Here is a 144179-nt window from a genome sequence, read left to right on the forward strand (position 1 = left end):
AAGGGCATTAAGTTTTGATGGGGTGTCCAGAGATTGGGATACTATCTCAGGGAGCAAAATAGGGAGTTTGCCTTCATAAATGGATAGAATGCTCCTTGTTCTGCAAAAAATAAGAAATAGGACAGTGGACAGGCAGGGACCCAAAGACACTCAACAGGGGAAAGTAAGACAATGTGCCAATCGCATTCCATCCCATTTACTCCTCTGTCTAAGGCCAACCTAAAGAATGGGGACGCTGTGTAGTGAGCTGATTTTGAAGTGTGAGAAAAGGTAACAAAATACTAGTTTCATGAGCAGAAGACTCAATTTGATGAGGATACTTGAAATTTACGTTTGGAAACTAACTGTAATGATCGCCTTGACACACTTGTGTACTAGCTCATACCTTTGAAGAAGGACAGCCAAGTTTTCTGGTGGGATTTTCCCTTTAAGTTATAAGTGAAACTGCTAACATGAAAATTGGCTACAGAACCTGGGCTTGAGGTGTGACTTTGTCCTTTACACATTAAATATTGCAACAGGTCTTTCCTAACATACTACATGCTGCAATGTGTCAACATAAGTTTAAGAAAAAATGCAGGCACTGACTGTAAATCTCAGTTTCAAATTGATTTCCCCACTTGTTTGTTTGTTTGTTTGTTTAAGGTTTAAAGGAAACTCTCTCTGTTTCACTTACCACACCCTCCTCAAAATGATGGTACACAGTGTCCCCAAGTTTGAGACTCATTCAATACTGTCTCACTCAGATGCTCTCTCCAGTTTACAGTCTGGCTTATTATATATAAGAGCCAGAACCCTTTTTTTACCTTGAACTCTATATGGTAGATTGAACTAGATTCCTCCCTCCCCTACTAGAGGGTCAGCAGAGGATTTGGTATGAAAAAGATTCCATCAAGCTAGATCATTTCTTCCAGAAAGCAAAGGGAGCAGCCTCTGGTAACTACTATGATGTTTAATGTGATGTGCTTGGCTTAAAACAGGACATAAAAAGAGCCAAAAGCACTGTGTTAGGGGCGGGATGGAATTCTCTACGATTCCTAAAGGATCAAGCAAAAAGAGGAGTAACTCTGGTTATCTCTAGTTGAGTAAATCATGTCTCTGAGAAGTGTGTGAATTTGCAGGGGACCTAGTAACAAAGACTGGCCAGCCCGTGCCTCTCACTGGTGGGGAGACAGAACTAGAATCAGATTCTTGCGTTTATCCCATTTTGCAGAGAGGAGATTTTCCACCCCTGGAGAGACTGAGTGAAGAAAACTGAGCAGGGAAGGTGTCCCTCTTGCTACCGAAGGTGATCACTCCACATGAGATGGATCCACCCATCCCACCATCTCATGAGCACAAGATCTGCCCTCCCTCTACCACAGGCATGGGCTTCTCACAAGCACTGGAATATGCTAAAGTCACTCACTTTCATCTTCATGACTCATTTCCTCAGGGAAATCTGTCCCTATGATCAGTGTATCCATCCTTCACTGCAGTCTTTGTCATTTTATGTTTATTAGTGTCACACTTTGATTAAAATATTTTCTCCTACCAAATTAGAAACTCCACAAGGACAGGGACTGTGTCTGTTTTGACTCACCATTCAGTTCCTTGCACCTAGAACTTAGGAGGTACCCAATAAATGTCTGTTAAATAAGAGAATGAACAAATACAGATAGGACTGGATTTTCTGAGGAAGGATATGGGGTCACCAACTTTAAATAGGGGGCTACCTGTAGGCAGGCAAAGTTCAGAGGGGAGAGATGTCTCAAGTGAAGGCAACATTTGTGAGGCTTCATGTCAGAGCCTTCCTTTGTTCAGTCAAATTAGTCAGAATTTCAACCTTGAACCATTTACCTTGGAATATCCTTTGGAGATGGACCTCACTCTTCAGAACGTGGCATGTTTACATAGTCCTGCATTAGTGGGCTATTGAAGGCTGTCCAAGTAAGATGACATGAAAGAGAAGGGCCTGGACCTTCCACTTTGCTGAGAACCTCATCAGAGAAGGGGCTGGAAAAGCACTGTCCCCTTAGGTGGAATAGAAGGCAGGAAAAGCATTGGCTGCCTAGGTGGAATAGAGGCAGAATATCTCTTGGTCCGTGGCAGCTGCATGGATTGGCACAGAAAACCCCTGGAAGACTCAACACCTCCAATGTTCCACATAGGTTAGGAAGACCCCCCTTCCAGACTGAAGTAAGATAAGACCTCCAATAAAGCCAGGTTATAATTTTAAAACCAATGAGTTCTAGCCCTGGGGGCAGAATAGAGTGACGAAGGCTGCATTGGGTAACAGTGAGCCATGATGTCAGCGGTTACATGCAGGAATGGGCCAGCATGTGAGAGTGAACAAATATCTGAAGCAATAACATCAAGGGAGTTGTTGACAAGAAAATCCTAATAAAAGGAAGTGATAACATCAGGAAGCATAAATCCATTTTCTATTACTCTAGCCGTGTGGCTAACAGGGTCTTGGTGCTCTGGCCGGGTATTAGGCCTGAGCCTCTGAGGTGAGTGAGCTGAGTTCAGAACATTGGTCCACCTGAGACCTCCTGACCCCACATAATATTATTAGGCAAGAGCTCTCCCAGTGATCTCCGTCTCAACGCTAAGACCCAGATCCACTCAATGGCCAGCAAGCTCCAGTGCTTGATATTCCATGCCAAACAATTAGCAAGACAGGAACACAACCCCACCCATTAGCAGAGAGGCTGCCTAAAATCATAATAAAGTCACAGGCACCCCAAAACATACCACCAGATGTGGTCCTGCCCACCAGAAAGGCAAGATCCACCCTCACCCACCAGAACACAGGCACCAGTCCCCTCCACCAGGAAGCCTACACAACCCATGGAACTACAAAACTGCAGCCTGTAAAAAGGAGACCCCAAACACAGTAAGATAAGCAAAAAGAGAAGACACAGAAATACACAGCAGATGAAGGAGCAAGGTAAAATCCTACCAGACCAACAAACGAAGAGGAAATAGGCAGTCTACCTGAAAAAGAATTCAGAGTAATGATAGTAAAGATGATCCAAAATCATGGAAATAGAATGGAGAAAATACAAGAAACGTTTAACAAGGACCTAGAAGAACAAAAGAACAAACAATGATGAACAATACAAGAAATGAAACCAAAAATTCTCTAGAAGGAATCAATAGCAGAATAACTGAAGCAGAAGAACGGATAATTGACCTGAAAAATAAAATAGTGGAAATGACTACCGTAGAGAAGAATAAAGAAAAAAGAATGAAAAGAATTGAGGACAATCTCAAAGACCTCTTGGACAACATTAAACGTACCAACATTTGAATTATAGAGGTACCAGAAGAAGAAGAGAAAAAGAAAGAGATTGAGAAAATATTTGAAGAGATTAAAGTTGAAAACTTGCCTAGTATGGGAAAGGAAATAGTCAATCAAGTCCAGGAAGTGCAGAGAGTCCATACAGGATAAATCCAAGGAGAAACACACCAAGACACATATTAATCAAACTATCAAAAATTAAATACAAGAAAAAATATTAAAAGCAGCAAGGGAAAAGCAACAAATAACATACAATGGAATCCTTATAAGTTTAACAGCTAATCTATCAGCAGAAACTTTGCAGCCCAGAAGGGAGTGGCAGGACATATTTAAAGTGATGAAAGGGAAAAACCTACAACCAAGATTACTCTACCCAGCAAGGATCTCATTCAGATTTGACGGAGAAATTAAAACCTTTACAGACGAGCAAAAGCTAAGAGAATTCAGCACCACCAAACAAACTTTACAACAAATGCTAAAGGAACTTCTCTAGGCAGGAAACACAAGAGGAGGAAAAGACATACAAAACCAAACCCAAAACAATTAAGAAAACGGTAATAGGAATGAACATATCGATAATTACCTTAAATGTAAATGGATTAAATGCACCAACCAAAAGACAAAGACTGGCTGAATGGACACAAAAACAAGACCCATATATATGCTGTCTACAAGAGACCCACTTCAGACCTAGAGACACATACAGACTGAAAGTGAAGGGATGGAAAAAGATATTCCGTGCAAATGATATAAAAAGAAAGCTGGAGTAGCAATGCTCATATCAGAAAAAAGTGGACTTTAAAATAAAGACAAGAGAAAAATAAGTACACTACATAATGATCAAGGGATCAATCCAAGAAGAATATATAACAATTGTAAATATTTAAGCACCCAACATAGGAGCACCTCAACACATAAGGCAAATGCTAACAGCCATAAAAGGGGAAATCAACAGTAACACAGTAATAATAGGGGACTTTAACAACTCATTTTCTCCAATGGACAGAACATCCAAAATGAACATAAATAAGGAAACACAAGCTTTACATGATACATTAAACAAGATGGACTTAATTGATATTTATAGTACATTCCATCCAAAAACAATAGAATACCCTTTCTTCTCAAGTGGTCATGGAACATTCTCCAGGATAGATCATACCTTGGGTCACAAATCAAGCATTGTTAAATTTAAGAAAATTGAAATCATATCAAGTATCTTTCTGACCACACGCTATGAGACTAGATATCAATTACAGGGAAAAACCTGTACGAAATACAAACACATGGAGGCTAAACAATACACTACTACATGACCAAGCGATCACTCAAGTAATCAAAGAGGAAATCAAAAAATACCCAGAAACAAATGACAATGAAAACACGATAACCCAAAACCTATGGGATGCAGCCAAAGCAGTTCTAAGAGGGAAGTTTATAGCAATTCTATCCTACCTCAAAAAACAAGAAACATCTCAATAAATAACCTAACCTTATGCCTAAAGCAATTAGAGAAAGAAAAACAAAAAAAACCCCAATTTTAGCAGAAGGAAAGAAATCATAAAGATCAGATCAGAAATAAATGAAAAAGAAATGAAGGAAACGATCGCAAAGATCAATAAAACTAAAAGGTGGTTCTTTGAGAAGATAAAGAAAATTGATAAACCATTACCAGACTCATCCAGAAAAAAAGGGAGAAGACTCAACCAACAGAATTAGAAATGAAAAAGGAGTAACAACTGACACTGCAGAAATACAAAGGATCATGAGAGATTACTACAAGCAGCTATATGCCAAAAAAATTGACAACCTGGATGAAATGGACAAATTCTTGGAAAAGCACAACTTCTGAGACTGAACCAGGAAGAAATAGAAAATATAAACAGAACAATCACAAGCACTAAAATTGAAACTGTGAATAAAAATCTTCCAACAAACAAAAGCCCATAACCAGACAGCTTCACAGGCAAATTCTATCAAACATTTAGAGAAGAGCAAACAGCTATCCTTCTCAAACTCTGCCAAAATATAGCAGAGGGAGGAACACTCCAAAACTCATTCTATGAGACCACCATCAACTTGATACCAAAAGCAGACAAAGATGTTACAAAAAAGGAAAACTACAGGCCAATATCACTGATGAACATAGATGCAAAAATCTGCAACCAAATACTAGCAAACAGAATCCAGCAGCAAATTAAAAGGATCATACACCATGATCAAGTGAGGTTTATCCCAGGAATGTGAGGATTTTTCAATATACGCAAATCAATCAATGTGTTACACCATATTAACAAACTGAAGGATAAAAACCATATGGTAACCTCAATATATGCATAAAAAGCTTTCAACAAAATGCAACACCCATTTATGAAAAAACTCTCCAGAAAGGGAACTTACCTTAACATCATAAAGACCATATATGACAAACCCACAGCCAACATCGTTCTCCATGGTGAAAAACTGAAAACATTTCCACTAAGGTCATGAACAAGACAAGGTGGCCTGCTCTCACCACTATTATTCACCATAGTTTTGGAAGCTTTAGCCACAACAATCAGACTCGAAAAAGAAATAAAAGGACTCCAAATCAGAAAAGAAGAAGTAAAACTGTCATTGTTTGCAGATGACATGATACTATACATAGAGAATCCTAAAAATGCTACCAGAAAACTACTAGAGTAAATCAATGAATTTGGTAAAGTAGCAGGATACAAAATTAATGCACAGAAATCTCTTGCATTCTTATACACTAATGATGAAAAATCTGAAAGAGAAATTATGGAAACACTCCCATTGACAATTGCAACAAAAAGAATAAAATATCTGGGAATAAACCTACCTAAGGAGACAAAAAACCTGTATGAAGAAAACTATAAGACACTGATGGAAGAAATTAAAGATGATACAAACAGATGGAGAGATATACCCATTCTTGAATTGGAAGAATTAACATTGTGAAAATGACTATACTGCCCAAAGCAATCTATGGATTCAATGCAATCCCTATCAGACTACCAATAGCATTTTTCACACAACTAGAACAAAAAATTTCACAATTTGTATGGAAACACAAAAGACCCCGAATACCCAAAGCAATATTGAGAAAGAAAAACGGAGCTAGAGAAATCAGGCTCCCTGACTTCAGACTATACTACAAAGCTACAGTAATCAAGACAGTATGGTACTGGCACAAAAACAGAAATATAGATCAATGGAAGAGAATAGACAGCCTAGAGATAAACCCACACACATATGGTCACCTTATCTTTGATAAAGGAGGCAAGAATATACAATGGTGAAAAGACAGTGTCTTCAATAAGCAGTGCTGGGAAAACTGGACAGCTACATTTAAAAGAATGAAATCAGTACACTCCCTAACACCATCTACAAAAGTAAACTCAAAATGGGTTAAAGACCTAAATGTAAGGCCAGAAACTATCAAAGTCTTAGAGGAAAACATAGGCAGAACACTCTATGACATAAATCAAAGCAAGATCCTTTTTGACCCACCTCCTAGAGAAATGGAAATAAAAACAAAAATAAACAAATGGGACCTAATGAAACTTCAAAGCTTTTGCACAGCAAAGGAAACCATAAACAAGATGAAAAGACAATCCTCAGAATGTGAGAAAATATTTGCAAATGAAGTAACTGACAAAGGATTAATCTCCAAAATGTACAAGCAGCTCATGCAGCTCAATAACAAAAAAACAAACAACCCAATCCAAAAATGGGCAGAAGACATAAATAGAAATTTCTCCAAAGAAGATATACAGATTTCCAACAAACACATGTAAGGATGCTCAACATCACTAATCATTAGAGAAATGCAAATCAAAACTACAATGAGGTAACACCTCATACCAGTCAGAATGGCCATCATCAAAAAATTTACAAACAATAAATGTTGGAGAGGGTGTGGAGAAAAGGGAACACTCTTGCACTGTTGGTGGGAATGTAAATTGATATGGCCACTATGGAGAACAGTACGGAGGTTCCTTTAAAAACTAAAAATAGAACTACCATATGACCCAGCAATCCCACTACTGGGCATATACCCTGAGAAAAACATAATTCAAAAAGTCATGTACCACAATTTTCATTGCACCACTATTTACAATAGCCAGGACATGGAAGAAACCTGAGTGTCCATCGACAGATGAATGGATAAAGAAGATGTGGCACATATATACAATGGAATATTACTCAGTCATAAAAAGAAACGAAATTGAGTTATTTGTAGTGAGGTGGATGGACCTAGAGTCTGTGATACAGAGTGAAGTAAATGAGAATGAGAAAAACAAATACTGTATGCTAACACATATATATGGAATCTAGAAAAAAAATGGTTCTGAAGAATCTAGGGGCAGGACAGGAATAAAGATGTAGGCGTAGAGAATGGACTTGAGGACACGGGGAGGGGGAAGGGTAAGCTGGGATGTAGTGAGAGAGTGGCATGGACATATATACACTACCAAGTGTCAAATAGATAGCTAGTGAGAAGCAGCCGCATAGCACAGGGAGATCAGCTCGGTGCTTTGTGACCACCTAGAGGGGTGGGATACGGAGGGTGGGAGGGAGATGCAAGAGGGAGGAGATATGGATATATATGTATGTGTATAGCTGATTCACTTTGTTATATAGCAGCAACTAATCCAACAATGTAGAGCAATTATACTCCAATAAAGATGTTAAAAATAAATAAATAAATAAAAATGTAAAACCAATGAGTTCCAAAATCATCTTCACAGTGGTATTTTAAACTGAAATGTTTTTTTTGATAACATTCCATCCTTATCTTTAAGAAAATTATTACTCAGTTTTTGAACTCCTGAAAAACAGAGAAGCATCAATTGATTGACCCATCCATCTATTTATTTATTCAGCAAATATGTTTTGATATCACATCTACAGAACTTACAGTCTCAAGAGGAAACATGCAAACAAACTATTATACAATGAGAAAGAATGAAACCTACTGCAGCATTGGAACAGGGCAATGGAGACATAAGCACACAGTTCCGACCTCTTTCACACCATCTAGCTCTTATATTTGAAGACTAGAAGTTAAATGTCTACATGGTTTCAAAGTTAAAGTGCAAGTTTTGTTTAATTTTATATTTAGTCTTGTGAAAATTAAGTAATAGGTTAATAATTTCCTGTTCTCCATCTCTTCAGAAGGCGAATTTTAGGAAACTGGGGTTTTGTTGTGGAAACACGGGAATGAAAGTAAATCCCCGGAAGCTGTGCAATTGTAGAATGTTAAGATCGCGCAGGTCACAAGGATCAAATAATCTGCCCTCTTGTACTAAGAATGAGAAAACAGGCCCAGAAGAATAGAATAAAGTTTTAGGGTAATTATAAGAATTTTTCAGTAACAGATGATACAACTATAATCAGTATTTTCCATTTGAAAAATGATGGTTTAACTGCATTAAGAAATTTACTTAAATTTTAAAACAACTCTAGAATAGGTACAACTGTTGTCCCCAAATTACAGATAAGGAAACTGCAGCATAGACAGGTTAACAATTTACCTAATTATTATATAACTAATAACTAGTTTTCAGCTAGTAAATATCAGAGTTGGAATTGAAACCCAGGGAGTCTGGTTCCAGAAATCAGAAACCAAGTGTTTAACTTTACATGTTCTATCTCTTATTTATTTGGAATATATATATATATATATATATATATATATATATATAAAATGTTTATTTTAAATGTGGTCATTCTCATTAAACATGTCTAGTTTTTGGTGATAAAGTGTTTCATTTTATTTTTCCAAATAAAGGGAATATGAAGTTAAGTTTGACACGAATGAGTTTCTAACTCTCAGAGGAATGTCAAAAAGGGGAAAATTTGCTTTTAGAGTAATTTGATATTTTCTGAAAGCTGCCAGGCTATTGCGTTACCTGCCAATGTCACATCAACGTCAGTCTCTGTTCAAACACCAGTTGTGCAAACCATGTCAGCGTAGCTGGTAGCCTGGCAGACTCAATCAGTGATTGTCTCTCTGGGCACCAAAATTATAATTGGCCTCGTAATTATGGTACCTCTTAATTTCAGAGAAAAAATAGAGAGAAGATGGAAAACATCATTAGGGATAACTCACAAATAACTTTATTTAACAACTAGCTCAGGCACAGATAGTGTTTGTTACAATATGTAAATCATAGGGGTACTCTTCATTTGTTCATTCACTCATTCAATAAATAACTATGGAGTTACGCTATGGTAAATACCAGGAACACTGATGAGAATGACACAGAGACGGGCTGCTCAGGAGTCTGAAGTCTAGTGGGGGCCAGACTAGTGTGTTATGATGTGCTTCTGGAGCCCCAACGAGGACAAGTCTAATGATGGGACAGAATGGAGAGAGCTTTGGGATCAGGTACAGCTGAGTCCTAATTCTGATTCTGCCTTTGGCAAGCCACTCAACTCATTCACTCTCTGTTTTCTCATCTGAAAAGCGAAGGTAAAAACACCGACCTCACAGGATGGTTGTAAATACTAAATTCCATGTCCAAAACATGCTAGTTCTTTTTTTCCACCCCTCTTCAAACTTCCCCACCACTCCATGTTCCCAGTCTACCAAGAAAAAAGAAAAAATAGCTGGATGAGTTGGACAGAGTTTCATTCACTTGACGTGACATGTGATCTGGGCTTGAAAGACTAGTAAAAAGTGAAATTGACAGGCAGAGCTGGTAGCAAGGGCTTCCAGGAAGAGGGGACAGTGTGTTCAAAAGCTCTTAGGCGGGCTTCCCTGGTGGCGCAGTGGTTGAGAGTCCGCCTGCCGATACAGGGCACACGGGTTCGTGCCCCGGTCCGCGAACATCCCACTTGCCGCGGACTGGCTGGGCCCGTGAGCCATGGCCGCTGAGCCTGCGCGTCCGGAGCCTGTGCTCCGCAACGTGAGAGGCCACAACAGTGAGAGGCCCGCGTACCGCAAAAAAAAAAAAGCTCTAAGGCACGGAAAACTTCAGCATCGGGAGCTGGGAGGCAGTGAGTGATTTAGAATATGGGTTGTACGGAGGGATGTAATTGACTGTCAGTGAGATGCCGAGAGCATCAAGCTTGAAAAGGAAGGTGGATCTGACTGGCCAGCTCTCTGTAAGCAGTGCTGTTTCCAGAACAGAGAGACAAAAGCTGACCTCCCTGGGGCTGGTATTGAATATTGACCACAGGATGCCCACTCTCCTCTCTGAGCTATTTCCCGATGGGACGTGGGTTCTACTCCCCTTTTCACCTCCTGGATGGGACTTCAGAGTCTAGAACCTGACATCCCAATCTTGAACTCTAGAGTTGGATCTTCTAAGATCCTAGATCTAGTTTGATATTCTGTTTTGTTTTGAGATCCAGTATCTAGTTGTTTCATCATGTGTGAAACTGAGACAGTGAGTGATCAAGTGTCTTCTTCCTAGTGCCAGTAAGAGGTAGTAGTCCATTTAGAGACTATAATACTAAAGAAACTCAACCATAAGCATAATTCATGGTATGTCTTGGTTTCTCACATAAATCAAATTCACATTCATAGAAAAGAAAACTGTGATACTGACATTAGAAGTTTGTAGAGGCTCTTGTAATTATAATAAAAAGATAATTACTTTTATAGTATTTTATAGTATTTTAATTTAATACTTTAATTTAATTAGTTAAATTTAATTAAATTTAAAGTTAAATTAATTTAATTTAATTTTATATTATTTTAATTTATAGTATTTAATTTAATTATAGTATTTTATAGTATTATAATTATTTTAAAAATCATTATTTTACGGCTAAGCATGCCATTCACAGCTGGTGACCTTGTAGGAAGAAAAACAGTAATCAGTTTCAGTAAAGAAAATGCTTAGAAAAAAGGGAGGTGAGCTGTGGAAGGTCTAACATTGAATTTGAAGGCAGAAAACCTGGTTCATGCTCCAGTCTGTCAGTTATCGGCTCTGTGTCTTTGGAGAAGTCACTTAACATCTCTGAATCTCATTTTCCTCTCCCATGAAATGGAGAAAATAATAGCTACACGGTGGGTTTATTTTAGTACCAAGTGGCATAATATATGTTAAGGTGTTTTGTAACCTCAAGTCATTTTACTAATTTCAATAACTATTCATTGAAAAAAGAATCCATGTTAAAAATCTACTATCAAAGAAAGAATTTAAACAAAAGTGTCTTAAAGTCACTGCAACAAACTTCACCATAAATCAAGGAACTTCATACGTATGATGGCAGGATAATAATTGTGTTTTATTACCTTCTTAAGACATTTATTTATACTAAAATTTAGTAATGACTGTTCTCTGGATGATTAAACCTTAGAAATGTTTCTCCAAAAAGGGTTCATGGTGATAGAGAGATACTACATGCTCCATCCACCTTTAAGAGCCTGATTCAAACCCCAGAGGAATCCCACAATAATTTTTAGCACAATGTTTTCCAAACTTATAGCAGCATGGAACTCTGTTTTCAAGTATTAGCTTTAGTTCAAAGGAATATGTTTTGGGAATATTTTTAATAGAGACTTAAAGCAGAAGCATCCATTACCAAACCAATAATCATTCCTAGGACCAGTGTGTTAATATAATTTTAGAGTGGAAAGCTTCCATCAATTCAGCTTTGTCAAAATGGTAGAAATTCGAACTCTTCTGTCACCCTTTTTTCTCAGTTGCAAACATTTTATTTTCCTCCAGCACTATTTGAGTTTGTAGTACTGTCTGAGAATAAGTAAGGAACACAATGTATTAAGGGATGTTCTACATTTTTCTCACTGAGAAACTGAGTCACTTAGAACTTAAGCCCATTGGTGAAGACCACAGAGTTGGTAGGTGGTAGCTCTGAAATCAGGACTCAAGTTGTCTGCTCCAGAGCCAGCAAATGTTTGGATGGTCAGTCAAAATGTGTTTCACAGTGCGGTTTTGCAGGGATATTCATGTCGCTGGTTAGGGCTGCTTCACATTCTTTCAAACACAAGTTTTAAAGAAACCCTTGAGGGTTGTTGGGTAGATCCAGCATAGTCATCAAAGGCTCAAGTTTTTGATTGTATCACGGAAGACAATGGCTTGCCAGTTATCTCATACCACCTGGACATTGCTTGGAGCGCTCCTAAAACTCTAAGGATATACAATAGCTACAAAAGATGACAAATTTGAATTTTGCTCAGCACTTTGTTGCTTTATAGATGAATGCAACTCATTTTATTTCAATCCACACATGGTTAAAATAAGTAGCACATATGTAGATGAACAACCTATAGTTCTCTAGTAAATTAGGCAATGAACCACTGCTTCTGAGCTTCTCTGTACTAGCTAAGATATGGACGCCAAGAACTGACTAAATAAATAAGCAATTCATTAAAAAGTTAAGTAGCTGCACAGTGAACTAGTATCTATTTTAGGATTGCATCGATCCCATCTTCATTTATATTTTCTCTGGAATGGCTTTTTGTTTTAGAATCTTGGATTTTGCTTTGACTAAATCTCAGTGTAAGTAGAGAGAAATATATATCTATCGTGATCTCCCATTCATCCCCTCCCAATCTTACCAATTTTGACAATTTAGTAGTTTTATAAAAGATGCTTATATTTATTAAATAAGAATCAATGAAAAAGTGTGATAAAGATAATCTAGTTTCAACAAGTTTGAAGGGACCTCTAAATTATTCTGATGTATTCTAATTTCATAAAATGGAAACCTCTTATGACAAACTAAAGAGGTTTACCATATTTGGTTAGGCAGGGGATAATCAGCTTTCATAAAAAAATATTTCTTCTATACTCTGTTTAAATAGTGCATTTGTTTTTAGGTTTCAAAATGATAACTCCAGTGAAGGCATTCATCTTATCATTCTTCTATTGGATTTGCATTGTTGGATGATTTTAGTACAATTTGACATGTGTGTTAATGGAGTTTTTAATATTCCTGACTAATATACAACTGCATTATCCAGACGGATTTTTGTCCTTGCCGTTCTTGTCCTGTTTCTTAAGTGCGAATGTGCCGCTGATGTATTAGTTGATGGGAACTGTAAAATGAGATGGTTCTAGATATTCATGGTCTGAACAATGAGCCTTACCATTCTGAATAAAGTTAAATTGCATATGTGAGAATTTAGAAAGTAATCTGTGCCGCCTGATGAGTTTGTTAAACTGTGGGGATCGAGTCTCCATAGGAGAATGTTTTTTCCCTTAAGGAATGACAAATGAGTAGTAAATAAACGGGATGGTGAACATATATGTTACATGGGCTTTTTGGAAACAAAAATTTTGGTTAATGTCAGAAAATGGTGGGGATTTTTTTAACATCTTTATTGGAGTATAATTGCTTTACAATGGTGTGTTAGTTTCTGCTTTATAACAAAGTGAATCGGTTATATATATATATATATCCCCATGTCTCCTCCCTCTTGCATCTCCCTCCCACCTTCCCTATCCCACCTCTCTAGGTGCATCCACCTCACTACAAATAACTCAATTTCATTTCTTTTTATGGCTGAGTAATATTCCATTGTATATATGTGCCACATCTTCTTTATCCATTCATCTGTTGATGGACACTTAGGTTGCTTCCATGTCCTGGCTATTGTAAATAGAGCTGCAATGAACATTTTGGTACATGTCTCTTTTTGAATTACGGTTTTCTCAGGGTATATGGCCAGTAGTGGGATTGCTGGGTCATATGGTAGTTCTATTTTTAGTTTTTAAGGACCCTTCATACTGTTCTCCATAGTGGCTATATCAATTTACATTCCCACCAAAAATGCAAGAGGGTTCCCTTTTCTCCACACCCTCTCCAGCATTTACTGTTTGTAGATTTTTTGATGATGGCCATTCTGACCGGTGTGAGGTGATACCTCATTGTAGTTTTGATTTGCATTTATCTAATGATTAGTGATGTTGAGCATTCTTTCATGTGTCTGTTGGCAATCTGTATATCTTCTTTGGAGAAATGTCTATTTAGGTTTTTTGCCCATTTTTGGATTGGGTTGTTTGTTTTTTTGTATTGAGCTGCTTGTAAAATATAAACAATTTTCCTTAAAATGGTGAGTGGTGTCTTAATGAGCAGAACTGAAATTTTAGTGCTATTTATTATATCCTAATTCTTTCTTCATATGTACTGAGGATTATGCTTACAGTGGAATCCCAGGAAAAAAATGACCACAAAAGACCCCTAGCCATGGTTAAGTGCTAGCAAGATATCCTCTGCTCTGCTCTTGCATTAAGTGATTTTTACTGTGAATGACAGGTTTTTCGATTGTACCCCTGCCCCAAATGTTTTTTCCTTTATGTCAAGTTCAGGTTTGACATCCCCAAACCTGGAGGAAGTTTAGAGCCACCTATTGAAAGAAAGACTCTTTTACAGACTTCAAAATGAGCACTGACAGGTATTTCTGTGTATAGGACAGATCCAATAAATGCAACCTTGACTAATGAAGAAACTTAATCGTTAAAAAAAAAAAAAAAGCCCACAGAAAAGCTCAACTCACACCAAGATCTTCTCTGTTATCATGAACCCAAGAAAACTGGAGCAGGGGCTGGCAGGTCCCAGGCTTCACTCTTGAGGGACAGCTGGACAACTCAGCCCCACCTGGGAGGATGCTTTTGTTGACATCTCAGGTTGCCGCCTGATGATTGGTGGCTGGGCTGGAAGGGAGGGTCCATAGGAAACGCGACACTGGGGATGCTGCCCCCTATCACATGATGGAAATTTCCACTCTTTAGAAAGGCGAAAAGAAAAGAAAGAAGGGTCTCTCAATCCACCCTTTTCCTCTGGATCCCAATCGGGAGAGGGAAGAAAAAGTAGGGTGAGTGAAGCTGTTTATATTTTCTGTTAGACTTAAAAGACTTGTCAGTGTGCAAACTTGTGGCTGGATCCCAGCCGGAATGCGTGTGTGTGTGTGTGTGTGTGTGTGTGTGTGTGTGTGTGCGCGCGCGCGCGCCTGTGCGCATGGGGACACGCACACGTGTGCAGCTCGGTCTCTCACCCGTCTGGGGCTTTGGTCCGGCGCTGTGGCTCCTCATATCTTGTTGATGGCCCCAAATCCTTATCATTTAACAAAGGATCCCCTTTGGGTGCATTACTGCAGGTTAATGACCGGATTGACTAGAAATTAAGTAAGCCGGGGCAAGCAGAGGGAAAGGATAGAGGCTGGGAGAGATCCTGTGAATCCCTTTTCCAGGACAGGTGACTGCCAAGGCTGCCTTGTCCTGGGGGGCGGGCAAGGGGTGCCTTGCGCTGGGGCGCCCACGGCCCCGGGCCCGGGATTCCCTCGGCACTTGAATCTCGAGATGCTCGTACTGAGACCGCCATCCACCACCGTGGCCCGGCCTGCCTGGCCAGGGGCCCCGAGACTCCGCTGCAGGAGCTGGCTCTGCGTCAGCTCGGGATCGCGCTGGCAAGGTGTTACCCGAGTCGCGGGACCCGTGCCCGCGTCCTCAGGGCGGGGACATTGGGTGCAGAACCTAAAATAGACCCATCGTCGCTGACAGCTGGGCCGCCCAGGAGGCCAGCACGGTTCCCTGGGTCGGGGGTTCCGGCCCGGGGATCCGGCCCGGGAGGCTCCTTCAGGGGAGGAGGAAGGCGAGAGCAGCGCTGGGTCTGGGGGCCTTGGCTGCGGGCAGTGAACGGGTTCCAAGACTGAGCCCGAGGTTCCGAGGGAGGCATCGCGCGCCGTCGGACTGAGAAGCCTGGGGGGCGCTGGAAAGAAGGAAGGGGCGCCGCAGAAAGTGTGGGCAGGAAAGACGAATGGAGCGGAAGGAACGCAGAGAGGACGTCGGGGAGGAGAGGAGAAGGAGAGAACGATAAGGGTCCAGACCCTGAGAGGGGTAGGAGTAGGAGGGAAAATGGAGAAAAGAGGAGAGAATGAATGAAAGGAAGGGAGGACGGAGACGGGAGCGGGGACGCAGGGAGCCCCCTGGGAGGGTGAGCTGAGAGCACCTCCGAGTCCGGGAGAGGAGAGAGGTGGGCGCGGTGCAGGTAGGGGCTCTTCGCACAGGTGGGCGTGCGTCCTGGTGGGCGCGGGCTGGGGGTGGAGGCGCGGAGTGCGGAACTCGCGCGCCCCCCAGCTCCCCTGAGTGATCCAGCAGGCAGAGGTGGAGAGTGTCCCCTTTCATGTGCCCCGGGACCAGCCCAGGAGGTGCGCACCGGGCGGTTGACTTGGTTAGAGGAACGGGGTGAACTAAGCCGGGGAACCAGAGCCAGGGAGACTGGGTCCCTGGTGTGCAGGGCATGTACGGGGGAGTGAGGGGGCAAGATTTGGAGGCCTTGAGATACTTGGCGATGACCTGGAGATCCCCACCTGCAGTCCTCCGCAGAGCCTTTAAATACCTGGGTCTAGTTTCACCGGAGGAGGACGGGTTGGCTCTTGATGTGTATCTCTCAGTGCAAAAGGTGTATCTCTACCTGTCTAAGAGGGATCTGAGACCCCGAGAAGAGAAGAGAAGAGAAGAAGAGAAGAGAAGAGAGAAGAGAAAAGAGAAGAGAAGAGAAGGGGTAGCCTCTGCCCTGGAGGTGTAAGCAGACCTGGCCAGGCACTTACCTCAGCGGCCTCTTGGTCAGGTGCCCCATCCCCCAAGCTGCTGGCTGCTTGCTTTGTTATCGGCTGAGTAGTGGTGCACCTTGTCACCCTTAAGGAAAGGAGGAAGTGGCCAGCCTTTCACCAGGAATGGTCTGTTTCCCTATTTCCTAGCTTCCTATATTCATCTTTATCTGCTTCCCGGCAGTGCAGACATAATCATTATGACTAAATTGTCTTATGTTGTAAAGAGAGCATCCTTCATCCAGATCACAATTTCCAAGGCCTGGTAGCTTGGGTTTGTTTTAACTTTGGTTATAACTTTTTATAGACCTTAACTTTTGGGGGGAGGAGGTTTAAATTAGCCCATGGGTATTTTTTTTTGTCCCCACTGCAAACAAGTCTCTAAGGATTGGGTGAGATTGGTGGACTCTCTCATATGGAACACAAGAAATCTCTCTCTCTCTCTCTCTCTCTGTCTCTCTCTCTCTCTGTCTCTCTCTCTGTGTGTGTGTGTGTGTGTGTGTGTGTGTGTGGTATAGTCTCTGAGATTCTAACAAATGAATCTACAGAAAATCTGTGTTCTGGGTAAAAAGTTGTAAGAACAGAGACACTGAAGAGAATATCTGATCTCCCCAAATTACAGATTACCATATGTGTTCAGAGACAGAAAGCTTCTATTGGTCTGATTTTATCACAAAACTTCAAAAAGCAGGAAGACTGGGGTAAAGGGATAAAAATCTTTCAAGCCTGCGGCAGGGATAGGAGGCAAGCTCTTCTGCGAGAGTATGCAGTACTAGGTGGTCCAAGGAAGCTAGTCTCTACTAGATTCATCATACTAATGCCTCACACATAGATATCAATTACTATATTCCTTATATGTTACTAAGTGCTTCTTTTATGTTAACATTTGACCCTCATAACAGTCTTATGAGATAGATTCTATTATTCTACCCATTTTATAGATCAAGAAATGGAGATACACAGTGTGGGGAGCATAGAACATCTTTGGAAGTTCTATTTGGACATTATTCTTAAGTGTAAAGAACAATTTTCTTTCACTTTGCACTTTATCATGGTCAGAACTGGACAGGTGACATCTAGGGACCCACAACTGACTTCTTAGTCTATTAGAGACTATCCTATCCTAATCCTATCCTAAGAAAGCCAAAAGCATGACCGTGTACCTTAAGAATTAATCTCTGCCAGCCCCAGGATTGGATTGTTTTACAAGTGACATTTGAGAAATGCATAATATAACTCTGGTTACCTTGTGAACTTTTGAACTAAATGTCTTTCTTCTTTTATGTCATCGTCTTTGTCCATTTCTGCAGTGTTTTTTAGGCATATATTCCTTTTTTCCCCCTTATGCTTTGTACTGACTTAATAATATTTTCTATTTTTTGTTTTCTTTTTTATTATTTTTTAATTTAATTTAATTTTTATTTTATATTGGAGTATAGTTGATTTCCAACATTGTGTTAGTTTCAGGTATTCAGCAAAGTGATTCAGATATATATATATATATATATATATATATGTATATATACATATTCAATACATCCATTCTTTTTCCGATTCTTTTCCTCTGTTTTAATAACTTAAACCCCTCTTTTTAAAAAAATTTTTACAAATCCAAAGCAATCATTTCTATAAAAATCAAAGGTTTCATGGAGTTTAATGACTATTTACATATTTTAGTATGTATATAAATAATACGACAATTCTGAAAAATGTGCTTCCATGTATCACATGAAACCATCTCACATGCTACTGCTACCCTGATGACATCTTGCAGGAAGGTGAGGAATGGAAGAAGGGGAGAGACAAAAGACAGGAAAGGAAGAGTTTTCCAAGCCAGACTTTGAACCAAGCCCCTTCCATGTGTAAATCACATTTAATCTTCACATGATACTCCATGGTCTAGGTGTTTGGTATCTCCATTTTACAGAGGAGGAAATTGAAGCTCAGAGAAATTAAGGGAAGAGCCAACGGTCACAGAGCTAGTAAGTGACGGGGCTGGCCTCAGAACTATGGTCCCTCCTGGGCCAAAGTTCCTGCTTCCAGTAAAGACAGCAGTAAGATAAAGACTACTTGGAGAGCAAATGCTTAAAGCAACAAGAAGCTCAGAGAGGTGGTACACAACAGAGCAGCCTGTGAGAGGTGGGGGAATGCAAAAACCAAATCACTTTTACGTGCCTGCTAATTTTCTGGTCTTCCTTCCACTCTGTTTGTAATGACTTAATGCTATTCATTCATTCCACAAACAACCATTGAGTATCATTATCTCCCAGAAAGTATATTAGGGAGTTTCTTTTATCCTTGTCTCCCTAACACCTAGCACAGTCCAGGGTAAATACTGGGTGCTCAAGAAATGTTTGTTGAATAAAGGAATTAGTCTAGTGGGGGAAAGAATAAATAAACAAACAGTTGTGTTAACAGCATGTGAAGGGCCAGGGGAAAAAGTCAGGTTTGAGCACTCTGCCACAGAACCTGGCTTAGGAAAGGGGTCAGAGAATATTTCGAGACCGGATGATGCCTGAGCTGGGTTTTGAAGCAGAAATGAAAGTCAGCCAGGCAAAGAAGTGAAGGAAATAGGGGAGGATTCTCAACAGAAAGACTGGCCTAAACAGAGAAAGAAAGAAGGAGACATTGGGGAATTTAAGAGCTCAGTGGAGATTGCTGGGGGGAGGCAAGGAGGGTGGGGGGGAGGTGTGGTCCGGAGGTCCTTGCATGGTTTCTCTGCAAATGTCCCATAGCTCTGCCCACTCCCCTTGAATGTCGGAAGTGAACTGTGCTAACAGGGAACAAAATAACTGAATACAGGAGTCAGCAATACATTTTATTATTTTATCATTTTATTATGGCCCTATAATAGAGAACTATAGTTTAATTTTTATAATGTTAGTGTTTTAAAACCTAAGCTCAAATGCAAAGACCAGACTTTGTTGTCCTCTGTATGGGAAAACCAAATTATTTTTCTTATATTCAAGGGGATGTTTTATTTTAGCATAGGTGCAGTCTACGCAATTATGAAAATGACTTCCAAACAAATGCTTTTCTATGTTTTTCTTAGGAGGTAGCTTGGGTGGGGGGGGGGATTTCTCTCCTTATTTTAGTTTTTAATGGTTTTATTTTTTATTTTAGTGTGCTAGAGAAGAATCAGGAAGTAAAAATGTATTTTTAAAAAATGAGGTGAGAAGACAGTAATGAATTTCACCCTCTTATCTGCAAAGTAGACGTTTACGCTAGTTAAGAGTCTGGCTTTTGATAACAGACTTTGACAAACTTAACTCCCAATGTCTCTTCTTTCTTTAGGGATCTTTTATGCCAAGTTTTCGTTGCAGGCTCAGAGGTCTGCATGCCACGTCACCATTTCCACATTTGTAACGTAGTCTCACTCGTGTTGTCATTAGTAAGGGAATTCAAAGAGTCAATGAAACCTATAAATAATCCAAAACCTGACTTCAGTTAACAGCTTAAAACCTCCATTTTTTAGCCTTATGTCCTTGGGCAAGTTCCTTAATCTTTCTGAGCTTCCATCTCTTCATCTATAAAATCAGGATCATAATAGTATCGGCCTCATGAGATTGTTATGAGGATTAAATGGGCTAACACATGTAAAATTCTTAGACTAATGCCTAGTATATAATAAACGTTCAACGTGTGAAAGCTCTTATTTTTAATGTTACTCCCCCTGCCACCCAAAGCACTATTAGAAATGTTAACAAATGTCTATACTAAGTGTTCTTTGATCATGTGTTTTCCTCTAACTGCCGTAACTAAAATGAAGGAAACAGAAGGGAGGAAACGAAAAACGGGCTAAATAATACTCATGCAGGACAGTCCAGCCCAGATAATATCATTCCCTGTATAATAAGACTGAAATGTTCCCTTGTTTCCTGTTGGCTATTCGCACCTATTGCTCCTGATAAATCTAGCATGTATCCATCATTAAAATGAACATCATTTCCGGTTCCCTTGTTTTCTCTCATATCTGTCTCTTTCGGTCGCGGCTGTTGCCCTGGTACCTCACATAAGTGCCTGGGGTAAACAGACACTCATGCGTGTTTGTTGAATGAAGGAAGGAGGAAAACTGTCCTCCCCCCCACCTTTTTTTTTAAACAATGTTTATTGTTCAACTAAACACTATTTCATCGCCATGTTAAAGGTCTTTACAAAGTAAATCTGCATTGTTCATAGTCAATATAAATATTTTAAAATTAAATGATTTATTCAGTGTGCGTTGTTGCACATAATTAAGCATGCAGGCTTGGGAGTCAGGGAGTGTGGGTGTGAATCCCAGTGCCATCGTGGAGTTGGGCTTCCTGGATTCAGATCTTGGCGCCGTCCTTCCGACTTCTTCCTGGGTTCAAATTCTGGCTCGTTCACTTGCTATCTGAACCACCTTGAGCAAGTCGCTTAACCTGACTGCTTCATTCTCTTCATCTGTAAATGGAGTGAAACCGTTCTTATTTCAGAAGGATTTTATGAGAATTAAATGAGTTAATATGTATAAAGCATTCAGAAACATATTTGGCACTTTGTAAGCATTAGAGGTGTTTGTTAAATTAAACAGTTAAAAGAAACCCCGGTTCTCCAGTTAGATATAATCACAAGTACTTACTTTATAGAATTAATTTGATGATACTGCATGGCACCTAATAACCCCCCCAAAATGTTACTGTTACTGTTGCTATTATTGCAAATCTTTCTGTTTTGTGCTCCAAAGGAGTTGGAGCTCTGTCTCAGCCTTTCCATTCTTGGTCCATTGGAAGTCTTATTGATTGTACCTTACATTTTCCTCCCCACCCAGTGTTTGTCCTGTCATTTTGCCTTGCGTCATTCGCAACTTTTACACCACATACTCCTCAGGACAAGGACTTTGCTCTTTGTTTTGGCATAATTTTATAACACTGGGTACACTCACACACTCACGGTACTATAAAAATGTTAAAGAAGAAAAGGAAAAAAGATGCAATTCACCAGGAGGCAACTTTGGCCGCCAGCTGATCAGGCTGTTTGCAGTGTTGGCACCCCGTGCGGGCTGCCCAGCAGCACCTCCGGGGCTGGCTGGTGCCTCGCGGGTGACGCGCGCGTCCTGCGGGGGCGTGGGGAGCATGAGCTGGGTCGCGGCGCGCAGGGAGGACCGCGGGAAGCCGCCGCCTGGGGACGCTGCACCGCTCACAGGTTTGCCTGCCGATGCTACAGACGGCTTCGCTAGAAAGACCAGGCTAGTGAGTGAGACGAACTTGGAGGGAGAAGTAGCAAAGAACTGAAAAAGGCGGGGAGAAGGAGGCATTCGTTAAAGAGAGAGGCTAAGGTGGCTTTCTGTTTTGAGAAACGTTTCCTGCGTGCTACGTGGGGCTACACGCTATGGTCTTATTTTCCGGAATTTTTCCAAATGGGAGAGAGGAATGTGGTACCTGGATGCAGAGTGTTCCTGTAAACTAAAAGACCAAACTGCCCTTGATTGTTCGTGAGATCGAGCTAAAGGGGTTCTTGTTTCCAGCCTTGCTGTGGAAAGGCCTGGAAAGCAGTCAGATGGTTGAGAGCACTGCAGAAACGGAGGCCTCTGTGATGGCCCCGAGAAAACATTTCATCACGGTTTTATTCCTTCTTGCCTTTGAAGCAATTCTTTAGTGACAGCACATCTTTAAAAAAAGATCTGACACTTTTGGGGCATTGTTCTGCTATACTGTATTTATTCGTGCTGTACGGAGGAGTCCACACTTTTGGTTGACTTGTATATATTTAAACTTTTTATTTTAAAGTAATTATAGGTTCATAGGAAGTTGCGAAAGTAACACAGAGAGGCCCTATATAGCTTTCACGCAGTTTCCTCCAATGGTTACATGAGACATAATTTTCTTACAGTAGCAAGACCAGGAAACTGACATTGGTGCAATATGTGTATATAATTTCTGTGTCATTTTATCACATGCAGAGACTCATGCAACTACCACCACAACCAAGATACAGAGCTTCCATGCCACAGAGATACAGAACCTTTATAGTCACACCTCTTTCTCTCTACCAATGGAAACTAGATATTTTCCTTCTTTATTTTTTATCATTTTGAGAATATTACATAAATGGAATCATAGTGTATGTGATCTTTTGGGGATTGATTTTTTTCATTCATTCAGTGTAATGCTCTTGAGATCCATTCAAGTTGTTGTATCCATAGTTGGGTCCTTTTTAACTGCCAAGTAGTATTCCAGTTGCTTGACTATATTTACTGGTATATTTTTTCCTCTCAATTGATATACTTATTTAGAACTTCAGTTGGATTAAAGACGTGCTGAAGGCACTTGGTAAAGTGAAAAGTATGAGGACAAAATTTGACTGTTTTTCTCTTAAAAATGACATTTGTGTGATAGGGCAAAAAGAGGTATGAACTACATCTCCATTTAAAATGGAGGCACTGGAGGGGTGGAAAGGAGGAAAGGCATAGGGCAGAGAAAGTATGTTTTCAGACAATAAGGTATAAAATCTAGTACCTGTTAAAATTTCCACACCCATATAATAATGCATTCTGTGATTTTTACTTTTAGTTTAGACAACTCAGATTTCTTGAAACTAACAAAAACAAAACCTCTGCAGTAGGAAACTCCCTGCCACATAGATGATAACTCAGGGACAGACGCATGGCTGGAAATGCCAGCCAATGGCCCTTTAGTTTGATAGGGGTCACCAAGAGTCAAAACAGCATCTTTAGCCCCAGGGCAACTATCAAGGGTCCAGAGCCAATCAGTGTTACCCTACTCTGGCCTTTCATCCCACCTGCCGATGGGAGGAGCATCTCCTAGAGATCACTTAAGCCAGATTTTAAAAGAGGATGTTATCCTTCACCTGAATGTCCACAAGCATGGGGAAACTGGACGCTGGTGGCTGTAACTGGCTAAGGGAAATGAATCACTTCTGAATACTATGGAGAAGAGATAGGCTTGGCCCCTCTGTCAGCCAGCTCCTATTAGAGAGCTCTCTACCCTGCAACACCACCGCACCCCGGAGCAGAGGAGAAAACAAAATATCCACTACTATCTGAAAGGGCACATACTCCTTTAAGTTTTCAGAATTTCACATTTTGGAATTTCTGAGACATAACAATTCACAAAATAACACAAACTATCAGTCTGGAACACTGACTAGACCCAAGTTTAACTGAAGGCATTGCCTTAAGTCTCCATGTTCATGATTTCTGTTACCAGAAAAATATTCCTTATCTGAAACACTGCCCAAGGATGGAGAGTAGATACGGGATGCTGGTTCCAAAGCCTAAAACACAGAGAGGATCGTCATAGGTAAAATAACTTACACCTCCTTTGACAGGCAAATCTACTTTTCTGAATCTTTCAAATTGGAATATAATCGTGCTGTCTTTATGATTTATTTTATTTTGTGTAAATGTTAGATGCCCTGTATTGATTCACAGGCTGTTCTTCTGGGTCCTATCTCCTGTGCTTGGACCACATGGTCCCACAGCATGTGGTGGGGCAGATAACTCGGCCCTGTAATCTTGAAGGAGCCAACACTTCGCTGTAAATGGGGAGACTAAACAGAAGGCCCATTGAGTTTTGTTTACCTCTCTTATGCTATTGACTTATATGACTAATGGTGACAGTCATTGGCGTAGGGGAACAGTGACATAAAATATAAGCACATACATAGACTACGGGTCTCAACATTGCAGGAGTTGTTTTTTAAGGTGTGATGGGAAGGTGTGTTTGTTTTCTGAACTTTGTCTATAAAGAGAAGAAATAGAGCTTTTCTGAAAGATAAATAAAATAGAAATACCTCATGTATTGTATCAATGTAGACAGAAATCAAGCATTAGCTGTACAATCACTTTCGAACAATTTTGTAACACTATAGCAGTATCAATACTTTGAAGAATGAAACCAAATCCAATGCTTTACATTACATTTTAAACCAGAATTCCAGAAAGTTCAGACTCCTTAACCTGGCGGTCAAGGTCAACCTCAGCCAGACTGTACACAAACATTCCGTTTGAGCTAAAGTAGACTCTAGTTGTTTTGATATTTCTAGGCCCAAACTTCTGATCCCATTTCTCCTGCCTGGAACCCCCCTCCTCTCTCAGAAGCCTCACCATTTTTCCTCCATGACACCTGCTCTATTCGCCCCAACTCTCATGCTGAACCCTCCAGTTCAGTTCCATGACTTAAAGATGGGGATCCTATTAGGAATAGTGTCCGACACAGAGTAGGTACTCGATGGCCATGGAACTGGGCTCTAGACTTGGGGTTGTGAGTCCTGCTCAGCCAATCCTTCACCAGCTTTGGTCTTTGGATAAATTACTCAATCTTTTTGAGCATAAGTTGCCTCACTTGGAAGATGGGGAGATAATAATACATACCCCAAAGTTTGGGCTGTTACTGATTTGATGCATGTGAAGTGCCTGGCGCAATGCAGGGCTGTAATGAATCTGATTATTACTAATGAGAACTTAAAAAAAAAGAGATTTCAGACTTTACAGAATTAACAGGATAATGGTGTGAGTGGAGGATGATGACCACAAAACTTGATTGTTTAGGCCTCTCAGTATCTTTCAACCCTAATTGTTATCATAAGAAGGAACAGAGTCCCTCTATGCCTGTCAACCAGGAAGAGAGAGTCTCCAATTGCCCACCCACTGAGACTGGACACAAACAGATGGAAACAATGATTCTTCCCTTCTTAGATCTAATAGAAATATGTGTGGCTTGGCACAGATTTTATTTTTGGTTAGAGATAATCAAGTGATGGATGAATTTCTATAAAGAAGGGAACAAATGCTAGATTCAGAGAGTAATTAAAATAGTCTCATGATGAATCATCTATCCTTGAAGCTATTTACAAATACAACCTGTAGCCTTAGAAAAGGGAAAATTTTGATGAATTAACTGGTTGTTTGAGCTACATAATACCAAATTACTAGATTTTCTAATACTTCCCTACAAATAGGTTGGTGTTTTACTGAAGCATGCCTTCAGTCTAATCAAGGGCATAACCATTAGCACTTTCATTGGTTACAATGATGTCTAAACAAACGCTTTTTTGTTTTGAATTACAGACCCTAAAAAGGATGTGTTTAGACCATAGCATGCAATTACAAACAGAACAGCCATACTTTAAATAAATAGCAAGGTAGATTGGGTTTGGGATAAGGGGGGCAGGCCCATACAGATTCTGACTTTTTCCTGTTCCTGGGGCCACGCCTTAAATAATTACTCTTTGTTAAGTGATTTGTGTGCAAGTGTTTCAGAATAACAACCCCCTCCGAAGGTGTCCTCAAAATTAGGTGAGGTGCATATATGCACATGGATATATATATAAATTTCACAGGCACAGGGGAGGGAAATTTGCTTAAAAGTCTCATTTGTCTAACTAAGGATATAGAAAAACTCTGTTAAATGATTGGGGAATGGAGTGTTCTGGTTAAGAGGAAATTATACCTTCCATGGATTGGCAATTTTCAAAGAATTAGAACACAGCAAGATCCATTATCAAATCACGATTTTATCAAATATAATTTAATCTTTCTACGTTTCAGAGTACCTTAGGCTCACCATTGTGAACTTCATCTGTAACGGCAAAACTCAAAAGTGCCAGTTAATAGGAATTTCTGGTTGTTTGAAGAAATTTATAGTATCTTCCTCTGCTTTCAAACTTTGGGGAGAAATATCAAGGAAAATACATGTAGTAGTTCTGAACTAGGAAATTTAACCATTTTTAAAATGGAAAATTTCTAACATATTTCGAAGCAGAGAATGGTATAATGTAACTCCATCTTCATTCAACTTTGACAATTATTAATACTTGTCTGTTGCATTTCATCTGTACCCAAGCCTTTCCTTCCTACTACCCCTAACATAATCATTACTAGATTATTTCTAAGCAATCCCAGTCATCATACAGTTTGATCCATACATGATTCAGGATGTATCTCAAAAAAAAGTCTTTAAAAATAACTAAAATACCATCACACCTTAAGTAAACCAACATTTCCTTAATATTATCAAATATCCAGGCAGTGTTCAAATATCTGATTCTCTCCTCTTTTTCGTTTTACCCTTAGTTTGTCTGAATCAGAATTGAAACAGGTTCACACGCTCATTGGTCGATGTGTCTCCTAAATCTGTTTCTTTTCTTATATTGCCTTCATTTATTTTTTTCATAAATTTACTTAATTTTGGCTGTGTTGGGTCTTTGTTGCTGCACGCGGGCTTTCTCTAGTTGTTGCGAGTGGGGACTAGTCTTCATTATGGTGCGCAGGCTTCTCATTGCGGTGGCTTCTCTTGTTGCGGAGCACGGGCTCTAGGCACACGGGCTTCAGTAGTTGTGGCATGAGGGCTCGGTAGTTGCGGCGCACAGACTTAGTTGCTCTGCGGCATGTGGGATCTTCCCGGACCAGGGCTCGAACCCGTATCCCCTGCATTGGCACGTGGATTCTTAACCACTGTGCCACCATGGTAGTCCCCTAAATCTGTTTGAATACATAGGCTCAACCACCCTTCATCTCTTTTTTTCTTTCCTCTTGCAATTTATTTGATGATGAAACCCAATCTTCTGTCCTATAGAATTTCCAATATTCTCAATTTTGTTGATTTATACAACCTTAAAAATGTCAAACTCTATAATTTTCTGCCCTCTTCAATCTAACCCTCATGAAATTGCTTCTGTTTTAAAGAAAAATTGCACCTTGTTGTCATTTCTTTGCCTGTTTCCTTGAGGATCTTCCAGCCTACATTTTGCCCAGTTTTGCACAAATATCCTTCCTCTTAGTATCTGTAATTTACCTAACATTTCTTCATGATAGAATCTGGTCAACCTAGAGTGCCCTTTCAGTTTGGTTTCAAAATGTGGACCGGTCTACTAACCCCGGTGCTTACTCAACTTTCTCTAAGATTGCAAGACATCGCCAGTAAACAGTAGGGGGTGTTTAGATTTTTAAACTGTGCCACATGACTACTTTTTTAAAAAGTACTTTTCTATTACTGATATGCAAAGATATATTTACTAGGAAATTACATATTTGTGATTTGCTTTAAGATAATAGAGGAGGGGAGTGGTGGTTTGGAGGTGATGAGATTGGCCGTGGTTGATAACTGTTGAAGCTTGATAATGCACATGTGAGGTTTGACTATATTATTCCATCTACATTTGTATAAATTTGAAATTTTCCCTATTAAGAAATAAAAATGAAATATACTACATAAGCGAAGTCACATAATGAAACATTTCACTTTGGGAACCTTTATTGTAATATTTTTGCCCAGGACAATCAAAAAATCATGTCTAAGGAGCAATATACTTGCTTTTCTCATTTTGCAAGTCTGGTTTGCCTAAAAACAGTCAGCTTTAAGGTTAAAATAATCAGCATTAAATAATATATAAATAGAATGGGGAAATGGGTTGGAGTGATTGAAAATATGACTCCTGCAGAGGTGCTTCATAGGTTTTGTGATGTGTCTAAGCTGCCTTTTTTAAGACTCTAGGATGCAGAAGCCATTGACACACCCCTGTGGTCTACCAATAGCTGACAAAAGACGCTCTGGAGAGGAATGGCCCAAACCATTTGACTATCCCATAAGAAAATACGCTGGGATGGATTTTGACAGTCATACTTATGAGCTTTCTCTGCTATTATGCCAGATGAACACCCAGGTTTTATTTTCCAAGGTGAAAGTCAAAAGCAAAACTTTACAAAAACCTATTCGCTTTTAACTCTAGTTTGGTTTCTCTTTATTCTGCTTAACGATTGACAAGATAAGAGAATTAACACCTTATGCTTACATTAGCTATATATACTAGAAAATACTTTTCAAAGGACATTTAGCTCCCATTAATAATAAATTTCTATTACTTCATTGGTACTACATTTAATTAATTTATTTAATAATAGTTAATTTTTAATTATCTGCTATGCAACAGCAAAATTTAAGATTCTAGAAACATTTTAGTGAGCAAAAGGTGAGAAGTCGAAATTTAATTGTATTTATCATCGTCAATTTAAAATATGTAATAATATCAATGGTGATATTTTTACTTTTATGAGTGTAAAAATATTTTACAGATTCACTCAGGATTGGCCCCAACCCCGGAAACCATATCTTCTCTTAAGCTATTTAATTACTCAACCTGGAATTCTCCCATCATGGACTTTTCAGGAATTTGATCCTTTCAACTGATGAGAGGTTATTCTATACCCAGATCCCCCAATCCCTCAAACATGTATGTAAAGTATCGTGCAAAATAAAAATAAGGCGTTATATTTACAAATCATGTTTTTTATAAAATGGTAGTCATCAACCCAAATTCTTACATTGCTGTGCTTGTGTCTTCTTTGCCAGAGTCACTGTCATACATCCAAATACCCCACACCTTTCAGATTTCTTTTGTAAATAATAATAATAGTAGCAATAATACTTAGAAACAGTCTAAGTATAATCTTTGGAAATATTCTTATGGTCCCATATGAAAATGTTATTACTATACACATTTCCATTTTGCAGAATATCTAATCTGGACCTGGACAACTAACATAGTTTTGTATGTTTCTTTAAAAATAGTTCTCCTTATCTTAGAAACACATATAGGCTTTGTGTTGCAATAGTTGCTATGGCAAGTTTGTATATTTTAATAAATACCGGACCAGAGTAAACAGCAGGCCAAGGTAGCTGGAAACATCAAGATCATGCCAGCATTTCTGTTATAAATATATATGTCTTCAGAATTTCCTACATGTGAAATGTTAACTCCAAAGCAAGTTAACACGAGGCAATGAATGCTAATGTTTAAGAGGCTGACTATTTTAAGAAGCCCACGAAAAGAAGCTATTTCTCCTGGGTATCTGTGAATATTGCAAATAATGAAAGTTTGGGGACCATTCCTGGAATGTTTGCCAGTAGGCTTAGGGACTACATTTGCCACCTGGTTTTCAGCCAAGAATACGGAATGAAATGTGTAAACTGGAGTTTAGTTAATATATGATAACTGTTCTTCTGAATCAAAAATAATCTACTGTTTAAGAAGGTTCTCATAAAAATATTAAGTTCCTAGGCTATTTTATGTGGTTCACCGATTTAAAAATATACAACCAACAACAACTATTAATATTTCTATATCTGTATCTCTATTACTATATCCCAAGCCCTGTTCTAAGCTCTGTACATGTATGATCCCACTTGCAGAAAAGTAAATAAAGAACACACATGCCTTCTTTAGTAAGTTACTGTGTTCTGTGCAAAAGTAAGAAAGGAAGGAAAGAAGGAAGGAGGGAAGGAAGGAAAAAGTAATAGAATAAAAAATAAAAAGTCTTAATTTATCAGTCTACTCAAGATATAAAACAAAGGTCATCTCCATTTGATTCATAGAGCTATATATAGAGAGCAAGATAGGTGCTTTCTAACCCTTTAGAATCTTTGAAAAGTTATTTCCTCCCCTCCCTCACCAAATCTACTCAGTATAGGCATACTGTCTCATGTACATCCTGCGTCAATTACTCTCAAATAATTTCAGTGGTCACAGCATAGAATAACTAAGTATGATTAGATGAGATAATGCAAAACTTTGAAAGAAAATTGTTTCTTAAACATTTTTAGTGGAAACTCATGCGCTAGGAGGCCATGTGACCGCATCTGTTTCTACACATTGAAAATGAACCTGTACATACACCTAAACATTCCTCATGGGTAGATCTAAACTTGGTGATAATGCAAATAGAAACTGAATACTTTTATTTGCTGAAATCCTAGGAAAAAAAGCATAAACAGAATCTCACAGTTTTCACTCTAGCTGGAGTGAGAAGACATCCAAAAATGTGTTTCATCTTTTTGCCACAATTTCTAAATCCTTATATTAGTGCAATAAAAAACTAACTCTACTGGATATTAAAGAAATATTTAAATAATATTTCTTGTGACTAAAACATGACCAGAAAACACTGAATAAAATCCTTAGGGGATTTTTCAACAACTCACTGCAGCCTCATTTTTTCTATTTCATATCATAGTTCTTGTTCCTGTTGATGCTTTTCATAATTGGACATGGGACAGACAAAAATCTTGCTTACTTAATGATTGCCCCAGGAAAACCAGTCTACATGACTGCACATTGGACAATGAATAATGCAACAGATTATTTATTGTTTTCCTACCACCAAATAGTGGGACCGATTTAAAAACAACAGCTAAATTTACATTATAAAAATTAAACAGGGTTGTTGAGACCATGAGTCTTAGTAGTCTGGATAAGTATTAAGCCTCAAGACATCCATATTGATGTCATAAATATACTTAAACGTTATTCTGTTTAGGATAAAGACAGAGACTGATGTCAGTATACTTACACTCACGTGGGAACAGCTCCGTAAGTCAGCAACTGGAAGACTAACTGTTTGAAAGAGGAGGAGATGGAAAGAAAGTAAAGTCTCAAAGTGGACATCACCAACTTCTACCAGTATTATGTTTATTCCCGTTTCTACCCACAGCACCTAGGAAAAAAGTGGCCTGTTTCCCAACGAGCATAAGAATATTTGATAAGAACACTAAAGATTTTTACATAATGTTGTTTTTCATTTCTATAAAGCTTTCTGTTTGAAAGCACCTGCATATATGTTTCCTCATTTCTAAATTTCTAAGAACATTGGCCTGAATGTACTAAAAAATTTGACACAACAGTCTTCTAGACTTCAACTCAAAATCTAACCAGTCTTATCTAGGTTAACCTCAAATGAATAAGAAGTAGCATACGCACATGCTTGTAAGACTTCCCTGTATTTAAGAGGTGCAAAGATGGAAGCTGTGGGTCCTGTTTGATCAAGAAGGTGCCTCAAAGAGAGCCAGTCGTCCAGTCACGTTGCCAGCTTATCCAGACACTGATTCATAATGACTGAAAAGGTCTTACCGTTGAATCAACTGATTCTGATTAGACCAAAACTATGTGGCTGGACAATTTGAGAATTAGTATGAAAATGCCAGCCATCTCAAATCCCAGAATGTAAGCAAAAGGTGGACCATTTACTGTGGCATCTGGAACATGCGTCTTGGTACGTGTGGGGGTCTTCGTGTTTTGCCAATCTCACAGAAAAAAAATCCAGAGCAAAGCCAAATCAAACCTTCCAAAATCTACCAGCACGTTTGCATGTTTAAACACTGGCTCTGAGAGCAGGTTCAGGGGTAAATATGTACCATGGTACCGTTCAGCTTCACAGGTTGGTTGGTTAATGTTAAACAAACACGGCTTGCAAACCATGTCTTATTACGAGGTTGTTTTCTGAGATTCCATGGGTCAGGGTCAAAACCTGCCATTTTCTAGCTTTTCAACAGCGCTAATCAATAGTTTAACAGATGAAATAATAGTCAAATAAACAGTGACAATACACTTCCAAGGCAAAAGGTGTTGAAACCAGTTTAATTCTATGAGAAATTTTGCTAATGTTGCGTTACCCTTATAATCAAACAGCCATAAAAATACTTTTTATGTTTAGGATGCTTAAATATCCATTATCTCATTTTATCCTCACAGTCATAATGGTTCTTATTAGACCCAGTTTTAATGAGAAAACTGAGTTCTAGAATATTTACATGCCTTTATCTACTTTTCAACAGACTTATTCAGTAGGTACCAAACTAGATTTTGAAGTTAGTGACAATTCCTTAAGTATACACATCTAACAAATACTTACATGTTTAAGATGTGTCAGATACTCTTCTAAATGTTCTAGAAATAGGGACTTAGTTAATCCTCATAACAGCAGGGTGAGGTAGGCACTATTATTATCTCCTTTTTACAGAGGAGGAAACTGAGGCATGGAGATAGCATACAACTTGCCCAAAGTCAGATGGTCACTGAGTGGCAGGAATCAGATTTCAGTCTAGGTAGTCAAGGTCTAGAAGCTATAGTAGATTCAGCTCCACTGAATAAGGCACAATGTCTGCTCCAGAGGACTTCAAAATCTAGAAGGGCAGACACACAGACAAATATGCTAGTACAGCATGTAGGCCTAATAGCAAAGCTTGTAGGAAGCAGAGATAGCACAGAGGAGGGAGGGATTAATTCTACTTTGTAGAGTCTCTCAACTAGTAGATAGCAGAATGGGGATCACAGCTGAATCCTTGAATTTGAACTCCAGAGTCAGTGTGCTCTCCATTTCATAGGGTAACTCCATGCTTAATAAAAGAATTTGGAATTACCATGAGAAAATAACAATGCACTTGCAGGAGGATAGCATATGAACAAAGGATAAAAGCTGAGTTTTTTAAATAGGGGAAAAAAATGTACTGTGGATCCTAATAGATACAATTATAAACATAGATACAAATCTCTCTCTATATGTAACATAGAATATATAATGTAATGTACATGTAGATAACCACAGAACTCTTGTGTATCTCAACTCAACTGTAAAGCTCTCCAGTTTCTCTAAAACTTGTGGTCAGTCAGGAAAAACAGAGCCAGATGTTCAGAAGTAGAAGGAAAGCCTAAAGGGGAAAACCTGATGGCATCATTCTGGGTGTATAATAGGTGTTCAGTGTTTACTCCCTAATTGAATGATTGATTGATTGACTGATAGAAAACGGGAAAGGGAAAGAAAAAAAAAGACTAAAGGCAGTTCATTTCATTATTCACCTTTTAACTTGGTAAAAATTTTGATAAAGAGAATTAATTAACTCTAAATATTTAGAATTGGAATTTTATGTCAACATATCAGAATTTTATGTCCAATGTGCCTCTAGTGGACACCCACTTTGCTATTTCTTTGATAGCTATGTAAGTGTGGCTACCATCTATTTACAGTTCTAAGTTTTGTGGTCCAAACAATGGCAAAAGGGACTCAACGGGAAGAAATAAATAACAGTTTTGCCAGTTTAAACTATAGTCATGTTTATAAGTGTATTTTCAGCACATGTAAAATCCTCAATAAGTGAATGAATGAATTCCATTTGCTTCTTCCAATGGTCTTGTCACCCAGGAGTTATATACTTTTTAGAAGCGAGAAAACAAAGGCCCAGATAGCTTACCGAGTTGATAGTTCCACAGCTAATAAGTGATGGAGTGAACCCAAATCTACGGAATCAAGTGCAAGGCTAAATGAGACCATAACGAAAGAGGAAGACTTTGTTCAGCCATTCAGATTCTTTGGGTGTCAGAGGTCAGAGGGATGAATAGATACAGTTTCAACACAAAAAAGGTGAGCTCCTCTCAGACCTCTGTTAAAAGCCTTAGACTTCAAAGGAAATGTCCTTTTAAACTTGAAAAAAGGCCACAAGCAAAATTATTTTCATCAATATGATTGTCTTATGCCCATGTAAAAATCAAATCACCCATCATTAAAAAGCAAGTATCAGTCCTCCAATTGTTATTTATAATACTACACTAGATACTATAAAAAAAAGAATTAGAGACTATAGATGCTTGCAAATCAGGACATTAATATTACTGAATAAATTATATAATTTACTTAGTTATCAATCTTTACTTAGATGTATTTTTAAAATAATTAAGAAAAATTTAAATAGGTTGAAACTTAGATTCTAATTTAAAAAATAATCTTCAAATATCTAGGAATGTGGGACTTCCCTGGCGGTCCAGTGTTTAGGACTCCGCACTTCCACTGCAGGGGGCACAGGTTCAATCCCTGGTTGGGGAACTAAGACCCCACATGCCACGCAGTGTGGCCAAAAAAAAAAAAAAAATCTAAGAATAACTAAAGAGTCAAGATTTCTATAGTTAAAAATTCAACTCCTGTAAGTCTTGTAATTAACTCCTTAACTCCTTATATATTTTACATCATTTGAAGCAAAATACCTCATGAACCTGAATTTTTCTGTTCTTAGCCAAATTATAATACAACAAACCTGGTAGTCCAAACACAGAGCAGAGGCCCCAGCCCACTTAAACACACCAAGGATGCAATGCACTCAAGAATTGCCTCGTGCTACCCTGGTGGTTATTACTGTTTGCAGTAACCTTAATTATCACTATTCCTAACAAAGCACATTTTCTTCACATAGCCGAAACTGTGAGCTCTACGTGGCATGGCTGGACTGGTCTTTTCTTATGAACTCATTTGAACTGAACAGACCAAAGAAAAGACATGGCCCCCTGACCCGCTGTGATCCCACCAGTGACCTCTCCAGTCGTGTTTCTCAGCATTCCAGGAACAACAGGCAGCCAGGAGCAGTTTCTTACCTCTTCTCATGCTGTCCCTCTGCCTGCAGTCCACTCCCCATGCCTTTACTCCTGGCCAGCTCTTGTTTATTCTTTCAGTCTAAACCTAGCTGTCACCTTCTTCAGTAAGTCTTCTCTGTCCTTTTCAAGCTGAGTTGGGTGCCACACTTCTCCGACCCCTCAGTTCTCACGGGCATTTCACCTGCCACATTATAGCATCATGACTACTTAAGCAATGGATTCCCTGGAGATACCAGGGCTTCTTGAGAGCAGAGACTGGGTCTTATATGTTTTTGTCTGTCTTGCCTGAGCCCCTACCATGAAGCCTGACACATAGGTGTTCAATAATATTTATTGAATGCACAAATGAAGATGACTGCTTACTAAGCTGTAATAGAAATTGACTATCTCACAGCATTATGAGAAAACATTGAGGCTCCAAATATATTTAAAATCCCATTTTTCTCAACAATATTTTGAGATCTCTTAGAGTACCTCTTGCTGATGGGGAAAAAACCAATCCATCCCTCCAGAACAAACTGGACATGTATAATTTCATCTAGACCCTAAATAACTCACAAGTGCCCATTCAGAATGGAAGATTTTTTTTTTTTTTTTTTTTTTTTTTTGCTGTACATGGGCCTCTCACTGTTGTGGCCTCTCCCGTTGCGGAGCACAGGCTCCGGACGCGCAGGCCCAGCGGCCATGGCTCACAGGCCCAGCCGCTCCGCAGCATGTGGGATCTTCCCAGACCGGGGCACGAACCCGTGTCCCCTGCATCGGCAGGCAGACTCTCAACCACTGCGCCACCAGGGAAGCCCAGAATTGAAGATTTTTTTAAAGAGAGTTGATTGTTCCTAGTCAAGCACCCAAAATATTCTCACTAAGAACAGAGGTTTAGCTAGTGGTTCATGTCTGGCATTGATTAACAATTGTTACAAAACCTAAGAGAGGAACTCTTTGATTTTGTTGCTTTTGTTTTTAATAATGTTTATTGGTTTTCTCATAGTGAAAGTAATCCATACTTTTTAAAGGTTATTTGGGGCTTCCCTGGTGGCACAGTGGTTGAGAATCTGCCTGCCAATGCAGGGGACATGGGTTCGAGCCCTGGTCCGGGAAGATCCCACATGCAGCGAAGCAACTAAGCCCATGCGCCACAACTACTGAGCCTGTGCTCTAGAGCCTGTGAGCCACAACTACTGAGCCTGCGAGCTGCAACTACTGAAGCCTGCACGCCTAGAGCCCGTGCTCTGCAATGAGAGAAGCCACTGCAATGAGTAGCCCGCGCACAGCAATGAAGAGTAGCCCCTACTCACCACAACTAGAGAAAGTCTGCATGAAGCAACGAAGACCCAACACAGCCAAAAATAAATTAATTAAATAAATAAATTTAAAAAATAAAAGGTTATTTGGAAAATATAGATGAGAAAAAAACCATTATCAACATTTTCACAATCTGGAAATAACCACTCTTTGTATTTTGATATGTGTTCTTTCAGGCATTTTTCCCTTGGCCTGAAAAGGGAAATAGTATATTATACATTAATATATAAAAAAATATGTTTTTATATATTATATGTATAATTTTAAAAACAACACAGGGAGCATATTACTGTTAGATTTTGTATCTTGCTTTTGAAAACTTATTATAATTTTCCGATATCCTTATTATTCTTTGAATATTCTTTGAACACATCATTGGTAATTACTGCTTAATATTCCGGGAATGCAGCACTCTATAAAAGGACTAATGGCTCCTTACATATAGCATGGGCTTTCACTTTACCATCTCACAATTGGCTCTGAGCATAAGAAGGAACTACTGCATTTTAATATATGGCAGGATCCTCGATTAGAATAATTATTAGAATATTTCTTGTTGCAACCCTTAAATAAATTCTAAAGAATTGTTTTGGATGCACAGATTGAATCAGTACATTTAATAAAGACTTTCATTTAAAATTTATACAGTACCTACTATGAACCAGGCATAACCTAATATTAATAAGGTAAACAAACACAACAGATTGCTTACAACTAATCTAAATCGGCTGTCTAGACATACTTGAATCCATCCCCAAACCTCGTAAATATACCATCTGCCCCTCTACTGCTGTCCTGAAGAATGAGGTCAAGACATTTACTTTTTCCGAGTCAGCTTTCCTATGTTTAAAGAAAGATTTGTGCTACCAACTGTAAACCCAGCCCTCCAGGAAGTATAATTCCTAACTCATGCAACACATAAAGAACAAAAAGTTCAGTGCATCTTGTCATGCTGGACACTGCTAACACCTGTAGCAAAGGACAGTACATCTGTCAACAAGCATACTGCAAAGAGCTCTGACCGCAACATGGCTGGGCCCTGGGGCTGCTTACAGCTCAGCGAGACAGAGCTCCCTGGGCAGAAACCTGCCCTCTCACTGAGGAGACCTGACTCAGGAAATCCTCTGCATTCCCTGAAAAGTCCATTAAGGTCAACATCACTATTACATGTCTTATTCTGCTCAAAAATTCCTTTGAAGAACACTTTATGGTGGACTTGCATTCCTTGTTTCAATATACTGGTGAGCCCACCTGAGCATACCTTTTGTTATTAGGGGCACTGATTCTTTTACAGGATGGTTTCATGTCATCACCTTTCCGGAGAGCCCCTTCCCTTTAAAAATTCTGCTGGGCGCTTTTCTGTCTCCTTTGCCCTCTCTCTCCTCCCAGTACAACCAGGCAGCCTATTGAGTCCCAGCTCTAGAAACTTTTGGTTGTTTGAATTCAAGCAAGATGACACCAGATTTACAAAGTCCAATCACTGAAGAAATTACAAAATCCAAATACACAGAAATTGTTCTGGAAGAGAATTTGCTTTGAAAGGAAAGGGATGGGAGGGACTACGAAAGAGAGCAATGGACATGAATGTGCTGCTGCCCCAATAGGATGTACTTTTTTTTGTTGTTTTTTTGTTTTGTTTTGTTTTTGCGGTACGCGGGCCTCTCACTGTTGTGGCCTCTCCCGTTGCGGAGCACAGGCTCCGGACGCGCAGGCTCAGCGGCCATGGCTCACGGGCCCAGCCGCTCCGCGGCATGCGGGATCCTCCCGGACCGGGAAACGAACCCGTGTCCCCTGCATCGGCAGGCGGACTCTCAACCACTGCGCCACCAGGGAAGCCCAGGATGTAATTTTTAAACCATCAATTGCTATTAGTTAGAAAAGCAGTCGACTCAGTTTAGCACCATATTAATACTGTATTCTGTATGAAGAACTTAAATTAACAACGTGATTTAGTTATTTAGGAAGTGTTGTTGTAATTTAATCGTTATAATCATACATCTCCTAGCAGGGCTATTTTCTCAAGCAGGCACTTTAAAGGATAAGAATCATTCTTTAAGGCAAGCTTTTAAGAGCTCTCATTTAACATTTAGAATTTCAGTACATTATTTAAGTTATGATCACCCGTAAGCCACACAGACCTTGTTATCCTTCTTCACCTTGGTGTATTTGCTTAAGCAGAAGGCTGGAATGAACTTGTGATACCCTTTTCTCTGCATCATTTCCATGTGGGATCAAGAAATGAAATGGACCAGAAAGATTTGAGTTGCTTGAAAGGCAAAATGGGGAGAACAAAATATCATGAACAGCACGAGCTGTCTTCTAACTAGTTTTTATTTTTTCGTCAGCTAAGGCTAAAAGGAATTTTCTATTTAGGTCTGTGGCCAAGTCAGTAAGTTTGTCAACCTGCACCAAACTTGTTTGCTAATTTTGCAACACAGTGACTATTCAAACATTTCCAAAATGCTCCATTGTATAACTGTAAAGGGGGTTTAGGCTGGGCTCAAGAGCGGGGGATGCTGTCAACCGAGCAATTTCCTCAGCACACGTGGGTTGTTGCCCTTCTCTTGGTCAGGGAGGTTTTTTTTGAACAGAAAAGCAGGGCCTCTCCCAGGGGCCAGGGCTGGGCAGCCTCTTAAGGCCTCATATTTGAGAGGGTCCCAAATTTAGACTTTTTGAAGTTATCATCAAATAAGGCTATTCATTAAGTCACTTGTATTATATTTGTGTTGAGGTGTTATTTTGTGGAATAGGATCATTGAAAAATGTATGACAATTTAGAAACCCCGTTCAGGATTTTTAAAAAATTTAAAAAGTATATTTGGAGCCTCAAAAAATAGAAGTGGCCTAAGCTTCCATAGATATCTGAGAGACTCCGCTGAAGGGGAATTAGAAAATGATTCATCTCTATTTCTATGTTTACAATTAATTTGGTATATGGCTTTTGGGAGTCATATTCATATTTTTCTTGTAGTCCTTATTTCTTTTTCTGTAAATTGAGATTAATAATGTCATAACCATGAAGAGAGAGACTATAGCACGCCTATGCTTCCCTCACTCTGCAGGAAGGACCTACGTGCTCAGGTCACCTCTAGGGTAACATGAAGTCTGCTATTTCAATGATTTAGGAAGATTCCTGCAACATTTCTGTATGGTTTTTCTTCTTTTTCTTTTTTGCATGTATTCATACTAAGAGAGATAAGGTGAAGAATTTGGAGGGCCAAAGAGTGACGTCAAAAAAGATCACATCACCCTAAGCCTGAAACCCAAAAGCCAGAGAGTAAATCTTATGTTAAAAAGAAGTAACCAAAATCTTGTTTCTAACTGCAGCTGTGCTAGTGTTTTCCATTTCTAGGAGTGATTTGGTCAGACAGACGTTTACCTATAATACTATAAAAAAAAAAATAGAAAAGTTGGATTAATGCACATTTTGTCCGTATTTGGAAGCACTAATATTGGCTGTTGGATGAGAACAGACCTATAATCTTGGAAACTGATCTACTATACCAGATTTTGAGTTTACAAATCTAAAGCCTGGACATGATAAAATTCTCTTCTTGGAAATTAAGACGCCATAAAGACACAGAAAACTTAACAAGAAACAGAAGCAAGGAAACAGGTAGGTGACCTAAAGGGAAATTGAAGTAAGGGCAAAGAAAAGTAAGTGAATACAGATAGAAAGGCGATACAAAATTATTAAAAATTAGGTCATTGTGTTTCTTAGTTGTTACTGTTGCTACCCATCTTCTTCCAATTTGACTATAAGCACACTGTATTGTATTGTATTGCCAAGTATTATTTTGTCCCATGACTAAAATTAGAAATTTGGATACAGTCATGATGAGAACAACAGGTTACCTTTCCCAGTGTCATTGAAAAATGCCATGATGATCTGGCTAAGGGATATTTTTTTAATTGTTGACCAATTTTAACTTTATCCAGCTGCAACTTTCCCTTCGAAGAAATCGATGAAGGTAGAAATTTGAAACAAGATGAGCAACGCTTTTAAGTATGGGCAAGAAAAAAACCTGATTCAATGCGTGGATGTGATCTGAATCAGTTTATTTTGAGTCAGCAATTTTGTACTTTTAATAGATAACATATTGGGATATACATTCTAGGACCTTCTCTGTACTATTTGAAAAGAATAGCCACAGATTAATGGGAGGGGTCCTGAAATGGATGAGTTACCAACCATATATTCTCTTTCTCTATGTAAAGGAATATGAAGATTTTATTGCAAGTTTCTTATTTCTCATAGAATGATCACATAAAATTCACAGCATGTGTTGTGAGCTAGTGAGAGTGATAAATGGAAGCAGTAGTATAAGAAAGAGTCAAACTACCACTGACCCCACTTTAAATCCTTTCCATCTGCCTTCTCTTCTGTCATTGTTCTCAGACAGGCCAATAACACCAAAGCTCAGCCATCAGCCAACATCCTCAGCATCCTTCTTGTCCCTATCTCTAGCTCCGCCCTATCATCCCATCTTATTCCCTTCCCTGCTGATTCTATGATTTTCTTCAGAAGCTTTCAAGAGATCCTGATCACAAAAATCTGAGTCCCAAGATTTAGCGCCTTCTACAGCCTGGACTCTTCCGTTCTATTCCGTTTTGCTCTGAAAAGTCTCTGCTGCAGCCAGGCTACTCACCGTTGCCAGAATATGCTTTTATCATGTCTGCAATTTGCGTCCAGGATGCCTCTCCCTTTCCTCTCTACCCGTTGCAATCTCACCTGGACTTTAAGGCCCTCTTCTAGGTCCTTAGGCTCCCTGAAGTCGTCTTGGATGGCCTCAGCCCCTGGGGACTTTTCATCTTCTGGCATCCTATGGCGTATATGGTGCAATTCTGCTAATATTAATCATGTTATAATTTGGGAAGCCCGGTATCCCTTTAAGTGGACATATTTTACCGCCTGCAGACTACCCCCCTACCCTGACCAAGTTTCATATACCTGTTCTTGGTGGCATTTATATGAATTCCTTATGTGAAGGACTTGCTTCATTATTCATTACCCATATATGTTTCATTTTATTCATTTCATTTTATTCATTTTTTAAAATTCTGTGCATATTCTGGTCCATTACCTCTTTGTACAGTAATGCTTGAACCGAATCAGAACCTAACAGAATATGTAGCATTTGCATTTTTTAAAAACCAAAAGAGAATAACCTATTACCAAATATATATGTGAAATCACATTATGATATGATGTTAAGAAATGTTCAGGACATGAAACTATAATGTTTAAGTCTGTATTTTCCTTATGAAAGGAAGTTACTGTGAGTTTTGTCAAGACCAGACCGTACATTTCTTCATTAATTTTTGCATGTCTAAACATGCCAAATATCTAGGGGAAAAATAGTTAAATAACAAAAACGTTCCTAAGTCATTTTAATTCAGCCAACTTTTGTCAAATTAGTTTTTGCATGTGTGTATTTGATTTTTGAGTCAATGTTAGGAAAGTTCTGTGATAAGAATTTTGCAATTAGAGTAGGTTCTAAAGAAATATGAAAAGACCCTTCATAGAAGTCTCTTATGTGTACTTTTAATTTTAATCCAACACGCTAATTTGTTATAATTATTTAGTGAACTTGAAGATCAGAATTATATGGAAGCCAAAGCTTAAAATTTTAAGAGAAGTAAAGCTGTAGGTGTTTATACATTTATCTCCACCCTATTTTATATGAAGATATAGTATGAAATGGATTTCCACTATTAAATGGACTTTTACTAGAATACAAGTGTTTCATCTTCTAACAATTAGTGCAGGTTTTTCCTTTCTTAATTTTATACTTATTTATACTTATTTTTCCTTTCTTAATTTTATACTTATTTATACTTATTTATACTTAATTTTATACTTATTTTATTCTTAATTTTTTGCAAATTTGTAACTTTGCAAACAGAAGGAAATCTTAAGTTGGAAAGATTATAATTAAATGACGGAAGTAATTTGAAAAGGAATAGTCTTTAAACTTATCTGAAATTAAAATTAGTGTATTTATTATCATTTTTCCCCTAGACCATAATAATTTTTATCTGATAAGGCACAAAACTACAAGGTAACTCTGAAAAATAAAGAAGCAGCTAACTAAAAGACAAATGAATGTAAACATACCATGATAAAGTTAATAGACGAAATGGGCACATTTAAAATGGAAAAGAGAAATGGATAACTGGACGTTTTGTTTAATGTTTAATGTCTTGCATCAACTTAAGAATTTTCTACTCAAAGAACAATGTTTAGTCGGGTTTTTTTTTTAGAAATAGGGAATTGACACAACTGTTGCAATCTAGCATTCCTTCTGATTGGTTATCGGATAGTTTATCCACGTTATAAATATTAAAAAGGCAAAGAACCCTTAATTCTGGATTGATTTTTAAATTTGTTTTTCTCACCTCACTTTCAGAAATAAGTCTGCTTTATACATTTTCATAACAGAATGAATTATTTGCCAACATCTTTGAACTCTTCCTCTAATACGTGGAAAGCCAAGTAGATTTTTTTGAAAGGGAGAAAATGTCTGTTTAGAAATTCTTTAAAAACTCCAAATAGTGTTTTGCTTACTCAGCACACTGCCTTTGAAATGGTAGCAGAGGCTGACAGAGCTTATGATTTCCAACCTCACGGCACCTTGAGTAACTTGGTGCCGTTGGGAGTGTCTGTTATTCTATAACATTTCCTCTGAATAAAATCGACAATTCAAAAGAAAATAACTCTTTTGCTATTCCATTAATATTTTCTATGCATTCTGATTACAATATTCATTAAGCAGTCTGACTCTGTTATTCTGGTATTATTTTACTTTAACTTAAGTTCATAAACCTGTTGAAAAATTAACATTTTGAGATTTATCAGTCAACCAACCTATAGAATCTTGATACAGAATGACAAGAATCAAGAAAAAACTTTCAGTAAGTGAGTAGTTTGTTGCATAAAAGCCAAAATTCTAAAAGCAAATAGAAATTGGTGTAACTGATGTTTAATCCAAATGTACAACAGTAAACTGATTTAGCTTCTCTTTTTTTTAAGAGCTGACGCAAGTTGGACAGAGGGAGGTGTTGGGGTGAGAGGTGGTGGTGGTGATTGGCTTGTCTAGTTCACTCCCACTGGTCTTTAAATCATTGTCTAGATCCCCAAAGGTTCACATAAGTCACCTCTGCAACAGGGGTCTGCCATTCCAAACAATTCCGGAAAGATTGCACAGGACTGGATAAATAATTAAGGTAAAGCTGTTTTTACATGAACATTTGCAGTGTTAAAATAATGCTTCCTTTCTTCTTTTTATGGTATTGATTATTTATTACAAATTAAAATGTTTGAAAATACTACTTGGGTAACTTTTTTTTTCTCTTTAAAAAAAGCTCAATTCAATATAATGTCAGACATTGAAATTATTTACCCAGATCCTGATTGCAGTTTTCTTTTGCAGATAGGTTTAGGTGGATAATAGAAAAGGGAAACATTGCAAAACCAGCAGGTAACAAGGGTTTAGTTATTTACATTTCCTGGTTAATCGCTCTGAGGAACCAACTTAATTTGTCTTAGGAGGAAGTCTAATGTTTGAGAAGTGCATTCTCAGTGTTATAACATTAAAGGTTTTCTTTATCTTGAAAACAAAAACGCCCACAAAAATGTAGTCTAATCAAAGAAGGAACATCACATCACTGCAGTAGATGTGAAAGGCTAAATGTTTGGGCTGCATCACTGTCAAACGCAAAACAGAAGTTGTGTCTTACCTTGTCTTCTTATGTAACCATTTTAGTGAAGGAGTATTTTTGCAGCAAACTTACTAGAAGAAACTGAGAGATTGAGTAGAATATTAGCAAAACTTTGGATTTGGAAGGACTGGAATCATTAAAGATTTGAGCTCTATTCCTCAAATTTATTAATCAGATGGGGAGAATTCTTAATGGATTTAAGTACCCTTGCATTTTGAGCTTCTTACAGAATATATGGTGATTATTTTAATTAAATGCACAGGTGATAGCAAAACTGAGTGGTTTATAACTCAGTGAAAAATATTTGAAATGATATATATCATATTCATGGGCAACTTGTTGGATGAAAGAATTTTTATTTTTGATGAACTAAAGAAATTTAGGTATGTTTCCTGTAAAAGATCGCCATTTATTTTACAGACCAAGATCTTCTAGTTGTTGCGATTTATATTTAGATAATGTTTTGCGATTTTCTGGAAAGTCTTTATATTTATACTCCTAGGGAGTATATCAGTAACTTTTAAGTACCGAGAAATGTAGTTTTGAGAGCCAAACTGTTGAGCTTTCTTTAACCATGTTATACAGTGTGCTTTATGGGTTATTGAAGCTATTATTTTTAATACATGAGTTACTTTAAAGAAAGTAAAAAAAATTTATTTTCAGAAGAAAAAAAGTAACTCTGGGGGTGGTCCAGTATCTATTATATAGAATGTAGACATTTTGGAACTTAGTGTATGCATAATTTATGACAGATTATTAAATATCATGTATTAACATGGATAGAACAAACAGTTCACTATGCTAATTTCATATATGCTACATATTGCTGTTCATTTCTGGAAACAAACTATTGTTTGGGAAAATAGGAACTAAAATTTATGCAGGAATTTCAGATATTTCTTAACATTTAAGATGACTAGAGAATCTATGTCTTTTTCTCAGAGCTAGAAAATTTGTAAGCAAAATAATGTATTCAGATTTTATGAATAGTCCTTTATACCTCATCAAAGGGCTGCTTTAATTCTTATATTAAAAAGCATGTAATATTCTTAGCAAAGGGACAAGACCTCAGCATAAGGTTATTTCTTTTAACTTTTCTAGTTCTCCCTTGATATTGTTTCTAAGCTATGTCTAAGTAGAGGAAGGGAATGAAAAATGCTAAACTATTATCACCAGCAATAGGAAGTAGTCAAGTGAATATGGTTCTGCTATTATGGCCAGTTTCTTTTCTAAGACGTACATCAGACTGAATGACAGTGAAAGCTTTTATGGAAGCTAATTTCTGTGAGAAATCATGCCATAGGCTCATACGCCATCTGAATATCAATGTGTGACTAGAATGGCATTGTTGGGGAAATTGTTTAAGAGAATTTCACATAAAGGTAATTAGGTTTATTTCATTGTCAAACCTATGTTCATTTATCTAAGATATATTTTGGATGTGGATTTAAATCAGTTCCTCGGATGCAAGATAATTTGGCTTTTAGAAGCTGCAGGACGAGCTACTTCCTGCGCACTCAACCAAAGTGTAAACTCTGCCGCCTAAACCTGGATTTCAGAGTATGTTCATCAGAACTGGGCTGGCATGAAAGACAAAACAAATAGCGATAGTGGGAAATGCTAGCTCCTTTTTCACTTTCACTTATCGGGTAAAATAAATGCTTATAAATCATGTTTCAAAGAAATGTTATGCATAATGTTTAATAACTAGAAATTGGATACAAGGAATCAGCTATTTAGGACATCTGGCTGGCTTAATAAACATGATGAAACAAAGTCTTCCAAATGGTGATAGTGTGCCAAATACCTTTGTTTCAAGTTTTGATTTTGCACCTTCATGAATGAGTGAAGTAAGATGGCAATGCAGAAGACCACTGCACCGGAATATCCAGTCTGTTTCTGCAAAATCGCCTTTGCAGAGAAACTTAACATCATTAGCTAGAAAGGCTAGACTACCAAAAGTTCTGTCAAACTAAATATGATTTCTCTTTTAGAAGAATTTTGAACATTCTTTGTCTAACAAAGCTGTTCTTTCTCTTGGGAACCAGAAGGGAACATTTCTATTTCACTTTGAAATATTAACCTAGAAAGCTATAACAAGAATGTGTACTTGTATCTATAAAGGAGATCATACAAAGTTGCCTTGGTCTTAGGAGAATGTATCACCAGGCACTGTGCTAGATGATGGGAATATGTATATGTAGTCTACAAACCTGGCCCTGTTCCCACCTTCATGAAATTTTTTACCTATTGGAGGAGACAGTTATTTATCAAATAATCATACAACTAAAAATGTAAGTGTTTTATAGATGGTGAAAATAGTATAAGATTAGGTCTCAATTTTTTTATTTGTGAAGGAGTACCTACCTTGCTTACAATGTTTGTGAGAGTTTGAGAACTGTAAGGTCCTCTAACTGCCTATGGTAAATTATATGCGTGTGTAGATGTTCATATGAAATACTATACACATTTGCATGCAGATGTAGGCAGTAATTAAATTCTGATGATTGGGAGAGGGAAAAGGGATTTAAATTTATTGAGGGCTTACTACAAACCACACTTTGCCATGCATAATATCATTTAAACCCTCACACTGCTTTATTCTCATTTTGCATATGGGATGACAGAAAGTCAGAAGTTAGTTAATTTGGTCAGGACTTACAACCAGTTCTATTTATCACCAAAGCCAGATTTTCTGTTCCTGTCTGGGCTTTAGTTCTCTGTAGTAGAGACAACAGCACAGAGGTGGTGTAGCATAGAGTATGCTCAACCCCTCTGGACTTTCATTACCTCATCTGTAAAATGGGAATAAGAACAAAAATAGTACCTACCTCAGTAGGATGCTGTGAGAATTCAATGAGTTGATAGATGTGAAGCCCTTGTAATAATGTCTGGCATGTAGTAAGTACCATAAGAGTGTTTGACATTTTCTGTTTTGTTTTTAACCCTGGGATTAGCATTGCTTAATGTGAATGAAATTAATGATGTTCCTATGAATAAGTACAGTGTGAAATAGACTTTAGCTGAAGTCCCCAGGACTGCTGACATGTATACTCCTGTAATCCCCCAGAGGGATTGACTAAGCAAATCATGGCATGCAGGAGGGGGAGATCATTCCAGGCACAGCGACCTGAATGTGCAAATGGCCTGAGGTGGTAGAGAACTTGGGAAGTCCCTGAAATGAAAAGGAGGCCAGAGTAGCTAGTACAACGAGGTGGGGAGAGTGTGGAAGGAATGAAGCCAGAAGTGGAGGGACCATGTGGAACCTTGTGGGCATGCTGAGAATCTTAGACTTTATCCTAAGAGTAAAGTAAAGACAATAGAAGGTTTTATGCAAATAAATGACATGACCTAAGTTTTGTTTTTAAAAGATCACTCTGGATGTTGTGTGGAAAATGAATGAGGAGGGAGAAAGTAGGCAAGAAAGGACTCAAGGCATCAATTACAATTGTTGCAATTGACAATGTAAGAAATGATGGTCGCTTGGACAAGACTGATGGTGTAAGAAAGGGAAAGAAGTAGTCTAATTTGAGAAATAATTTGTTTGTAAAATCAACTAGACTTTGGAAAAGACTGGATGTAAGGGATAAACAAAATTATAATAAAAGACTGATATTTCTGATTTGAGGAGCTGGATAAATGGTGACAACTTTCTCTGGAGAGGAAATATTGGAAGAAGGGGAACTATCACAAGTTAGATTTTTAGACACGTTGAATTTAAACTACCTTTGAGATATGCAAGTGTATATCTGGACACTTGGAACTGGAGGTCACAGTAGAGGCCTGGGCCAAAGCTGTGACTTGAGGAATCCTTGGTTTATGAAGCTTTGAGAGTAGATTAAAATAGGGGGCTTATGATCTACCATTGAGGGATTCAAAGAATGAAACTTCAAACAAAATGGTACTTTGTAAACGAACAAAAGTTCTGTAAAATAATAGCAGTGTCAATAACAAATGGAAGTTTTAAGAATTCCTAGAAGCCAGGAAGCAGATAGGGCTGGAAACCCTGTGAAAGAGAAAAGGAACTGGGGTAAACCAGGTAAATGGGCTTTCTCCAGAAGGACCCAGTAGCGGTTCCAAGTTAAGTCAATATATATAAAGAGGAGGCGTGAATCACCAACAACCATTGACCAGGTGTTCACCAAGGAGCCTTGGTTTGGACTCTTGGTCTGTTTGGTCTGCCTCTTTTGCCCAAAGGATAAGGCTGTAATCTAGTCTGAAAGAGAGCCTGAGAATGGACTCTATAATAAGTACCAGGGCCTCCACAGCAGGCAAAAAGGGACAACAAGCAGGAATGGAAGCTCCGTCAAAAGGGGAAAATACATCACTGTGTTTTTCTTCCAGAGACACCTCGCCTACAGTGCCAGCTGTGTCTGTGAGTAGGGTCCTGCGGGTGCTCTGCACACAGACCGGGTGCATAGACCCCACTTACCCAGGACCCACAAGGGAGCAACCCCCATCAGTGTAATGAGCCTGCAAGATTTCAGAGAAACCCCAAGGACTAGCTTTCTAAGCTAACCAATATATTCTTCATTCACAAATATGAACAGACAACCTAGGATCGCTAAGAGTTTAAGGAAAACCAGGCATATGGAAGAGAAGGGCCAAGATTAACAAACAGAATAACTCCAGAAAAAAAGACATAATTTAGGGGACAAAAAGAGCTTTTGGAAACTTCTAATCAATAGTCTTAGAAAGGGTTGAGTAAATACTGCAACTGTAAAACAAACAAAAAAGATGTTATGAAAAGAGAGGAAGAGACTGAACAGATTCTCAGAAATTAAAAACATGAGTGTGAAAAATAATTAGTGGGCAGGTTGAAAAATAAAATGGGTACAGATTAAAAGTAAACAATGTTTTTCTACCCTACTCTTAATACTTTCTTCTGATACCAAAAGTATGGGTTTTTCTCACACTGACAAATTCTCCCACACCAGCTGGGAGTCCTACGGTTCAGTCAGTTCTGACACTATTTCCTGGAATCAACATCAGATCCCACAGGTTAAGGGCTCAGTCCCACAAGATTGCCTCCACTTCAGATGCAATGGCAAGTCCAGACCTCCCGTACTTCTGGCCAGCCGGCTATAAATCAGATTTAATAATTTTCTAGAATTGCTCACAGAACTCAGGAAAACAGTTTACTTACTAGATTACTGGTTTATTATAAAAGGATATAATTCAGGAACTGCCAGATGGCAGAGATGCATAGGACAAAGTATGAAGGGAGGGATCTCAGAGCTTTCATGCCCTTGCCTGGTGTTCCACCCTCCTAGCACCTCCATATGATAACCAGTCCAGAAGCTCTCCAAACCCCTTTAGTTAGGATTTTTTTTATAGAGGCTTCATTAACTAGGCATGACTGATTAACTCACTGGCCATTAGTGAGTCCCCACCCACTCTCCTCTCCCAGGAGGTTGGAAGTGGGGCTGAAAGCTCCAACTGTCTAATCACTTGGTTGGTTCCCCTGGCAACCAGCCCCCTCATCCTTAGGGGCTTTACAAAAGTCACTTCATTAAGGTAAACTCAGGTGTGGTTGAAAGGGTCTTGTTATGAATAACAACAACAACAAAAACTCCTTTATCATTCCAGAGCTATTTCAGGAACTGGGGACAAAACCCAAATATTAATTTATTGTATTGCTTTTGGAGCTCTGTGCCAGGAATGAGGATGAAGATCAAATGTATATTTATTATTATATCACAATGTCACACAACTGAAGATCAAATTTGTTATTTTGGACATTGAGGAACTATCCCTGAACATTGAGTAATAAAGAGATGGGAAATAAAGAGAAAATCTTGGCAATAGAGATCAAGTGGTCCAATACATGACTAATACAAGTTTTAGAGAGAGGAAACAGATTTAAAATAGTAGAACATTTTCATGGTCAGAAGAAAGACACAAGTCTTTTCAATGAATGGTCTCTCCACGTGCGGTGTAAGATGAATTTTTAAAACTACTCACATCTAGTTACATACTGGAGAAATTTCAGATTGTGATAAGGATCCTAAAACCCTCCAAAAGAAAAAAAGTCAAAGAAATGAGAATCTGACTCATCAGTGGAAGCTAGAAGTCAAGAGGCAAATATCTTCAACATAATGAAGGAAAGTGATTTTGAATCTAGAATTCAAACAATCAAAAAAGTTTGAGGGCAAAGTAAAGACATTTTCCAACATGACACAACTCAGAAATTCTGCTTACAAACATGGACCTATTGTGTGAAAAAAAGTTATTCAAGGCAGTATTTCAGTACAATGCAAAATGAATTGAAGAACGGAGATGGCATGGCATTCAAGAAACATTGGCAGCTGAGCAAGACCCAGAGGATGGAGGAGGAAGCCGTTCAGAAAGTAAAAGAGCATGGATAATTTGCATTCAAAGTTTTAGTAATATAGGATTATATTTCCTTTATTATGTAGTCAAATATACTGTAGGTTCTTTAGGCATACTATTTATACAATCATAACGTTGTAAATACTGATTATTCATTTTCAGTGTTCAGAAACATCCTTTAGATAAATTATGATTTGTTTTACAGAATAGGATGAAATTATTATGCATCTTAACATTGTAGAAGTATTTCATGAACTGAAACAATTAGGAGGGTGGGGGAAGGAATTAGGAGTATAGAAAGAAGTATGCTAATTTCCTTATCCTTCCTAAGCGTCAGTCTAGAGTTGATAAACCAAGTCAGAGAGGTTTTAGTGAATAATTTAAATTTAGAATGACTAACTTTAAATGAAGAACTAAAAACAGTAACTGTCGTTAGTGATTGCTACTGGAAAGTGAAACTGATACTGTGTGGTGCTGAGAGAAGCCTTTGTACTCGGTTAGTACAAGTTTCTCTCTTTTTTTTTTTTTTCGGGTACGCGGGCCTTTCACTGTTGTGGCCTCTCCCGTTGCGGAGCACAGGCTCCGGACGCGCAGGCTCAGCGGCCATGGCTCACGGACCCAGCCGCTCTGCGGTATGTGGGATCTTCCCGGACCGGGGCACGAACCCGTGTCCCCTACATTGGCAGGCGGACTCTCAACCACTGCGCCACCAGGGAAGCCCTCTCTTTTTTTAACTGTATGTGTGTCTTACTTCTATTCTCTCTAGTGCTTTTAACATTTCTCTCTTCATCTTTGATGTTATACACTTACACTACCTCATATTAATGAATATATTCATTTTTCTTCCTCTTGCTTGAAGTACTGTGTGTTTTTTTAAATCCTGAGAACTACTATCTTTCTTTAGTTCCCACCAATTCTTTGCCATTATGTCCTTTTGGTCTCTCCCTAGTCTCATAATTTTCTCATATTAGAATAACTATTAGGGTATGTTTAACCTTCTTTTTCTCATTTTTCTTCCCCATGTCTCTTAACTTCTTTACATTTTTCTTTCTTTCTTTGGGATATAATCTGAGTGATTTCCACTGATCTATCTTCCAGTTTCATTACTCTCCCTTCAGCTGAGTTTTTTATATGACTATACATTTTATTTTTAGAATTCTTTTTTGGCTGTTTCTCAAACTAACCTGATTTTTTTTTTACCATGTTCTTAATCTGTGGATGTTATTTCTGATTTTGAATCTTTTATTACTTTTTATTATATTAATTTTAAAGTCCATTTTAAGTTACTTTGCAGTTTGTAGTCACTCGGGTATGAATCTTATTATTTCTTGTGCCTGCTGACACTCCTAATGAGTTTCCATGTGTGATTTGTAACTTTTGTGATTTGGGGTGTGAACTCATGTTGAGTGTGAGTTGTCTTTCACAGATGTGCTGCTGCAGCACTGGATTGTGGAGGCCTTCTCGTGTGGCTGTTTCATATTTGTCAGGGGATTTGTGGATTCCATGAATTCTGGAGCAATCTTTATGTTAGTTTCTCTACTCAGGATTTCCTTACCAAATGGGTAGTGCATGTTTCAGAACCACACATTCCAAGAGTAATAGTGTTTCTCCCAATATAACGATTCAACAAGAATTTCAATAGTAAAAATTTCAGAACATTACCATTAATGGGTTCATGGCATCTTTTAACACAGTGCCAGTCCATCCCTTTTCACTTTACAGTTGAGGAAAATGAGGTCAAAAAGTTAAATAACTTGTGCTGAAATCCAATAAATTAAAGGCAGAGCAGAGCCTAAAAGCTGGACCCTTTTCTTGTTAAAGTGCATTTCAACTTTATATAAATGGTGACTGAGGCTGATTCAAAGATAAACCTGTACTTGCTTTGGTTACTATTCTTAACTTTGGCTTCATGATCCAAGTGCCTGGAAAGTGGTTCCCTGAGGCTGATCCTACCCTGTGTTGCATGTCATCAAGCATTTTGGTGGTGTTAATTCTTTCATGCCCAATTAACAAATTAAAGCAGTAATTTTCTGTGTTACTGCTGGTAGAGACACTGGTAGATTCTGCCTTGGCAGATCTTCCTTTATCAACAGTTTACTATTGTCGCCCTTTTAAGTCATGCAATCTGCTTACAAATAGCTAAAGCTTCTTAAAGTCTGCTGCCATGTCTTAAGATTTTTTTTTCTTCCTACGGTGACTAGCAAAGCACCTGCCACACATAGGCATTCTATAAATACCTGCTGATTTGGCAATTTATTAAGAATTTTCCTTTTTCTCTTCCATTTTCTTTTTTTCTTTTTCTTTTTCTTTTTTTTTTTTTGTATTGGGTAATGGAACCTTTGGGGACATGTTTATGTGAAGTTTTTAGGAGTTTACTTCCTTTCCATGTTTTTACAGAGAACATACACAAATAGGTGACTAGTGTTTATTTATCTAATTTAAAGTAAATTATAATGATTTATTTTGTGTTCTGTGTGCAGAACAGAGTGTTCTGAACATAACTCCAAGTAGAAGAGCCTCAAGCTGAAGGTACAGTATCTTGTTTACACTGAAGGAGCTTGTGTGTGGACAAGAAAGCGCTGACAGCTCAAATGGATCCCATGGAACTGAGCAATGTCAACATCGAACCTGATGATGAGAGCATCAGTGGAGAAAGTATTCAAGATAGCTACACCGGGATGGGAAATTTAGAAAAGGCAGCAATGAGCAGGTATGGGGTTAAAATAACCAGGTTCCATGGAAAAATAAGAGACATTTATGGACATGGAAAACAAGTTTTTTGTTGGGAAAAGTTGGATTTATTACCTATTTGAGAGATAACAATGACTTTGATGTTAACACATCAACTCCCTGATCCTGAAGTACACATTATTATATTATTATTGTATGTCAATCTTTGTGTGATTAATTTAGAATTGCAGTTACAGTGTTCTTGTCCCTATTAATAATATAGAATAATTTAAATGATATTAGCCTATCACTTCTGTTACCTTTTGGACTATTCTCTCAGACTCCTCTTCCTCTGACTGCCCTGTAAGTGTTGCTACATCTCCAGAGTTCTGCAGGGATTCTTCTCTGGCTAAAAGTGTCCTGTGAGCAAGCTTATTCACAGCCATCAGGCTTCACCCACTGAACATATGCCATATCTTCCGCCGGTTCCACTTCTATTTCAACTCACAGATGTGTTTACTACACATCTCTACTGGATGACTCATGTGTCTGAATTGCCTCATTGATAAAGTCAAACTTGTAATGTCTAATATTGAACTACTGCCATTCCCTTCAAACTCTGTCCCTCCTCAAGCAAACCCATCTTGGTGAAAGTCATCACTATCATTCAGGAGCTCAATCAAAGGATGTTTGGTGTCAACTTTGACTCAGCCTTTCCCCGAAACTGCACATCCAATGTTCGACTATATCTGGTTGGGTCTACCTCATTAATATTTCAAATCTACCCACTTGTCTGTACCTATTCTATTGCCATCTTATTATAGGCCCTCATCATCTGTCACCTGTCTACTAGAACAGCCCTGATTTGTCTTCCTGTCTTATATTTTGCTCTCTTCCAACTAGCCCTGCACATCCCTTGCAAAAGTAATCTTTTACAATTGCAAATTGACTTATGTTCCATCCCTGGGTAAACCCTTTCAGTGGTTCCCCATTAGCTATAGGAGAGAGATTAGACTATACATACATTGCTTGGCATATAAGGCCTTGCATGATCTGGCCCTCATCTAGCTCTCCTGTCCATCTCTTGCCCTGCTCCCTGTTTGTACCCTCTTTCCTAGCCTTGTCGAGCCACTCAGAGCTCCTGTTCCTTCATTAACTCTGCTCTGTGTGCCTGGAATGCCCTTTTTTTTTAGTATTACCCACTCACCTTCCCCTTTTTCTCTATTGACTGCACTCAACCTTCAAGACTCAGCTCAATGTTAGTTCTCCTGTGAAGCCTTCCCCCAGTTAGAAGTGACCACCCCCTGCTTTGCGTAACCTCTCCCTGTCCAGATGTTCACGATGCCACTACAACATGTTAATGGTACTACCTGGTACATAGTAGCTGCACAACTGTTATTTGATAAGTTTATTAATTTCTCACAAAAGATTATGTAACACAAATTATGCACGACTTAAGACATTCAGAAGTGAATATTTGACCAAATCTCAGTCTGAAGTGGAGAATGTTATCCTCAAACCAAGACATCTTATTGCATTCACAACATCCAGGAAGGGTGTCGGGAGGAAGCACTGCTCTTCCTCCAAGAAGCCAGCGCAGTAGTAAACGTTAGTGTTGTCGGACGAGAGAGACTCTGGAGATGTAAATATGATGCTTTCTAGTTAGGTGACCCTTGAGGAAGCACAATGTAGTAGAACCAGGGCTTTGGAATCTGCAGAGGAGTTACCTGATCTTGGAGAAGATATTTATCTTCTTTGAGCTTCAGTGGAAAATGCAGAATGGCAAACCAACGCCTACTTTGCTGAGGATTAAGTGAGTGCCTTTGAGATAGATGATACTCTGTAAACTTTTCTTTTTCCTCCTCCACTTCATCACCCTCAGGAAATTGATCAAATCTGAGGGCTCTTTTGTTTCTGAGAAGGATGCACACAGATATGAGCTCTATGGAGGTGGCAGAGCTGAAGGGGACATGGTCCTAAGAACAGTCCTACAGGACATTTGGTCCTCTGAAAGCCGTCATGGAAAGAGCAAGAATGCTTTTGTTAGCTTCAGATAATGTGTTCTGGAACACTTACAGTGACCTAGCTTGTAACTCCTGACTCAAGTGGGTCATCATTTTGCAATTGTACGATCACTTTAAAAAGATGGGTTTTGTTTATGTTTGGATAGATCTCTTAAATGTAAATTTAGAGGGAAGTTCAACATAATACATTTATTTGGAATCATTATACTTATGTTTTCAATATATGCTGGGTTTGGTATTAAATCATTGAAGACACTGGGGACATTTCTCGTATATTTTATACAATCTTGGCATGTTTTATGACTACAACTCATCTCATGCCAAAATAAGATCATGCAAATGCTTCAAAGGAGAAAGTCTATTTACTTTCACATTTAAACATTTAAAAATTACTCATGGACTAAAGGATTCTAACTTATTGATTAAGGTTAAAATAGAACATTGGATGTTCCAGAGTTTAAATCTAGATGACACTTTTGTTTTTGTAATCGTTAGGTCCATCTGGGGCTCCAGTTCATTTTATGGTCTCTGTTTCCAACTATGAACATTGTGTACCAGCCTCCACATAGCAAATATATTAACTACGGACATTAAAATAAAGCACAAGAGGGAGGGGGAGTGCAGAAGTGCAGAGATGGAAGAAGGCAGCATCTGAGGACATTATACTTCCTTCCAGAAATAGGAGGAAAATGACAGGATATGTTCCTAACTTGTACACCATGAGGTTCAAGAAAATCCACTTCTTGAGTTTTAGAAAAGCACACAAAACTTTATGATTTTGTCTGCTCGTTCTATCTACACTTTATATTGTTCTCTATTCGCAAAAAGTAACCTTGTTATCCTTCTTTCTCATAAGATATATTCAGAAGTAGCTTCTATTATAAGAGATCAATTGTACAGATCTATAATAATTATTTTCCCCTTTTATATTTCTAAGGGTTATTTTAATAAAATACTCTCCAATCATTTTATTTTACTTTCTCATGCAAGAAGTGTCCTAAAATTGCGATCTATCTAATTATAAAGCACTTTTAAGAACTAAGTATACATATTTGAGCATTTCCTGTAACAAAAAGAAAGCCTGTGTGATATTTTGCAGTGTCAAAATGCAGTGGTGGGGCTTCCCTGGTGGGGCTTCCCTGGTGGGGCTTCCCTGGTGGCGCAGTGGTTGAGAGTCCACCTGCCAATGCAGGGGACACGGGTTCGTGCCCCGGTCCGCGGAGCGGCTGGGCCCGTGAGCCATGGCCGCTGAGCCTGCGCGTCCGGAGCGTGTGCTCCGCGACGGGAGAGGCCACAACAGTGAGAGGCCCGCGTACCGCAAAAAAAAAAAAAAGCATTAGTCAAGCCTTTCGGAAACGTGACTGGTACTAGATCCATATCCTCTAAACCTCTGACACAGAGCTTCAGGAGCCGACCAGTACTGTCAGGGGATGTGCAGCTTCCAGCCTGTACCAAGCAGACCGCAGTCATAATGTTCCATGGATAGTGACATCTTAAAGTCCTCCCAACTCTTCTACTAATTCATTGGATTTCTTTAATGTTTTTCTTAGTTTCATTCATTGTCTAACAATTCAAGTACATTTTCAGAGTAATTAAACTACACACACTCACACACAACCAAACACAGCACAGAGCTACCATCCAACTCCTTTCCAGCAAGGGATATGTGTATAAAAAGATGGAGCCAAAAAAGAGGAAAATACCAGCTACAGTGCCCTGCCCAGGGCTGCACGGCGCTGTGGGAGACCCTAGACCTGGGATCTGGTGCGTCTGGACGCGCTACCTCACTCTTCTGAGCCGTAGTCGCTGCATATTTAGAGCAGAGACATGGAAGTTTCTCTCACAGAGACACTTGAGCATCAAGTGAGATGGGATCACATTGCCAAGGCACTTAATAAATATTTACTGAATTAATAAGATCCTCTGATCGTGGTATATTAGCAGTTGAGAAAACTCAGTCACTACTCTGTTCCCTTTCTTTGGGAGGGCTCGAAATGGCAACAAAATTAGCTCTAATTATTCTCTCTCTCTCTCTCTTTTCTTTTTTTTTTTTTGCATAGTCAATGTGTGAAGAAGAAATGTGGCTTATAAAAGATCTCAACTAAAAAAATATTTTCTTCCTTCATAACTTTCTCCCTCCCTCCCAAAGTATATTCATAAATGGGGCTCAGTCATTGGTCTGGAAGGAACAGTAGTATGTGGAGGAGAAGAGAAAAACAAGTCTTAAGTGTCTTGTTTTTCCTCTCCTAATTCAGTGACAGATCACCTGAAACATAAGTATAACTCAGAGCATTTACCAGATGTTTTTACTGTCTTCTTTTTCCTTTGTGTGTGTGTATTCAGTCAATTTACTAATGAAGATGCTGAAAGTCAGAAATTTCTGACAAATGGATTTTTGGGGAAAAAGAAGTTGGCAGATTATGACGATGAACATGTAAGTGACTTTCTGCTCTCTGGCAGTAAACAGGACTTGAGGATGTCTGATCTACCTGGGTCTCTGTGCGAAAACAAAGTGACTGAAATTTTCCAAGCCTTGATCAGCACATTCTCTGTTTATTCAGGCCCTTACTGGAATAAGGGCTTGTTTTTCCTGTTCGCCATATGGCTGCATAAATCATTTATGAAATTTATTTGTTTTTTGGAGAAATCATTCTAACCCAAATGTAATCTGCAATCCTACATGCTTTCCCTTCTTTATGTTACTCAACTTGCATTTTTTATTTTTACTGAGACCCCTGCTTAAATCAAGTACTACATTCCACTGAAAATTATACACTTTTATTGAAGTTGAGTCATGACTTTTATTCACTGTGATTTTATCTTAATCTTCCCTATTGGACGGTAGTCTCCTCCAGTAAAGATAATATAGGATAAGAATAATCCAAAAAAAGGTTCGTCCTTTGGCAAATATTTGCTTGTCACGCATCCCTTTGTCTTCAAGCATCCTGGAACCACCTCCTTTGGAATGTCTTCATTCAATCTGAGTAACGCCATCATGGGCAGTGGAATCCTGGGCCTGTCCTATGCCATGGCCAACACAGGGATCATCCTTTTTATGTAAGTGAATGGACATATCTCCACTTGGTTCAAAGCCCATGCATACCTGGTGCCCTTTCAATTAATCTGAAGTTTGATCTTTGTGAATAGGAATAATCTGAGAGAATATTAACATATTCTCTTCCTTTTAAATAAAACAGCAACAAAAATAATCAGAGCAGTCTAATCACCATACTTGTTCAACCAGCCATCCCTAACCAAATGGCAGAAAGTTTATGTGCCCGATCCCCCAAACTGCTGGAACAGCCCTACCAGTCCATAGAAACCACTTCACAAAGTAATTAGTTATAAAATAATTTGGTGTTTAATAGTTACAAAGATCTTTCCCGGCAGCAAATCTGACTTTATACACACTCTTAGGAAAAACATCCCTTCCCAAACCAGACCTACAGGGTCCTGCATGCCCTGGTCCCATCTCCTGTGCCCCTATATACAAGATATACTGGGCACAGTGACCTTCTCTCCATCCCATGAAGGTGCCATTCCCTCTCACCACAGGTCCTTTGCACGTGATCTTGGAACCTTCTTTCCTTTCCTCTTCAGCTAGTTAACTCCTCATAACTCAGCTCAGCCTCGCCTCAGTTATGCCTTCCCCCAATCTCCATGACTTGGACAAACCACCTTATTAGACACTCATCACAGTGTTAATATTTTAGTGCGGTCGTCTGATTCATTTGGTTAATGTCTGTCTCCCTTGCTAGACTATCATGTCCAAAGGGTTGAGCCCATGTCTGTTTTTACTCACTGCACGTCTGTATCCCCAAGACCTAGAAACAGTGCTTGACGCGGAGATTTTTGCAGAGTGGCCAAAGTTTATACTTAAACCAATGCACTTTATCCAAACTTGGTCAAATGCTGCCTAGTGGTAGCAGCATCACATAGCCAACCTGGAGGCTGGACACCACATTGTCTGTGACAGACAGCCACAGACATCTGTGCATTACGTACAGCCTGGTATTTTCAAAGACACAGTTGGTGGCAGTGAAATACTTCACAAGAATAAAGTCTAATGTTAGTCAGGCATCAGTATGAATGCAGATCACAACCCCTAATGCAGTGCTGGAGTCTTAAATAACTGTCTAAGAATGCAACATTTATATTATAAATATATGCTATTTGTGTTCTGAATATCACTTATGATTAGGTAATCACACAGCTATTTGAGGGCTAAGGATCGGGCTGAACTATAAATATTTATATCGTGTCAGTGCTTTGATTGAACTGTTAGGTGTCGTATTTTTTAGCTGAATGGCTTTTGATATCAGCTTTACTTTTCTAAGCCATGTTTGAAATAAAATAAGTTTTAAAAATTTTCTGACTCCTAATGGCTAGAGGTATATTCATATGCGTAGTTGTACACTTTTATAATGTACACTATCTCTAAGACAAAAGACTGCCTTCTCCTTACTAATTACACATACCATTAAAATTAATTAGGGGGCTTCCCTGGTGGCGCAGTGGTTGAGAGTCCGCCTGCCGATGCAGGGGACACGGGTTCGTGCCCCGGTCCGGGAAGATCCCACATGCCGCGGAGCGGCTGGGCCCGTGAGCCATGGCTGCTGAGCCTGCGCGTCCGGAGCCTGTGCTCCACAACGGGAGAGGCCACAGCAGTGAGAGACCCGCGTACCGCAGGGAAAAAAAAAAAAAAAAAGAAACGCTCCCCGCAATCCTAGAGTTCATTTTCATGGCAGGAGAATATTCCACTTTTGAAACTGAAAGCCTCATTTCAGGCCTGTAAACATTTAGCAGATTAATTTGGCCAGAACAATTACATAGCTAGATATCATGAGGTATGTTTTGTGTATCCAAGTAGCCCAAACTGGATTCAGCAATCTCCCTCAATTCCCAACAAGTGACACAGGATTTCATCGGTGTTACTTTTAGTATTTTCTGCCAAAGCAGAAAATGTATTTAGAATACAGGGTACGCTTATTATTCTTCCGGGGAACAAAATTATATAATCTGAATTACATAATTCTTTAAAAACAGGTCAATTCATAACGTATATGGAAAAATGTATGAATAAGACATTGATTAGGCAGTTCTGGTGAACATGTTTTGTGAAAAAAAAACAAACAAACAGTACAATAGAGCTAGAAAAGCTATAACATTTGTAACTCGGTCTAAGTCTACATTTGTAACATTGACTTCCCAAGGAATTACCAAAGAATTAGATCAATTGAGGGGAGACTGTTTGGTATGCTCTCATCATATTAAACAAAGGATAAGATTTTTTTTTTAATTTCAGGTAAAGTTTAGTATTGTGCATTAATTTATTATATAGATGCTTCTATCTACACTATTTTTGCTGTCCAATTCTTGATTTTTGGAGAAGCATTGATCACTGTATACATAAAGAAATCATATATGCCTGTGGACATGTGGAGGGTCCTGAACCAGAAATGATTTTTCTGAATACAGCAAAGGTTTTCCCGCACCCTAGACTTACCTTTCTCTGTTTTCTCTATTACACAGGCGATTGCCAGACCCTCTGGTTCACACATCTGATCACTGTCATCTAATATGCAGACTCAGTAGTAACAGAGCTCAGAATTTGCTTTGACTTCTGTATTTCTAGATTTTACATTAATGTTTAGTCAGGTCATTGAATAGCCCTTCAATTATAAATGTTCATGGGAATATCACGCAGATATGGTGTACATATACCCATATGCTGAGTAAGTATTTGCTAATTTTGCTATGCATTTAGCATCTAAGTTATAAACCAGATTCTACTATTGGGTAGAATCTAAGACTAAAAAAGGTGCGTTAGGAACTTCCAATAGTATGTTTTGGCCGATAAAATAAAGCCAATTCCAGTTCTGGGACATTTAAGGGCATTGGTGGAGTTCTGAAAAGAATTTTTCAGCTTCCCCCAAATCCACATACTCTTGGAAAGTTAATGATTGAAAAGACCAGTGTAATAATGTATTGTAACATCTAATATTATTACATCTTATTTTTTATAGAAACATTATTGTCTCCTCTCTATTCCCTTCACAGAATCATGCTGCTTGCCGTGGCGATCCTATCTCTCTATTCAGTTCATCTTTTATTAAAGACTGCCAAGGAAGGAGGTATGCCACTCCCTAGACCTAAGACATGCTATTTCGATTCTCATTAAAGGGTATTTCAGCCTTTAGCTCTATACCTATAGGATGGTGTTGGTCAATTTTACATTTCATTTTCTTCTAACCCCAATCACATGGTCTCTCCATGTTTTTAGTTATCTGGGCAAGTGAGACAAGTGAAAGTCAACCTGCTCAGGTTCAAGCCAAATAGAGAAAAAGACTTTTGGTGGATGATAGAAATAACAGTTCTGACTTGCTGCCTGGAGCCAAGATGAATGAAGGCATCGCTTCTTGTTTGGAGAACATTTACCATATTTTGTAATGGCTTTTGAGATTGCGTATTTGGGGTTTGTAATTTCTATATGGTGTTTATTTACATGTTTGAGGCTCCAGTGGAGAATTACATCGAAATATTTTAGTCACTAAGACAGTTTTTTTTTAAACAAGTTTCTTTTCATTTTTGATTATAGGATCTTTAATTTATGAAAAACTAGGTGAAAAGGCATTTGGATGGCCTGGGAAAATCGGAGCTTTTATTTCCATTACAATGCAGAACATTGGAGGTAAGAGGATCTGGCTTTCAACAAACCATTTAAACTTTCTAAAAAGATGTTCAAGAAATAAGAAAACTCAATGGCAATGAACAGGCCCTTTAAATACAGAAAAATAGCTGTTTTATCATTTTTAAATTTCAAAAGTAGAGTTTCCTAAATAGATTTGCTCTTTAATTGCTCCTTAATCCCTCTTTAATTGAAAATAGCAATATCTAAGAAATGAAATACTATATAAAACCCTACCAAATAAATTCTAGAATTAAAATATAAAATAAAACCTTTCTTGATTTCAAATGGCTTTAATTATTACTTTTAAAAGTTAAAGCGCTAGTGCTTATATCTGTCATTGCCCAAACAGTTGATGTGTCACATGTATGATTGAGTTTATTTCATAAAAGGGAAAATTTAGTATCTGAGGCACATAGCCAAATTTGGGGGTCCTTGAAACACAGCCTGCACAGAGCCCGCCCACTGTAGAGTATCCCTAGAAATTGTGCTAAGGCAAAAATCTGGCTAGGCGTCGGAAGCATTATAAAGCACAGATTTCTTGTTCTACAGATTCTTTTAATTCCTACTGAATGATCCCTTCCAGAGGAGAGCCGAGAAGTACATTTTTTTAATAGTGTTCCAGATGATAAGTACATTTTTTTAATAGTGTTCCAGATGATATGTATGCCCACCAGCTTCACTGGTCCTATCGTGTCTTTGACCCTCAAAAGGCATCTTGACCCATATTTCAGATGTCCTACTGGCTAAGTCTCCTTGCACGACCTGGACTATATCACCACATAGTAGAACTTATTTCCTCACCTCCTACCCAGTCCCCAAACCTGTTATTCTATACTTCTGTTCTTTCATCTCAGTGAACAATACCAGCAGCGTCCAGTTTCTTAAGCCAGCAATCTGGGTGTCAGCCTAAACTTTTCCCTCTCTCCCTAACCCTGACAATCCAATCAAATACCAGTTTTTATCCATTCTTTCTCTTATTTAGCCTTTGAATCTCTCCTCTCCTTCTAGTCTCACTATCACACCTCAGGTGATTACTATTTCTGCTCAGACTTTTGCAGTAGACCTCTACCTGTTATTCCTGTATTTAGTTTCCCCTCTTCCATCTGTAATTCATCTTCCAAATGAACTTTCTCAAATTCAGATCTACTCTTGCTTCTCACATGCATAAACTTCTTCAGCATGCCCTCATGATGTTCAAGATAAAATTTAAACTCTTTAGTCTGACATATAAGGGTTTTCATCATCTTTCCTTTGCCTACCTTTCTGATACCTTTCCTACAAACCCCAATCTCTTCCTCTCTCTCTCTCTCTCTCTACCTATCTATCTATCTATCATCTGTTCCCTATGTGTCCTGTGTCATACTATAACAAACTATATTTAGTTCCCCTACTTTTACAATTCTCCAGACCTAACACATACACATTCTCTGGCTCTCCCTCTCTGTTTGCTCCATGATCCATCATTCTCTAGGCTATTAGGTACTAGCTCTTCTGGGCCCCCTTAGCCTTGTTTGTATATATCTGGTATGTCACTGTTTTTTAAAAGACATTTTAAAACCCATGAGTAGAGAATAGACTTTTGGCGCCTGACAGCACCTGAATTTGAGCTTGTTTCTGTCAGTATCTATGACCTTGGGAAAATCACTTTACACCTCTGAGTCCAATTTTTCCACCTATGCAATTGAGAGTAATAGCTCTTCCTCACAGTGTCATAATAATACAGGTTCAGTACATGCACCCTTCCTCTCCAGTTCTTAGATTCAATATCCATGTCACTGGAGCCTTCCTGGTTGTTTTTAAATGGCATTTTTATAATTATAAGACAAATATATGCTAATTGTGAAAGATAAAAACATTATATAAATATATAAATTACAAAGAAATGTTTATGTAAATCATCCTTAGAAAAACCCATGCCAGGTTTTCCTCTATGACAAATTTAACAAATATATTGTTACTGTTAAAACAGGATCATCTTCTAATACTGATTTACCGCTTGCTTTTTTTCTTTAACAATATGCCTTGAATGTTTTTGCATATTACTCTTTTTAATGGCTTTTGAGCTTTCCATTGTATAAATACACCGTAATTGGATTACTGAATCCCTTGATGAACAGTTTTGGATCGTTTCCAGGTTTTTTACTATTGTAAACAACTCTGCAATAAATAAACTTACACAGAGATCTTGCAAGGAGGTCATTCTTCTTGATTAATAAAATCACTGGAATTATCCAGCATTTCTAGAATGCAGCAATTTCTTTAGTAACCTTTATCCAACTATACCTGCTCCTGATAACGGATAGTTGGTAGGCAGATAAATAAAATCAGTCATATCTTAATGATTTGTATTTACGTCTTTCATATTTTTTGTATAGTAAGACTACAGTCCTGGGTAGAATTTGGCAGTAACACTGGAATTGTTTCATTCATTTTACTGGCATTGTGTCCCAAGCATATAAGTCCCCCCATTCCCCACCAAATAAACTGCTTTACATTTGGTTCAAATTCTCAGCCTTATCAAGATATAAAATATCAAACCTTTCATAGGATCTCTTCATAGGTGATCTAATATACTTGTCTGGACCACTGAACTAACTGGACATACACATGCTTAGCCCTGAGCTCAACAGGCTGAGTGGCAACAGCATTGTCTATTGTTCCAAGTATAGCTACTATTATGCTTCTAAACAATGGAATAAACTATAACATGGTCTCTCAGTCAAGGCCCTCACCCCACAGTGTGGCTTTAAGGGAGTGAGATGAAATTTCATACACCTTTCCTGAAAATCTCTCACTTTGGTTACTCTATGTGATTAGTGGTTATTGTGGCCTAAAAGAAATCACTTGTATTTCTGTATTTAGCAACTCCACATTTAGAACGTTTAATTTTCTCAATCCCCTGAAAAATTAACACTGACCATTAGCAGAATAATGTTGACATTACCCAGACAGGTCTGGATCATTCTGAATTTTCAAAGACCAAACACATTAACAGTGGTGACATCACTGAGAGTCAGCAACTAATAGCTCTAAAATTGAATGGTACCTCGCTGAACCAGTTAATCAGAAATATCTCCTCTGTTTACCCTCTGTAAGATTTAGCTTTAGCCAAGGTCTTTGTAAAGATTAACCAAATCATGTTTACAGAAGACACATCAGGTATTGTAAAAATCATTTCATTTCACAATAGAGAAGACACACTGGCCTGAAATCAGGGATCTTATATTTTGGATGTGGTCTGTCATTTTCAAGCTGTGCGATCTTGGACACGTCAGTTAAGCTCTCAAAATTTTTATATCCTCAGCTGTGGAATGAAGATGATAAGATGCACCTTGCTCTTTCATGTGGATTTTCAGCTGATTACATGCAGAACTAAACAATGTGGGGAATTGTTATCACCGTTATTACTTTCGTTTGAGATTAAGGAAATATTTTTAAACTATTAATAGTTCGATCTGCAACTTAGATATCTGCTTCAAATGTCTGTTAGCAAAAATTCACCAGAAGGATGTAGCACACACTTAAAACTTGCAATGCGAAACTTGTCAGTTTTATTTTCAATTGAGTCTTTTGATCACGTGTGAAATAGCAAATTAGTATTATTCTTCACTGAGTGGATGGACCTGGGAAAGGGATGTTGCATACATCCCTACAATTGTAGGCAAAATTGTATGTTATGCATAACTATTTTTCCAAGGAGCGGGTTTATAGATTTTATAGATCAGGTATTCAGAAGAGTATGTGATCACACATACATCACTTACCTAGACGTTCAAGAAATTTTGCCACTTTGTATGATTTCTTATTTGGACAAAGGATATAGAAAAAACTTCATTGACAAAGGTTAGAGAAGCTATCCTCTCTTGTACTTTTTTTTTTATCAATCCAGTATGACTCCAGGAAAAAAAACTTTGAAACTGTAGCTTCACTGAAAACCTCAGAGCTGGATTTAACACAGAATCAGCATTGATACTGTTAGCAAAGGTCCGTAGGCAAGAGCCAAAGGGCCGAATGTCTATTCATGAGAAGAACTTGGAAACAGTACAGAATACATAGTGGGTGGCTTTTCTTTCGCTTTGGGAATTACTGAGAAGGAGGGGTGTACCAATGCCTGGACTTCTCACAACTTGCCTGTGACTTTGGTGCCGTGCACACCACTAAGCTCTCACGTCTTCCATTTTAGCCATGTCAAGCTACCTCTTCATTATTAAATACGAACTACCTGAAGTAATCAGAGCGTTCATGGGACTTGAAGAAAATACTGGGTATGTCTTCTGCTCTCTCTGTAACATCAAGAGACTCATTCTACTTGGTCTTTTCTGATCCTAATATTCTGGTCTCTCTTTTCTAGAGAATGGTATGTCAATGGCAACTACCTCGTCATATTTGTGTCAGTTGGAATCATTCTTCCACTTTCTCTTCTTAAAAATTTAGGTAAAGTCATTTTCCATTTTTATTTTCATTTTGTTTTCCAAGAGGTAAGCTGATTGTGGATGCCATATTCACCTTCTGGAATTTCTCTGCTAACCCCTAGGTTACCTTGGTTATACCAGTGGATTTTCTCTTACCTGCATGGTGTTTTTTGTCAGTGTGGTAAGTGATTTTTGACATGATCCTTGTAACTTGGTAGGGGTGTGATGCTTTCAGTGCCTGAATTGGTGTCCTCATTTTTGTTCAAGCACATCATTAGCATGAAATAGTTCTTGCATCACAAGCAATTTCCTTGTATTCTAATTTGGAATGAGAAAAGAACAGTCATGAGTTTAAAAATAGTTGAGTTAGAATGTCAAGACCATTGCTAATAGTATGTTCTAGGCATACTGAATGTATATTTGGATGAAAGGAACATTTCAAGCAGAAATGTGACAACAACCCAGTATTTAGACAGGCGGAGGAAAAAGAAGTGAAGAGTCCCAGAAGATAAATGAGTAGGCTGTAGAATTAGCCATATTTACATGAATCAGCCATTTTCTCTTACTCATTCTACCCATGAAGAGAAGGTGACCACAGTGGAATTAAAGAAAGAAATCCTCTCCCCACCCCACTCCCTCTCCCCTCCAAAAGGGGGGATTTATGCTAATATCATGAATGCCAAAATTTATATAGCATTTCCCCAAAGAGGCAAAGGAGGAGGGGGGAATTTCCTGATGATCCATATTTTCATTAGTTTGAAGACATGAAAGAGATGCAACGTAGCAAGAAATTGATCATCTTTCTCATGGAAGAGTATGCATGAAGTTTGGGATAGATTCACGCAAAATACTGTCTTGTTGACTCTGAGGCAGAGAGTTGCCAACCATAGTTCCAACTCCTTACATCAAACTGGGGATAGAGGGAGTCTCTGTTGTCCATTAGTCTAAAAGGAATCCTCAGCAGAGTTCCCTCACCTTTACCCCATAAACCACCCACAGGGATTTTTGTTTCATTGTTTTCCTCAAAAGGCTGACTTCTTGTTGTTGTGTTAATGACCGGGTCTAGGTGATTTACAAGAAATTCCAAATACCCTGCCCTCTGCCTGTTCTGGATCACAATGTTGGGAATCTGACATTCAACAATACAGTTCCAATGCACGTGATGATGTTACCCAACAACTCTGAGAGTAGTGGTGTGAACTTCATGATGGATTACACCCACCAGAATCCTGCAGAGCTAGATGAGAAACAGGCCAAGGGCTCTATTCATGGCAGTGGAGTAGAGTATGAAGCACACAGTGATGACAAATGTCAGCCCAAATACTTTGTATTCAACTCCCGGGTAAGTGAGAGGTCTAGGCTTCTAAGAGCCTAGCAACGTGGCCTCTGAGTTTTTATCTCACAAGCTGAGATGGCCTGGGGTAGCTCTCTGTGTTGAAATGCTAAACATGTGGTGTTGTCTTTGTTTTTCAGACGGCCTATGCAATTCCCATCCTAGCATTTGCTTTTGTATGCCACCCTGAGGTCCTTCCCATCTACAGTGAACTCAAAGAGTAAGGCAGCCATCATTTTAGCGTTCTAATTTGCTTTGAAAATGTGCTCGTATTTTCAAAGGTGCTTTATACAGAAGCATAGTTTACAGCTTTGCCTTCACAGGAGGTTTATGCTATAACCACTCATCAGTAATGTGCTTTCACCACAAAGGTGTGAATCAGCCCCCTCACTGCTTCCTTTTCTCCTGTTCCTTCATCCTAAGGATCCAGGGTTGGGGTTCAGGACAGAGGGAGGATGAGCCAATGTCTGTAAGGATTTTGGCAAGCATGAGGGATTTGAATTTGAATATTGGTGGGAAGAAGTGAGGTCCCCTGAACTGGAAATGACCCACACCCGTGAAGACCAAAAATTATTATTAGGGTGGCCTGGCTAAGCCACTGATGTCACCTATGGTCAGTCTTTAACCCTTGCCTAGAAGACATTCCACCACTGGGATGTGCCAGTATCTGGCCTTCATAGTCTAATCTGTATAATGGAGACACTGGTTAGACAATCTTCTTTCTTCCAGCTCATATTCTGTGATCCCTTAATACTCTTTTCCCTTTGAGGTTGTTAACATGCCCTTGGGGATGAGTGGGTCTGAGCCCACTACAACAGCTTCTTCCTTTACCCTGAGGGGAGGTGGTCCTATAATTCTCATCTTCTTTATCCAGACATCAATAACCTCAGTCTTTGTTCTCACTAAATAACAATAACTTGCCCCATATATTCAGATCTACCTCTTAAAAAACTTATAGAGCACTTTCAGTTATTTTGATGTCTTTGATTGACTTGGAAAATCCCATGTAGCAGTTACTCTACACTTGATCTGAGCCGAAAGACAGAGAAGTGATAGCAGTTACCCCAGTGTCAGCAGCCAGGTGCCTCTAGAATGGTTTCCAGAAGCTGTCCAGGTAATGCTGTCAGGCTTCAGGTTGTCTGGACTCCTGGGAGTAGTGCTTTGCAGTTTCTAGTGGATTCTGGTCCTCAAATCTATCTCACTATGAAATAGGAAGTCTTTCTGCATTAGGAGCCAGTTTGACCTTTGTGCTAATTACATTCTTAAATACTCAATAGACAAGCATACTTATCAACATAAAATAAACTGATCCTCATATAGGAAAATAGTCCTTTCTAAGACTAAAGAAGTAGCATTTAAGAAAAATGGAAACAAATCCTCCATAATTCCCTAAGGCAAATTTAAATAAGTTGTGTTTCTGCACTAGAAATGTGGTTTTATAATGAGTAACACAGGCACACATTCTTTTATTATTTTTAAAATTTTAATTGTAAGTAGTGAGATTTTCATCTGTTCAGAAAACCAAAGCTCGGTGTTCTTTTTCTTTTCAGTCGGTCCCAGAGGAAGATGCAAACAGTGTCAAATGTTTCCATCACGGGGATGCTCGTCATGTACCTGCTTGCTGCCCTCTTTGGTTACCTAACCTTTTACGGTAGGTCACTCTGTCAAAGTCATTTTCTTTGTGCAAATCCTAGTTGGACTGATCATTAATCCGGGTAGGTATAATTCTTTCAATTACTCTCAATAAACAGCATGATCTGTAGATGAACATGCTCAATTATCATGCTATTTTAGTCTCATTTGACCTAAGAAAATGGAAACTGAACCAGGCTGCCTAACAGGTTCTAATAATTTGTGAATTCACACATATTTTGTAAAAACCGTCCCTCTAATTTAATTATTTTCCTTAGGGGATAGAGGATATTTCTTTGGCTTGATTTTCTAAGCCATCTAAAGCTACATACATACTGTGAGAGTGAATCAGATTGCATGTTGTAAAGCTCTTTTAGTGGAATAACTACCTACCAAGCAAATGGCAGAAAAAGTACCAAGTCCTTGAGTTGGAACCTGCTTCTCGTTTACCAGTCAAGCCAAATCTGGGGGCTTAGAGCATTATACAAAATTTCTGGATTATCTCATTCCATTCTGTTATAGTGAATGGTTTCCTAAGAAAAAAGGGCATGACAGAATTCCTTTCGATCTGGGGACGTACTATCAAAAAACAAAGTGACTGTGGCCACGTTTGATTATGCCAAAAACATATCCTCTGTGGCATCTTAACAGGACACAAAAGGAGCAGGATTGTTCTTCTCTTCGACGAAGCATGGCCCTACAGACAAATTTCAGGGAATCAAACATTAACACAAATCAATGTTATCAACGTAAATATATTTTTAAAATAAGCCTCTCTAACATTTTGCATTATTTTTTCCCTGCTGACTTGGTAAATTAAATTGATTGCAAGACAAATTGGGTAGGAAGAGACTGGAGGGGGCACCATTTGCTTGCTTTTTTTTTGGTTTTTTTTTTGACTAATATTTGGCTTTTAACCAAGCACTGATTTAGATTGGGCATTAACTCTTCGCTGGTTGTAAACTAATGAAAATTGGGTCAATGCCTTTGAAAGTATTTTTAACCCCCTTTGTCTGATTTTGAGGGGAGTAGTGGGAAAATCAGTGTACATCTGATTCTGTAAGCATTTCCTTGTCATTTATGCCTGGAATTCTGAAAGAAGTGTGTTTGCCAGGAGGGCAGCATCTTAATCTTATAGCGGTATTCATTGGGAGACCCTATAACAATCATACTAATTCATCTTTGTTACTTAATCAATGAGTCTCAATTCAGTGAGACAAACAAAAACTTGAAAAAGCCCAGAAGTATGTCTGTCAGTGTCATGATGGAGTCATAATGGTTGCGTTTGAAAAAATGTTAAAGATCATTTGTCCTAGGGTTTCCATGCTGGGTTTGGAGAAGCTGCTTCGGGGCTCACTGGGCAGGTGAGGGTGGAGGGAGGTGGCAAGACGTGACGGACAGGCTGATGAGGCTTGGCTGTTTCATCCCTTTCAACCAGAAGACCTCAGCCTGTCCTCTGTTTTGTGGTGCTTCTGTATAGCAGAGAAAGATTTATCACAATGCAAATGACCTAGAGAAGAGCCTTAGCAATTTTATATTACCTCCTGCAACTTTACAAGCTTCAGGGCCCCTTTGTTCATTTGAACAAAGGTCATATAGCTCATAACCTAAGAGACAGGATAAAAACAGAGGTGTTTGGATTCCCAGACCTGGGTTCTTTCTACTATACTGTGTTCCTTCTATAAAACGTTGTCTTCGGTAAGCAGTGCCGATTTGACTACACCTAGTGAACTCATTCTCCTCTTCCTCTTTGCAGGAGAAGTTGAAGATGAATTGCTTCATGCTTACAGCAAAGTGTACACATTTGACACCCCTCTCCTCATGGTACGCCTGGCCGTCCTGGTGGCCGTAACGCTAACTGTGCCCATAGTGCTGTTCCCTGTAAGTATATGGCTTTGGTGAAAGAATCCTGCTTGACACCACAGATTAGTACATACGTTCTGACTTGATGTTGATTTAATTATAATGAAATGCCCAGGAACATTATTTTTTTATATAGCAGTTTGAACCCACTTAAAATTGACTATGTAACATGTAGACAAAGCAAGTGTTCTTTTTATTTAAAATTTTTTTGAAAATTATTTTTGGCTGCACTGCGTGGCTTGAGGGCTTATAGTTCCCGAACCAGGGATCCAATCCATGCCCTTGGCAGTGAAATAACAGAGTCCTAACCACTGGACTGCCAGGAAATACTTGCTAGAGCAAGTATTTTTAAATGTTAAGTACTTTTTAAATGTAGGGGGAAAATCACAAAATTTATTTCTATGTATTTGTTTGTTTTACAGTTTTATTGAGGTTGAAATTAATTTTTTAACATCTTTATTAGAGTATAATTGCTTTACAATGGTGTGTCAGTTTCTACTTTATAACAAAGTGAATCAGTTATACATATACATATGTCCCCATATCTCTTCCCTCTTGCATCTCCCTCCCTCCCACCCTCCCTATCCCACCCCTCTATGTGGTCACAAAGCACAGAGCTGATCTCCCTGTGCTATGCAGCTGCTTCCCACTAGCTATCTATTTTACGTTTGGTAGTGTATATATGTCCATGCCACTCTCTCATTTTGTCCCAGCTTACCCTTCCCCCTCCCCGTATCCTCAAGTCCATTCTCTAGTAGGTCTGCATCTTTATTCCCATCTTGCCCCTAGGTTCTTCATGACCACTTTTTTTTTTTTTTTAGATTCCATATACATGTGTTAGCATACAGTATTTGTTTTTCTCTTTCTGACTTACTTCACTCTGTATGACAGTCTCTAGGTCCATCCACCTCACTACAAATAACTCTGTTTCGTTCCTTTTTATGTCTGAGTAATATTCCATTGTACATACGTGCCACATCTTCTTTATCCATTCATCTGTTGATGGATACTTAGGTTGCTTCCATGTCCTGGCTATTGTAAATAGAGCTGCAATGAACATTTTGGTACATGACTCTTTTTGAATTATGTTTTTCTCAGGGTATATGCCCGGTAGTGGGATTGCTGGGTCGTATGGTAGTTCTATTTTTCGTTTTTTAAGGAACATCCATACTATTCTCCATAGTGGCTGTATCAATTTACCCTCCCACCAACAGTGCAAGAGGGTTGCCTTTTCTCCAACACCCTCTCCAGCATTCATTGTTTCTAGATTTTTTGATGACGGCCATTCTGACTGGTATGAGATGATATCTCATTGTAGTTTTGATTTGCATTTCTCTAATGATTAACGATGTTGAGCATCCTTTCATGTGTTTGTTGGCAATCTGTATATCTTCTTTGGAGAAATGTCTATTTAGGTTTTCTGCCCATTTTTGCATTGGGTTGTTTGGTTTTTTGATATTGAGCTGCATGAGTTGCTTGTATGTTTTGGAGATTAATCCTTTGTCAGTTGCTTCATTTGCAAAGATTTTCTCCCATTCTGAGGGCTGTCTTTTCATCTTGTTTGTGGTTTCCTTTGCTGTGCAAAATCACAGCAAGATCCTTTTTGACCCACCTCCTAGAGAAATGGAAATAAAAACAAAAATAAACAAATGGCACCTAATGAAACTGAAATTAATTTTTAAGCTCAAATTCAAAAAAGCAGATCTTGAGCTTCTCTCTTGTGGATTAGTAGAAATGAGTAGGAATTCATATAACTTCTGAAATTTGAAAGCTGAAACCACATTCACTTTCAAATCATATTACATTTTCACCACAGTCCTGAAGGTATTTCATTTTCTCCCCCGATTTTATTGCGCTACCTAAACATCCAGAAGTCACCTTATTTAATCTGATTTCTTGAAGGCTAATGAGGAGATTCATGTTAAGTAAGTTACACACTAGAACTAAATTTCTTGAAAAATAGTCATGTTATCCATCACATGTCTCTTCTTCTGCTGCCCCCAAGACTGACACACACCCTCTTGCCAGACTCGTACTAAGATGGTCCCTACATGGCATTTGCCATTGGCGTCAGTTGTTCTAGGATCACAGAGCAGGGCTGGCCATGGAGACTTGGGCTGCATGAGTTAAAATCACCACCTGTGGGTAAACACAAGTCTGCACTTTCCTGCCAACTCTTCTACTTTCATAAGCACTGAATTTACCATTCATTTTAGGGGGAAAAATCAGTAGCCAGCACTGTCCTGCACAGAATGTTCCATACAGGGCCAAGCAGATGAGGACTGCTCATATAATGACACTGCGGTCACTTTAAATGCAGCTTGTGTGCTGAATTATTTTTCAGCACATTCCTTTTTCATGAGTGCATGAAATCAGATCCTTATTACTATGGTGGCCAAGAGTTTACTTTTAAATAATGTCTTGCCTCTCATATATCTGAAAGTATTTCAAATGTTATGCACTCATCTTTAGCCTAAAATCAGCTCCATTGTGGGGACAAGGCAGAAGACAGCTGTAGACAGAAAGGGTACCATAGGGTAAAATTTCCAAGCAAACAGCATTGCCAAGAAAAGAATATCTGGAACCCTTCTTTTTGTGTGTAAAGATATTACTGATTAAATTTTGGCATACAGTGGGCACTCATATCATTGTTGAATCAAAGCATTTTGTAAAAGAAAATGCTTCTGTATTGCTTTATTCATAAACCCTAAATACAGTGCTTTCAAGCCGTGGTCTCAAGAGATTAATGGACTTGGCTGTCGTTACTCAGCTAGTTGTTGATAGTTGAACTAATGCATTGCTCACAGCATGACACTGATGGCTGCAGTCATGATAACACGAAATGAAAGTCAACCTTTCATTTAGTGATGACCATTTCACTTTGACATTAACAATCCAGGTTGTCCACAGAAATTCTTCCCTTGTATAACAGATCAGGCAGTGGCATAAATCTGACCACCAGGAATGACAACACATTTCCCATTAGTTGTATCTCCCATAGTAGTTTGGAAACATTTCCCATCCGATGCCCATTAAAACCAAAATTGACCATTAGAACCAAATTTCAGAAAACTAACTAACTGCTATCCTTCATTATGCATTTAAACTCAACATTAGCATTTATGAAACATTTTGCGTGTAATTCTGCCTCACCCCCTACAACGTTACATTGAGATGGTCTGTTTGATTGTCCACGTCTTCCCCTGGAGGTAAGCGGTGTGCACAGTGACTGGCACAAGATGAGCTCAACAAGGTTTGCTAAGGAAAATCGTCTCCAAATGAATCTTGCCCTTTCTTGAGGTGTATAAACTGCCCTTTCTAGCAAAAGCATAGATTCGTCCCCTCGCCAACATTTGCCATGAACTTCAGTTTGGGTGAGGATCTTAGCTATTTGAACCAAGCCTCCATGGCTTTGATGGATGACATAAAGGTAGGTCCAGCCTCCCTGTCCCAGTCAAGTGCCACAAGGTTACCTTCAGACACTTCTCTCCCAAAGTGATAGAAGTTGGTTGTGATGTATTTGTTTGTTTCTTACAGTTTAGAACCAAGATTTTCCATGTCTCCAATGCTGAGTCAAACAGCATGGTTTTCCTGACAAGTTTCTTTGAATTAAGAAAACTCTTGACTAATAAGTTTATTGACTTTGCTTTGGTATCCCCCCATACAAATAATAAAACAAACAAATAAAACCTAATATGTATTAGGTTTAATCTGGATTAAAATCTATCAGTTTTAAGTATTATTTTGTATTCTCCTATCTTCAACAAATATGTTGGTTCTTTTTCTTAAGAGCCCAAGAAGAGATGACAAGTGTTGTTGATGGTGGTGGTTACTTTTTCCTTTTATCTCTCCATTTATTATCTTTCTTTTCTCCAGACAGGTTAGCTTTTTCCTTCTTAGAAAGTGCACAAAGTAAGTGCTTGAAGTGTTTATTGAACAATAAATAAATAAAGAGAATTAAGACTCTAGCTTTTTCACAAGCCACTCAACACTGTTTTGTGTTTCTTAGTAGTGGGAGGAGGTGATATGGAGTGGGATGTCTATTACGGGACTGCACCTCCTTCCCAAGGACGAATAATGCCATTTTCAGCTTCTGCTTCCCTTTATGCAGAAAATGCACACATTACCATGAAAAACAGAAACCCCAATAACCCTAATGTGTTTATCAAGAACACACAGACTCAAATTCTACCTACTGCACCTTAAAAAAAAAAAAGAGATCGTGTCTCAGATTCTTTGGCTACTTCCTCTTCATTTTATTTTAGTAAAACCAATCTTTTCACTTATGTTGCCTTCAGACTTCCTGTTTTGAAGTGAATATAGATATAGGCCTAGAAATATGGCAGATGTTGCTGTGAACTGGAATAGAACAGTAATGCAGAGGTATTTGCTACACCCTTGTCCTATGCAATCCTACTGAAGTATGGTTCACTTCTCAGCAACAGAATGGATTTTTTTTTAGAGTGCAAACTAAGGCTCCCGATTTCTACTCAACCTCCACGTTTCTGACCTCACATTGAGTCCCCACTTTAGAACACAGCACGTCCTAACAGGCTCCTGTTCAGAACGCTGTCTCTGGAAATAACAGAGGTTTTCTCTAGAACTGCATGGAACTTTTCTAGAATTATTCACGGGGCTGTGGCTGGGGACTTCCCCATGCGCAGCATCTGACCCACATTTCCAGGTTCTTATCAGTTTGTGTCAGAGAGAAAAAGGCACTGAGATAAGTGGGGCAGAAGGCAAGGCTTTCTGGGTAATAAGTCAGAGTCACCTCTATCTTGACACACAGGTAAACAGAGCTGCTGGGGACCTCGCGATCCCAGGCTCACTCCTCAAGGCAGCGTTTACACATGGAACGACTAGCAAGTTTCATTCTATTCTTTTCCACCAACTACCACCATCAGCAGCCTTCCATCTCCCTATTTGCCCTGTTGCCCATTTTAGGAATGCATTGGCAACTCTAAATGCCTTCAGTTCTGTTTGGGATTTTGTTACTCCTTATTCATTCTGAAGAGCAAGATTTCACCATTTACTTCAACCATTATTCCCATAAACTTTCTATACTATTACATCATTAGGCCAAATCTTAATCTTTCTGGGAGACATGAGACCTTAGGAAACTGTATTTATTTACATTCAGAGGCCCTGTACAGATAGGTTTGCCTCTAACTCAGCTTATAGAATTAAAGGCATTATTTCAACAAAGGGTTAAAAAAGCACATACATGTGACCCCTGCCTGAAAATAACCTGTATTCTACTTGTTTATGCTATAAGTTTATCACTTTCAGACAAATAGATCCTTAAGCACTATGTATGAACCATAGAAAGCTTATTTTAAGCTTATTAAGTTTGGACAATATTGAATAAGCACTAATTGTAGGACATAATGGAGAATTTCCAAGCTGCTGGGGAAAACAAAATCAAACCATTTGTTTTCCTCAGTCTACTTTTCAGAGTGAGATTCATAATTTTCACTCATCCAAATTTTAAAATCCGTTACAAACAAACCATTTCCAGAGACTCTCTGGCCTTGCCATTCTGGAAGTGAAATTGCCTTTTAAACCTAAGCAGATGGCTTTAATTTTTGGTGTACTGGTATGAAGAGAATGTCACATTAGACACTGCAAGCAATTCAGCTCAAAGTTTTTGTCATTCATATGTGTGTTTCAAAATATATTTTACATTTTCTCTCTTTTAAGTGAATTCCCATCTCCACACCATTAAGAGACTTCAGAAGCAAAATTTTAAAGTGAAAATCAATCCTAGCATTTCTAAAAATGGGAAGTTCTAGCTTAACTCAAGTGCTCACTTATTGAAAAGCCAATAAATGAATTCCACTAAGTCCAAAAGTGTCCTCTAAAAGATTCCAAAGATAAGAATATTTCCAACTTTGTTAAGCTGTTCAAACATAAATGGCACTCCCTCCCTCTACCCACAAGGATCTTTTTATCCGGTTACATCAGGGTAACTTGAGCAGGTGCTACAACTGGAGCCTCTCTTGACCCTTCCCCTACTTATTTCAGCTGCTGAAATAGGGCTGAAATCTATCAAGGATCTCAAAGGGAGGAAAAAGTTTTGCTCTGTTCAATTTAAGTCAACATTTATTGAGTGTCTCCTGCACTGCAAGACACTAAGATAGAAATGAGGAATGTTAAGATTATTAGGTCTTGTTCTTTTCCTTTTGTGCATTTATAATCTATACTTGTGGGGAGGTGAAAGGAGTGAACGCAAAATATATCATATTTTTTAAAATATCAGGTGGCAAAAATGGTAAATCAAATGTAAAATTAAGAAACACCAGGTTTGTAAAAATTCTGTTCACAATCACATGCAAATAAATTCAGTGCTTGGCCTTCATACTTAATCCAGGCTGATGAGACATGATTAGAAATCAACAAGGGTTTTATTGTGTCTCTGAGTTATATATCTTATCTGTTCTTTTATCTCTTTCTGACTGAGATTATTTTCAAGAAAATAATTCTGAAAGCAGAGAAAGGGAGCACAAGATAGATCACCAAGGAAAATGACACTTTCCCAAACATCAAAAATCAGCGTCAAACTTACACAACAATATGAATGTACTTAATACCACTGGACTGTACATTTAAAAGTGACTAAGATGGTACATTTTATGTTATTTTTACTTTACTGAAATTTTTAAAATTTGAAAAAAGATCAGCATCAAGATCTTTTCTGGCAGAAAAAGGAAAAACAAAGAAAATGCTTTAGAGGGGTGAGAATATTTGAAATAGTAGATAAAGTTAAAAACAAAGTAGTGACAGGGGATAGAAATAAATTAGGAGTTTGGGATTAAAATGTACACATTACTGTATATAAAATAAGTAACCAACAAGGACCTATTATATAGCACATGGAACCATACTCAGTATCTTGTAATAACCTATAATGGAAAAGAATCTGAAAGAGAAAACAATATATATATATATGTATAACTGAATCACTTTGCTATGCTCTTGAAACTAACACAACATTATAAATTAACTATACTTCAATTAAAAACAAAAACAAAGCAGTGACCTTGCCTTTGCACTTTCTTGCTGTAGATTCGTACATCAGTGATCACACTGTTATTTCCCAAAAGACCCTTCAGCTGGATAAGACATTTCCTGATTGCAGCCATACTTATTGCACTTAATAATGTTTTGGTCATCCTGGTGCCAACTATAAAATACATCTTTGGATTCATAGGTAAGTTTCAGAAAGGTTTTTATCTAATCAACTCAAGCTGTCCATAAATGGAGGGAGCCAGTGAAGGGAGGTCAAGCATCCCAGTCCATCTCAGGCTCACAGAATTCCTGGTAGTCCAGCTGGTCACCGTCCCTCCCTCCCAGGAAACACTGGACGTTATTCATGGGATCAGAAAATGTTAGTGCTAAAACCTACTTTATAGATCATCTAGCCTAGCTGCCTTTTCTGACAGACAAGGCAACTGAGCCCCATACAAGTCAAGTCATATACCTTGGAGTGAACCCAGGATTTGGACCTAGGTCTTAACTCTGCATCAAAAAGAGGAAGGAAGATAGATTTTACCTACAGGATGCCCTCTTAGGTCTGTGAGTATCAGCTGAGCCTTAAAGGATGTCTTTGGAGGAAGAGGAGGTTGACTTTGTAAAGCGTATTATTTCCCTTAACTGGGTGGCCTTGTAATATATTTGATTTTCCATTCTGCTGATTTGAGGGTTTACTCACATTTTAAATACAATATAAAACTTTAAAAACTCAGGTGTAGGCAACTTGAAAAGTTAGAAGTGGATCAGAAGGGTGTGTAATGAGTTCAGCCTTCTTAGTATGTGTTTATACTACTAATTTCCTATAAATTTGTAACATTCAGCCTTTTTGTTGTTTATTATATGTGATGTATACTTACTAGCCAGCTATGATGTTAGGTGCATTTAAACTTTATTTATAAACATACCTTCTTTGAATAAGCGTCCATGAGCTTATAGAGCTTTTCGTGCTTTGATTAGGGTCGCTTTAGATTTGGTTTCTTTCAAGTGTATGCCCTTGGGTCTCTGCCCTGCTGAGTAAGACTTTGACCTGTCCGGTGTCTCTCCTCAGGGGCTTCTTCTGCCACTATGCTGATTTTCATTCTTCCAGCAGTTTTTTATCTTAAACTTGTCAAGAAAGAACCTCTTAGGTCACCCCAAAAGGTCGGGGTAAGTAAGGTTTGCAATCTCTCCCATTATAACTTGCTCTTTGACTACATAGAGTAAACCAGGAAATGCATGCACACAGTTCCAAAAAATGAATTGATGCACAAGAACCAAAATCAAAGATGGGCTGGAACTCTCTGGTGGAGAGAAAGGGGGCATGGATTTCTGTCACTCAGATGATTCCAGGACTTCTTCTCTTCAAATATTAAATGTCTTGTGCTGAGTCCTTCCTACCTGTCAAATGCTAATGGAGTTTGCCCACAGGTTTCCATATATTCCAGTTTCCACCACCAAGCTATTGCTGCATTATCCACCGGAAATTATGCAGAAAGGAATTAGGCTCCCTAGCAGTGTGACAAAAAAATTTAAACATTTTGGTCATATTCGTTAGGTTTGTAAGGCCAAAAAAAAAAAAAAAAAATGTTGCTTTTGTTTTCCCCTCCTCGGTATCTTGTTGTTCCCTGGTGTGGACTAAGAAACAGAACCATTCGTTTTCCAGTTAATCTCTTACAGTATAATTTACAGTCTTATTAACCTGGGGAGTATATATTTCTTTCCCATGATAGTACTGCAAAAATATGTACTAGAAATAATTGTTTTTCCAATATTAAATATTATCAATGACTGCTTGATAAAGTCTTATATTAAGGCTTGAGTCTGACTGACTGACCCTGAGTTTTGCCTGGGAATCATTCTCCTCTCTAGGTGGTTCAGGGACTTTGGTATCAAAAGCTCCCCCCATCATCTTGCCCCATAATTTCCACTCAATGTAGTCCATTCTGCTTGGACTTTATAGCAGTGTGACCTTGGCAAATTACTTGTCTTTTTATTTTCAGTTTGACCAGATATAAAAGCGAGTAAAATTACTAGATCCTTTCTAGTGAAATAAAAACTTTAGCTGCTCTTTCCTCATATGCAGAATTAGGAGATTGGTCTGTGTGGTAATATATAAGGCTCCTTCTAGTGTTAAAATTATGAAATATTTGTATGTAATTATATGTACATGTATATATATGTGTATATATGTAATTACATACACACGCATACACTTTGAAGTTTTTTTCAAGGAATATGAAACATGCATTATAGTAGGCTTTTGTTTTTGTTTGCTTTAAAAAATTTAATCATATCATACTTACTACTCTTTTATAACCTGACCCTTTTCACCTAAAAGATTGTGAGCGCTCCCTAGGTCATTAAATCTTTTTCTATTGCTTGATTTGTAATGATTACAGGGTATTCCATCATTCTGATGTACCAAATCAATTAACCATTTTTCTATTTTGAACATTTGGGTTAAATCTCACTACTACTGTATTCACCCTCTTTCCCCAGCTAGGGTTCTAAATTGATTGAACTGCTAGGCATGGACATCTAAGCTATAAGGATAATACAATTCAATATGCAAATCAGATGGCTGCCTTAAGTAAGCAACTTATAAAAGCAAACTGTACTAAGGAAGTATAGTTTCTGTGTTCCCTGACAAGTTCTCTCTGACTTACAGGCTTTAATTTTCCTTGTGGTTGGAATCATCTTTATGATTGGAAGCATGGCACTCATTATAATTGACTGGATTTACAATCCCCCAAATTCCAAGCATCACTAACCCAAGGAAAAATACTGTATTTTCCTGTTGGAGGTAGTTGCAAACCCAAAGACTTTTGAGTTATCTCGATTGGAATGTTATTCACAGGAAATAACAGGAAGATTCCAAAGATGTTTACCAGCAATATCACCAGGCACCTGCAGAAGAGGAAATCATCATTTTCATCACAAACGGCTGTTTATGTGTTTAAAATCTGTGGTGCACACTTCTACCCAGGTTTTACTAGAGCAGTGTGAGATGATGTATTTTTGCTTCTGCACAAGCAGAATAAGGGTAGCTGCATGATAATACCTTCTTCCCTCTCCTCCCACCTTCTCCCCCCACAAAAGTACCAAATTCCTGTATTCTCAGAACATCAAACAAAAATGCCCTGGTGGCAAAGCTATTACTATTTAACGCCTTCCCTCAATCTTGCACCAAATACTCTGGGTGTATTTAATAACAGAGGCAAAAGGCATGTTTTATGAACTGTCTCTGTACGGTACATGAGACACCAGGCTAGAACATCTTATGGTCAACGCTAAAGGAATATTTTGCCCATGCTGTTTGTGACATTGAATTAGTGACTTCTTCATTCAGTAGATCTTTTGTAAATGTTAAAACATCTTACGAAACATAGAGAGGGGCTTTATTTAAATTATAGAACAACAGCAAAACAATGCTTATATCTAAACTGCGTGTTCTGGAAGCATTTATCAATGGTATTCCCAATTCTCTTGTCATAGTTTTGTCACTGAACAATGCCCTCCCTCTCGTCTTCCATTCTCATTCAGAATTTTTAGAAGACCACGATTCATGTGGAGCTACACTACCCAGTATTGTTTGATACATTTTTATTTGATAAACATTCAGTGCAGGAAACTGTGATTGCTATATGTTTATGTATATAATCTTATTCTGTAGTCATCAGAATTTTAATGTATGGTACATTTGATTTTTATTTTTTACATGTGTAGTTTTCTCTCTTCACAGTCAAACATTTATATTATTGGGGATGAGAGTAGGGAATTAATTTGATGGGCTCAAAGATCCATGTGTACGTATCTGTTTATTGGGGATATATTAAATTTGAAATCTGAGTTATATAGTTCAGTAATGCTCTTCTTCAATGTTTACAATATTATCGTAATCATCTAGAAGAAAGTAAGTTCCCTATTTGCAAATAATTATCAATACTAAGGTTGTTCTTTTTTTTTTCTTTTTTTTGTGCGGTACACGGGCCTCTCACTGTTGTGGCCGCTCCCGTTGCGGAGCACAGGCTCCGGACGCGCAGGCTCAACGGCCATGGCTCACGGGCCTAGCCGCTCCGCGGCATGTGGGATCTTCCCGGACCGGGGCACGAACCCGTGTCCCCTGCATCGGCAGGCGGACTCTCAACCACTGCACCACCAGGGAAGCCCTAAGGTTGTTCTTTTAATTTAGCAGGTCTAAAATAGGATTTCATTCAGTTTAGCTTGCACAGGTATTTGCTGACATTCATTTGCTATTTAATACAATATTGAGCCATTTTCTATAAAAATAAAAATGCTAACACTACAAAGAGATGCAAATGATTATTCTTGCTCACTTCTACAACATAGTTTCATGAAATGGATTTAAAATTAAGTATTCATTGCCTAGAATTTCTGGAGTTTGCTCCTTTTTTTTTTCTCAATCAGTATCAAGCACATTTATTGTATATTTTAGTACAGCCAAGTATGAAATATAGGTATATATAAGTATGATAAAATGAAATCATATTTCAATAGTTTTTGCTGGAATGTGCCTTAAGTAAATATATATTTGTTTTCTGTATTATTTTCTAGAGTCATAATACTGTAAAATGGTGCACTTTGTTAAGGAAATTGAGCATTACTAGAAACTATCATAACTTCTGACATACTATTATTGAAAAAATTTGCCAAATAGCATTTTTAAGATATATTTCTATTTTCATTCATCTAAAGAGTGTATCAAAATAGAAAGTGAAAAAAGGTACCTTCTGAGTGTTAAAAAAAATGTTTGGTCTGAATGTATTTAAATGTAAATAACAAAGATTGATCCAAAAAATTGAAAAACTGTAAAATCTGTATATATTTTGAATGCTTTACATTTGAAATGACGGACTTGAAAATATCAACATGTTTAATTATATAAATATTCAAGAGCAATACTACAGTGCCAAATAATAAAGCACCATTTTTTTCTCACGGCCTTTTTCAGGATCATAGATCTCATAGACTGCAGGGCAGACATACATATGGCATCTTGTACTGGTTAATTTAGCCCCATTTAAAAACAGATGAAAACTTTATTTTCTTATTTCATTTATAAGATGGTTCAATGTATTGGGAGGCTTTTTTATTACAGAAAGTGTATATTGGTATATAATAAATGAACTTTTCAAATGACTATGATGTAATTTTCTTTCTATTGTTGAAGGCTGTGAATTATTTATACATGAAAAAACATTTTTAATCTGAATATTGTCTCTTTTATTTTGGTATATGTTCCATTTTTATTGCTCCTCTTGACATATAACTAACATTTATAGCTTTCAAAAATATAGTTGCCATCTTATTTTGGCAAAATACACAGCTAATTCTAAATCGTTCTTATTTTATATCATCCTAGAATGAGTGTGGAAGAAATGACTCTTTATGGTGAATTAGGGAGAATTCATTTGGGATGGAAAAAGAGGGACTAGAAGAAAGATGAAAATAGTAAAATAAAGACATGGAAGATTTGGGACAAGGGAAAGCAACATGGGAGTGATGAGGATTGGGTAGAAATGGACTAGTAGTGGGATTGACAGGTCATGTGCTAAGTTTATGCTTAACTTTCTAAGAAACTTCCAAGTAGGTCTCCAGGGTGGTTCCACCATTTTCATTTTCACCAGTAATACATACAAGTTCCAGTTGCTCCACATCCCTGCTGACATTTGACATTGTCTTTTGTACTTCAGAGCCTTTCAAGTAGGTGTGAAATGTTATCTCATCGTGATTTTCTTTTCCCTAATGACTAGTGTTGGACATTTTTCATGTATTTAATAGCCATTCATCTATCCTTTTGTAAAGGGTCTGTTCAAATCTCTTGCTTATTTTTAAAATTAAGTTGTTTGTCTTTTTATTGTGTATTTGTCAGAGTTCTTTATGTATTCTGAATACATGTCCCCCGTCAAATTGCAAATATATTTTCCCAGTCTATGGCATGTTTACTCACTTTCCTAAAGGTGTTCTGCAATTCCTCTCTTACTGGGATAAGATTAATTGGAATGGTATTGTCATAATTAATTTTTAGATTTTCAAATTTGGAGGGTAAGGGTCTTCTTTTCTTTCTCTCTCTCTTTTTTTTTTATGTTGGTGTATTTTTGCCTTGTAGTTAGCTTTATTTAATGTATGCTAATTTAGTTCTTCTTTTATACAGCTCTTTGATTAAAAATAACTTTTTCTAAGTCACTTTAAATCTTCATTAGGAGGCCCAGAACTACCTAGATAAGCCCAGAACATCAAAAATCCTTTCTGGCTACTTGTAATCAACTTCATTAGTTCTCTCATCCCTTGTTACAGGCACATATAGAGGAAACGAGAAATTATTTCATTTGGTTCTTATTTACCAGCTTGGAAGTTCTGCCATTTTCTCTGCATTTTCCTTCATGTGCAGAAGCAGTTTGCATAACCTTTGCTTCTGTAGCATGCATCTTCATGACTGTCTTTTCCCAATAAAAAAATTTGTACTAATTATTACTGTAGAAGAACTGATTTTTTTTTAAAGTTTAAAAAAAACTTTACACCGCACACCAAAATGAAAAAATTCAATATGAAATCCAAAACATAACCAGGAGACATTTTAGGAAAAACTATTTGATAGCTGCATGTGAAAGTAGAACACAGTGGAAGAAATCACAAAGGCAATGATGAATACACATAATTATACAACAGTAAAAAATAATTCTGTACATTAAAGAATAAACAATTAAAAATAATAGCTACTACAAAATACAGACCAATATATCCTTAATGTATGAAGATAATACAAATTAATAAGGGAAATACCAAGAATCTAATAGAAGAACGGGCAACGGTCATGAAATCACTGACAAGAAATGGATGGTGAATGAGTATTTACAAATAGTATGACCTCGCTATGAATCAAAGACAGGCAAGTAAAAACATAATTAAATAAAATTGTTTTGCCCGTCAGAGTACTAAGATAAAGAAAAAGTAATATTCTGTCCTGGTGAGTGTGGGGAGTGGATCACTCTCATTCTGGTGACAGAAATGTTTGCTTTGCTAATCTTATCTGGAAAGCATTCTGACCATACTTATAAAGATCCTCACAAATGCTTGTAGTAGTCAGAATGGTCCCCCAAAGGTATTCACACTCTAATCCCTGACACCTGAAAATATGTAGAGAAATGGGACTTGGTAGATATAAATGAAATACAGATCTTAAAACAGGGAGATTATCCTGAATAATCTAGTAACATAAACCCTTAAAATCAAAGAACTTTCTTCAGCTAAAGTCAAAAATATTCAAAGTGTAAGAGGGACTCAACTTGCCATTGATGGCTTGAAGATGGAGGAGACCACATGGAAACTGTGAAAAAGAAATGAATTCTTCCAGCAACTTAAATGAGCCAATAAGATGATTCTTCTCTGAGCCTCCAAATAGGAGCCTAGGGCACCAACACCTTGATTTGAGGCTTGAGAGACCCTAAGCAGAGTACTTTGTTGAGCCAGCCAGGCTTGTGACCCTACAAATCTGTGAGATAATAAATGTGTCATTTTAATCTGCTATATTTGTGATAAATTTGTTATGGCAGCAATATGAAACTACAAAATTCAATGTTCTTGTCTTTTGATCCAAATTTCTTTTATAAGAATCTATTCTCAGGAAATAATCAGAGAAGTGAATTGACTAATATGTACTCATGTATTCTTTCAACATATAATGGGTTACAATTTTGAAATACTCCAAATATCCAAAATTGTGGAATGAGTTAATAAATTCTAGGACCTTCATAGGCTAGAATATGACACAGTCATTAAAAATGTTTTTGAATACTCACCAATGAAATGAAAAACTATGGTATAATATTAAGTGAAAAAAAAACAAGAATAAATGCTTTCTTATCCCAAGTTTACATATTAAAACTACATGGAATAGAAGAAATAGGCATAGAAAAAAATGAAAGAGACCTAAAATGTTAAAAGTAGATATTTGTAAGTAGTAAAATAATTAGCAATGTTAGTTTTCATCTTCATATGTTTCTGTTATTTTCTAAATTTTCTACAAAGACTATATATTCCTTTTATTGTTAGGAAAAACTTTTCAGAAGAAAAAAATTTCTATTTATGTTTTCTGGAAAAAGAATGAATGCATACTGCCAATTTCTATATTTTCAGCTGAGTCTAAAGGCAGAATTAAATGAAATTGCAATTCACAATTAGGGAATAGTCATTGATGACTGAAGTAGAACCTAAAAGGATGGGGCAGACCATGGCCAGAGGTAGGGCTGGGACAAGATAGGGATGACATGAAGAAAATGGTGTAGCATAGTCAGTAGACCAGGATTTGAGTCCCATATACATGTTTTGGTCAAGCCATTTAATTTTATTGAGCTTTAGTTTCTTCATTTTTGCTGGAATAATTTCTGTGTAATGCAATTCCCAAGATCATTTAGCTTGGAATTTTTGGAAATGTCAGAAGATTCTTTCTTGAACATAATCACAACTCTAGTTCAAATGTTTGGCAATAGTCATGGATAAGGGATGGAAGAACTCTCTCCAATGGGAGAATTCCAAAGCATACCATGCAGCAATGATTTCTGCAGCTTGGTTCTGGAAATGAGTAGATAAGTCAAGTGCTTCTGAAGAACACTCTGCCTTGCCATTCAGGCTGAATAATTTAACAGGTAAACATCTACTCAGTGAGGAACATGTGCCAGATTCCACACTAGGTACAAGAATACAGAGTAGTCCTCATCTTTAAGGAGCTTATAGTCTAGAGGAGGGAGCACATGTATACAGATAGTTACAATATAAAATGGAAAATTCTTTAGTATATACCCAGGATTCCCTGGAACTACTAAGGGGAATGCCCACGTCAGCCTTGGGAAAGAGAAGTTGTCAGGGATTGCTGGCAACAGATACTCCATAAGCTAAATCCTAAAGTACACATTGGAGTTATCAGGTAAAGAGATGGAGTACAAGAGGAAGCATTATGCACAAGAACATGATTCCAGTCTTTGACCACTCACCCCCACACATACATATATGCACACGCTTTCCACATACTGTGTAGTAGATTTCCTTTGCTGCTATAAAAAATTACCATGGGCTTCTCTGGTGGCGCAGTGGTTGAGAGTCTGCCTGCTGATGCAGGAGACACGGGTTCATGCCCTGGTCCGGGAAGATCCCATATGCCGCGGAGAGGCTGGGCCCGTGGGCTATGGCTGCTGAGCCTGTGCATCCAGAGCCTGTGCTCCGCAACGGGAGAGGCCACAACAGTGAGAGGCCCATGTGCTGCAAAAAAAAAAAAAAAAAAATTACCACTCACTTAGTGACTTAAAAGAATATATTTTATTTTCTTACCACAGAAATAGCAGGGATCAGTAGAAGCCCCAGCAGAGTCACATAAACCAAGCAGAGCAAATAAAACAACAAAGATTCTTAACATTAAACTGTACTTAGTACTACAGCCACAAAGTAGGCCAGGACCTTTGTGTCAAATCTAAACAGAGTGACTGCCTGCTACAGTAAAAAATTTAAATAGAATGATACACAATTGAAAATCATCTGTCATACCAAGAATGAAGAAAATTAAAATTTGACTGAAAAAGATAATCAACTGATGCTAACACTGAGATGAATCAGATATTGGAATTATCTGACAAAGCTTTTTAAAGCAGCAATCATAAAAATGCTTCAATGAACAGTTATCAATTTCCATGAAATGAGTGAAAAAAATAGAACATCTCAACAAAGAAACTGAAGTTCAAAAAAGAACCAAATGGAAATTATAAACTGAAAAATGCAATAACAGAAATTTAAAGAAAAATACATTGGTTGTTCTCAGTAGTAGAATGGAGATGATGGAGGATAGAATCAGTGAACTTGAGTAAATATCAATAGAATTCACCTAATCTGAACAACAGAAAGGAAGGAAAGAGACTGGGGAAAGAAAGAAAGGAAGGAAGGAAGGAAGGAAGGAAGGAAGGAAGAAAGAAAGAAAGAATGAAAGGAAGGAAGGAAGGAAGAAAGAAAGAAAGGAAGAGAGAGAGAGAGAGAGGGAGGGAGGGAGGAGGGGGAGGGAGGAAGGAATGAAGGAAGAAGGAAGGAAGGAAGGAGGAGAGAGAGAAGGAGGGAGGGACGAGGGGAGGGAGGAAGGAAGGAAGGAAGGAAAGAAGGGAGGGAGGGAGAGAGAAAGAGAGAAGGAAATAAGAGAACGGAGCTGTGAACATATGTGGCAAAAACAAACAAAAAAAATCAACATTTGTATTATCAGAATCCTAGAAGGAAATGAGAAAGAAATTGGTGCTAAAAGACTATTTGAAGAAATAATGACTAAATATTTCCCAAATTTGGTGAAAGATACAGAGCTACATATCTTAAAAATCTCAGTGATACCCAAAGGATAAATCAAAAAACGTCCACACCAAATAATAGTCAAACTTCTAAAAACTAAAGATAAGGAAAAGGTCTTGAAAGCATCTCAAGAGAAATAAAATGTTATCTATAGAGGGACACTAATTCAAATGTTTGAGGATTTCTTATCAAAACATGTGGAGATCAGAAAGAAACAGCACAGCATTTTTCAAGCGCTGAGAGGAAAAGAACTGTCAACTGCAAATTCTATATCCAGCAAAACTATCCTTCAGGAATGAAGGGAAATAACCACACTCCCAGAAAAAGGAAAACTGAAAGAATTGTTGCAGACCTACTCTTAATGATTGACTAAAGAACATCCTTCAAAAAGAAAGTAAATGATAAAAGAACAGATGTTAGAACAACAGTAAAGAAGAAACAAAGGAAAGACCAGAAATATGGGTATATACAATAGACTATTCTTCTCTTCATGAGTTTTATAAATACATTTTGTGATTGAAACAAAAATCATAATACCATCTCATACTCAAGGAAATAATTTTTTAAATGGTGAAGGTAACAGAGACCTAAATAGAAGTGAGGTCTTCACAATTTGCTCAAGGTGATTAAATGTTGATACCAGTTGACTGTGATAAGCAACATATGTATACTGCAATACCCAGAGCAACCACTACAAAACTATCCAGAGAAATATGTTCAAAAACACTATCAATAAGCCAAGATGAATTCCTCAAAAATGGTTAACCCACTGGAAGCCAAGGAAAGAGAACCAGAATAATGAGAATGAGAAGAAACAAAAAGAAAAGAAATAATAAAGTGACAGACTTAATCAATTACATACCAGTAATTACTTTAAATGTAAATGGTTAAGTATACCAATCAAAAAAAAAAGATTAGAAGAATGAATAAAAATTATGACCCAACTCTATGCTGATAACAAGAAACTTGCTTCACATTCAATGACATAGATAGGTTGAAAGTAAAAGGGTGAGAAAATATATACAGACCAAAAATTAATAATAATAGATAAGCAGGAGTGGTTATATTAATATCTGATAAAGTAGACTTCAGAGGAAAGAAAAGTATTAGGGACAAAAAGATGAGCCTTTGTCCCTATCATGTAAATAAAGATAAAAGGATCAAACCAGCAGAAGTGTGCACACACCAAAGAGCAGAGCCTCAAAATACGTGAAGCAAAAACTGACAGAGCTGAACTAGAAAGATGAATCCACAATTTAGTTTCAGATCTCCACATTAATCTCTCAGAAACTGATTGAACTACCAGACAGAAAATCTGCAAAGATAGAGATCTGAACAACACAATCAACCAAAATGTTCTAAATGATACACATGGAACACTACATCTCCAGCAGCAGAATACACAGAATTTTTTCAAGCACCCATGGAACATTGACCAAGATAGACCATATCATGGACCATAAAACAAACCTCAACAAATTTAAGAGAATTAAAATCATACAAAGTGTGTTTTCTGACCATTATGGAATCAACCAAAAATCAATAACACAAAGTCATGGAAATTAAACAACACACTTCTATATAATCCATGGGTCATAGAAAAAGTATCAAAGGAAATTTTAAATACATAGAACTGACTAAAAATTAAAAAAAAAAACCATATCAAAATATGTGGGATGTATCTAATGCAGTGTTGAGAGGAAAATTTATAGCACTAAAAATGCTTACATTAGAAATGAGGAAAGGTCTCAAATCAATAATTTAAGTTCCTATGTTAAGAAACTAGGAAATAAAGAACAAAATAAATCAAAAGAAAGCAGAAGGAAGAAAAGCAACAAAGGTAAGAGCATATATCAATGAAACTGAAAATAAGAACAGAGAAAATCAACAAAACAAAAGCTGATTCTTTGGAAAATTCAAAATTGATAAACTTCTAGCAAGACTGACAAAATAAAAAGAGAAAAGAAAGCAGTGTTTTAGTTTAATTGACAGCAATTTTACTTTTCTAGTGGTTCATAAAATAATGGTACATCTTAAAATTTAAAAACATCGTAAGTTTAACAAAATATACTTTTGTAAAAAAAAAAAACACCCCACCTTATTAACATTCTTTGGTCAAAAGTATATGGGGTCTATTTTTTCTAGAGTTCCTGTGCATGGTAGTACAAAACAGTATGGTTACTATCACCATGGGCTACTCTAATTCTAGAATGGTATTGTATATGTGTGTGTGTGTGTGTGTGTGTGTCTGTGTGTCTGTGTGTCTGTGCTTTGGAGGTGGGATGGAGCGGGCCAGGCCAACCAAAGGAGGGTTACAGAAGGTGACCAAATAAAACATGAACTCACTGCAATCTGAATTTTTTCCAAATCAGCCTAATTTTGGTCTAACTGGTCAATTTAGTAGACTCCTAGGAAGAAAATATTATATTCATTTTATTAAAGGGAAATTGAAGTTCCAGGAATGAAGGAATAATAGTGAAATGGTTTCCACACTGCACTTGGCCTTCCTGGTCTCCGTAAGTCCCAAGCCTGGCTCATGCAGTGTGTAGTTCCAGCAATAAGCCTCTTAGACAAGAATCTTTACTCTTAGTTTGACATTAAGTGTAACTGTCACTAAGCTGGAGTATTTCCACCAGCCCTGTGGGTGCAGGGAGAAAACCAGAACCCCAGTTCTCCCCTGTTCATAGCTCAGCCTCCCTGGCACAGGGTCATGGAACATTTTATCAGGGTCGTTTGTGAATAAGCTACATGATATTGATTATTTTATGGTCAGGTTCCTGGTATTGTTATCTCAAAGGAAAACTTGACTGTTCTCCATAAAGTGATGGGCTTATTTTTTCTGTCACTGACAGGTTTTTAACTTAAAATTTTGGAATAAACAAGTTTTACTTGGTGAGTAAAACATTGTCTAAACCTGGTCTGCAGCCCAAACTTCTGTTCCTAGATGGGTAATCAGCATTTCTTTTAGCCTATGCTAACTCAGCAACTTAAAGAGAACCAAAAACAGTTGCCATTTTGCATTTATCTCTTCCTAAAGGTACAAATCTTAGCCAGCTGCTGATGGGTTGCTGGATGAGTATTGCTGCTGCTGAAATGACAGTAGTCTTCATCTTGCTGTGTAGGAAAAGGAAAAGAAGAAGATGGACTATTTCATAAAATAATTATTTATCTATGAAGTTGCTCATCACGTAGATAATTTTCTATTTGATAATGTTATGAAATGAAGTACTATTTAGTAGAACTTTATGTAATTATTTTCACTACTTGTTTAGAATAAGAGTTAACTAAATTAAATTATTTTACTTCCAACTCCAATTCTGCTGATGGGAAAGTAGAAAAATTGAGAAGTGAGGCTTTGGAGGCTTGATTGGTAGTTACCACCCCCTGCCAGGGGATCCTGGGAAAGCCCCCTGCCTCAAAGCCCTACCATCAGAAACACAAATGACCTGAAGCAGATCCTCCCTGGGCACCCGCTGAGTCTACAAAGGCGCCTTCAGCTAGAGGAAAATTTAGAGGAAAACTTACCAAGTGAAAGTTGCAAAATTGCTGTATTCCTGTGATACTTTCAAAATCTCCTTGAAAGACAGATTGCCCAACAGTTTGGGCAGAATCTCGCATTAAAGTAGAGGGCCAGGACATAGCTTCCTGGTTTATGCAACTCTTCACATCCCAGTCCCATGTATCACTCATCAGTAACACACACACACTGCAGTGGACTGAATGTTTGTACCCCTGCCAGTGTCATATGTTGAAGCCCTAACTCCCAATTTGATGGTATTTGGAGGTAAAACTGTTGGGAGGTAAGTAGGTTTAGATGACGTCCTGAGGGTTGGGCCCCCATGATGGGACTGGTGTTTTTATAAGAAGAAGAGACCAGAGTGTTCTCCCTCCCTCTCTCTCTCTCTCTCTCTCTATCTCTCTCTCTCTGCCATGAAGAAGCAGAGCCATCTGCAAACTAGGAAGAGGGCTCTCACCAGATACCAGATCTGCAGATAACTTGATCTTGATTGTATGGGAGAATATATTTATAAAGCAAATATTCACAATAATGAGAAGATAAGAAGATAGAAAACCACTTAAGCAAGACCCTTCTGAAATAAAAAGTTGCTTTTGGATTAGTTTGTCCTGAGGTGTTTAAAACCATTCACTTTATGTAATAAAAATTCTCCTGCTCCAAATAAGGTTACAGCTTAGAAATTTGAGTGTTCCATTTTTGTTTTCATGATCTTTCATCAAAAGATAACATTAGTATTTCTTAATTTTCATATATTAGTTCATTTGGAATTTTGACATTTTGTAACTTCTCCTTAATGCTCAGTGTGGTGTCACTCCATGAAATTGGAAGCATGCACTTAGAACAGCAGGGTGAAGAGTTATCCTGTAACACAGAGGCTTTTTAAATTTAGCTTTTAGCAAGTTAGATGACTAAGGATTTAAAATGGAAAAGCAGGTCAAAACAATTTCTTGTTGCTGATTTTGTCACCCTGAATACCCACCTTGTATATTTTTAGCTTTTCAGAGCACACTCACATACACAAGATAATCTTCAAAAGAAGCTCATAAACTCATGAACTACATAGAGGATTCCATAGGATTCGTTTTCCAAACATCCTTTGACTCCTTGAAGGAATTTTGTAGGAAACTGAACTACCAATCAAATCTGTATTGCTCTATTCCTAAATGTCAGCATCAGAATACCATTGACTTTCCTGTGTAACAGTCAGCATTTGTTTAACCCTTTGGTATCATGCTGTGCCCACCCTGCCCCTTCAGAAGCCCCACAGAGTCAAACTCTCAGCCACCCTTCCTGTTCTGCAAACCTGCTGTTAGAATAGGGTCTGATACTGGTCAGTTATAGCTATGGCTAAATTTAAGCCAGTTGTTTCCCTCTTCCTGGAGTATTTACATATAAATCTCTCAAACTGAGATTTAAAGCTCTAATATTTTTTGTTGCAGTTAAAAACACATCTTAACCATTTTTCATCTTGCAAAATTAAAACTCAGTACCCATTGAACAATCCCCCCATCCTGGACACACCCAGCCCCTGGCAACAACCTTTCTAGTCTCTGTTTTTAAGAGTTTGTCTACTTTAGATACCTCATATAAGTGGAATCGTGCAGTATTTGTCTTTTTGTTACTGGCTTATTTAACTTAGCATAATGTCGTCGTAATATTATTGTAGCATATGATAGGATTTCCTTCAACATTAATGAGTTAGAACTTTAAAAAACCATAGAATTAGAGACATAATTAGAAAGCAGTAAATAGAAGTACATAGTAAGAGGTGTTGTATGGGCAACTTTATCAACCATAAAATCCATACTGTTCAGATTGGGCAAACCTTCCTTGAGATGAGAATAGTTGGAGAATTGGTGTGCCTTAAAGTTCAAAATGGATGAACTACTTATTGTTCGCTCCTAAATATCATAGAAGGGATAAAAACCAAATCTTTAGAAACACTAGTCAACCAGAAAGCTGACTTTAGCAGACCAGAATATTAAGGAATTTCTGTATGATATAAAGCAGATGGACTGGACTTTGATGTTGGCAAAACCTAACAGAGTTTGGGAATCTGCTTTCCAGGCCATTGCCTATAGCATTTGCCCCAGGTAAAGTCCTAAGAACACCTCTCTAGACAATAGGTTTACTCGTAGAGAATGCCCAACATGAGCCCAGGGGCTGGAGAGAGAGGTAGTGTAATGTCCGAGGTCACTTCTGGCTTCTCTGTGGACATACAGCCTCACACTCAAAAGATAAGCCTCTCTGGACTTCAAAAGAAGCCCACTTATCACATCGGACAACTCACTATAGAGTCAGATCCCAGCATTTGATAAAACAGAAACAAAGCCAATAAATGGAAGAGGCAGAAGAATTATCATCAAGGGAAGCAAAATTAATGCAAGATAGTAAATAAATCCTAAAAAAATCTTTACAGAAATGTTTTCTGAGAATTCAAGAAAGTTATATCCACTAAATGAGAAGTGTTTAGTATGAAACTTAAGCATGAGAACACTAAATAATTCTTGGAAGTTAAAAATCTGGTAGCTAAAATGAAAACTCATTAGAAGGACTGAATATAGGAACGGGGAGGACTAGAGACACACTTAGCATCCTGGAAGCTTAGGCTAAGGACTTTTCCAAGAACACAGCTCAAAAAGAAAGAAAAATGAAAACCATGAAAAGTTAATAAACTTGGAGCTGTATCCAGATAAATATACATCCAGATATTTTACCCAGGAAAATGAGAACAGAGAGCATGGAGGGAAAAATAAAATCAAAGAAATAGTAGAAGAAATTTCCCTATGCTAAAGAAAGACAAGTGTGTTCAAATCAAAAGGGCTCACTGTGGGCTTTATGCAAATATTAACAAACAACACATTTTGGTGATTTTCATGAACTCCAAGGATAAAAAGAAAATTCTACAAACTTTTAAAAAGAGAGAGAGAGGGTGGAAGGAAAGGAACGTTGCAAAGGAGTTAGAATGAATCTGGCACCAGACTTCTGATTGGCAAGTGAAGAAGTTAGAAAACCATGGAGAAATACCCAAAATATTCTGAGGGAAAAGGATTTGGAAACTTTTCCCAGCTGAATTACCATTCAAGTATGAAGGCAAAATGAAGATAATTTTGAACACGCAAGCAATTTAGAAATTTTGCCACCCACAGACCCCTCTGAAAAATATTACTCAAAACAAAAATGTAATCCAAGAATGGGAATGACAAGGGATACAAGAAATACAAGAATAGGAGAAATAGAACAAGTAACCAGGAAAGCATCTAATTAAGACAAATAATTTCTTATAGTGCAGCTGTAATATGTTTTCCAACTGTTGAGCAAAGATTCCTAAAATAGAAAATGTAATTTAAAAATAATGTGTAATGATAGTTGTAGTAGTAGTAGTAGAAGAAGGAGGGGGAGGGGGAGGAGGGAGGAGGGGGAAGAAGAGAGGGAGAAGGAGAAAGCAGGGGGAAGCAGCAGCAGCAAAGGATGAAGGAGAGGAGTGGGGAGGTGGGAAATGAGCAACATGATGTCAATGGTCCTGTCTTGTATAGATTTAAGGGCAGGCTGGAGGGAGGGTACAGTGCTCTGGAGGGTACAGGTTAGTGGGGAGCACCCCTCCCCCAATCTGTCACTGAAGATTCCATTAAGCTCCCAATTCAATTAGCAGAAATCACAATTTATGAAGGAACCCTGTAGGGCAAGAGCAGATGTTGCATATCCCAGTGCAACTTGTTCCTGACCACTTGTTTGTTTATTAAAGAATTACCATCCAAATCTGTATATGCATGAGAGTGAATGGGGCTACTAACTGGATGGATGCAAGGACTACACGCATAAACCAGCACTTTCCTGGAAAATGAAGGTAAATGGTCATCTTGCCTATAAGGTAGCCATCTGTCAGTCACATTGACTACACTGGATAGAGCCCTGTCATGTTGGAGAAGACAGCTGGATCTTTGCTTGGCCACAAATCATTGATGGGTTTTCCTCAGCATTACTGAAGAACTTACGTTCTGATGAATGTATGTAATTCCATGTAAGGAATGGTTTGCAAACATCAGGTTCTGTTAGTTTTTTTTTTGTTATTTTTTATTGGAGTATAGTTTTTACAATGTTGTAGGATCTGTTGTAGGAACAGATGTAGGATCTGTTTGTCCTTGAATCAGGCTCCGCTAATGACTATTCTTGTCAAGAACCTCCTCCTCTGCCATCTTGTTTACTCCTGAAATGGCTAAATCTAACAAAGAAGGTGCCAAATGTGAGGTCTATTGCAGCCCTTGTTTAAAATGATCATTTCCTCACCTTAAAAAGCTGAGACAGGGACTGTAAAATGCTCCTTTGAAGGGACTTAAAAGATAAAATTGCTATCTCACAGGCTGAAAGCTTGGCACTCAGTGTCCACCTGGCTTGGTCACAGCTGAGGAAAACATAAGGAAGGATGTATAGACGAAAAGACCATCCAACAGCCTTATTAAACTCAACCGTGCTTGAAGTGCAGGAAGACAAAGCAGCTAATAGCTGTAAGGGCCCCAGGTGAGCCAGACTCAGGGTTTCCCACTCACAACCCCTGTCTCTGCCCCCTGCAAATCTAAAGGACATCTTTACAGGCAAGGCCTTCCCTGACATGAGCTTCCCAGGACATGGGCCCTGAATGCAGGTTCTGCTACATCCTCTCAGACTTGCAAGTGTTTATTCTCTATCAATGTACTTCTACTTTCTTGCTTTCATCAGGGTCCTTTTCTGAAATCACCCTCTTTGTTTTTCACTCAAGGGCAGGACTTAGTATAAAATAATTAGAGCAACATGGTTGTAGCTTGAGGACATTATGCTAAGTGAAATAAGTTAGACAGAGAAAGACAAATACTGTATAATTTCACTTATATGTGGAATCTAAAAAAGCTGAAGTCAAAGATATGGAGAAGAGACCAGTGAATGCCGGGGCAGGGGGCAAACTGGGGAAAGGTGGTCAAAGGGTACAAACTTCCATTTATAAGACACATAAGTCCTGGGGATGTAATGTACAGCATGGTGATTACAGTTAACAATACAGTGTTGTATATTTGAAAGTTGCTAAGAGAGTGAATCTTAAAAGTTCTCATCACAAGAAAACAATTGTAACTGTGTGAGGTGATGGATAACTAACTTTATTACGGTAATCATTTTGCAAAATATACATGTATCAAATCATTATGTTGTATACCTTAAACTAATATAATGTTATGTTTCAATTATATCTACAGTTATTATTTATAACTGTAAAAAAATAGGATCCTATCCAAAGTGGTTTAATTCCTAAAGATTTAAAAGAAAAATCCCTATGATGCAAGGTGGGCTCCAGAGTATTCCTAAATTATGTCTTTTTTTTTAAACCAGTAAATAAATAAAAGTGAACAAATGGCACAAACAATGCTTACTATGTGCCTGAAACTATTTTAAATGCTTTACAAATATTAATTCATTATAGTGAAGTGAAAAGGGCTTTACTCTAGAAAAGGGCTTTACTTTAGAAAAACAATAATATAAAATGTTTCTAATAATGTAAAAACCCTACTTTTAAGTCAGGAAAAGGAGAGAAGGAGGGAGCGGAAGGGCAGGAAAGAGGGGAGGGAGAGCAGGGAACCAAGAAACAGAAACAGAAAGAGATGGAATGGAGAGATAGAAAGTGGAATTTTTTTCAAGAGGGGAGTTAAATGATGAAGAAAGTTAATGATGAGAGAGAAACAGTATGAAAAGTTCCTCATCAAAAACTAGCCCCCTTCTAGCATTAGTATTTTGGGAAAGCCTTTTGTAAGAGCAAAAAGGAAACAACATAAAGGTTTGTTTCTAATCTGGCCTGAAGAGGCTTCAGATTCCCCTACCCCGGAGTCTGCCTTTTCCCATTGATGAGCAATGCCAGACGAATAACAATAAAAACAGATAATATGTACTGAGCATCACCCATATCACTGACACTGGTATTAACTATTCTAGCCCTTGGGTCAGGTTCTGCAATGGGCTTGCTCACCTCTATTCCCTTACTAATGTTGCTGATGCCATTGAGCTACCGATATACTTTGTGCAGTCAGAAAATAGGAGATGAAAAGTGAAAGACCACATTTCCGTGATTCCTTAAGTGTTCAGTTAGTCATACAGCTTAGGCCAACAGACCTGTATGAGATTTGGAAGATCAAACTCTAGGGTATGGGCTTCCCTGGTGGCACAGTGGTTGAGAATCTGCCTGCCGATGCAGGGGACACGGGTTTGAGCCCTGGTCTGGGAAGATCCCACATGCCGCGGAGCAACTAGGCCCGTGAGCCACAACTACTGAGCCTGCGCGTCTGGAGCCTGTGCTCCACAACAAGAGAGGCCACGATAGTGAGGGGCCCGCACATCGCGATGAAGAGTGGCCCCCGCTTGCCACCACTAGAGAAAGCCCTCGCACAGAAACGAAGACCCAACACAGCCAAAAGTAAAATAAATGAATAAATAAAAGAAATGCATTTCCATTAAAAAAAAATATTCTAGGGTATCTAGAAAGGGAGAAGTTGTGCTCTATTAGTTCTTCTGGAAAATGGTGCCTTGGGGGTATTTCTGTGTCAGATATAGAAGAGGCTGGTCTTTTAGGCCCACTCCTAGCTTTATGAGTATTGGGAGCAAGGGGATACATTTACTTGCCCACATCATGGCAGAGGTCAGGGGTAGGAGACATTCTAGAACCAGTAGCTGTGGTGGCGGTTTCCTATCTTCCCAGATTCCTGGTTGTGGTCGAGGCACAAGCTCCCTTCATGGGCCAGTTCTTCAGGACCATTTTAGGAGTCATTCTTAGAAGCTGAGCCTAGAGTCTGTTACTCCAGCCTCCAGTTTTAAAAACATCTAATTCTCTACCCTAAATCTCTTTCTGCTTAAACTGGCTTGAATGGATTCAGTTAACTATGCTGACCTCTCACTGGGGTACCTCGATTGACTGGGACTGGTTATCTGACTTGGTAGATTGGAAGGTAGTGACGACCCAGTTGCCGTTAAAGAATAGAATACTTATTATTCACAACATGCAATGGCAAAATAGCTGCTTAAACCATCTTTAAAGCCATATGGAGCAAGTGCCTGTTGGCACTTTTGACAGATGGGGACTATTCCATAGCACAGTATGAGAGGCACAAGAAATACAAGACAGTACTGAGGGCTAGATGCTTCTATTGCACTTCGGAGCTTAAAGAAAGGAAATTCAAGGCCCAGTGTTGTAAGTTTTTAGATCAAGGCATGATCAGAGAACCAGGGAATTTCTCAGATTACCCTAATATAATCTCTTATCTCAAGAAAAATATATGAAAGATCTGATGCAGAGTGTCATCGTGTGGTTTGGGAAATTAAGTCTTACAATTTTATGTGAAAGCAAAGCATTGACTGAGAAAGAGTGGAACCATGAAAATTAGAATGGTGACATTTGGGAGAATAAGATAGTTCTGAATCCCCCCAACTCTATTGATCATTCTTTGACAAGAAAATCACCCTCTCATTCTCTATCTGAAATAGTTCTTGCTTGAAGTCTCCTCACGTTCCATCTATACCACCTCTCATTTCTTTCAGATGCTTAACTGCATCCCAACATGCCCCAGGAGACCAATTAGAAAATCAAATCCAGGAAGGAAATGCTTACATGGCCCCCAAATTACAAAACTTTGCTAATTAATTTACCTATTGCTACATAACATATCAACCAAAACCTTAGAGGCTTAAAGCAACAAAAGCTTTACCTAGCTTATGAGTCTGTCTTTATCAGTTTGGGCTAAGAAGAACAGACGGGCGATCGTTCTAGTCTGGACCAGGATCAACTATTTATGCCTGGGTTCACTCACATGTCTGAGATCTTAGCCGGAATGGCTGGGGTGGTGGTGGAATATTCATATGGTCTCTCATCCTCCAATAGCATAGCCTGGGTTTGTTCATGTGGTAGTGGAAAAAAACTTACAGAATGGAAAGGAGAAATAGATAAATACACAAACATAATGGAAGATTTTAGCTGCTATCTCTTAGTAACTGATATAATCAGATTAACAATCAGAAAGGACATAGACATTTGAACAACACAATTAACAAACTTTTCCTAAAATACATATGCAGAGCTCTGAACCAACAATTGCAGAATATACTTGCTTTATAATTGATTATGGAATAGTTATCCCAATTACTCATAGGCCTCAAAGACTTTTCAAATATCAAAATCATACAAAGTATGTTCTTAACACAGTGAAATTAAGCTCAAAATTAATCACAAAAGATAAGTTAAAATCTCCCAATGCTTAGAAATTAAATAAGGATCAAGAAGGTATCACAGTAGAAATTGGAAAATATTTTTAACTAAAGGTTAGGAAAGATATTACAGATCGAAACATGTGGGATGATATTAATGCTGTGCTTATAAGAAAATTTATTGTGTTAAATGCACATATTTAAAAAGGCATAAGTACCAGTAAAGAGAAGTTAAAAAATACAGCAAATTATACCTAAAGGAAGTAGATAAAAAGAAATAATAAATAACCAAAATTACTGAAATAGAAAACTGGTATACTATAGAAATAGTCAATAAATCCAAAGGTGGCTCTTTGAAGACTAATGAAAAGAATAAACTCCTCAGAAGACTGATCAAGAAAAAGGAGAAAAAATTACAGTATCAGGGATGAAAAAGAGACTACTATTATGGATCCTACTGACATTAAACTCACAATGAGGGCTTCCCTGGTGGCGCAGTGGTTGAGAGTCCGCCTGCCGATGCAGAGGACACGGGTTCGTGCCCCAGTCCGGGAGGATCCCGCATGCCGCGGAGCGGCTGGGCCCGTGAGCCACGGCCGCTGGGCCTGCGCGTCCGGAGTCTGTACTCCGCAACGGGAGAGGCCACAACAGTGAGAGGCCCGCATACCACAAAAAAAAAAAAAAAATCACAATGAGAAGTTATATATAACTCTATGTCAATGCATTTGAAAATCAAGATGAACTAGACTGATTCCTTGAAAAATACAGTTTCCCCAAAATAACATTGAAAAAAATTCTTATATTTATTGAAGATGTTGAATCTGTAATTTAAAAGCATCTTAGAAGGAGAATTCCAGATCCAGCTGGATTCACCCATGAATTCTTCCAGACTTTTTAGGAAGCAACAATAATCAACCTTACATAATTTTTTTTCCAGAGAAGAGAAAAAGAGAGAATTTTTACTGGTTTTTGTTTTGTTTCGTTTTGTTTTATTTATTTATTTTCGCCTGTATTGGATCTTCGTTTCTGTGCGAGGGTTTTCTCCAGTTGCGGCGAGCGGGGGCCACTGTCTTCATTGCGGTGCGCGGGCCTCTCACTATCGCGGCCTTTCTTGTTGCGGAGCACAGGCTCCAGACGCGCAGGCTCAGTAGCTGTGGCTCACGGGCCCAGTTGCTCCGCGGCACGTGGAATCTTCCCAGAACAGGGCTCGAACCCGTGTCCCCTGCATCGGCAGGCAGATTCTCAACCACTGCGCCACCAGGGAAGCCCTTTTTACTGGTTTTGTTGTATGAGGACATTAATCCTGGGCATGGACATAAAAAGAAAAGAAAATTATGGACCAGTCTTTCTCAGTAGATGCAAAAACCTTAAACAAAATATTAGAAAATAAGATTCTGAAGTGTAAAGAAAAGGAAAATGTATGTAGACTAAGTTGAGTTTGTTTCAAGAGCTTGAAAGTGGTTTATCATTTCAAATGCAATCAATGTATCTCACATACATTAATAGAATAAAGGAGAAAAAAGCATATGGTCAATATGAAAGATGCAAGAAGACACTTAATAAAATGCAACACTCATGGGGCTTCCCTGGTGGTGCAGTGGTTGAGAGTCCGCCTGCCGATGCAGGGGACACGGGTTCATGCCCCGGTCCAGAAAGATTCCACATGCCACGGAGCGGCTGGGCCCGTGAGCCATGGTCTCTGAGCCTGCGCGTCCGGAGCCTGTGCTCCGCAAAGGGAGAAGCCACACAGTGAGAGGCCCACGTACCGCAAAAATAAAATAAAATAAAATGCAACACTCTTTTATGATAAACTTTTAGCAAATTAGAACCGAAAAGCAAATTAGAACTAAAAAAGGAAATTTGTGTTCTCATAGAGTATTTATTAAAACTTACAATATATGTCAGAGTTTTAATTGTTTAATAACTTTCAAGTGGGAGAATATATTTGAAATACATGTATCTGACAAAGAACTCACATCCAGACTCTATAAATAACTTCACAACTATAAGAAAAGGGTTGGTAACCCAGTTTTTCTAAATGGTATTTCACAAAAGGGCATCTCCAAATGGCCAATACAGTGAAAAGATGCTCAAGTTCGTTAGACATCAAGAAAATCCAAATTAAATCCACGCTATGTTACCGGTAGACATCCACCAGAAAGAAGGTCTAAAGAAGAAGGAAGAAGAGGATGGGGAGTGATAGGAGGAGGGAGAGGAGGAGAGGGAGAGGAGAAAGAGGAGAAGGAGGAAGAGAAAGAGAAGAGAAGGGGAAGGGGGAAAGGAAGAGAAACAAGAAGGAAGACGGAATAGAAGGAGGAGGAGGAGGGGGAGAAGACAGAGAAGACTGAGAAAAGGAAGAAATGGGAGAAGAAAACCAATGTTAATAAGGATACACTCAGCACCTGAGGCTTTACTGATACAGCACATGGGCATGTAAATTCATACTACTGCTTTGGCAAGGTGTTGGGCAGCATCTTCTAAAGCTGAATATATGTATACTATATGATCCAGTAACTCCACTCATAGGAATAAACCCAACAGAAAAGTGTATATCAAAAGATATACAAGAATACACTCATTTACAGCACTCCTCATAAAAACTTCCCACTGAAAACACCACAGTGTCCATCAACAGTAGAATAAAAAGAAATCGTAGTGTATTTTTACAATAGAGGAACAAAGCAACGGGAATACACAAAATCCAACTACACACAAAATCACGGATGAATCTCATAAATGTAACGCTGAGCATAAGAAGACAGACACAAAAGAAAGCATAAAGAGAATTCAAGAACAGGAAAAACTAATCTATGGTGATAGAAGCCAGGAGAGTGGCTACTTTGAGAGGGGTAGGTGGGAACTGCAGGAGGGCTTCTGGGGCTCTGTGGACGGGAACAGTCCTGGGTGTGTCCTGTTTTTACCAGCTGGCTGCTGGTTTCAGTTTATGAAAATTCAATAAACTCTACACTTATGATTTTGCTCATGTCTATATTTATGTTATCCACAAGTAAACTTTTAAATTAAATCTTTTCCTTGCAAAAATATGTAAAAAGTATTCATTTTCTATTTATTCACAAACTTTAATCCCTTTCTTAGCATTAGTATCTTTAGTATCATGTCTTGCTATCATTTGAAGAATTTATCTTTTTGAATAAGGTGCTTACAAAATTTTATGCCTAAAATTTTCCTCAAATTTGCATTTTACGGTTTATAGGTTTGAAATGATTAATACTTTTAAATGACTTGGTTCTGTAAACTTTGTCTACCTGAGAAAATCTCTTTCTACAGGCATTGAGGTACCTGGTAAGCTCCAAGAAAATGTTGCTGAATTGAAGCTATTCTTTTTTTTTTTTTTTTTTTTACATCTTTATTGGAGTATAATTGCTTTACAATGCTGTGTTAGTTTCTGCTTTATAACAAAGTGAATCAGTTATACATATACATATGTTTCCATATCTCTTCCCTCTTGCGTCTCCCTCCCTCCCACCCTCCCTATCCCACCCCTCTAGGTGGTCAAAAGCACCGAGCTGATCTCCCTGTGCTATGTGGCTGCTTCCCACTAGCTATCTATTTTACGTTTGGTAGTGTCTATATGTCCATGCCCCTCTCTCGCTTTCTCACAGCTTCCCCTTCCCCTTCCCCATATACTCAAGCCCATTCTCTAGTAGGTCTGTGTCTTTATTCCTGTCTTACCCCAGGTTCTTCATGACATTTTTTTTTCTTAAATTCCATATATATGTGTTAGGATACGGTATTTGTCTTTCACTTTCTGACTTGCTTCTCTCTGTATGACAGACTCTAGGTCCATCCAACTCATTACAAATAGCTCAATTTCGTTTCTTTTTATGGCTGAGTAATACTCCATTGTATATATGTGCCACATCTTCTTTATCCATTCATCCGATGATGGATACTTAGGTTGTTTCCATCTCCAGGCTATTGTAAATAGAGCTGCAATGAACATTTTGGTACATGACTCTTTTTGAATTATGGTTTTCTCAGGGTACATGCCCAGTAGTGGGATTGCTGGGTCATATGGTAGTTCTATTTGTAGTTTTTTAAGGAACCTCCATACTGTTCTCCATAGTGGCTGTAACAATTCACATTCCCACCAGCAGTGCAAGAGGGTTCCCTTTTCTCCACATCCTCTCCAGCATTTATTGTTTCTAGATTTTTTGATGATGGCCATTCTGACTGGTGTGAGATGATACCTCACTGTAGTTTTGATTTGCATTCTCTAATGATTAATGATGTTGGGCATACTATCATGTGTTTGTTGGCAGTCTGTATATCTTCTTTTGAGAAATATCTATTTAGGTCTTCTGCCTATTTTTGGATTGGGTTTTTTGTTTTTTGGTTATTGAGCTGCATGAGCTGCTTATAAATTTTTGAGATTAACCCTTTGTCAGCTGCTTCATTTGCAAATATTTTCTCCCATTCTGAGGGTTGTCTTTTGGTCTTGTTTATGGTTTCCTTTGCTGTGCAAAAGCGTTGAAGTTTCATTAGGTCCCATTTGTTTCTTTTTTTTTTTTTATTTCCATTTCTCTAGGAGGTGGGTCAAAAAGGATCTTGCTGCGATTTATGTCATAGAGTGTTCTGCCTATGTTTTCCTCTAACAGTTTGATGGTTTCTGGCCTTACATTTAGGTCTTTAATCCATTTTGAGCTTATTTTTGTGTATGGTGTTAGGGAGTGATCTAATCTCATACTTTTACATGTACCTGTCGAGTTTTCCCAGCACCACTTATTGAAGAGGCTGTCCTTTCTCCACTGTACATTCCTGCCTCCTTTATCAAAGATAAGGTGACCATATGTGTGTGGGGTTATCTCTGGGCTTTCTGTCCTGTTCCATTGATCTATATTTCTGTTTTTGTGCCAGTACCATACTGTCTTGATTACTATAGCTTTGTAGTATAGTTTGAAGTCAGGTAGCCTGATTCCTCCAGCTCCGTTTTTCGTTCTCAAGATTGCTTTGGCTATTCGGGGTCCTTTGTGTTTCCATACAAATTATGAAATTTTTTGTTCTAGTTCTGTGAATGGTAGTTTGATAGGGATTTCATTGAATCTGTTGATTGCTTTGGGTAGTAGAGTCATTTTCACAATGTTGATTCTTCCAATCAAAGAACATGGCATGGTATATCTCTCCATCTATTTGTATCACCTTTAATTTCTTTCATCAGTGTCTTATAATTTTCTGCATACAGGTTTTTTGTCTCCTTAGGTAGGTTTATTCCTAGATATTTTATTCTTTCTGTTGTAATGGTAAATGGGAGTGTTTTCTTGATTTCACTTTCAGATTTTTCATCATGAGTGTACAGGAATGCCAGAGATTTCTGTGCATTAATTTTGTATCCTGCTACTTTACCAGATTCATTGATTAGCTCTAGTAGTTTTCTGGTAGCATCTTTAGGATTCTCTACGTATAGTATCATGTCATCTGCAAACAGTGACAGCTTTACTTCTGTTTTTCTGATTTGGATTCCTTTTATTTCCTTTTCTTCTCTGATTGCTGTGGCTAAAACTTCCAAAACTATGTTGAATAAGAGTGGTGAGAGTGGGCAACCTTGTCTTGTTCCTGATCTTAGTGGAAATGCTTTCAGTTTTTCACCATTGAGGATGATGTTGGCTGTGGGTTTGTCGTATATGGCCTTTATTATGTTGAGGAAAGTTCTCTCTATGCCTACTTTCTGCAGGGTTTTTATCATAAATGGGTGTTGAATTTTGTCGAAAGATTTCTCTGCATCTATTGAGATGATCAGAGAAAGATCAAGGTTTTTCTCCTTCAATTTGTTAATATGGTGTATCACGTTGATTGATTTGCATATATTGAAGAATCCTTGCATTCCTGGAATAAACCCCACTTGATCCTGGTGTATGATCCTTTTAATGTGCTGTTGGATTCTGTTTGCTAGTATTTTGTTGAGGATTTTTTTATCTATGTTCATCAGTGATATTGGCCTGTAGTTTTCTTTCTTTGTGACATCATTGTCTGGTTTTGGTATTAAGGTAATGGTGGCCTCATAGAATCAGTTTGGGAGTGTTCCTCCCTCTGCTATATGTTGGAAGAGTTTGAGAAGGATAGGTGTTAGCTCTTCTCTAAATTTTTGATAGAATTCGCCTGTGAAGCCTTCTGGTCCTAGGCTTTTGCTTGTTGGAAGATTTTTAATCACAGTTTCAATTTCAGTGCTTGTGATTCGTCTGTTAATATTTTCTATTTCTTCCTGATTCAGTCTTGGCAGGTTGTGCATTTCTAAGAATTTGTCCATTTCTTCCAGGTTGTGCACTTTATTGGCATAGAGTTGCTTGTAGTAGTCTCTCATGATCTTTTGTATTTCTGCACTGTCAGTTGTTACTTCTCCTTTTTCGTTTCTAATTCTATTGATTCAAGTCTTCTCCCTTTTTTTCTTGATGAGTCTGGATCATGGTTTATCAATTTTGTTTATCTCTCAAAGAACCAGCTTTTAGTTTTATTGATCTTTGCTATCATTTCCTTCATTTCTTTTTCATTTATTTCTGATCTGATTTTTATGATTTTTTTCCTTCTGCTAACTTTGGGGTTTTTTTCTTCTTCTTTCTCTAATTGCTTTAGGTGCAAGGTTAGGTTGTTTATTCAAGATGTTTCCTGTTTCTTATGGTAGGATTGTATTGCTATAAACTTCCCTCTTAGAACTGCTTTTGCTGCATCCCAAAGGTTTTGGGTCGTCATGTGTTTCTAGGTATTTTTTAATTTCCTCTCTGATTTCTTCAGTGATCACTTCATTATTAAGTAGTGTATTGTTTAGCCTCCATGTGTTTGTATTTTTTACAGATCTTTTCCTGTAATTGATATCTAGTCTCATAGCAGTGTGGTCAGAAAAGATACTTGATACAATTTCAATTTTCTTAAATTTACCAAGGCTTGATTTGTGACCCAAGGTATGATCTATCCTGGAGAATGTTCCATGAGCACTTGAGAAAAATGTGTCTTCTGTTGTTTTTGGATGGAATGTCCTATAAATATCAATTAAGTCCATCTTGTTTAATGTATCATTTAAAGCTTGTGTTTCCTTATTTATTTTCATTTTGGATGATCTGTCCATTGGTGAAAGTTGGGTGTTAAAGTCCCCTGCTATGAATGTGTTACTGTCAGTTTCCCCTTTTATGGCTGTTAGTATTTGCCTTATATATTGAGGTGCTCCTATGTTGGGTGCATAAATATTTACAATTGTTATACCTTCTTCTTGGATTGATCCCTTGATCATTATGTAGTGTCCTTCTTTGTCTCTTCTAATAGTCTTTAGTTTAAAGTCTATTTTGTCTGATATGAGAATTGCTACTCCAGCTTTCTTTTGGTTTCCATTTGCATGGAATATCTTTTTCCATCCCCTTACTTTCAGTCTGTATGTGTCTCTAGGTCTGAAGTGGGTCTCTTGTAGACAGCATATATATGGGTCTTGTTTTTGTATCCATTCAGCCAATCTGTGTCTTTTGGTGGGAGCATTTAGTCCATTTATATTTAAGGTAATTATCGATATGTATGGTCTTATTCCCGTTTTCTTAATTGTTTTGGGTTCGTTATTGTAGGTCTTTTCCTTCTCTTGTGTTTCTTGCCTAGAGAAGTTCCTTTAGCAGTTGTTGTAAAGCTGGTTTGGTGGTGCTGAACTCTCTCAGCTTTTGCTTGTCTGTAAAGGTTTTAATTTCTCCTTCAAATCTGAATGAGATCCTTGCTGGGTACAGTAATCTTGGTTGCAGGTTTTTCTCCTTCATCACTTTAAATATGTTCTACCAGTCCCTTTTGGCTAGCAGAGTTTCTGCTGAAAGATCAGCTGTTAACCTTATGGGGATTCCCTTGTGTGTCATTTGTTGTTTTTCCCTTGCTGCTTTTAGTATGTTTCCTTTGTATTTAATTTTTGATAGTTTGATTCATATGTGTCTTGGCATATTTCTCCTTGGATTTATCCTGTATGGGACTCTCTGTGCTTCCTGGACTTGATTAACTATTTCCTTTCCCATATTAGGGAATATTTCAACTATAATCTCTTCAAATATTTTCTCAGTCCCTTTCTTTTTCTCTTCTTCTGGAACCCCTATAATTCGAATGTTGGTGTGTTTAATGTTGTCCCAGAGATCTCTGAGACTGTCCTCAGTTCTTTTCATTCTTTTTTCTTTATTCTGCTCTACAGTAGTTATTTCCACTCTTTTATCTTCCAGGTCAATTATCCGTTCTTCTGCCTCAGTTATTCTGCTATTGATCCCATCTAGAGTATTTGTAATTTCATTTATTGTGTTGTTCATCGTTGCTTGTTTCCTCTTTAGTTCTTCTAGGTCCTTGTTAAATGTTTCTTGCATTTTGTCCCTTCTATTTCCAAGATTTTGGATCATCTTTACTATCATTATTCTGAATTCTTTTTCAGGTAGACTGCCTATTTCCTCTTCGTTTTTTAGGTCTGGTGGGTTTTTATCTTGCTCCTTCATCTGCTGTGTATTTTTCTGTCTTCTCATTTTGCTTATCTTACTGTGTTTGGGGTCCCCTTTTCGCAAGCTGCCAGTTCGTAGTTCCCGTTGTTTTTGATGTCTGTCCCCAGTGGCTAAAGTTGTTTCAGTGGGTTGTGTAGGCTTCCTGGTGGAGGGTACTAGTGCCTGTGTTCTGGTGGATGAGGCTGGATCTTGTCTTTCTGGTGGGCAGGTCCATGTATGGTGGTGTGTTGTGGGGTGTCTGTGGACTTATTATGATTTTAGGCAACCTCTTTGCTAATGGGTGGTGTTGTGTTCCTGTCTTGCTAGTTGTTTGGCATAGGATGTCCAGCACTGTAGCTTGCTGGTCGTTGAGTGAATCTGGGTGCTGGTGTTGTGATGGAGATGTCTGGGAGATTTTCACCATTTGATATTATGTGGAGCTGGGAGGTCTCTTGTGGACCAGTGTCCTGATGTTGGCTCTCCCACCTCTGAGGCACAGCCCTGACTCCTGGCTGCAGCACCAAGAGCCTTTCATCCACACGGCTGTTGGCTGTAATGATTTGGTTTAAGTCTCTGAGATCACAGGAGTCATTTGATCCTGAAGCTATTCTTGATTCAATATTTTTATATTGAAGTGTGAAAAATTTTGAAACCCAGATATTTTCTCAGATAGTGTCTTTTTGCCTGCATTCAGTATATATTTCTTTTATAAATATTTTTACGGAAGAAAACTTACCAATTCAATTTATGATTCTTTTGAATTTTTGCTATATTTAGAGACTGAAAAATAGTAAAAAAATAAAAAAATAAAAATGTGATTCGTCAACTCCAGATAAATTTAGTCCTAGTGTCAGTCATTGGGGATTTTCCCCGCCCTCCTTCTCCTGAGGTGGCATCTATGTTGAGGCTCAGGTACCATCATGGCATCAGGGGAGGCATCTAGATGTTAATCACCTGTCCACATTGACATTCATTACCATTGCCATTGTCCCACCTGGTTATGGCATCACCCCTTTATGCCAGCATCTTCTAAGAGGTCACATTCTCCCTGATTTTTAGACATATTGTCCTTCGAGGTCCTTTGAAGACATCTGCTTACAACTGATATAACAACTTCATGTCTGTCAGTTTGCTCGTATCTAGTTTTTGTGCTTTTCTTGGGGTGTGGAAAAATCCTGCTTTCCTTGCAACTCCTTCTGACTCCTTCCTATTTTAAAATGCGTTGTGGGAAGCCTTCTGGGGCTACCTCAGACCCTCCAGCCCTACTCCCCATACAGCTATCTCTTTTTATTTTTAATTTATTTTATTGAAGTAGAGTTGATTTACAATGTTGTGTTACTTTCTGCTGTAGAGCAAACTGATTCAGTTATGCATATATACATTATTTTTTATATTCTTTTCCATTATGGTCTATCACAGGACATTGAATATAGTTCCCTGTGCTACCCAGCAGGACCTTGTTGTGTATCCATCCTATATATAATAGTTTGCATCTGCTAATCCCAAACTCCCACTCCATCCCTCCCACCTCCTTCCCTCTTGCAAACACAAGTCTGTCAGCCATCTCAGATTTTCATAGGATGCTGCTGCTGAGTGAGCACTTCTCAGGGTTCTGGAGAGGAAAAAGAGCACCTGGCCCCTTTGCTCAGGGTTTCCCACTGCTGGGAGAATTATTCTATTTGCCAGCCACCCACCATGTTAACCACACAGTAGGGAAGCAGGGCACAGCACACCTGTTCAGGGAGTATCATTATCAGCTTGCTCTCTACTTGTCCTCTAAATTTACTCTCTGTCTAAGACCCCTCCCCTGCCGGGAGCAGAAGGGCTGGTGAACCACTCAGTAGTTTCAATAGGATAGGTTTTTTAACACTTAAAAAGCAAGGATTTAATGCATTTATTCTCTGCTCTCCTGTGCTGATTTCTTTGGGGGACAATAAAATCCTCTATCCCCAAGAGGAGAAGGTCACAGGGTAAACAAATAACATAAACAACAAAAACCACATGGACGAATGTGATCTTGCCCTATAGCTGGTAGCTATTCCTTTACGGCACTTGTTACAGGACAGCCAAGGCATCTTTTCTTTTTTTTAACATCTTTATTGGAGTATAATTGCTTTACAATGGTGTTAGTTTCTGCTTTATAAAAAGTGAATCAGTTATACATATACATATGTTCCCATATCTCTTCCCCCTGCGTCTCCCTCCCTCCCACCCTCCCTATCCCACCCCTCTAGGTGGTCACAAAGCACAAAGCTGATTTCCCTGTGCTATGCGGCTGCTTCCCACTAGCTATCTATTTTATGTTTGGTAGTGTCTATATGTCCATGCCACTCTCTCACTTTGTCTTAGCTCAACACTTGGAGTAGACTTTGCATGTGCAGATGCAAAGTCTAAAATCTCTGTGCCCAATAGCAAGGGCCCTGTTAAAAGTAAACATTGACTCTGGGACAAGACAGCAGAGCACACAGAGGAAAGGACGACAGAACTGGATGATGAATGAATAGGTCACCAGACAGTACCAGAATTTGTAAAACTTGATTCCTTTATATGGAATAGTGTTTCTCAGCTGGGGGTCTTAGACTCACGGCGTTCTTTAAGTGCACTTTCTTCTTTTTTTCATTTAATCATTTACTGTCAAAAATATAGTCACTGTATAGTATATATGCTTTCTCCCACAATTTCTGATTACAGAAACAAACTCCTGTTGTTGGCTATTATAGAACAATAGAACTGAGTTATACATATTAGCATTTGTTACTGTGATCTACTGTTTCTACTTTAAATGCATTTTCAATGATCCACATGTTCCCTACAGAAATTCTTTAAGTCTCTATTTTCTGTTTGATGATAATCTTAAAAATTACTACAAACATATTAGTAATCATCTAGACAACCACTTTATCCTCAAATACCATTGTGCAGTTTTAGTTCTTACTCCATTTGTGTTTACAGTAGCCACAAGGAGTCATTTTAAGTGACCGCACTTAAGTTTCAACGCATTGGAAGCATGTTTGCCTGATACTAGATCAGCAGCCAGACCTCAGGTGTCCTAATATCAAAACAGAAATGCCTGTCCCTTATTCTCAGTTACACTGAAATTGAATTATTTTGCCAGTTATGAACATGCAGGTTCTCTTTTGAATGATTGTTTTCAATTAAAAAATTTTCCATAGTGTGCTATTTCAATTTTTTAATATTAGTTAATAAATGAGCTTGATTTGACAATATGAAACAACCTCCTGCTACCACGTAATATAATGAACTAGTCTCACGATTCCAGGTTAGTGTAAAAAAAGAGCAGCTGAGGGTTTTAGTCCGGGTTTTAATTTCTGCTAAATGAAGACCAGATGATGTCATTGTGTACCTTATGAGAGAAATTTCTTATATTTGAATGAACAAAGGAGTGGGAGACTTGAGTCATCGCTTGGCACAAGAAAGCTTAGGGAGGGCAAACTTGGAAGCCCCAAACAACACGCATTTAGGTTTCAAATTGCAACTTAGCCAAGGAAAACAATTACCCATCACACTGAAATAATATTGTTAATTTTGAATACTGCAGGTTTTACAGCTTTGTTTTACAGCTTTGTTGATTTTCAGCATATAATTTGGTTTTGTTCTTGCATCTGTATAGGAATGATGGGCCATATTGAGTTTATAACTAATTTTTCTTTTTTTACATAGAAGAAAAATTAAAATAAAAACAGTTTGAGTTCTCATCAATAAACCTTCACACATACACACACACTCACGCACACACATACACACACACTCACGCACACACAATCCAGGTCCAGTGTTTCTGTGAACTCTTCCAAACATTAAAGAAGAAATTCTTCCAGAGAAGAAAAATGTATAAGTGTTCCCAGCTCACTTCTGAGGCCAGTGTAACCTTGACCCCAACAACTGTGAAGAAAATTGCAATTAAAGAAAATTGCAAATCAATCTCATGAACAAAGATGCAAAAATGCTCCACAAATTGAATAAAAGTAGACTTTTCACTAGAGTTTGTGACTCGCTGATATACAAAGGAATTAGACATTTATATTAGAACAACACTATGTAGCACCTACCTGTTGTTTACATAAGTACATTTAATGAGGAAACATTTATTTGAAAAGTCAACAGCAGCATTTTCCTAGTGAGACAATTTTTTTTTTTTTTGGTTTATTAGTCCTTTAATTGTTTTTCCCACCTTGTTTAAGAAAAAAAATTGTTCTTTAGTTAGTATAGGATATGCAATATTAACATATTTTATTAGTGTTAATATATGGGTTTTTAAAAATATTGTTCTTAAGTGGATATGCATTTTTTCTTATATAATGTCAAAATAAAGACCTTTTACTAAAATTATTTGGACATTACAATATCCCAAAGAGAAAGCAGTAGGAATAATATGGTATTTATTCCCATTATATATATGGAGAAAGTGTCACAGTTAGATTAAATTGCAAAGTAAGGCAATATTTGTGTAAAGCCTTGAAATCAAGGCTAATAATTCTTATATTTTTATATTCTATCAATGTGGTTATATTTGCCCTTACTTACAGCTACAAATTTTAACTCAGTTTTGCAGTGGCGTGAACAAAGGCTAATGGTGGTGTCCTCACTGGTGAAAAACATTTAAATAATTCTAATTTTTAACCATTTCAGTTAATATTAATTGCATTTGGCTGTCAATCATCGTTTGGAAATGATTAACCAGGATCACTTTGATGAATGGAGTCATATTCTGCTAATATATTATTTTAAAAACATGACTTCATTTTTTACCTGACAAAACACTCAGATAGGCCTTGTTTCTGGAAGATAGGGGTGTGAAACAAAGAGAACACTAACTGGTGTGAATAATAAAGGAAAAAAGATGGAGGTCCTCTGGTTGCCCAGGAAGGAGGATCTGAGGAGACTGGACTAAAAAAGGAAGAGAGATGAGAAATTGAAACTGAACGAGAGAGGAAGAGGCTTAGGAGCTTGTCCAGTGAGACAAAGTAGTGGCCAAGCACACCTTCCTGGAAATGGGAATGTCCCATGGACTTTCCAAAACAGGGGTGTCTGAGGGTCCGTGGTAAATTGCAGCCACTGTGGTATACTGCCGCTGTTACCCTCTAAGCCTTGGATGAAATTATTCTAACTGGCCTTGTGATGGAGATATTTCCGGGAAATCTAGGACAAGAAACCTTCTCTTCGTAGAACAAAGAACAGCCACAGGACGTGAGAAGTAAATGGCGGCTTCGTAAGCAAGAGCTGCTATAATATGCAGGAAAGCACACAGATCCGGGGGAGGGCACCATAGATAGGCCCTTTAGCCATTTTAATTTTAATATCAAGAACAAAATGACTCTTTGAGATGATGACTCTTGAATTAAATATATACAAGAATAATACCAATATTTATTGAGTTCTTCATATGTACAACTTTTCCAAGCTCTTTCAACGTATTAACATCTTTAAGTTTTACAACAACCATATAATTAAGTAAACTCATTATTTCCACTTTACAGATGAAGTTGAGATAACTTGTCGAAGATCACATGACTCTTACATGGTAGAGCTGGGATTTAAACCCAGGGAGCTTGTGTACCAGAGCATCTGTTCTTACCTGCCAAATCATACTGTCTCTTAAAAATAAAAATTAAAAATACATCTGCATTTGTTTCTCTTTTAAGGATTCAGTCATGCATTAGTGCAGACAATCAGATAAACAAAAAAAAAAACTGAAACAAACAAACAAAAATCTGCCTTTCTATTGACTTCATAGGCCCAAATTTATAGCTCAGCTAATATTGCCTCAGACCAGAACCATTTCTCTTTCACACAGACCGCCTTCCAGGCTAGTCTCCCTTCCTCCAGGCCTAGCTCCCTCAACTCTCTCTCTAAGTGCATTAGTTTATACAGTTTTTTTTTGTTTTTTGTTTTTTTTTTGCGGTACACCGGCCTCTCACTGCTGTGGTCTCCCCCGTTGTGGAGCACAGGCTCCGGACGCGCAGGCTCAGCGGCCATGGCTCATGGGCCCAGCCGCTCTGCGGCATGTGGGATCTTCCCGGACCGGGGCACGAACCCGTGTCCCCTGCATCGGCAGGCGGACTCTCAACCACTGCGCCACCAGGGAAGCACTACAGTGATTAACTTGAAACACAAATCACGTGGGTTACGTGTCTGGCCTGGGTAGAAACTACCTGACTATCTCAGTGAAGACTTCGGTAATCAGAGTACGTTCAACCAAGTCATCATCATGCCTTCCAGAATGGCTCCTTTTTGAAGCTCATTTCTGGTTAATTGGTGCCACTCTCTGCTCTCCTTCCTCCAACAGCTGGACAGTTGACACAGGTGGAGAAAACCATACTACTCCGCCAATCTGTGTTCTCCACGCTCTGCTGAGTCCTCAGTTCTGCCCTTCAGTCTTTGTGCTCCCTTTGTTTACCATCTTCTCTATATTCAGTTACCGCTGTAAACCTTGACCATCCTCAAGTCCCTAACACATGCCAGTCTTCTCATTATTATCTGATGGCATTGCTTCTCACTGGAGCAAGCAGCTTTAAGCTGCTACAACTTCCGCATGGTCTTCTCCTCAGCCCTTCCGCTGCTCCTATATTCTGTTGATACGTTTCATGTGGTAACAGCACTTCCTACCCCGTCACTCAAGCCTGCAGAAAGGGAGTCGTCCTTCACCCCTCACCAATCCTCAATCAATTACAAGCCCTTTCCCGATACCTACCAAATCCTTTCCAGATTTGATATTGCCTCATCATTCCTTCTAACACTGACCTAGGATGTCCTTATCAACTTTTAGAAAGTAGTTGCCATTGTTTTCTTTTGGTTTCCCTGCATCTGTTTTCTCTCCCCCTTGAAATGTATCACTCACATGTACAGCCTTTTTGAACAAGTTCAAATCCAATTTCCACCACACCATGCTCCCTTGAGTTCCCTGTGTTCTGATGTGTAGGATAAAATGTAAGCTAAGTTCCCTTTTTGGTTGTCCTTCAGTATTTTATGGTTTCATGGTTTCATCAGGTCATGGTTTCATCAGGTTTATGTATTTTAAAGCCACTTGTGTTTTTCAGCTCTATGGCATCAGGACAAGATAAAGAGTCTTGGCATCTTGAAACTTTTTTTGCCAGCCCTGAATGGCTGGATTATCTTTATGTCTCTCAGCCCTCTGCTTCAGAATGAGAGAGGAAAAGGCAGCAGGAATTGAAGAGGAACATGTATTTTTGTTGTTGTTGTTTTCTATTTTCCTGAACTTACGATCCAGCAATGGTGGAATAGGCAAGTGACTTGGGCTCTTTATAGAATTACCTACACAGCTGGCACACAACAAACACAGGCTCATTAGACACGTTTAAGTAAAAACACGGCATATGATAAAAGAAAGTTACCAAACAAATTTTTTTCCTTTGCAGGAACCATGTAATATTCAAGTGAAATGGCTTTTGTGGTGCTTTCATGTATCCTGGCACCTTTGGGTGAGGATGTCTCTTTGTTCCCGAGCTTGTTCCCACATGTTCGTGCAGGCACAAGTTGTGTTAAATGCACGCTATTAGAATTAACACCACATATTTTGGGAACTTGTCATGTCTGAGAACAGGAGCTTCCTCTTTTGGTGGACTGAGGCATATACTTGCTCGTTTCAGTTCACTGCTTCCTTCCCCAAAGGCTTATCATCTCAAGGAAACTGACAGCTCATTATTTCAGAACTTGGAAGAAGCCCTGGAATTGGCAAGTGTGAGCCTGTCTTCCCCACCAAGGCTGCCTCCCTGATCCTCAATTCAGTTTTACTCAATTACACAAATATTTATTAATTGATTTAGGTTCAGAGAACTAGGCGGGGTGCCTCAGGGAGGAAAGGGGGCATAGACACAACTTCTGCTATAAGAAGTCTTATGATAGGGGCATTACACAGCCCCCTGTACTATAAGGTATAGTAACGCATCCTGAGACGGACAAAGTGCTCTGTGAGAGGAACAAGGAAAAGAAAGGACACCCCTAGTGCCCTTGACCACACTCTACACAAGGGTCCGTGCAGCTCTGCCCTTTCCTAGCTGAGCAGAAAACTTATCTCAGAGCCTTTTCTTGTCTCTCCTACCACAAAGAGTTGGACTGAGAATTAAACAAAATATTTTATGTGAATTTCCTTAGTAGAGTATCCCAAAGATAGTGGGAACTTAGCAAATGTTAGTTTCTTTTGCTTTGATGGTATCTTTGAGATGGATTCTCCCCAAAATGGGTGTGAGGTTTTCAGGCAGAGAAGGGGCCTGGAGACAGGCATTTTGGGCAGAAAGAAGATCATGAGAGGACACAGAGGTGGGGAATGGATTTTGTCAAGCAAAGAGCGAATGCTCCAGTTTTGCTACTTGGAAGTAAAGAGATGGACTTGGAAAGGTAAGTAGGGGCCAAACTGAAGGGGCAGCAATATCTGGGTAGGCAGGGTGGTGCAGTGGTCAGGCCTGAGCTCTGGAGCCAGATTGTTTAGGTCTCACTCCTGGCTCTGCCCTGCCTATTCACTGTGTGACCCAGAGCAGACTTCTAACTCTGTGTCTCAGTTCCTTCACCTATAAAATGAAGTTAATATGAATGTCTTTGCCGTATTCCTTTTCTGTGGATTAAAAGGGTTAAAATTTGTAAAGCAATTGGAAATGTGCCTGGCGCATAGTAAATGCCCAATAAAAGCTGGCCAGCTCCTATTAGCAGGCTGAAATATTCATCCTGAAGTGACATAGCCAGAAGGCATGCTACAAATGCATGCCACTCAGAGGACATTTGATCTGCCTTTACCAAGTCAATGGGCCTTTCCCATATGAGAAACGGCTCTGCCGTTTACCTGATTGAGATAAGCGGAGGTTTCTTAAAAGAACAGGTGTGAACTGTTCCTCAGACTTTCGATACCTGTAGGCACCCCCCACCTCCATGAGGCTCCTTAGTTCCACCCCCAAAGGAGGACTGTCAGCTGCCGACTGGAACCTCCTGCCAATAGCAGACGTCACCTCTTCCTTCTTGCTGGTGGTTAGAGGACCAAGGGTATTGATCTCGGAGTGGCAGCAGTGAGCATTGGTGTGGAGAGAGATCTTAATTCCCTGGCCAGGAATTGAATCTAGATAGCCTGGATGAAAACCAGTCACCACACCCCCTGGCTCTTGCCCCCAGCGAAAAATGCATTTCTCATGGAAGCAAAAACTATAAAAACAGGCACAGAGTTTATTATTAGAGACATAGCACAACAACAAGTGGGAGAGCACACAGAGAAACAGTTTGCTTAGTTAAGATAGAAACAAGGCAGAGACGCCCACCCGGAATGAAAGGGTGTGGGCGTCCTCCCTAATGAGGAGAAGTGCAGTAAAGAGGCCGTTAAGTCACTTATACAGGGCAGTTCTTCTGGGTCTTTGTTTACCTCTGGCCAATTATCTGGTTTCTTTTTCCACACCTGACCTGCCCTAGGACCCTCCCCAACATGCGTGCGCAACATTTTTCCAAGATGGATTCCAGCCCAGAGGCCTATGGGGCAGCCTTAGCATCATATATTTTGGGGTGGTGCCCCCTCTTTTTAGACCCCCAAGAAGACTTTCTGCACATGTGCAATGTCTCCCTTTCCCGAAGGTTGGGAAATATATGACGTCTTGATCCTTTACTCAAACAAGGGTTAGCCCCACTCTGTTCCTGCCATGACTGTTATCTTAAGGTGTCCACAGGAGACAAAGCCTGGTTATTTACCATGTTTCTGTTGTTACTTCCATTTCAGAGAGCAAACAGGAGGCTGACTGTAAGTGCCTAACCTGGAGCCCACCTATCTCCTGTCTCAGGAAATGCAAACAGGAGGCTAGTTGTAAGTGTCCAGCCTGAAGCCCACTTTTTTCCTGCCTCGGTATCGTGCTAGACAGAATGATGACTAAGTGGCCAGAGATCAGCTTGAATAATAATATAATAGTTCAGATTTTCAGGAACTAAAATCCTCACTTTCACAAAGAAACTACCGGAGCCCTCTGAAACGACTATTCAGAGATTAGAGACCTGCCCAGGCAAGCTCCAGTTCCTGTTCCCTTCATGGCTGCTCTCCAGAGGCTGTATGTATCGAGGCGCCACCCACAGAGGGATGTTCTGGGGCCCCGAGCCAACTTCCCCCAGACCTTATCTCTAGCTGGTTCATATATTTGTGGGATACGTCTGTGTCCTTTGGGTTAAGGGCATGGATTGCCTCTGAGTAAGAGACAGGTGGTTGGGATTAAATCTTTTGCTTTCAGAAAACCCATTAAGTGAAAACTTCAATCCACACATGGTGTGGAGAAGAGAAATTATATCCAGTGCTAAAACTGGGACCTAATCTCTCAGCAAAAAGAAATTAGGAGGGGAACCGTGTGTGTGTACTATAACTCTATGGTGAAGTGGATGAGGGTGAATACCATACCTTCAGACTAGGCATAAAGGTACTGGGGAAACATGAAACCCAAGGACATTTGGAGAGCCCTGTCCTTCTTATTGTACAGTCTTGAAAGTGGACTTAAGAGTCGGTGGGGGGACAAACTCTTTTGGACTCAGGTGCTGAGCGGACTGAACTTAAGTGCTTGCTGATTGCAGGAGAACTGAGAAATGGTACCCGCCCAGGGCCCATGGGAATTCACAGCTGCTCCTGCTGTGGGAAAGAAGCTACCAGTCCAGAGGCCACCATGTCCTTGGCAAGTTGGGTTCAGGGGCAGCCCCTCCCACTGGAAAAGAGGGACCTTCAGTCCCAGCCCACTTGTTACCAATCCACAGAGACGTCCTGGATCATTGCACAAGCATCATCCCTGGAGCCTGCACACTGGAGAACCACAAGTTTTGATTGGGGAGGGAGAGTCTGAGCTCTGCTCTCGCTCCAACAGCAATGGGGGGTTGCGGAGGACCCAGGGGCTGTCACTGCAGCATTCTGATGATCATGGAAACTACACCCATGTCACCCCGGATATTCAAGATGGTGAAGGGTCCCAAACCACACCCTCAGAAAACAGTTAAAAATACTTCAGAATGTTTAGCTGGGACAGACTAGGCTCAAGTTTAATGGTCACACAGAAGAAAGAAAAGGGACTTATTCAGTGTAATTCCAGACCTAATAATAATGAGCAAATTTCACCTCAATATAAAAGCAAACGAAAACACAATTAGGGCTGCCCAGCAATGGATGAAATGGTACCCTTCAGAGTCCTCTATCACTGGAGGTACCGAAGCAGAGCCCGGGGGCCATCTGCCAACCAGTACGTAGGCGATATTTCTGCATTGGGTGAGGGTTAAAGTAATAAAGGAAGTTTATCCTTGACCCACACTTATCAAGGCTGTTTTTGCTCTTTCAATGACCCAAATTCTTACATTGCTTTAATTTTGCTTCCTAGAACCCCAGAGAATTAAAGAGTTTTGTGTTGCTTTTCTAGGTTCTATGAAGGATCTTAGGGATCATATAGATCAATCTCACCCAGTTTCGCTGATGGAGAGACTGAAGTGCAACTGTTAGGTGGCTTCTAAGGTTACATATTTGTTAAGTGGTAGAACGGCAATATGAACTCACGACCTGGAGTACCATGATGGTTTCCCAACTGGTTTACTTCCCTCCATTATCTCCCCAATGCTATTCATCCTACACATTCTACACATATACCAGATTGATATTCCTAAAACACAGATCTAATTATGTCATTGCTGTATTTAAACCATTTCAAAAGCTCCCTGTGCTCTTTAAAAATATACTTAGGGTTCTTTATTACGGCATTTAAGGTTCAACCTTCCTGGTTTTATCTCCAATTCCAACCCCTAAACCCAGTCCTTTTCATACACTAAGATGTTAAATGAGTATTGAATACAATTGGTTTTGGGAATATCAATTTTATTTCTTAGACTATTTCTTGCCATATTCCTCCTTTGTAGGGTTTGCTGATCATCTGGTTGTGACAAACCTCAGAATTTTTAAAATGTGCTGTTCTTCAGGAAAATCAGCACAAGATACCATGGACCATGTTTTGACCAGTGTTGCATTAAGGGAGCTTCAAATGAAAGCCCATAAATGTTGGAGGAAAAAATCCTACTCATATCCCACTTCCAAGAATTTCTTAATAATTCCTCTTTCTTTCACCATAAAAATAAATCAGAGCTTTTAAAACATGCCTTCCAGATACCGACTTCTCAGAAATCACTCTGCAGTTGTGTGAGAACATGTGCCTTCACAAGACCAACACTAACATTTTTAGTATTTTAAGAGAAAAGATCAAATCCCTGAATGCATTTCAAAGCCAAATTGAAAGGACTCCTCCAGAAACACTGAAGACATCTGTAATTCTGGGCTGTAATAGGAGTGAGAAAATAAAATGTATTAAATCACAAATGAATCTGAATTCATGACAGTGATTACGTCGACACTGCTCTTACAGCCATCGTTTCCATTAGTGACTTGCAATCTATACTCGCCAACTTCCATGTCAAATGAGCCAGGATCCTACTCTTTTTAGGATGAAAACTGGAATGACTTGTGATGGACCTGTTATTTGCCAGAGTGTATGAGTTAGCTTTTGCTTCCTAACAACTTACTACCCAAACTTAGTAGTAAGCTTAAAACAGTATGTATTGGATTGTCAGAGGGTAGTAGACCTGCACTCAATACCTCAAACAAACCAAAACATAAAACTGAATTTATTGCTGACATAGTAGGGAAGAGCTATGTTGATCAGGAACAGTTTCTCCAAGCAGAGCAGACTACTGATCTTACAGAGAGTTTGGGGAAATCAGTGAAGTTCAAAGCTGGGTGGATTTTCATGGTCATCATCTGTTTAATCATGGTTACTTGAATGAGACTGTTGCTCAGAGGTGTGCTAACTGGAGTGAATTTATTCCAGATTGACTGATTTACAAAAGTGAGATGTTAATAATACGCATGGGTTGGGCTTGCAAAAGCAGGTTTAATGAGGCAAGATGTAGTTCATCTAGTAAATGGGTTTAAAATTGATATGGTGGTTATTTGTTTCCATGGCTACAGAAACATTGGTCTTTTTATAAGAGTGTATAAATTAGGCAATGCCAAAGATGATTTCCAATGATCTCTGCTTCATGCTATCGTGACTTGTGCGATTCCCTCCCCTTGAATGTGGACTGGATTTAGTGACTTGCTTCTAACAAACAGAATGCGGTAGAAGTAATAAGATGTCACTTCCAAGATTAGGTTAAAAAAAGACCACGGCTTCGGCCTTGGGGGAGTCATCTTTCACTTGCTTTCACTTGGATTTCTCACTTGGGGGAAGTAAGCTGCCATGTTGTGAGCAGCTCTGCTCAGAGGCCCATGTGACAAGAAACTGATATTTTTAGGTTTTCCCTCAGGTGATCATATAACTTTAGTGATGATGTAATTGCACAAGGAACACTGCCTAGAGAGCCAGATGCGTAGACAGCATTGTAAATTATAACCTGAGTTGTATCTAATTTCTCAAGTGGCCATTGAAGCTCTTGCTTCCTTTAGCGACTTGTTTATCTGTTTCATTTTCTGGGTTCTTGTCCACACAAACGCTCATACTAGCTTTTAACAGACCATGTCCATCTGACCATGCCAACTTCCACTCTAACACAATGTTTTTTCCATATGTATTAGTACTCATCATTGCAAAGAAAATTGATTCCAGCTCCTTCAATAACAGAAAAACTGATCTTGAAATTCACTGTAAGAAAAAGAGCAAAATAGACAATATTCAATCCACTTCTCCAACCTTATAAAGGCAATTCTTGGTCTTCACGTTTGTCGCACTAAACAGTTGTTCAAAATTAAGAATCTTATATGGTTTACTATGAAGCAGACTCATTAAATGTAATTTATATAACTGGTTATTGTAATGCTTCCTTCATCAAACTTTCTAAAGAAATATCCATTGATTATTATGTAGCATAAAGAAATATTATTTATAGGGAAAAAAGGAGTTTGTAGTTAAAAAGCCAGTAACCAGTTCCTTTTCAGAAAAAATAACCTAAGTCCAATCCTATTTCTGTGGAGACAAACATCATATTAAAGTGCTGCTGAGAATATTTTTTCCAGAAATATAGCATATTGTTAGTGTGAATGAGAGTATTTTATACTTTGTAAGTATTTATTTTGTCTATGGATATAGGGAGAGTCTTATAAGTAAAGAAGGAAGAGATGCACTGACTATTACTTAGAAATTTTAGTTTTTTTTAAATGCTCTTTTTATATCTGTATTATAGTAAAATCATTCTTAGAGGATGTCCCACACTATAAGATCAAGAATATAAAAACATCGATTTAGATAAAATCCACCATAGACTAAATAGTATTGAATTCCATGTGATAATAGTTACCTTCTTATACAGTATATTATATATTTTGTGTGCTTTTGTGTGGTATATTATATTTTCATGTGCTTTTTAATGCAAAATGGAGTCAAAGAAGCTGGTAGATACTTAAGTAATCAGAATTTTCTGATGGTTTCTTGTTCATAAATGCAGCATATACTTCAAATATCTATCAAAGCCTCAAACCTAGTATTTTTATAGCAAATTAGAAGTACAAGGGATTTGCTCATTTGTTTCTTCACAACAGCCATATAATATTTTACCCCTAAGAAAACAATATATGAGGAAATTTTATAGAGGAAAGTTCTGATTATCAGAGGGTTATGGCTTGCCCAGAATCAGTCAGCCAGCGAAAGGACTAATCAGAACCACACTCAGGTCTTCTGGCTCCAAACACGTTCTTTCCATTTCGTCACATATCTTTATATATCTTTACCCGCCAGCCTCCTATAACCATTCTATTTCTCACGTCCAAAGGCACTGAATCCATTCTTTGAGAACCGCACATGGGAAACGCAATATGTATGAGTGCTCCCTCAGCAATCACAGAGCCCAGTGAGCCTTCACAGTCTAATCACTTGTTAATTATATTAGCAGGCATTCTGAGGGTGTGGCAAATCACAAATACATAATGCATCCTATTGAATAAACTCAAGACCAAACAATAAGCATCAAAGTTCCTTGGTGTGGGGCATAGTTCTCTCGTCTTGAATTCGGTATAAACATGTACATACATTTGTTGTTTGTATTCTTTTGAATATTCTTAGTAAAATTTCATGTTTTTAAAACTCATCATAATATGAATAAGAGAAAGACCCTTGTATCTGTAAAGTGGTTTATAGTTTATAAAGCACTTTCAAATGCATTATTTATTTAGTCCTCCCACCAAGTTGTGAAGTAAACAGATAGCAATTGTCCTCATTTTATAGACATAAAACCAAAACTCAAAGAGGTTTATATTCCCTTGAGTTTAGACAACTCTTAGGTGCAGGAGGCAGCTCACCTAACATAAGAGCTGGAAGGAGCTTCCTTAGATATTAGGAAGGGCAGGATTTCCCAGTGTGTGTTCTGTGCCTCACTGGTTTTGTGAGATGCTCTATAGCAAGGGGTGCAGTGCTCCAATAAATCTAAGAAACACCGCATATTATATTCCCTACTTGAGAATCACAATGCATATTGGCATAAAAAGGCTCTGAGATGTATTATTTTTTTTTAAGTTGATTTTGTTCAACTCAGAGTTTCCAACAATTGACTCAATCGAGCAAAACTGTTTTGCAAAACGTTGACCTAGTGTAACCCTCACATTAAGGAGATGAGAGAGCTGATGTTCAAAAATATAAAATATTTATTTAAGACAACACAATTACTTACATTAAAGTTAAGGATGGAACTTAAATCTCCAAATTCAGCCTCAACGTTCTTTCTAATATCCTACACGGCTTCTCTGTACTTAAATGCTTCTCTATTCTAGAAAGAATAATTTGGCTGGTCTTCATATTCAAAATTAGAGGCATATTTTGAATAAAAATCTTGTAAAAAGGAAAAGAGACCATCCTTAGTTCTTAATTCACTTTTGTGCTAATCAAAAAAATCTCGATGATAATATTTGCCATTCCCCTGTGCCAAGATTATTAATAATTTTTAAAGCTTTTAACAGACTTTCAAGTTAAATGTTTTTACAGATGAAGTCACTGAGGCTCTGAGAAATAAAATAACTTGAGGAAGGTCATCCATTTATTAAAAGGAGGAGCCATGATTTAAAGTTGAGTCTATCTGACTTCAAACCTGTTCAGCAGTAACATTCTGAGGACCCCATTTTTGGCTTTCTAAACATTTTTATTGGAGTATAGTTGATTTACAATGTTGTGTTAGCTTCAGGTGTACAGCAAACTGAATCAGTTATAAATATACATATATCCACTCTCTTTTTTTTCCCCCATGTAGGCCACTACAGAGTATTGAGTAGAGTTCCCTGTGTTACACAGCAGGTTCTTACTAGTTATCTATTTTATATATAGTAGCGTGTATATGTCAATCCCGATCCCCCAATTTATCTCTCCTCCCTCCCCCTTGGTAACCATAAGTTTGTTTTCTACATCTGTGACTCTACTTCTGTTTTGTAAATAAGTTCATTTGTACCCTTTTTTTTGATTCCACATATAAGTGATATGTGATATCTGTCTTTCTGTGTCTGACTTACTGCATTCAGTATGACAACCTCTAGGTCCATCCATGTTGCTGCAAATGGCATTATTTTGTTATTTTTATGGCTGAGTAATATTCCATTGTATATATGTACCACATCTTCTTTATCCATTCCTCTGTTGATGGACATTTAGTTTGCTTCCATGTCCACTCCTGGGCATATACCCAGAGAAAACCATAATTTGAAAAGATACATGCGTCCCAATGTTCATTGCAGCACTATTTACAATAGCCAGGACATGGAAGCAATCTGAGGGCCCCATTTCTTTTCAAAGAGATCCTTGAAGGCTGACTACTCTCCTTTTCAGATGACGACTACTGCAATAAATTTTAAAGGGTAGGCAAATCATACAGGCAGAAACAAAACAATAAAACCTCTACATAGATTAAGCAGAATGGGAACAAACAGAATACGTAAGGAAGGGAAAAGTAGGTAGTTATAACTGCAGTAGACACCATATGCATTCTCTTCTTAATGCCTCCAATTCTGCAATAAGTATTTTTTAAATATAAGACCAAAACCCTGCAGCACTTTTAAATTTTCTTTATACTATAAACCAAGCTAGCAATCACTGGCACAGTAATGAGTTTTGTCAGAGGATCAGTATTTCAGGTCTAATGGAGCCTCAAAGGTCTTTGGCGTTTAACCAGGACTTGAATTCCACCTGTAACATCCCCAAAGGTGGTCATCTGTAATGAAAGGACATCTTAACATCTCTGGAGGGAGGCCATTTTATTATTGGACAACTCCAACTTCAGGAAATTCACTGACTAGACTGTATACCACTTAAAAGCAGGATGCATTCCCGTCTTGCTCAAACTACATCCCTAGTGTCTAGCAAGAAAGAATCCATCACTAAGCCTTTTATTTTTTTATTTTTTTGGCTGCATTGGGTCTTTTGACCTGTGTCCCCTGCACTGGCAGGCAGATTCTTAATCACAGTGCCAACAGGGAAGCCCTTTCTTTTACTTTTTTGAATGATCAAATGGTACTGACATGAAATATTTCTTCTTGTAATGTTTATCCCATTATTCTAACTCTGTTTTCTGGGCAGAAGTTAAGTGATTTTCCCAGAAGGTGTACCTGGGCAAGGTACCTAGGAAACAAAATAAAATCTAGGTATCTTTTAAAAATTGATATATAATTCAGATACTATAAAATTCACCCCTTTAAAGTATAAAATTCGGTGGTTTTGAGTATATTCAGAGAATTGTAAAACCATCATCACTATCTAATTCCAGAACATATATATCACCCCTCCCAAAAAATAACCCTACCCATTACTAGTTATTCCTCATTCCCCCTTCATCCAAATCCCTGGTCACCACTTTCTGCTCTATGATTATGGACATTCCATATGAATGCAATCATATCATATGTGGCCTTCTGTGTCTGGCTTCTTTAGAGTAATATTTTCAGGATCAACAATGTTATCGGATACATCAATACTTCATTCCACTTATGGCCAAATCACATGGATATACCACATTTTGTTATCCACTCATGGGTTGATGGGTATTTGAATTGTCTCCACTTTTTGTCTATTATGAATAATGCTGATATGAACATTCATGTACAAATTTTGTGTGAACATATGTTTTCAGTTCTCTCGGGAATGTAACTGGGATTGGAATTGCAAGGATATATGGTAACTCAATGTTTAACATTCTGAGGAACTATCCACCTCTTTAACAAAGCAGGTACATCATTTTATAATCCTACCAGCAAGGTCAGAGAGTCACAACTTCTTCACATCCTCATCAACACTTGTTGCTTTCTATTTTATTCTGTTTGGTTTTTTAAATTATAGCCATCATAGTGGGCATGAAGTGATATCTCATAGGGTTTTGATATGCATTTCCCTGAAGACTAATAATGTTGACCATCTTTTCATGTACTTATTGGCCATTTGTATATCTTCTTTGGGGAAATGTCTATTTAGATTCTTTGCCTATTTTTTAATTGGGTTTTCTTTTTATTTTTAAGTTGTAAGTGTTCTTTATATATTCTGGTTAAAAGTCCCTTATCAGATATACAATTTGAAAATATCACATTCTTTGACTTGTCTTTTTATTTTCTTGACAATACTCTTTGAAGCACAAGTGTTTTTAACCATGAAGAAATCCAACTTGTTAACTTTCTCTTTCATTGCTCCTGCTTTGGGTGTCACATGTAAGAAACCCTTGCCTAACAAAAGGCATGAAAATTTATTCATGTTTTCTTTTAAAAGTTTTATAATACTGTATCCTATTTAGGTATGATCTAGTTTGAGTTAATTTTGTATATGGTAGAGTCCAGCTTCATTCTTTTGCATGTGGATATTCAATGGTCCCAGCACCACTTGTTGACAAAACCACCCTTTCCCCACTGAATTGTCTTGACGTTCTTGTCAAAACTCAATTGACCATAAATTTAAGAGTTTATTTATGGCCTTACAATTCTATTTTATTGATCTATATGTCTATTCTTATGCAAATACCACACTATCTTTATAATTGTAGCTTTGTAGTAGTTTTGAAATTGGGAACTTTCAAGACTTCTTTCATCTTTTTGAAGATTGTTTCGACTATTCTTGGTTTTGTGCATTTCCATATGAATTTTACAAATTCTCAATTTCTACCAAACAAAAGACATATGGGATTTGATGGAGATTACAGTAATCTGTATATCAGTTTGGGATGCATTGCCATCTTAATAATGCTAAGTATTCCAACACATGAATATGAGATGTCTTTCCATTTATCTTAGGTCTTCTTTAATTGCTTACAACACTGTTTTGTAGTTTTCAGTATACAAGTCTTGCACTTTTTTGTTAAATTTGTTTTATATAGTTTATTCTCTTTGATGTTATTGTAAATGAAATTGTTTTCTTAATTTTATTTCCAGATTGCTCATTGTTGCTGTACAGAAATATAATTGATTGTTGTATATTGATCTTTTATTCTGCAGTCTTACTAAATTTGTTTATTAGTTTTAATAATTTTCTTGTGGATATATTATATTTTCCATATGCAAGATAATGTCATTTGTGAATAAAAATAGTTTTATTTCTTCCTTTCCAATCTGGATGACTTTGTTTCTTTTCCTTGAATAATTGCCCTGGCGAGAACATCAGTACAATGTAGAATAGAAGTGGGGAGAGCAGACATGCTTGTCTTGTTTGTGATCTTAGGGGGAAGGCTTTCAGTCTTTCACCTTAAAATATGATGTTAGCTGTGGCTTTTTGTTCATGCCTTTTATCATGTTAAGAAAATTTCTTTCTATGCTTAGTTGGCTGACTGTTTTGTCATGAATCATTATTGGATTTTGTTGAATGCTTTTTCTGCATTTATTACAATAATCATGTGTTTCCTGCCCTTTTTTCTATTAATATAGTATATTACATCGATTTTCATATGTTGAACCAACCATCCATTCCTGAGATCAATTTCACTTGGGCATGGTGTATACATTACTTTTTATGCATAGTTAAATTTGGCTTGCTAGTATATTGTTGAGGATTTTTGTGTCTATATTCAAAAGAGATATTGGTCTATTGTTTTCTTTTCCTGGGATTTCTTTGTCAGGTTTTGGTATAAGAATAATACTGGGCTCATAGAATGAGTTGCGAAGTTTTCTTTCTTCATCTTGTTTTTGGAAGATTTTGTGGAAGTTTGCTGTTAATTTTCTTTAAACATTTGGTTGAATTCACTGGTGAAGTCATCTGGGCCTAAACACTTCTTTGTGGGAAAGTTTTCGATTACTAATTCAATCTCTTTAATAGAAATCTATCCAGATTCTCTGTTTCTCTTGAGTCAGTTGTTTGTGTTCTAGGAATTTGTCAGTTTTATCTGTTAACACATTTATAGGCATACAATATTCCCTTCTAATCATTTTTATTTCCATAAGGTCAGAATGTTCCCTGTTTTGCTATTGATTTTATTAATTTGAGTCTTATCTCTTTTCATCTTGGTAAATTAAGCCAAAGGTTTGTAAATTTTTTCAAAGAACAAACTTTTGGGTTTGTTGGTTTTGTTGACGTTCTCTATTATTTTTCATTTCATTTATTTCTGCTCTTATCTTTATTATTTTCTTCCTTCTGCTTGTCTTGGGTTTAGTTTACTCTTCTCCTTCTAGTTTCTTAAGGTTGTAAGTTAAGGTATGGATTTGCTTTTCTTCTTTTATAATACAGACATCTACAGTTATACTTTTCTCCTGCTTACGGTTTTAACTATATCCATGAACTTTGGTATATTGTATTTTCATTTTCATTCATGTCATAGTATGTTCTAATTTTTCTTGTGATATCTTTTTTGACTCAGTTGTTTAATAGTGTGTTGTTTAATTTACACATTATTCGTGAGTTTCCTGTGTTTCTTTCTGTTATTCACTTCTCTTTTCTTAAAGTTTGTTTTTAATAATATGGCTTTTTCTGCATTTAAGGTAAGATTTTTTTTTGAATTTTATTGTTATTCATTTCTAATTTCATTGAACTGTGGTCAGAGAGCTGTGGTCAGAGAACATACTTTGTATTTTAATCTATTTAAATTTATTTAGATTTTTTCTCCCTTCAGTGAATGCCATTATATTGAATATCATGACATCTTACATTAAACTTCCTAGCAGAGTAGCTATTTAATGTTTGTTGAATTAAAGTCATAAACTTTTCCCCGGATATCAAGTCTAACATAGTATCTTATATAAATGTAGCACCCAAAACTATTTTGAAAACTCTGAAGATTTATACTATACAACTGTGTTACCCAAACTTAACTGACAATCAAAATATCCTGGGGAATATTTTAAAACTGGTGCTCATGCTAGTTTTACAACACTAACAGGGACCACTCTATGAGGCTCTGCCTTCAGATCTGTTGAACAGGAGACCACCTCTACATATGCCACCAACAAATCTGGCAACTGGCCATTTCCAATAAGAGCACTGTGTTTTCCTTTTCTTAAATATTGCCCTTAAAAGATCTGGAGTTATTTCTAATTTTCACCACATGACTTGTTAAACGTTTAAAACCTCTTATAGAATGTGATTCAAATTTGTCATTGACACAGATTGGAGGTACAATATTCTGGGCTAAAACATAACATCATACCATTTAAATAAATATTTACGTAGACCTTAAGAAAGTTTTAAAAAAATACATAAAATTGTTTCCTCACAAGTGAAAAGTAAATGTGTCACCATTGCCTTTATTATATCAGTAAATAGAGAAATAATGATGGGAATACACTGGAGGAAATTGAATTCTATTTGGTACATATTTGTTAAATTAAATAAAATAGAACCCAATTCTCTAGGCAAATCCTAATTTCAAAGGTATATTCTTCCCATATACCTTCAAGATGTCCTCAAGCTCCCAACATTTTAAAGTTTGACTATATCTCCTAGACTGTGTCTTAAACAACGTGTTGTCAGGTCATGTCTCTTGATCCTCTATTTAGAAAACAGTGGCCACTTTATTCAGATAACCTATTTCCCACCTTAAGAGAAAATATTGATTCTGCTTTTATTCACTTTTAACCCATGTTACAGAAAAGACTTGGAAAATATGTAAATAAAATAAAGGGAATCTTAATAGAATATAAAAGAAAACTGTCTAGACTCACTAGAAACAACTCCATTCCCTTTACACCTAAAATGTGAAATTTATAAGAAATTATTTCAGAGAAAAAGAAATATGACTGAAAGCTTATCAATATTGTGAGGAAGCCATTCTCAAGCCTTTTCTCTCCTCAACCCAGATTCATACATGAGACACTTTCATAAATATAAAAACTGATGTAAATGCTTCTGAGTTGGGTCTGAGCATTATGTATAATTCTCCTCCATCACTTGCCAGATATCACAACCAATAGTATCAAATTTACGTGTCCAACATCCAGTTGAGAAGTGCTGCAAGAGGAAGCAAAGGAGGAAAGGCTACCAAGATTTAGTGTACGTCTAATATGTGTCAGGCTCTGTCACATGTTACCCTAATTAAATTCACACTTCTGTAACTTACAATCCACCATTAACCATAAAAGAGCTAAATTAGTTTTATTATGCTACATTGAGTCCAGGATAATGTAACATATTTATCCACAATAAGAAGTGTAAGGTAGATGAAAGAGAAGTTTCACTTAGCAGCTGAGTTCTGATTTCCACCAAAGGACTCTTCTCTGGTACCATCTTTATAACTTTGGTTTTCTGCTGTTTTTGCTTTTTTATTTTGAGATAATTTTAAATTTACAGAAATACTCACAGAACTATTGCAAAGAATTATTTGATACCCATCACCCAATTCTGCCATTTAAGTGTATTTGTCCCACTTGTTTTATCATTCTCTCTCTCTCTCTCTCCCCTTAAACACTTCAGAGTGTATTTTCTAAGACCATCAGGAAATTTAACAGAATACAGTACTATTTTCTAATCTTTAGTCCTTATTCAAATTTCTCCAGTTGTCCTGATAATGTCTTTTATAGCATTTGTTCTTGGTCCAGGATCTACTCCAGGATCTGCTCTGCATTTACTTTCATATCTCCTTGGTCTCCTTTAATGTGGAATGAATCCTTAACCTGACTTTGTTTTTCATGATATTCACATTTTTAGACTCTTTTTTTGAAGATGAAAAGATTTAGTTCTAAATAAATTTTTAACATTGACTGACTCAACTTGTTTATTAAGTGCTTTATATTCCTAAGATCTCTTACCTACAGTAAAAGGCAATATCAAATAAAACAAATGTTCAAAAACTGGTTACATTTATAATTTTTTTAAAAGTCCAGTGGTTTTAAAGAATTGGGATTACAAAAGGCTCTGCCTAAGGCTAAATTGATTGTTGTTTCTTCTGTTGCCTGGAGACTAAACCTATTGATCTAGTTTTCATTGTTTTATAATTAATGCAGAAGAGAGATGAAACTGAGTGGGAATAAAAGCATTACATGAACTCAAAGTGTCCAGATTCAAAGGTCATTTGTTACTAGATATGGATTGGAAAGAAAATTCGTACAACTAAGAAGAACAGAAAAAGCCATTCTGCTTTATTAAAATATTTTAAAGAAGCCAATAGATGGTTCAAAATATTGAGCTAGCTTCTTAGTCTAATAAGCGGTACTCAGTATAAATATTTATTGGACGAATGAAAGAATAGTGAAAACTACTCAGAGAGTGAGACAAGGCTAAGTGCTCTAAATAAGATAAGAAGAAATCTTGTACCTGTGGCAGACACTGTCAGTGTCCCACCCTGTGCTTTTTTTCTGGAGGTCACATGTGGCTTTAGGGGGCAATTTCCATACACGCTGGTGACTTCCTCTTCAAGCTCACTGCCTAAGAGTCTTCTTGGCCTGCATGCAGGGCAGGCCAGAAAAGTGGGTAAGTCAACACCCCCAGGAGCAAGCCCCAGCCACCAAGGGGTAGGGGTTGGTGGATAAATATTCCAGCTACCTCACCCTCAATGGGACAATTGCAAGGTATCTTATACAGAACTTCTCAGAGTCATTGGTGGGATCAGCTCCGGTCACTCACTGTGATAACTTGTTCATGAATGCACCGTTTACTGGCTGTCCTTCTGTCCCTGTCTGAGGCTGGCAGAGTTACAAAAGAGACTGAATGTTTCTTTGAAAATTGAGGACCCTTGGGAAAGTACAGTCCCTGCTGTGGGAAGAAATGGACCTAACCAACACGTTTCAAAGGAACCAGCATAACGTACATGGGAACACACCTTGAGGGTGTTGGACTAAGGGGTTGGAGGATAAGGTGACGTAGGGAGCACTGATTGACATAGGGGCACTCTCCCATGACTTAGCATCTAGCATCTGAGCAAGGATACCTGGTGCCAGTCCTAATGTCACTGCCTGAATAGCTTCCCAGTAAAATGAGGTGGAGATACCAGAACTTCCTCAGCAGAGTTTTAGAAAACTGCCAGAAGAATCAGAGAGGTGGACATGTTCAAATGGATTTACATTAAAAGAACAGAGAACCCACCAGCTTACTATTATATTTCCCGAGAAAACCCAAGGGCACTTCCTTCACCAAAATAATGTAGACTGCACCAAGGAGGAGTGTCACCACTGTTAAGAGGCTCAGGACTTCCGTGGGCCAGTGCTGATGGTGGCCAGAGCTGGTGCTATTTTACTGGGCTCCCTAGTGGCAATGGGATGAGAAGATTCTGGAATATCAGAGATCGGGTGGAGGAAGACAACCATCAGAGGCAAAGTGGGCATCATTCCCATAATGGGAACTAGGCCAGAAAGGCAAAAAAAGAGCATGAAGTGAGATAGATGGACAGCTAATGAGGGTGTTGCTTGACTTTGCAACAGAGCTCAAAAGAGCTCCAAAGTGGGTGAGCAGAAAGCTGATAGAACCCACAGTAATGGAAAATTATGAGCCTTCACCCAGTTGGCAGACCTGAGTCAGTTCTTCACCCAGTTGGCAGACCTGAGTCAGTTCTCAGGTCCAGAGCTCGTTGATTGAAAGGGAGGACAAGTCCCTTTGAAGAGTGACTCTGCGGTGCCACCACTTAAGTATGTGCAATAATTACACCTAAAGAGACCTGTGGAGGGTAATACTCAGATCTTTCAAGGGCTATTAGACATATAAACTGAGCTTATAGTAATAATAATGGGAAAAATAATGGGCAAGATACCATGATGGTCTCCCTGTTAGAGTGAAGCATATGGAGGCCAGGTGATAGAATCCTGGCCCAAGTCTACCTTAGAGTGGGTCCAGTGAACTCCATGTGCTTGTTCATCTTGTTCCTGGTCCCTGAACACATAATCAATATGGATATCATGCTTTCCTGCTGACATTATGTTAATACACTTTGTGAGCAGGAAATGGTAAATACTCTTTTATGCCCTGGAAAGAGAGATTCATGTCAGAGAGTGGGGAAGGGCTATTAAACCTCTTTGAGGGGCCTTTTAATCAGTTCTGGCATCATGTTTGGGAAATCTCCTCCAAGGTGAAAGATAAGTTGTTGCACATTATAACACCTACCACTATGAAAGAGACACAGCCCTTGGTAGACCTCTTTGGATTTTGGAGACACCATAATTCATACCTCAAAATACAGCTCCAACCCTTTTATCAGGTGATTGGAGAGACTGCCAGTTTTGAGTAATACCCAGAGCAATAAAGGCTCTGCAAACATTCAGTGTGGAGTGCAAGCTGTCTTGCCGCTAAGGCAGATCCCATGGGACAGAAGTAAGATAAGGATGCTGTCGGAGTCTCTGTCAAACCCCAGTGGGAAAGTCTCAACACAGACTCACTCAGAGTTCTGCAGCAGACCACTGCTGTCCATTCAAAAAATCAGCTTCAGGTATGCTGCTAGGTAGACTCTCTGGTCATTGGACATCAAATGACTCTAAACCAGAGCGTTCCAATCATGACCTGGGCCTTATCAGATTCATAGAGTTATATATTTGGATAGGCACAGAAGAAATCAATTGTTTGATGAGAGAGATACATTTGGGATCAGACCAAAGCAGGTCCAAGGGCGTAAGTATAAAATATAAACAGCCTCGACCTGCATTTCACCTACCCAGCTGCACTACTACTTCTCCCTTAGCTCACACCTGTGGCCTTGTTGGAGTTTTCTTAAAACAAGATAAGAGGAGAAGAGGAAGATACTCAGGCCTAAGTCACAGGTGGGTCATCTTAATGCATATACTGGTATGAGCATAAAAAAGACTGATGCTGCTGCATTGAAGTCTCACTCAGGAGTAGCCTTGGAAGGAAGGAGTGAGGGGAATCTTCCCAGCACACAGAGTTTTTAATGACACATGTGGCCATCGACCTTGCGTGGAGGGAGAAATGGTGTGAAGTAAGGATAAACTCATGGGCAGTCACAAATGTCCTGGCTGGTGGGTTTAGGAATCCGGAAGGAACAAGATTAGAACACTGGAGACCAGAAGGTCTAGTCTAGCATGTGGCTAGACCCTTAATTAGCAGCAGCCACAAAGAGTACAGACTCTTTTCTTATGTGAATGTCTATTAAGTGCCCATCCATCTCAGAGGAGGCACAGAATAATCTTTTCAACGGGGTGACTCGCACAGTGGATATCAGCTAACTTCTGTCTTTGGCCACCCAAGTGCTTGCAGAATGGGTCCACGAACAGAGTAGCTATGGTAGCAGGGATGGCGACTATCCATAGGTCTAACCGCACAGACTTCCTCTCATCAACATTGATCTAGGTACTGCTGTTGTTTATTTTCTTTCCTGTCAACAGCAGAGACCAGTGAGGGACCACCTTGTGGGAGACCAACAATCTACGTGGTGGCAAGCTGATTACATCACACTTTCCCTTCCAACCTGGAGGGGGCAGCAATCCCTTTTCTTTTTCTTTTTGATTTACATATTAATTGGTTGAAAATAATCCTTATTTTGCCAGTGAGGAAACTGAAGAGAAGTGACCAGTCAGAATGCCACACACTGCTGGAGAAAGTTTTGAACAAATTTGCTGGAATAGAAAGAGTCAGCTGCTTCTTCCACAACGTACTACTCCTTTACCCAGTGTTTAAAAGGATTACTAGCATTTAAATTCCACACTTGATGTTCACCCCATGCAACCTGGCCTGAATTTTCAGTCTTTTCTGTTCCATTCTTTCCTTTTAGGGCAAGCTATGGAACTACCTTCCATAACATGAAGCTAAGGAGAATCTTCCATCTCAGGCACCGGGAAAAAAATTGCCTGGTCCCTGGACATGTTTTCAAGTTTTGTTGGGACTTATTTATGCTCAGTGAATCCCATCGAAAATTTTCTTTAGCTCTGCTGTCATTAATTACTTTTCTCCCCCTACTGATCTACCAGCATGAGGAACCTAAATTAACCGAATGGTAAATGTAATTTTAAGTTTAGTGGAAATTTTACTATGTGCTTTGGTAGAGGCACTTCATCCCCATCTTCAAGGAATCAGAACTTCTAAATCATCAGTGCATAGTGCTTCAGGGACCAGAAGCATGAATTTCCCAAGTGGATCCCTGGAATTGATGGTTAAGGAAAAAAATTGATTTTCTCTTGGTTTCCAGACCTATGTCTTCTAGCTGTGGGGGACATAGCACAATATGATGGCCTTTGGTTCAACATAAATATTCCATCATCAAAGGCAAATATCGCCCAATCCAGAAAGGTGCTGCCTCTTAGCCAGAGACCATGCCCGTGTTCTATGAGGCCAGTAGCTTCCAGGTGAAGTGCTGTATTATAGAACCAGTAAACACATGCCCATTATTTTGTTTTTGTCACCACTAAATGGATTCTTTGATGTGAGGACATATTATATTGAATCATTTGTTGGTATCTCAGACATTCCGTGAGCCTTCGAATAATGGTGCTGGCAGAGGTACTGTGGCCAGGGAAGTCAAACCCATTCCTAGAATAAGTTATCAATCTCAAAAAAGGAAAATTTCTCTCAGTGATAATATTATATTGTTTAGTGTTCTAGAATGATAGCTGATCACCATGTGTTTCAGTGGGTTAGTGTATCGTAGCAAATTATACAAATATTGAATACATCTACTAACACCACTAAATCAAGAAATTAAGCAAAACTTAGGTTTGGCAAGTATTCAAGGGACGGCTGTTCTGAAATTTTGCCCTAAGAGACTAGAATTTTTTATTTTAAATTGTTTTTAAGTTGGATTTTCTGAGCCCCAGAGTCAAATGAATTGACCCTCTACCCCCCTCTACTGGAAGATATTGGTACTCAGTGATCTAAAAAAATAGATAATAAAAACCCCCTTGCTGAGATCTTATAAATTACTCGGAGAATTCCAATATTCTCCTTTTGCTACCAACTATAATTTGCCAGTGCTAATTATTTTGATTTCATATTTTCTTCATAACCTCTGGAAAAGCACTGAACAATTCATCTCTGATGAATTCTTAAAATTCTTAAGACCACATATTGAAGAAAAGAAATAAGAATTTTGAACTCTGATTAGATAAGAGTAGACTAAGAATTCACTTACTTTTTTCAGTTATCATACTTGCTCAAAAAGATACCGTGTAATGATTCCTTCATTCAACAGACTTCACTGACGGAACTCAAACACCTTTTTAGATGTATCAGACTAAGCCTGCCGTTTCCTTTCTCCCTTCTTTCCTTCTGCCTCCCACTTCCCCATCCTGCCCTCACCACTGCCCCACCCCTGCCACCCCCAAAAGCAGTATCTAAGCCCCTTTCCAGCCAGTGACCACTGCTCTCTTCTTAATCAAGGCGAGAGAACGATGTAACAACATCTTAACTAAATGCGTTAGCAAGTGAGCAGGAAAAAGACAGGGCACAAAATCATTAACAGCTTGCTTAGGGTTACAAATTGCAACCTTTCTTAGAGCATTTCAGTTAACTCTATGAAAATGGTGTACACAGAAAAGGAGATTCAAAACTGAGACCTAAGACCTCCATGCTTATAATTTCTTTCAATCAAGCCCCTCCCCTTTTAAAAATTTTCATTGAAGTATAGTTGATTTATAATGTGTTAGTTTCAGATACACAGCAAAGTGATATGTGTGTATATATATATATATATATATATACACATACACACACACACACACACACACATCTATTCTTTTTCATATTCTTTTCTATTATAGGTTATTACAAGATATTGAGTATAGTTCCCTGTGCTGTAGAGTAGGTCCTTGTGGTTTACCTATTTATACCTAGTAGTGTGTATATGTTAATCCTAAACTCCTTATTTATCTTTCCCTCTCCCCTTTTCCCTTTGGTTCAATCAAGCCCCTTTTAATAGCCCATAGCCCCACAGTTGCCATACCAGACCTGTGGGTAGGGCCTGACTCAGAGCTTTGCTGAATAACCAACTACTCTTTTAAGGCACTTCTGGCATTTTCTTAAACTTGTGCTGCACACAGGCAGCCCCTTTTACTTCCCATGAGCACAAGGCTATACGATGTGCAGATTCAGAAACCTAATCACCAAATTGTTCCTTAACCCGCATATCCAGCAGGATGCCCATTCAGATTACACCTCTTCTAATCCCCTCTCAGATCACTGCCAAATGTTCCAGCTTTGACCAGTCGTCGTGTGTATGGGGTCTTTATTCCCAAAAGAGGTTTTTAAAGATTAAGCTATATGATACTGCATTAAATTAATAAGCTTAATCTTCCTGGATAGCTGACTGGAATTGGCTCTATTACTGCATATCACATATCTTTTTACTGGTCTTCAATTATCTAGTTAAAATTCTTAATGCTTTTGTTGAGCAAGCTGCCTCAAAGATTTTAAAGTATTCCCTATAAAATATAATTTGGATTCTGAAAAGAGCTAAGAATGTGACAATTAGTATTTAAAAAGTCACAGAAAAAGGCAATAAATAGTTTAATGCTAAGATTCAGCTTAAAGCAATTCTGGAAATTTCAAGACTTCATAACTACTACTTGCCTCTAGTTAGAATGATAATAATTTCTAATGATTCCTATTAGAGACTAGAATAAGAATTTTTAAAAAACAATTGGAGACCTCATTTTCTTTGAAGACAGAGTTCTTAATTCTCATGCCAAAAATCCAGGTCTGGTGCATGGTAAAGATTTACTGTAATAAAAGGGGTTCCCTTCTGGGCACCACTGCCATATCCCAGCAGCTCTTAATGAGCAGTGAACACCTGAAGGTCACCCAGTCCTAAACTCCAATTCACTTAACTGAAATTCATTCTCCACATTACAGTCAGAATTGCCTCTCTAAAATGTATATTTGTCTTGTCAGTCCCTGTTTAATTCATTCAGTCGCTACATCTTACCTTTATGAAAACCTATCTTGTTCACCTAAATTTTTCCAGCACCTTGTCACACATAATAATTATTTGTCACACATAATAATGATGGATGGATGGATAGATGGATGGACGATGGATGATTGAATGAATGAATGGGAGGGAGGGTGGGAGGATGGATGGGAGGATTCACATTAATATGGGAGGATGGGTGGATAGATGAACAGGACGGTGGGTGCAACTAGCAAATTTTCAGTACAGCAGACTTACAGCTTCATAAAGGGTTTGGTTGCAGCAACTGTGGAACCTTTCCCAACTCCCCAGTAAAATGAGTATGAAGAAAGAAAAATATGGAAACTCAGAACACCATAAACTAATATTTAAATACAATCTAGTTGTGTTCAGAAAAATATACCCAAGCTTTGCCTACTAATAGAATTAGAATTCATCTCATGAAAAGAAGTACACTTGAGACAAGCAAACACATCTTCACCAAATGAAAGTAAATGAATTGTAAATGAATTAAGTGCCAACTTAAGTTTAGGAAGAAGAATTGCAGGGAAGAAGAAAAAATGAATTAATGAAGATAAGAGCTGATCTTAATTAGTTTGCATAAAACCAGTAGACAAAATAAACTGTATGTTAATAAAATCAAGAGTTGGTTCTCAATGAGACCAATTAGATAATTATACCTTTGACTATACTAATCATGAAGTTGGAAGCAAATTAAATGCATTTCAATATTAGAATGAATTTAAAGAATCATGCTCTCTGCACATAATACAGTAATAGATCTGAAAAATCTACAGCTACATGAACCAACACACTTGACTCTCACAAGCAGAATGTTAGGCAAAGGACTCCATACAAAGAAAAAGTATATATTGTATGCTTCCATTTATAAGAACGTCAAAATACTCTGTGGTTTTAATAACTAAGATGGTGGTTACCTTTAGGGAGAATGATTTTCTTTCATTGGTAAAGTGCTGTGTGTATCTGTATGGGGTGGGGAGGGTCTTGAGATCCTGGTAATATTCTATGTCTTGCCCTGGTGGTTACATGGCTATGTTCAATTTACCTTAATTTATCAAGTGATACACTTTGATTTATGTACTTCTCAATAGATACGTTATATTTCAATTAAACCTTTTTTAAAATGTAATCAAGAACAGAAAACTTTTTAAGGAAAAATATATTTGACCCAGAGAAAAATATCAAAGTATTAGTAATGTAAATAGTGAATCTTTACTGAGTACTTACTATATGCACAATATTATGCAAAACATTGTAACATATTACTTCACAACAGACCTATGAGGCACCTACTTATTAGCCCTATTCCATGAGTAAGAGGAATGATTCTTGGAATAGTTAAATAACTGCTAGAGGTCACACAGCTGAAAGCCCATGTTCTCAAACACTATTTTACACTGCTTCAGAATAACTCCAATTCCCAAGACACAAACAAGTTTATATTTATTGCATTCTGTGTAAATTGCTCTGGAATAATAGTTTCCAAACTTCTGGATTTCACAAACCATGAAAGCTGAGGGGAAAAGTTGGAGAGACCAAGATGGAATTACCAGCTTTTAATCTTTTCTAGTAGAAACATTCTTTATTACCACTTATCATCACAATCATTTTGAAAAGAATAAAAATGCTAACACTGAGAGTATAGGAGGTACATAATCTGAGAATTAAGAACTATCCTTTGAATTAAACCAAGTTAGGTTTTCAAACCCATTATATTTTCCTTATTTTTCTCATTATACCAGGGACTTATGAGAACTTTGCTGTGGATCAGCATTTGGGGTACACTGCTGTCTATTGGGGTTGTGTTAGAGAAATATCCCAATACATTTTATGTTGACAGTATAATCCTAAAATCCTAATCCAAGCAAGATAAAATAGACCAATATAACCAATGAATGCAGACTCAAAAGTTCTAAATGAACAATTGAGCAGATAGAATCCAGACTTATGTTAAAATAATAATAAGCATTTATTATTTCAGGAATTTCAGGGGTTTTAACTTTTTATTAAAGTCAAAAACAATAAAAAATACAAGTTATCACTCACTCAACACTGAAAATTCTTGCCAAAGCAATAAGAAAAGTAGAAATAAATATCATCTACCTTCTTCTTTTCACTCTGGGTTTGGGTGTATTCCAGAATTTTAAAGTTTTCTTATTTTAGAAAAGTTAGTTTACTATATATCATGTATTAACAAAAGCTGATGCATATTTCTGTAATTAATGGTATTTCTACATTAAAATGTGTGAATATTAACAGAATGGAAACATAAAAACAGTCCCACATCCATTCAAATCAGATTTTAGTCCCTAAACTTATAAACTTTCCATTGTCAAACTGAATTGCAGAGAAGAGATTGTGAACTATGATTAAAGGAGAGACCAAATTATGATACCAGTAGATTCTCTGCCTAGAAAACTCCAGAGAATTAACTCAAAAATTATAATAGGAATTCATCAAGGTGATCCCTTATTAAAATGCTTTTGTAAACACCAACAAAACTCAGAAAACATAATGGAAAAGATAGTTTTCATAACAGAAACAAGATCTTACATAGAAATTGGCTTAACAGAAGTGTGTGGTAATTTTTTTGAAGCAAATTTCAAGGTTTTACCAAAGAAAAAGGAATAAATTAAAAATAATCATGAATAAATCCAATTTAACTTGGTGGGAAGATTTTATTTTATAGAATTGTTAATTCTTCCAGATTAAAGTTACTAAAATGTATTAAAAATATTATATAAAATAAATGTATAAAATTCATGATATTCTACTCAATTACCTAAGAATGAATGTTTTAGAGTTTGGTAAAAATAATTACAAACTTCATCTGGAAAATAAACAAGAATAAATAACAATTTTTTTAAATAGAGGGACTTCCATTATCTTATAATATTTGTTCACTAGAATATATACCACAAAGCTATAATAATAAAAACAATGGCAATGATGTTGAAATAAAACAACAGAAATATATGTTCCTTTGTAGCTCTTGATAGAGTCACTTTTGGAATGCTCAAAAATCCACTGCACATGTTTGGATAAACTTGTGAATAGCTTTTATTTTGTGACTTTTGCCAAGACTATTTTGTTGTATATACCTAAGTTACTGAATACCACAAGTTAGTTCCTTCAACCTATAGTTAACTTGAGTTAACTTTAGCTTAACTCAAGTACTATCACCATTCACCAAATTTTCTTTTTATTCTTTATCCAGAGAAATTTTTAATTTTATAATATTTTCAGAAAATATTTGAGCTGATATCTAGATAACTAAATGGTAAACATGTAATTTTGTTGCACTTTCATTCTGGACATGTACATCTACAATGTTGCTGGTAATAGTAAAACATACAGAAAAGAAAATATCTCTATAAACAGGATTTGTTTTGTGATATATTTCCTTCTAGGGTAAGAAATAAAGGTGTTGTCTATTCCAGATTTTGGAAAAATCAGTTAGACCTAAGGTCATTCCCATTTGCCTACCCTGAGACCTCAGTAATTGCTACATTTGTCAATGATTAAACCTCAGTTATAGGTAATGTTTGTTATCTATTCTCATTCTACCTTTTAACGATTTCTCTCTGTAAAAAGTCATAATCGAGCTACTAGAAGAACTTCATCATTTTGTGTTGCAGATTGGCAAAGCTCCATTTTCATCCTTGTTTCAAATACTAAAAATTAGAATAGCTCACAGTGGAATGGGACATTGGCAAGGCTTTTAAGAATTTCACATGTCCTTTGAGATCCCCAGTTCTTCTACACTCAACATTTTGCTGCAAGCAAGGTTAAACTTCTGCAGACTCATCTGCCAGGAAACAGAGAGCATCTCTAGACCCCTATGTGCAGTCTACTCACTGTGAAGGTGGTCCAGCACTTCCCTCAACTTTCAGAGCAATGCAAAACAAATTTCCAACTGTGCTACAAAACATTCTTTGTATAATGAAAACAAATGACATCATTCAAAAGAAATAAAAATTTGTCTGTGAAGCAAAATGACTTGAAGTAGGTTTTGTTAGAAATTAAAATTCAAAATGTCCTGATAATTTTGGTCAATGGAGTGATCTAATAAAAGAAACTGAATAAAGATAAATTCTGGCAAGTGTAAATAAAAGTTGGACTAGTACAGGATAAGGTAGATGCATTTTATTAGCAGTAACATGGGCAAAACAGACAGCAGGGCTTGAGTCAGTGGTAACCTCAGGATGAATCAACAGTGACATGACCTTACACTCAGTGGCAGACACATGGTCTGACCTCACCAAGAAAGCTGTCTTGCGCCCTGGATGTCCCTAGTGAAAAGGGATAGAGGTCAACTCAAATGTGTGAAGAGGAAATTAAGCAGGATTTGGAAACTTGACCTCAAACTATATCATGTGAAAAAAAATCAAGTAAAAACTAATCAAGTATAGAAGTCCAAATGGGAATACGAATATTATCTTCCAGTACTTGGTAAGCTGTACTCTTCATGCTTCAGAGGCTGTAAAGGAGACTGATAATGACTCAGTACAAGGAAAAACTTCATAATCTTCAAAATAGCTCAATAACGGAAACATTGCCTTGGGAGTTTCATATCCCTAGAGAAGCACAAGCATGGCAGGGAGTGGTGAGTGGGGGAAGGTGGATCATTCAACAAGGCTTTTGCAGGAATCACAGGGAGTTTGGACTAAATGACCTTTAAAGTCTCTCCCAACCTGAATCCTGTGATTCCTTTACTCTAAACAAGTATTTAAAAGCAGCCAATCATGAGGGCACATTTGACATCTTAACGCCATTAAATCACCTCAATTAATGGACAGAAAGCTAGCCAGCAGTGAAGCCAGACAGGGTTCAAATATTGGCTACTTGGTGACTGAGTAGATGTGGATTAATTCTTAACCTCTGGGAGCATCGGTTCCCTGTATAATGGGGATAACAGCATGCACCCTGTAGGTGGTGCATGCAAGAGGTCTAGCTCCAAAAAGATTCTCAATCCACAGCAGCTATTACTATTATCCCCCTAGAGAATGTCTGAAAAACAATAATCCGGTAACAATAATGCAATACTGAACTCAGCACAACTCAATGAACTTTATTGCCTTAAATGAAAGAAAAATACTGACTAAATCTAAGGAGTAAAAAGAAAAAATTAATCTCAACTTTAAGGAACTGAATGAACTTATTATCTATGAAACAGAAACAGATTTACAGACATTGAGAACAGACTTGTGGTTGCCAAGGGGGAGAGGGATGGGGGAAGGATGGATTGGGAGTTTGGGATTAGTATTAGTTTTAGTATTATTAGTATTAGTTTTTACCTCCTTAGGTGGGTTTATTCCTAGGTATTTTATTCTTTTTGTTGCAATGATGAATGTTATTGTTTCCTTAATTTCTCTTTCTGATCTTTCATTGTTAGTATATAGGAATGCAAGAGATTTCTGTGCATTAATTTTGTATCTTGAAACT

The 144179-nt window shown here is 38.0% G+C and overlaps 1 protein-coding gene across 2 annotated transcripts; it reads left to right on the forward strand.

Moving 5' to 3' along the window:
• The first annotated feature begins 15014 nt into the window (after positions 1–15014).
• SLC38A4 (solute carrier family 38 member 4) lies at positions 15015–81028 on the forward strand. 2 transcript variants are annotated; one of them, XM_079938380.1, is made up of 16 exons: positions 15015–15086; positions 52832–53061; positions 57389–57479; positions 57987–58102; positions 61106–61179; positions 61644–61736; positions 65920–66001; positions 66088–66170; positions 66271–66329; positions 67215–67490; positions 67622–67701; positions 69032–69132; positions 70870–70994; positions 78042–78186; positions 79057–79154; positions 80656–81028. In XM_079938380.1, the coding sequence occupies exons 2-16, from the start codon at positions 52943–52945 to the stop codon at positions 80755–80757; spliced, it is 1644 nt and encodes a 547-aa protein (XP_079794506.1). In that variant the 5' UTR covers positions 15015–15086; positions 52832–52942; the 3' UTR covers positions 80758–81028. The 2 variants fall into 2 exon arrangements, with proteins under 2 accessions (XP_079794506.1, XP_079794507.1); XM_079938381.1 differs by lacking the exon at positions 15015–15086 and having other exon boundaries at positions 52346–53061.
• Positions 81029–144179: the final 63151 nt, after the last annotated feature.

The sequence above is a fragment of the Stenella coeruleoalba genome, assembly GCF_951394435.1.
Source record: "Stenella coeruleoalba genome assembly, chromosome: 11".
Taxonomy (NCBI): Eukaryota; Metazoa; Chordata; class Mammalia; order Artiodactyla; family Delphinidae; genus Stenella; species Stenella coeruleoalba.

Excerpts from the sequence above, each read along its gene's own strand:
- SLC38A4 (XM_079938380.1), top strand. The coding sequence starts at position 52,943 with ATGGATCCCATGGAACTGAGCAATGTCAACATCGAACCTGATGATGAG. Across the intron at positions 57,480-57,986 it reads CAGATTATGACGATGAACAT|CATCCTGGAACCACCTCCTT; the intron begins GTAAGTGACTTT and ends TTTGTCTTCAAG. Across the intron at positions 78,187-79,056 it reads ATACATCTTTGGATTCATAG|GGGCTTCTTCTGCCACTATG; the intron begins GTAAGTTTCAGA and ends GTCTCTCCTCAG.